Source organism: Hordeum vulgare, chromosome 7H, assembly GCF_904849725.1.
Source record: "Hordeum vulgare subsp. vulgare chromosome 7H, MorexV3_pseudomolecules_assembly, whole genome shotgun sequence".
Taxonomy (NCBI): domain Eukaryota; kingdom Viridiplantae; phylum Streptophyta; class Magnoliopsida; order Poales; family Poaceae; genus Hordeum; species Hordeum vulgare.
In genome coordinates, this window is record NC_058524.1 from 325,428,770 (window position 1) to 325,572,948 (window position 144,179).

The window sequence follows — 144,179 nt, forward strand, 5'->3', positions numbered from 1 at the left end:
CGTTTAGGGAATTGCCGCTAATTTATTTTCCCGTGTATAGGTTATTTTCTCGCATTTATGTGTGGCTTTATTTTGTGTTGCAACCCCACATATTTTATATGTTTCAGGGGTAGAAAAATCCCATGGATTTTTCTGTGCAATTAGTTTTAGCTTTTGAGCAAATTAGTTCGCGCGATATTTTGCCGTGATGCCCTTTTGTTTAATTTGTAGGATTTGTTCCGTGCTTCATTTGACGGAGTTGTCAACTAGAGAGTTGTTCTTGGGTGTTTAGTCTAGCCCCGGGTATTTTTGTTCACAATAGAAATGCATGTTTAGGAGTTGTTTGCTTGCTCTCAAGTTGCTAGAAATAGTGCTGTTTTGGACGTGCTGAAATATTTCTAAGTCTGGAATCTGTTATATTTTGTTGTTGTTTTGTGGTGCTTCTATCTTGTGATCTGTAGCTCTTTTGAGGTTGGTCCAATGGAGTTAGTTGTACCCCTTGTGTTTCTCTTGCATCCTGTGAATTTGCATGCCATTTGAAGTCATATAGCTATAGGTTTTGCTGCTGTCAATATAGCTTCAGATCGAAACTGCACTTTCGTGAGGTGTAATTTTCATTAAGTCTGAAATAGTGTGTGGGATGCCATTTTGTGCCTTCTTTTCCTAGTGTATCATGATGCCATGCTAGTTGTTGTTAGTTGTTTGTAGTAGTGCTTCTTGCCCTCTTTCGTTCCATGCCTTGCTTGAGTTTATCGGAGTTGTGTAGCCCGTAGTTGCGGGTTGTAGAAAGTGCTATGTGGCTGATTTTGGCATGTTGTAGTGTTTTCTTGTTTTGCTCGTAGATGTTAAACCGTAGCTCCGTTTTGATCGTGTCCTACATGAAACTTGCTTAGAATCTCGTGTAGTTTCATTTTCTCTTGCTGTTTGTATGTTTTGAAGTGCCCGTGACCGTCGTTGCACACATTTTGCATTCATGCCATCATATCTTGCGGTGCTTGTATCTTTTGAACCGTAGCTCCGTTGGGGATGTTCTTTATGTGTAGATTGCTTGAAATGACGCGTAGAATCACGTGAACCTATTTTTTTTGCTGTTTAACAACCAATTAAATGTGTTAGTTCAGATCTGGTCAGAATTGTAAATTAACATGTGAGATCGTTTCGGAGATGCTATATGTCATTTCCGACCTCATTTAAAATGCCTAGATAGGTAGTTTAATTACGCTTCACCTTTTGCCATGTTTAACCACATTTAATATTGTCGTGTACCTAATCGGGATAGAACTAAATAATTAACGTGGAGTTTCGTCAATATGCAACTCGTTGCATATTGAACTTCACTTAATGTGTAGTGTTTGATTGTGTGAATTGTCATGCCGTGACTTGCATGTATCCAGCTGCTCATGCATCATTTGTGTTGTGCACCGTGTGGTGAATTCCGTGTGATGATTTGTGTTTCTGGTTTGCTTCGTCTCGATAGAGCTCCGCACGCGTGCCGGATTGTGAGGACCCGTTCGACTACGTCGGTTCATCTGCTTCACGGAGGCATTCTTCTTCCAAGCGGGATCTCAGGCAAGATGACCATTTCCCCAGATACCATTACTATCATTGCTATGCTAGTTTTACCGTTGCTGTCGTTTATGTCTCGTTGCCTACCACATGTTAAATATCAGCCTCTCAACAATGCCATGATTATCTTCAACCTATTCGACCTAGCAAACCACTGATTGGCTATGTTACCGCTTGCTTAACCCTGTGTTAGCGTTGCTAGTTGCAGGTGCAGATGCTTCCATGTGAAATCATGGGTTCCTGGTTATATCACCATATTAAATGCTATTTAATTTAATGCACCTATATACTTGGTAAAAGGTGGAAGGCTCGGCCTTTCTAGCCTGGTGTTTTGTTCCACCTTTGCCCCCTTAGTTTCCGACTACCGGTGTTATGTTCCATAATTGAGCGCTCCTAACACGATCGGGGTTGTTATGGGGACCCCCTTGATAATTCGTTTTAGATTAAAGCTGGTCTTGCAAGGCCCAACTTTGGTACTACATGTGCCTAATAACCTAATAATAATGCATAGGGACCCGCCGGCACCCGCGGACTATTTTAATCAACCCCCGGGCCAGTGCTCCTCATGAGTGTTGGTCCCACCCGAGCGATGTCCGGCGCCCCTCTGGTCACCCGGAAGTTTAGCGATCCCGACGTCTAGCTCATCCGTCGTGTCCTGAGAACGAGGTACGCGACTCCTATCAGGATCGTCGACACGTCGGACGGCCTTGCTGGATTAGTTTTACCTTTGACGAGATATCTTGTGCATCGGGATTCCGGTGATGCTTTGGGTAATCTCAGAGCTGAGGTTTTCCACTAGGGAATCCGACGAGATCGCGAGCTTCGTGATTGAGGATTTCTATGTGGCTTGTGGTAATTTGTGATGGACTAGTTGGAGCACCCCTCCAGGATTAAATCTTTCGGAAAGCCATGCCCGCGGTTATGTGGCAACGTGGAAACTTTGTCTAACACTGGTTCTAGATAACTCGAAGTTAACGTAATTAAAATATGCCAACTGTGTCCGTAACCGTGACTGTCTCTTTCGTGAGTTCTTTCTCTGATCGAGGATACGGTGGGGTTATGTCTGACGTAGGTAGGTGTTCAGGATCAATCATTTGATCATCAGTAGTTCACGTTCGTTATGCGTAGATCATCCCCCTCTTATTTTCTAGTATACGTAAGTGTAGGCACAAAATATATGCTTAGTCGCTGCTGCAACCTCACCACTTAACCATACCTTATCCATTAAGCTTTGCTAGTCTTGATACCTTTGGAAATGAGATTGCTGAGTCCTCTGTAGCTCACAGATTACTACAACCCCAGTTGCAGGTACAGGTAAAGGTTACTGGACGCGAGCGCGTTGATTGTTCATTTGGAGTTGCTTCTTCTTCTTCTTCTTCTTCATCGATCTAGGATGGGTTCCAGGCCGGCAGCCTGGGATAGCAAGGATGGACGTCGTTCTTCTTTTGTCGTTTGTTTTCGTCCGTAGTCGGACTCTGCTCTTACTCTTGATGGTTATGTAACGTACTGTTGTGACTCTGATGTAGCTTGTGGCGAGTGTAAGCCAACTCTCTATGTATAACTCTTCTTTTCAGTACATGTACTTGTAACGATATCCATTCTTGCGACACGACGAGATGCGCTTCTATCCCTGACGAGGCCTTCGTGCCAAATTGAGGATAGGGTCATATCTTGGGCGTGACAGTGCAGCACTCAAAAACAGAAACAACAATAAAAGCAAAACAAATAAAATTGGGTTGCCTCCCAACAAGATCTATTGTTTAACGCCCCTAGCTAGGCATAATGGAACAGATCTACTCCCTCCGTTCCTTTATCTAAATTGTATTTTTTTACAAAAATTCCAGAATGTAAGGTGTATATAGTCTAATCCATGATAATTCCACGTTTACCCCTCCATCAGACACGTATGGAAAGCTAATATCTCCTAAGCTAAAATCTTGGCCGATCGAAAAAGAAAAAAAGCCACGATCTTTTACTATAGTTAATCGTCGTAGTTAGGAAAGAATCTTTTGCATGCAATCAGACCATTGGTTATGCTATCCACTCTTTACCATCCTTCGTTTCCAGCATAAAAAACACTACCATTGGCCTTTCTTATCTACGCATGGATGCGTTCACACCAAGGGAACAAGAATTCAATTCAATGATGCATGCTTTCAGCCAAGAGGAGGACGAAAGTGACGAGTCTTTGGGTCTCTTTAGTGAGGTACAAAACTGCCGCCAACATTTCGCCGAGGATTCGTCGCCTAGGTTGTCCACCAACGTCAAGCTTGCCAAACAGAATTCGCATGACGCGGCCGCAATCAATCTAGTCGGTGTCTCACATGTCGGGTTATTGCATACAGATGGTGCTCAACATCCGATTTGCAAAGTCTTTCAAGGCGGGCGTCGTTGCCGTCAACAAGGCCATGAAGTGCTCAGCGCCGGAACCCTACGTAACGTTAGACATAATTTTAAACACGTTGTGTCAAGCAATGCTCGTTTTGTCGATATTCGCCGTAGCTATGGAATATCCGTCTTGTCAAGGAACATCTTATAAATTGGGTTAGTTATATGTATACCTTCGTGACTAATTTTATCCGTTGTTCATATGTGTACATGCATGACATATCTTGTTCTACTCGTTTTAGGGCCACAACAAGAGGCATCGATAAAGGGGGTATATGTATGTCGAGGACGACGAGAGCGGCATAATGAATGACATCAATATTGGCGAGGTGGATAGTGATGCCAAAGCAATCGAATTAGAGTTTGAAATTTTGCAAGCTGCGTGAGCAAGTGAAGTACATGTGCGACAAATTTAAGTGCCCAATTCAATGCCAGACACCATACCCCCAGGAGACCTAAAAGCACAGGATGCGCTGCTCATGGCAAGCGAACTGTTCCGCCACCGCCCAACACATGGAGGCTACGATGCCTGGGTAGACTACATCGCCGAGCTCGTCACCGTCGCCAGGAGGGCCTGGAGCCCTACGTCCCTCTTCGAACTCCCCACCCCCTGCCCCCAAAGCAGGGGGCTCGGCCAGCAAGCCGCCTCCACTGTCGCGCGGTGATTCGCTCGGTGCATAGCCCGAGGGTCCCGAGAAGGTTCCGCCTCGAGCCATGCTGCTGCTCCTTCGGTTCTCGGTAACCCGATTTGGGCCGCTATCGGGCCCCTGCAGCGGCGTGCCCAAAACATTCGGCGGGATGTTCTACACCAACTACAACACGCGCACTCACAACACAGAGGACTGCTAGGTAATCATGACTTCCTGTAGTAAGCGTGCTTCTTGGCGTCGAAATGGCGCCGGCGCTGCCAGACGCAAAGGTGACTGCCGCAACAGCGGAAGGGACAACCTCGGTGACAACCCTCACCTGGGCCGGCTGCTGCTCTTTGCCCCAGACCCTTCCGGGGCAAAGGGTATTGCACGAGACACCGGTATAGTCTCGCGTGCCGAGCCGGCGCCGCCGACTCCGGCATAGAAGGCGTGCTCGGCGCCCACGTCAGGCCGGGCTTGGGGTTTCCCACCTGGGACCCGCCTTGGATGGTCGACGTGATGAGGGGGCGCTAGGGGACCGCATGGGGAGCGTCATGGCACGCGCCCCTACAAGCTAGAAGTGTTGCGACAGTCACTAGGAGCACTCGAATTCGTCGCTCAAGAGATCGGCAAGTTGAAAGAGCGACAGGCCACGCATGGCTCGCGAGGTGTCGGGACCTCGTGGGCCCTTGAAAGCTTAGGGGTGTGCTTCCACCCCACCTGATGGGCAGGCCTCCGTAGCTCACGTCATCAATGGACTGATGCTCCCGCGGCGTCATGGCCACCAAGTGACTTTTTAGGTTGTTTGAGTCAAGCACTTCCTTGTATTTTGCATCGACTTGAATGGGTGTTTTCTGGATGTGTAAGGAACTTGACTAACTTTCACTTGAGATGGTGTCATTTTTTTCAAATATTAAGGTTTGGTGTTTCTGTAACGCCTAAGATGTGGTCCTATCCTTATTTTGGCGCGAGGGCCTCAACACGGATCGAAACGCAGCTCGTCGTTTCACAAGAATGGGTGTTGTTACAAGTACATGTACTCAGAAGATGAGTATAAAGAGTTTGCTTACACTCGCCACAAGCTACATCAGAGTCACATCAATACAATAATATACAATCATCATGAAGAAGAGCAGGGTCCGACTACAGATGAAATCAAACGATAAAAGAACGACGTCCATCCTTGCTATCCCAGGTTGCCGGCCTAGAACCCATCCTAGATCGATGACGAAGAAGAAGAAGAAACTCCAATGAACAATCATCATACTCACATCTTAATATCATTTTACCTATACCTGCAACTCGTGTTGTTGTAATCTGTGAGCCACAAGGACTCGGCAATCTCATTGCCAAAGGTATCAAGACTAGCAAAGCTTAATGGGTGAGGTATGGTTAAGTGGTGAGGCTGCAGCAAGCGACTAAGCATTTATTTGAGGTGGGAAACTTACGAGTACAAGAATAAAAAAGGGGGGATGATCTACGCATAATCGGATGTGAACTAATAATGATCAAATGAATGACCCTAAACCCCTACTTACGTCAGACATAACCCCACCGTGTCCTCTTGTGGATACATAACTCACGAGAAGAAAATGTCACGGTTACGGACACAGTTGGCAAGTTTCAATTAAGTTTACTTCAGGTTATCTAGAATAGGTGCTAAACAAAGTTTCCACGTTGCCACATACCATGGGCACGGCTTTCCGAAAGATTTAACACTGCAGGGGTGCTCCAACTAGTCCATCACAAACTACCACATGCTGCGACGGAATGTCCTCGATCAGGGAAACCCGTGATCTCCTCGGGTTCCTATTGGAAAACCTCAACCTCGAGATAGCCCAAAGTATCCTTGGAATATCTCGCACAAGGCATTCGAGAAAGGTAAAACAAGTCCAGCAAGGCCACCCGGTGAGCCAGGTCCGCATCTAGAGCCGTGCGCTCTCTATCTACGGGCGTCAACCGTCTATGCAAAGTGGACGATAGCCTAAAACCCCCTCGAGTTGCCCCGAGGTGGCACCGCCGACTGCTAGGTGGGTGGACCAATACTCATGAGGAGCACTGGCCCAGGGGGTTGATTAATATCCACGGAGTCACCAAACCCTATGCATATTTTAGTTTGTTATTAAGAAAATAGTATCAATGTTGGACCTTGCCAAACGAGCTTTTCCCAAAACCAAAATCTAAGGGGTCCCCATAACAACCTCAAGCATGTTAGGAGCGCTCAAATATGGAACATAACACCTGTAGCCGAAACTAAGGACGACAAAGGTGGAACAAAACACCAGACTAGAAAGGCCGAGCCTTCCACCTTTTACCAAGTATATAGGTGCATTAATTTAAATAGCAATTAATATGGTGATATAACAAGCAACCCACGTTATCACATGGAAGCAACTTCATGTGCAACTAGCAACGCTAACACATGGTTAAGAAACTGGTAACATAGCCAATTAGTGGTTTGCTAGGTTGTGAACAGGTTGAAGGTTTTTATGGCAGTGTTGAGAGGCTGACATTTAACATGTGGTAGGCAACGAGACAAAGAAACGATAAAACTAGCATGGCATTGATAGTAATGGTATCTAGGGAAATGATCATCTTGCCTGAGATCCTGCTTGGAAGAAGAACGACTCCCTGAAGCAGACGAATCGACTAGTCGAATGGGTCCTCACATTCCGACATGCTTGCGGAACTTTATCGAGACGAAGCAAACCGGAAATAATATTCAACACACGATATTCACCACACACATGCATGATATGATGTACACCCTAATATAATGTATTTCGAGTTTAAATTATGCAAGGCATGGCATGGAAATTCACAACAGTCAAAAGCTACACACTGATTGAAGATCAATATGCAACGAGTTGCATATTGACAAAACTCCCCATACGATTTATTTAGTTCATTCCCGTTTAGGTACACGACAATATTAAATGTTGCTGAACATGGAAAGCGGTGAAGCACGAATAATCTACTTATCTAAGCATTTTAAATGAGGCCGGAAACGACATATAGCATTTTCGAACTGACCCCACGTGTTAACTTTGTAACCTGTGCAGATTTGTCCTAATCATATTTTATGTTAGTTAAACGACCAAACAAATTGGTTCACGTGATTCTACTCGTCATTCTTGTCCATTTACATATATGGCTCATCTCTAACGAAGCTATGGTTAATTAACTATGGATTAAACCATTTCTATCATGTCTACACGTAAACCGATGCAAACAACATGGCTAACAATTTTCAATAAGCATAAACCGATGCAAACAACACGGCTAACAATTTTCAATAAGCATGAGAGTTAGAAAATATTAACCTACCTGAAATTATAGTCATTTTATATATATAACTCGTTCCTATCCGTCGTTGCATCCAACTAAATTACAGTACTTAGACAAAATAAAAACTACGAGCAACAGAGATAGGCTGGGCTAGCCACTGCAATGGGGCCACACAGGTGGTCAACTGGTCATCTCAATATCAGTCAACAGGGCGCTAGGGCCCGGTGTCATTGTATCACTCGGGATGGCACTATCCACTCGAGCTATTGCATGTACCACGGCAGGAATATAGTGCAAAATCTGAATAACCTAATATGTCGGATGGATCTAGGGAAAACAGAGTATCAGATCGTGCAATTGCTCATAGCGGGGAAAGGAGAGGGCGCCAGCGTGCGGGGAAAGGAGAGGGCGCCAGCGTGCGGGGCTCACTCGGGGATGCAGCAGCGGGCCGGGCGCTGATGGGCCATGTGCGTGCACGGCCGACGCACAGCGCAGCAAGCGGGCAGCAGATCAAGCCTCTTCTCGATCTCTACGCTCGATGGAGGCGGATGAACAAGTTACGGGATCCGGCGCGGCAAGGTGTGGGGCGGAGGCTCCTCCGGCGAGGGTCGGCCTAGCGGCAAAGGCAAAGGCGGCGGGGCGAAGCGGCTGCGCTGGGGCGTTGCGGTTCCCTTGGCCGCTCCATGGCTGTAAGCACCAGACCTCCTGATGTTCGAGACAGGGCTGACAACGACCAGGAACGAGCATGGCGAAGCTTGCAGAGGTCCTCGGGTCCGATGGAGAGCACTGGATCCAAAGGAGGGCGAGGCAGGGGACCCATTTCCGGCGGTGTTGAGGTCGAACAGCCGCAAGCTTCGGCATTGGGCGACGGCCTTGGCGGGGGCTCATGCTCCAGCCGGCCATGGGGGTCGTTCCTGCAGGGGAAAGATGGGAGAGAGAGGTTGCTGGAGAGTGAGAGATGAGACGGGGAGAGAGGGAGAAGATGCAGGGGCATGATGCTCGAGGCTGTCACGACCTTGTGGTGGCACTCGCCGGTACTGGTATGATCCACCATGGATCGAGGCCAGAGATGAGGGGTACGAGGCTCTCGGCCTTTAGAGGCTGTGGCTTGCTGTTGTTGCGTGGCTGCGGAAATCCAGGGAGGTGGTCGGGAGTTCTGCTTGGTGGAATGGATCGAGAGGGACCACGAGGGAGGATTGAATGGGTGGCGGCGCGGCGCGTAATGGGAGGAGGGCTAGGGATTTTTCTAGGGTTAGGTTGTACGTGGACTACATTTCTATATAAATAATAGGTGAATTTGGCTAGGGGGTTATTTGGTCTCTCCCATCGTCATCCGACGGTCGAGAAAATATAGGCTAGGGTAGACCAAACAAATAGCGGACATGTTTTGGGGTATTACAGGGTCTTCAGGCTAGGTTGCACGTAGGGTCTGTGCAGTGTGGAGAGGGGGCTAGGCATAGAAGAGAGGGAAAGCGGACAACCCGGTGATAGAGTTTAAAACAACGAAAGACGTCCGTCAATGGGCCGGCTATAGGGCCGCTATAGGTTTAATGGTTGGGGTATCAAACGAACTCCGATTGCGACGAAATTTGGCACGCGACCTACGTATATTAAAATAAGACCGCACGCCAAGTTTCAGGCCAATCCGAGAATATTTTATACGCACTTAGAAAACAATATGTTATCGATGCTACGGACACGTGCGTGCGTGGTTGGTCTCGAAACGATCAACGATAAAAACGGAGGGAACCGACAACTAATTATGGATGTTGATTTGAAAACTGGGGCAACAGAGTGGCGATGCAATGCAGATGATGAGCATGACACAAAGATGAATGCATCAAACAAATAATAAGACGACGACAAAGAAATAAGAGGGGAATCTTCTGGAGCGTCGGTCTCGGGCTGTTACAAGTCTCCTGTCCTAAAAAGAGATCTCGCCCCGAGATCTAAGAATGAAAGGGGAAGAGGCATAGAAAGAGCAATAGGTAAAACTTAGTCGCTTCTTTGACAAACTAGTGAAACCAACGATCCTTGAAGGTTGCACAGATATGAAGAATGATATGATAAACTAGCAAGTATTCACACAAAATTTCGACAACACTTATGTAGGAAACTGAAGTAAAAATTTGATAAGATGGAAGGATCTTGAGAAGATCCGCAACAAATCAATTAAATTGAAAAACAAGCAAAGAACATGATCTTGAGAGAGCAAGATGATATATTGAGTGCGGGAGCGCACTTTAGCATGCTCCAGAGCATGCTTATTGCATGCCAAGGCATGTTGCACGCATTCTGGGTGTGTCCCCGTTATCCACTAGTTCACTACTAGGAAAAGGGTTGTAGATGATATAGACACTAATGGCGCACTAGACAAGTAGTGCGCCACTACTATATAGTAGTGGCGCACCATGTGCAGGTGTATCATTAATGTGATGGATACTAATGGCGCACCACACACTCGATGCGCCACTACTTTTTTTTTGCAAAACTACTAATGGTGCACCACCAGCTGGTGCGCCATTAGTAACCAGGGTTACTAATGGTGCATCTGTAGGTGGTGCGCCATTACTATAATTTTTTTGTTTGCAAAACTACTAATGTCGCACCACCAGCTGGTGCGCCATTAGTAACCAGGGTTACTAATGGCGCATTTGTAGGTGGTGCGCCACTACTATATTTTTTTTGCAGAACTACTAATGGCCACCGCTCCACCGCCGCCGCCGACCCCCCGCACCCTCCCCCGCTCCACCGCCGCCGCCGACCCCCCGCACCCTCCCCCGCTCCACCGCCGCCACCGACCCCCCACACCCTCCCCGCTCCACCACCGCCGACGATCCCTCGCACCCTCCCCGGCCCGCTGCACCGCCGATGCTGACCCCCCGCACCCTCCCCCGCTCCACCGCCGCCGACGACACACCACACCCTCCCCCGCTCCACCGCCGCCGACGACCCCCGCACCCTCCCCTGTATCCTCGCTCGGTTCCCCCGAACAGAATCGGTAGAGCGCACCACCCACCCCCTCCCTCCCCCCTGAGCGCCATTGCTATCCAAAAAAAATAATATTACTAATGACGCACCTCTTTGGGTTGCGTCATTGCTATCCAAAAAAAAAAGATTACTAATGGCGCACCTCTGTGAAATGCGCCATTGCTATATAAAAAAATATTTACTAATGGCGCATTGCATGGGGATGCGCCATTGCTATCAAAAAAAATCTAATGGCGCACCGCTCCGGGGTGCGCCATTGCTAACGGGCAGTGCCTGCCCCGGATCCCGTCCCCCGGATCCGCCCCGGATCCCGTCCCCAAGACCTCCCCGCGCTCCGCTGTGCCTGCGCGCAGCCAGCGCGCAGCCCCGGATCCCGTCCCCCAGATCCGCCCCGCCTCTCCGGCCCAAGCTCTCCAGGAGGAGGAGGAGCATCCGTCCTCGGGCAGCGGGATGGAGGGTCACGGAGGAGGAGCGCTGCTGCGGGAATCGTTGGGCCGGAGCCAGGCGGCCACGGACGCCGTCGTCTCCATCCTCGGCTCCTTCGACAGCCGCCTCTCCGCGCTCGACGCTGCCATGCGCCCCATCCAACTCCACACCCACGTCGCCCGCACCGCCCACGAGAACATCGACCGCACCCTCCGCTCCATTACTTGTAGCCATCTCTCGACGCTTCGGTGCCTCCCACCTCGGCGCCCCCGCCTCAGCCGCCAGGACCTTCGCCGCGTCCCGCCGACAAGGATACGGTGAGTTCCCAGTACCTTGGGTGATGATTGCTCCATGATCTTTTCTCCAAAATCTCGCTTGTCTTGTGAGATTTGGCACGTCTGGGTGTTCTTTATGCCGTTCTTGGCATGTTTCTTGTGCCCAGCTGGTGGGGATTTAGAGTTCTTGGCTGTAGGATCTCGGGCACCCCATTTGTGCTGGAGCTGGAAAGAACTTTTTACAAGTAATGCTCTGCCATTTTGCAGGATGAAGGACAGACGATGAGGATTGGCAGGAGGTGGAAGATGATGAGGTGAAATTTGTGTTCCCTTGCTGCTAGTTCACTTGAGTTGTCTGTCCAATTGTTCTGAACCTAGAGGATTGAAGGATGCGGTGAGTCCTCATCGTCCCCTAGCATCTTCCTCATGTACAAATGCAGACCTCTTTCAGCAGCAGCTTCTCCATATTTTGACACCTCTTATGCTCCACCTATCCTGCACATTTTCCTCGCTCTTTCATGAAGACCTAGAAATGGAGAAATCTGCTAAAAAACAATTTTCCTTGCCTATAAACAATATGATGTTTTTTATCTATTTCAGGTCGTCTTTTGAATTACATCAGATTGATCTTTGCTATTTATGGGCAATGTGCCAGAAGCCAATCTCTAAAAGAAATATGTATGGGCTATATGATGTTTATTTTTCTACGTATTTAATATTTATAATGTCAATATATCATATAAAATCATTTTCCCTATGCAGAATTAGGCCGGTTTATGCAAGTTTTCTTCGAATTTTCTGTATCCAAGCATGTTCTAACATGTAGAAATACCCGGCTTACAACTACAACCGCAGAGAAATAGCATAACAAATTCGGTCTTTTTTCATTGATCATGGATCATATTCTTGCATCATTCTACTTTTAAGAAAAGGTACACAAGAAGCCCTTAGCTGGTTTGTGATCCAATTAGGACACTTTTGTGTGTGCAGGACAACCCCAACAATCAGTGTTCCCCATTCTATGTGGCGGCGTTTATCTTGAAGAATGGATGAGCCATATAACCTAAGTTGCTGGAGTGTGATAACTATTAAGATGATTTTAGTTGATAAAGATCACCATGCACGGCTGTACAATGCGCACAACATCATCATGCACACGGGGATGGCAGCCCATAGCTCTACCTCCATGGAAAATGTGCAGGTGAGAGATAACTAATTTATGTGCGTGCTCAGTTGAAGCACGACAATCCAGCAACAACAGCACGAGGTGATGAGTTTTTCATCTTTGTACTTCTAAATTTGCAAGTCTATTGTATACTGAGCATACCCTTTTTGTTCCAACTTCACGTACTCCGGCGCGTCAACAACAACTTTGCTTCCTCCTGCTTGGGCAAGTGTTTTATCAACTTGCTTTTTTGTAGAAAGTCATATCTACTTTTTATTTCTTGCACAGCATAATTTGTGGGGTTTTCATAGGGTCTGCAAACTTATAATCAGAAAAAAATCAAAGCCATTCATAGTGTCAAGATGAGTAGTATGATGCTATATGATGAAATCAGTTTTGTTCCTTAGATGATATACTATATAATGTGTCTCACCATGCCGACCAAACTTAACACCGAGCTAATAAATTAACACAAACTCCTTTTTCATAGGTAATTAAGAATAAGTTTCTTGGCAGAGAAAACTTCCACTGGATTAATTGTTTTTTTTTTCAAAATTTCTATGTTGTGTCTTTTCTCTAACTAATTCTGTTTTTAGAATGCTGCTACGGAGATCCTCACTGAAGACCAGCCATTTTGGTGGCTATGCTCACTCCATCAGTTATATTATTTAAATCTACTATTGTATTTAGCTCTAAAAAGGTCGAGCGATATGCGATGGAGATAGACTGTGCTCAATGCATCTACCTATGTGCTATTTTGCTGTATTTTCTTAAGTGTAGCAGAGGAAAAACTTTTGCCATATCAGTTCACTTTGTTCTAGAATGTTAGTACCCAAATCAATGATTTTCTGGCTCCTCTGCTCTTGCCTATAACTTATTAATCATATTTTGGATCTCAGTTTAGCAGAAGAAAACTTTTCTAGGATGGATTAACTGTGCCCATTGTCTGCATACAGAAAATTGTTGTATTCGTAGAAGAGAAAGAAAATATCATCAGTTTTTGCAACACTTACACAAACATTATATAGCACCATTTCAGCACCAATTTAATACTAAAAGTTACACACCCATATGTAATGTATGCCAAGATAGCAATCACAGAACAATATCATATAGATTGCTTTTGCCTCTCTGCTTCATCATGCTCACATAGGGCAATTGAGTTTTTTTTTGCTTAAAGTAGGCTGAAAATTGGTTTTCTTGGTTCAACTCAGCATGTTTGTGATATGCGGGTATGTCAGCTATTCTCATTCCTCCTTTTTCATTTAGATCATTTTTCTCCACCAATTCATATTTTATGTTCCCGTGTAGTATACACTCTATTTAATTGGTTTTATAGCACTGTCAGTACTTTGCACTAGACAAAAATATAAACCACACACTGAAAAAACAAGGGCTGAAGAAATATGTTGATAGCACAACTAGCACTTAGCACAACTAGCACTGATCTTCGTCCAAAGAGATTAAAACGACGTATGCTCTTGCAATGCATTCCTTTATTTAAAGCTAACTTAAACAAATGAGAAATGTAAACTCTTAGTATGCCACTCCAAATAAATATCTAATGTTATAATACTCATGATATATAGATCATTGTTGTCTTTTAAGAATCTTCATCACAGATATAGGAGTAACAATGAAGTTATACTTTTCATCATTCATACATATTTACATTACAATGTGCTTTTTATAAATCTGATTCATGTTGTATGCATCAATGAGCTAATGTCGGTACCTTCTGGGTCATCATGGCGAGACAGAGTCACAATTTGTTGGACGTAAGAATAATTCTTTGGGTAACACATGTTTTATTTTCCAGCTTAATTTATATAGTACAGTCAGGTATGCACATGACTTAGTTTTAATTGGACAATGGATTTACTACGCGGCATGCTCGCGCGCCCTTAATACCACTGCCACCCCTTCTCCTACTTCATAGAAAAAACAACACACAAATATGCATGGACTCAACCACGGGCGTGGCGTGTCGCCGCGCCTATTGCCTGCTAGTTGTTATTATGTACACCAAGTAGGGAGACCTTATAATGACAAATAGTTTGGGTAATTCTTGATACTGTTTATTTTGACAAGGACACAATTCTATTTACAAATCACTTCTCTGGAGACTCTAACTATCACACTCACTGTAAGAATGTCATCAAGTGAGAACAGATTGATGCAATACAACAGGTCTACAATAACTTGAACTAAAAGCACTTCTCCTGTGACAGAACTTGTAAAGTTGTAGCCTTATTTTACTAGGATCAAGGGAAAACTATGGATTATGGTTGCACAACTCAAAACAGAACGCAGACTTTAGTTTGTGCAGTTGTGGTGATCATATCCATGATTCAATGGTATAATTATACTTGTAGCTATAGTTGTTTAAGTCAAAGAGATTTCAAATAAGTAACATTTTTAAGCTAATTTTATAGTTGAGCATGTTTCTTTTACCAGTGCTGCATGGAAGTTTGGCACTACTGTAATTAAGCAACATGATATTACTTAAATGTTAGGTTCCGGATGTTACCTAAATCTCTGCAGTGTTGCTATAGCCCCCTTGCATGGAATTTGTGTCGCTATATGTTCTGGTCAGTCCTTCACCTTCTATCATCCTCTGATACTCGCCGATGTCATTCATATCTAACACCACCATACCATTGCTATTACCACCACTACCATTGAAGAATCCTAATTTTGATGCCTCTGTGTTGTAACTCGGGATCATTGCTCCTGTTTGTGGATACAGGGCACTATCCAGGCTCATGTACCCTCTGGTTAGTGCCGTCGTGAGGCACTCTTCATCACACCCTGGAGCAAGAGGCATCGAGATAGGCGCAGTGATGCTCATTTGCATTGCCAGCAAGGGTTTATCTATGCTCTGGGGAAGCCATGGTTGGCCGAATTGCTCTATGCTGACCTCTCCATTAGCAGCTTCATAGTATCCTGCTGCTGCAAGTGTCTCATTGATTCGGGGAATGAACTTGGTACCAGGACATACGTTTTGCTCTTCCTCAAGTAGGGCTGAGAGTGTAGAGTCAAATCAGGGTAACAGGGAGAAGGCCATTTCTAGGATGTCATATATGGATGCTATGGAATTTTGGATGTATGGATGCTATGGAACTATATGTATATATGGATGCTATGGAATTTTGGATGTATGGATGCTATGGAATTTTGATATATGGATCATGAAATTTGTTATGCAACTTTGCATATATGTTATGTGTTCTGGATCAGTAAACTATTAGGCACATATTATGTATTATATATATATATATATATATGTTATGTGTTGTTGAATTTGTGGTTTTGAAACAAAACATATATATGCTAGAATACCAGATACTAATGGAGCACCATGGGCTATACTAATGGCACACCTGGGAGGCATACTAATGGCGCACCTGGGAGGCATACTAATGGCGCACCTCGGAGGCATACTAATGGCGCACCTGAGAGGCATACTAATGGCGCACCTCGGAGGCATACTAATGGCGCATCTGAGAGGCATACTAATGGCGCACCTGGGAGGCATACTAATGGCGCACCGTGAGCAATACTAATGGCGCACTGCCTGGTGCGCCATTAGTATACCAGATACTAATGGCGCACTTGTGGTGCGCCATTAGTAAAAAAATCTAATGGCGTGATGCTAGAGGCGCACCTATAATGCGCCATTAGTAGCCAAAATAGGTGCCCCATTAGCAAGCCTTTTCCTAGTAGTGGTTGCTCGAGCATGTGAAGATGCCCTTGGATGTCTTGAAGGGGAGGCGATGGGGTAGAGGTGAGAGGAGAGGTAAAAATTGTTGCTGACTTTGCTATACAGGGGTAGAAATGGAGTTTTCACCCTGCTCCATGATTGATTCTTGGCCCAAAATTCTTACTCAAGGTAGAAGGTGACTAGTAGGGGATGTGTAAAAATATGCGATGAAGGAGAATGGAGGAATGGGTGAAAATGTAGCTTTTCCCAAATCACGAGAAGGTAGTGAGATTTATCAGAATCAAATAATCGGTAAAAACAAGAGTGATCACAAGGTTTGAGCACATTTGACTAAAGTTGACAATGTAAACATGAAAAACCCTAGAAATTAATAAAATCAGGTTTCTATAGATCTAGCTAAGCAAATCTATTCCCCTAAATGCACAACTTGGTGTAGCATCATTATTTGGGGATTAGATAACACGTGCGAAGTTGGAGAGTAATTGAAGAAACTTTGCAATGTAGAGTTGCTCAAATTTTATTGTGGTCAGAGAGGGCTTTGGCATATTTTGGTGAACAAAATCAGCTTGGATTAAGATAAAACTTGGCAAGATCATCACATATAACATATGTGACTTGCAAGAATTTTCTTGGAATTATTTTAGAATATTTCTTATAGAAATATTTCAAAATCTTGAAATACGCAGAAAGGGCTTTGGAGGGTTTTGTCAAATATTTTGAAAATGATCATGTGGAAGTTTCCCTATATTTTCTCAAATATTTAGAAAACTTTAAAACATTATTTCCCTACAAAAGATCATTTCTGGCCTGAGTAAAAGGTATTTAAATAAAATAGACAAATAACTTTTAAAATAATTATTTGGTGGTATTGGGAAGTATTGTATACGGTAAGTTCCATATATAATCTTTGGGGCAAGACAATCCACCCATTTGAAGACTTGTAGTACAAACCAAAATTCAGGGGTTTTCGGAAATCCTAAAGTGAATAAATGCATTTTGGCCTAAATAATGTTTTGTAAAAATAGCTTTAGGTCCTATACACATGGCATGGTCATTGGGAAAATATTTGAAGCAAGAAGATGAGTCTTGAGAGAAGGATATTTTTTGTAAATAAAAACCCAAATAAGCAAACAAGAAAATAGCAATAAATTCAATCATCATGTGCACACAAGAAGTTTTAAACGGTTCCAAAAAAAATTAAACATATTGTGGCAAAGTGGTACAAACATAGGGTGTGACATAATATTAGTCAAAAAATAATACGTATTCAATGAGTGCATAATCAAAACCACATGTAGAACCTAAAATAGAAATCATGGTTAATGATACTAATGTGGTAATGTGAAATAGCATGAGTGCGTGATCATTTGTTAATATATGTATCGTGAATTAGAGGTGTTAACTTGTTGTTCATCCAAATATTTTTATGGCATGGTGATGATGTGTGACCATACCTATTTCTTATTGAACTCAAAGTTGTGTTTGAGTCAGGGATGCGCAATGGTTAACTGCTACCAACCTCATCCCCAGGGGCATGCGAGTAGTGCTCTTCATGAATAAAATCTTGTAGTAAGTATGCCAGTTCTTCATGAATGCGTTGTTCTTCGAGAAAGCTAATACAATCTTGCAGTAAGTAGGTGAGTTCTTCATGACTAATATGTATCCATGGATATACGCACTCTCACCTCCACATATTTGCTATACTCTTTGGTATCGTGTACTGCCCATTCTCACCTCGAGGATCGGTGCAACTTACGTCGGTTGATCCAAACCACATGAAATGATACACTCTATTGCACATAAGCCTCATTATATATTCCTCAAAATAGTCAACATACCTACCTATCATGGCATTTACATAGGCATTCTGAGATATATTGCCATGCAACTTCCACCGTCACTTCATATGACTTATACTGCCATTGTCACATTGCTTTGCATGATCATATAAGCTGACAAAGTATTTGTGGCAAAGCCACTGTTCATCATTGTTATACATGTTACGCTTGATCATTGCACATCCCGGTATAGTGCTAAAGGAGTACATATAGAGTCAAATAATCCTATCAGTTTTTCATATCGAGTTGTAAGTAAATAAGAATGTGATGATCATGATTATTTCACGCACTCTCTCAGTGAGGAAGGGATGATGGAGCCAATGATTCCCCCACAAGTCGGGAAGAGATTATAGATGAAAAAAAGAGGGAGAAAGAAAAAAAGAAAAAATGAGAAAAAGAAAAACAGAGAAAAAGAAAAAAATGAGAAAAAAAGAAAAAAAAGGAAAATTAACATAAATGAGAGAAAACAGAGAAGTGATAGTGCTACTGCCTCTTATTCCACACTTGTGCCTCAAAGGGCAGCATGTCCTTCATATACAGAGTCTCTTGTTTTATCACTTCCATATGCTTGTGGGAATTTTTCATTATGTAACTTGGCTTGTATATTCCGATGATGTGCTTCCTCAAATGCGCGAGGTCTTCATGAGCAAGCAAGTTAGATGCACACCCACTCAGCTTTAGTTGAGCTTTCATACCCTCATAGCTCTAGTGCCCTATGCGAATTTTTATTAGTTGTTATTAAGAAAAGAGTACCAATGTTGGGCCTTGCCAGACGAGTTTTATCCCAAAACAAAAACCAAGGGTGTCCCCATAACAACCACAAGCATGTCAGGAGCGCTCAATTATGGCACATAACACTCGTACAAGTAACTATGGTGGAAAAGGTGGACAAAAACACCGAGCTAGAACACCAAGCCTTGAACCTCTTACCAAGTATATAGGTTTATTAAATTAAATAGGAATAATACGGTGATATAACAAGGAACCTATGTTGTCACATGGAAATCAACTGCACCTACAACTAACAACACAATAAGAAGCTTGAGCAATCGGTAACATAGACAAAGAGAGGTTTACTGGGATGTGGAGGGGGGTTAGAGGATTTTTCATGGCAAAGTTGGAGGCTGGGTGTAACTTGTGGTAGGCAGCGAGACATAGAATAGAAACGAGACAACTAGCATGGCAATGATAGTAATGGTATCAAGGGAAATGGTCATCTTGCATGCGATCCCACTTGGAAGAAGAACAAATCTGTGAAGCAGAAGAACCGACGTAGTCGAACAAATGCTCACACTCCGAAGGGATTTGGAACCCCATCGAGAAGAAACAATCTAGAAAATAACAATAAACACAGAATAAACACCCGAACATATGCATGGCATGATGTGCAAGCAATTATGATGCATGTCCATTTAATTATGCATGTTACGGTAAGGCACCACAATCAACTTCTACACATTAAGTGAAGCTCAACATGCAATGAGTTGCATATTGACGAAACTCCAATTTGAAATAATTAGTTCACCACCATTTAGGAACCGACAATATTAAATGTTGAGAAACTTGGCAAGAGGTGAAGCATAAGTAAACTACACTATCTAGGCATTTTAAAAGAGGTCGGAAATAACATATAGAATCTCCGAAATGACCCCATGTGTTAATGTCGAAATTGGTCCAGATCTGAAATAACATTTTTTATATTTATCAAACATCAAAATAAACTGGACCATGTGATTTTAGACGTCATTCTAGTCGATTTAAATATATAGATCTTTTTAAACGGAGCTATGGTCTAAAAGATATGAGCAACACAACATGATATGCCACGAATGCAAAATGCACGCAAATGACAGCCACAACATCTTACATCATGGATGCACAAGATATTATGAAACTACATGAAAATTTTAGCAAGTTTAAATGAGGTCGGAACAACGAATAACAATTGTGGAAAGCCCCCATATGCAAATTAAGATTCTATACTATTATGCCTATACACAATTTTAGAGTTGTTAAACAGCAAAATAAAGCCACCGTGTTGTTCTACACATTTTTCTAGCCAACTTACATATGTGGATCATTTCAATCAGAGATACGGTTAATTAATTATGAGACAAACCATTTTGATATGACATTTATGCAAAAATATTACAACCAGGAAGTTAAACATTTTTAACATGGTTGCAAGTTGGATATTGTGAATCTACACAAAATTCTAAGCATTTTTCATGTATGAAGTTTTAAAACCTGATGCATGGTTATTTTGCTATGAATTAAATTATTATTATACGTCATCACACAAAACAATGCAAACAACATGTTTAATCATTTTCAACATGTGTGAAATTTGGAAATTACTAATCCACACTACCTATCTAATTCATTTTAATCCGATGCACAGTTAAAGAGTTATTAGCATTTTAAAATGATGCATTTTTTTGTAATTATTGAAAACATTGGATAATTAGCAAAATTCACTCATAGTGGAAAAATATTCTACGGGCTGAATCTTTGCACTAGGCCGAAACAGGGGCGGCGTTGAAAACTAAAACACACTCGTGGCAGGACTTAGCGGGAGGTCACCCCGGGACAAAGCCCGGTCAGTGGAGGAGCCCGCGGCTTCGGCAAGGCAGTCCGACGGCGTCGGAGGCCCAGGCGGCTAGCATGGTCGACATTGGACTGCATGGTCGAGTTGCCGAGCCGGCCTGGCTAGCGTGGCCCATGCGCGTGCTGGCTGGGGCATCGTCCTCGTTCGAACCCGAGCAGGGGAAGGGCCGGCGGCGGCGGATGATGCCAAGCAGGAACAGGCGGATCCGACAACCAACATTCGGATCTGGCGCAGAGCGGCGACGGGGCACATAGGGGCTGAGAGGGAGAGGGGCGACAGCGCAGCACAACAGTGGTTGCAGCGGCAGGCGGTGGCTTGGGCGGACGAAGAGCGGCCTGCGTAGGGCAGCCGGAATGGTGCTAGCGAGATCGAACTACGACACTATCCATGAAGACCGACAAAGCTCCGGCGAGCTGGTGACGGGAGGCGGGGTCGCGTCCGGCAACGTGGTCGGGTGTAACGACCAAGATGGGATCCTTTCCGATCTGGGGATCGAGGCCCCGAATTGGAAAGGAGCGCATCTAAGCGTCTCGCAAACAGGTAACACAGCACATACATAATAATAAAGATAGACAATCAGGGGTTCAATTGCCTTCTCATAAATATATCAGAGTACATCACGCATACAACCAAAGTAGTTCCGCTACGGACTACAAAACAGAGAAAAGGCTGTGCTACCCTGCCTGCACGACCACGCCTCAATCTTCTGGATAGTTCACGTAGAGGTGGTCGGTCTCCTCATCGTACTGCCACGCCAGCTGCGTGCCATCGGGATCATCTGTCTCTGGTGTACGTGAACCTATTGGTATTGTGGAGGAATCCATGAGCCACAGGGACTCAGCAATCTAAGACCTTGGTGCCAGAACTAGTCAAGTTATTAGGTTGGAAAGGGTAGAGTATTTAAGCTGCAGCATCCAAAGCTTGATATGGTGGCTAACTTACGAAGACCATTTTTGAAGGTGGACTATACTAAAGGTCGAGAATACTTGATCACTAGGTGATCCTGAGAACCTACCTACGTCATTCATAACCCCACCGTGTTCCCGATCGAAGAGAGATCTTCGAGGGGACAGTCACGGTTACGCACACTGTTGGCAATTTTATTAGCTTATGTTTAAATTATCTATTATCGGATGTTAACAAAATATTCCAAGTTGCCACATAACCGTGGTCACGGCTTTCCGAAAGATTAAACCCTGCAGGGGTGCTCCAACTAGTCCATCACAAACGTACACGGGCCGCAAAGTAATCCTCTATCACGAATCTCGTGATCTCGTCGGATTCCTTAGAGGAAAACCTCAACTCTGGGGAGAACCAAAGCTTCACTGGGATTCCTATACGCAAGATATATCGCTAAGGTAAGACAAGACTAGACGGACCTCCTGTCGTGTCGACAACCCTGATAAGATCCGCGTATCTCAGTCTCAGGACACGACGGATGAGCTAGACGTCGAGATGGCTAAACCTCTGGGTGACCAGTGGGCCCCCGGACATCGCTCAGGTGGGACCAACACTCATGAGGAGCGCTGGCCCGGGTTGTTGATTAAATTCCTCGGGGTAGCTATTCCCTATGCAGATTATTATGTGATTAGCAGATTAAAACCAATGTTGGGTCCTACCGGACAAGTCTTAACACTACGCGATTTATGAAGGGGTCCCCATAACAACCCCGAGCGTGTTAGGAGCGATCAATATGGAATCAAACACCGGTAGCGGGTAACTATGGCGGCAATAACGGAACAAAGCACCCGACAAAAGGCTAGGCCTTCCGTTATTTACCAAGTATATAGGTGCATTAATTAAATAACAGAATTTAAGATAATGATATCAATCTCATGTTATCACATGAGAAAAAGCACCTGCATCTAGAACGCTAACATTAGTAGCTGAGCAAAGCCTACTTAGCCATTCAAGTTTAATAGGAAGGGATCAGTGTTTGATTTCATGGCATATCAGGAGGCAATTTAATTCAGTGGTAGGCAGCATGCATTTGACGAGGAAACGTAAACTAGCATAACAAGTCTAGAGATGGAATCAAGGTCATATCATCTTGCCTGTGAGATCCTTAGCTTGGAATGGTTCTTGTTCATCCTGCACGTACTCTCCCGACTCCACGTACTCGTTCTCCGATCCCGGTGCTACCAAACATAAGAATAACATCCAATGAACAACAGCACCTCAAGATGCAACAAGCACATGATGCATGAGATGAAAATGAGCATGCATCACTATTTCTATCACTAACACAAGCTTAAGGAGTTAAAACAAGTTCCTGGACAGAACTGCATGCTAACCTATTTTTACATGCATGAGAATGACATGATCAGATGAATCTCATGAAAACTATGCAAAACCATATAAAGAACAATACAATCGGAGCTACGGATCAACGGGAATCAACGAAACAAGATATGAAGCCCTACGTGTCAAAATCATCACCACACACTCAAATGGCACAAATCTGGTATTCCCAGGTTGCCAAGACATAAAACAACCCATCATGGGTGGGGTGGAGCAAATAAGAACACCACAACATCAACTAAGCACTCACAATCATCAAAATGACAAAACTACACAATCTGCCATAAACTGCATCATAGCACTTTGTGAGCTACATGCAAAGCACCTACAGCCACCCAAATATGACAAATAATATATGTGGCTGTAGCTAGACAAGAATACTACAGGCAAAGCCAAGAATCACACAAAAAGGAATTAAACACAGAAAGTTACAAGGCTGCAAACTTGCCCAAAAACATCAGTTTTCAGGGACTTAGTGAAAATTCCAGATTCTCACGTTCTGTCTTTGCTCTGAAGCATGTTGACAGCAGCGAAAACATTATCTACAGGACTCCAAATGGGATGAAATTTTACAGGGAGTTAGACAAACATACCAGGTCCAACTTCCTAGTATAAAGCTAAGGCTAGATCACAACACAATGACCAGCACAACCTCATCAACAGGGGAAGAAAATATAAACAGATTCTCAGACTTAGTGAAAATCTCAGATTTTCACTAATCTGGAATTTCAGTCACATGCCTACTTTCGATGGGCACAACTTGCACACATGGATTCCAAATCATGAATGGAACCAACATGTGGTAGAGGGGGTCACCCTCTACTACCACAACCAAGAAACAAATACAAGAGCACACCACAATTCATGGAACCAAGCTCTAAACATAGAAGAAAATGAAAATATGTCATCTCCAGAAAATGTTCCAATGGCAAAAATTATTTCACCAATGGATTCCTGGGATCTTTCTACCCCAAAACCATATATAAAACATATGCACTTGCTTGGAGCAAGTGAGCTCAAACTAGGAAGGAAAAACTACATAGAATCCAACATAGTGAATAGTGCAACAATTCATGCAACTCTCACTAGAACAGCTATCACATAGGTATGCTCATGTGCACAAAGACAATATGGACATGAGGGTTTGGACCCCATGTTGGTGTCATGCACATCAACAACCCAAATACTTCTCTCACTATATCCCCTCCACACACACACATCATGCCCTCTCTCATATTTAACATGAGGAGGTGCACAAGTTGCAAATGGGGCTGTTTCCACCATGCACATATCATCACCACAATCCTCATCACAAGCACATGAACCCAAGAACAACATGAGGGAAAAGCTACTATGCAAGTAATATGGAAGCATCACTTACATGCACTTACTAGGAACCACACATGCGTGTGCACTACCTACACACACATCATATCAACACACACACACCTACTCATATGCATAACATCTAGTAGCAACCAAACCACCTACACATACTATCAAAGCAAATAATACTAACACATGCATAGGACACATACACACACACAGTCTGCCACTTCTCTAGCACGCAAAAGGAAAATAAAATGCCACTTTGTTACCTATTGAATTAGGCACAAAGTATAGCAAACAATGGCAAAGGGAAAAAAATAAGAAAGAAGGAAAAAAAGAAAAGGGACAGCCCTGGGATTTGAACCCCAGTGCCCCTGGTGCACAGCAACAACACAATCCACTGCGCTACTGTCATCTGCTCGACAGTGAAGGATGCCCAGACAGGTAAACTTGCATCTGGTGGCTTAATGTGCAGGAGCAAAGAAAAATTAAAAAAAGGGTGCCGAGGGGGATCGAACCCGCACCTCTCAGCAGACACACAGCGAGCAGCACCACTACACTACGACACGACATCTGACTAAGAAGGGGCATCGAAACAGAAAAAGAACCCCTCTCTGCTACTCTGCTCCGACGGCTTGCCGGAACAGGGGAGGGGTCTCACCGGCGATACACATTAAATCGAGCTTTGGCTCGTGGATGGGAGGAAGCCTACACCCCCACGAACCCATTCCCTAAGCTAGCTGTGCCAGAGAGGAACCACAACGTCCTAGCTACCTAGCGCGCCGGCGCCGGCGACAGAGAAGCAACACGCCAGCGATCTACGGCTCCTACTCGAAGTACTACGACAGGGAAGGGGTAAGAGAGGGAGCTGCTCACCCGACGGAAGGAGAACGTGGTCGAGGACGGAGTGGACGCAGGGGAAGAAGAGGAAGCCGCCGATCTAGCCTGCTCGTCGGGGAAGAAGCCGCCGGCATGGAGAAGAGGAAGCAGGGGCTCCTTCGTCGATCTAGCCGCGGGGGTGGAACCCTGGATGTCCCCACGTGCTCACCGAGTCGTCGGAGGGGAGGAAGGGGCTCGGACGCGACGGCTAGGCGCAGCTCAAGCCACGGTCATGGCGGAGGGCCCTTTCCCTTACCTGGCGTGCCTTGACAGAGAGAGAGATGGAGGGGAAAAGGAGGTGGCGGCGCGAGAGGGGGAAACCCTATCTGCACGGACGCCAAGGGGGGTTCCCTTTTATGGAGGAGAGGGGCGAGGGGGCTCCTCGACGTCCTTGACGCCGTCAAGCGCCGTTGCTCTGAACCTGCAGGGGAGGAACACTGACGGAGGAAGGGGGCGACAGGCGCCGTCTACAGGATGCGCTGGGCTGCACGAGAGAAGGAGAGAGCGGGCCAGCTAGGTGGGAGGAGGCCCACTAGGGCGGCAGATAAGAAAAAGGATCCTGGAGTGTTTCCTTATAAAAGAATTAATTAGAGAAAGAAAATGGACACATGGCTGTATGTGGTGGGAAAATCAAACTAAAAATGGCCATGGTCATGAAAATAAATAACCTGATTAAATAAAATACAAATGGTATTTTTGGAGCAACTAAAATAATTACAAAACAACTATATAGTTTCTGTTTTGTGTTTATTTTTGCACCTTTAGAACACTAAAAATCAACAAATTTAGCACCCCAATATACCCACATTATTTCCTAAACAAAAGACAATTTTAAATCAGCTTAGGAGCAAGTGAAATTTGAACTTGAGATTAAAAGAGAGAAAAGGGGTCTTTGAATTAGAGAAGGGCTTTGAAGTAAACAACCACCACATCACTTCTACTCACCCCAACATCTCATGAGCATCACACATGAATTCACAAGATCACAACATGACAAGGAAGCATAAGACCACAATGCAACATCACAAGGTATGGGAATGAAATGATATGTTATGCATGCATGCAAGGGAAGGAAGTAATGAGGGACACACATGAAATCATGGCTCAAAATGACATCATCATAACCATGACAAGGTGGACCCACTTGCAATAGGTTACAAATATGGCAATAACACACTTGGGGCATTACATCGGGGCAGGCTTGTGCACGGGTGGCAGGGCGCGCTATTATGGGCACGATGGCCCCCTTACTTGGCAGCCTTGGATTGGGCCCCGCGGGCCTGCAGTGGATGTTTGAAGCGTGGGAACATGTGCCGCGCTCCGAGTGGCTGCATGCGGCAGCGCAGGGGCGGTTGACGAGCAGGGCTTTGCCAAGTGGGAATGCCTAGTCCGGACGGTACGGATTGCATGGTGTGAGGTGACGACTCTAGGAGTAAGGAGGCTTAGGCTAGGGTTTGATAGAAATGGAAGGTGGAGGTTGTCCATATATAGTAAGGGGGGCAAGGGTAGGGTATTTTGGGGGGTTTTCGGCCCTTCGCAAGCGATGTGATGCTTCCGATCAGAGGTTGGGGCTAGGTTGGGCTAGTTCTATGTGTAGGAGAGGGGTTTGGGCTTAGAGAATAGAGAGATTGAAGCCCGTGAGAGTATTTTTAAAACCGAAAAGCCTTCAATAATTAAACCGATGACGGTGCCGCTTGAGTTATCCGTTGGGCTATTAAACTGACTCTGAAATTAACGAAATTTGGCACACGGTCTAGCTACACTAAAATAAGACCGCATGCCAGCTTTTACACCATTCCAAGAATATTTTTATCACACTTTGAAAAACAATATTTTAACAATGTCGCAGGCGCGTGCGTGTGTGCTTGGTCCCGAAACGGTGAACGACAAAACAGGGAGAATCGGCAACTAACGATAGATGCAAGGTTTGAAAAAATGACGACAACGGAGTGCTGATGCAATGGGGATGATGCAATTGATCCTATGATGAATGCGACAACCAAAAAATTCACACAACAACAACGGAATAAAAGGGGAATCTTTTGGAGCGTCAGTTTCGGGTTGTTACAATTGGTTTCAACAAGATCGGGCCGCATGGAAGCATAAAACCCTATGTCATGTATTATAGTGGAATCTGTGTTTGTTCACAATACAGGTGCGCTTGCCCGACCAGGATGTTCGAGGGCAGCAGCTACACGTGTAGAATGAATGGAGAGTCGAGCTTTCTAAAGGTATCCCTGAACCTCATTTTATAGTCCAAGGGGTTATCAGATTGGCTAATTTGGTCTTTTTGTGGTACAATAGTCCACACGATAACTGCCAAAAAGTATTGATAGAAGCTATGCAGGGAAATACCTAACTCTGACGGACACAAATAGACACATTAAATGCACCATGAGGTGGTGCACTGGCGCGTTCCTCGGTAGGTCTTACCTCTCCTTCTATGCCTTCACCCATCTACCTTTTATTTACTTGAAATGTCGCGTGACGGGTGTCGTTAAAGCTGTTGCATGTCTTGGACTACTGCAAGAGGCCTCTGACCAGACCTACCTAACCACATGTTCGCTCGACACCTCATTGATGTTGACAATCATCCCGTCGAGGTGGAGTGGCAGAGATCCGAACGAGTCTTGTCGGGCCGGTGGTTGTTAGGTATTCTTCCTCCTAGCAAGGCGGCTTGCCAGTGTCTTGTTTTTGGCCTTTGCTCGCTGTTGCACGAAGGTTGATGTTGTGTGGTAAAGTCTTGCCGACCTGGAAGTCGCGTATGCCTGTGTACAAGTCTGGGTACTAAAGAACCCATATATTAGTACATCGATAGTAGTCCCCGGGCCAGGGCCACACTTGCGTGCGTGATGTTGTTGGGCTAGGCCCAAAAACAATGCACACGCACACGGGGCCGCAATTCCTGCAGTTATGATGGTCTTTACTGCAGCCCCACGACGCGCATTGATTGTGGATCGTGGGAGTGGTGGAGCAAGGCGGTTGTTTCTAGGAGTCGCGCCTAAAACCATGGGCATACGAAGGTGGCTGAGGCAACAATTGCATTTTCCACCCGTTTGAAAACACGGGTTTTCGCAAGAGTGCTACTCACCCTAGTCGCATTCCCACCGCTTCATCGCCCCTGTAACGACTAAGATGCGGTCCTTTCTGATTTGGGGAAGGAGGCCCCGAATTGGAAAGAAGCGCATCTAAGCGTTTCGCAAGCACGATAACATAGCACATACATAATAATAGAAGAATGACAATAAGGGATTCAACTGCCATCTCATAAATATATCAGAGTTACATCACGCATCCAAACAAGGTAGTTCCGCTACGGACTACAAAACATGAGAAATGACTATGCTACCCTGCATGCTTGCCCATGATCACGACCATGCCTCCGTTTTCTGGATAGTTCACGTACAGGAGGTCGTTCTCCTCATCGTAATTCCACGCCAGCTGTGTGCCGTCGGGATCACCTGTCTCGGGGGTAGCAGAACCTGTTGGTGTTGTGAAGGAATCTGTGAACCACAAGGACCCAACAATCTATGACCTCGGTGTCAGAACAAGTCAAGTTATTAGGTAAGGAAGGTGGGGTATTTAGGTTGCAGCATCCTAAGTTTTATATGGTGTCTAACTTACGTAGAACATGTATTGGGTGGTCTATACTAGCGTTCAAAGTTTAGTTGATCACTAAGTGATCCTGAACACCTACTTACGTCAATCATAACCCCACCGTGTTCCCGATCGAAGAGAGGTCTTCGAAGGGGATGGTCACGGTTACGCACAAAGTTGGCAATTTTATTAGAGTTATGTTTAAATTATTTATAACCGGATGTTCAAAAGTATTCCAAGTTGCCACATATCCGCTCGCACGGCTTTCCGAAAGATTAAACCGAGTAGGGGTGCTCCAACTAGTCCATCACAAACGGTCACGGGCTGCAAAGTAATCCTCTATCACGAATCTCGTGATCTCGTCTGATTCCTTAGAGGAAAACCTCAACTCCGGGGAGAACCAAAGCTTCACCGGGATTCCTATATGCAAGATATATCGCTAAGGTAAGACAAGACTAGCAGGACCTCCTGACGTGTCGACGACCGTGATAAGAGTCGCGTATCTCAGTCTCAGGACACGCCAGATAAGCGAAGCGTATAGTGGCCAGAGAAATCTCCTGAGTTGCCCCGAGATGGCCCCGCACGGTGCTCTAGTTTGGACCAACACTCATGAGGAGCACTGGCCAGTTTTGTTGATTAAATTCCTCGGGTAGGAAATCCCTATGTAGTTTATTAAGTGATTAGTAAATTAAAACCAATGTTGGGTACTGCTGGACAAGTCTTAGCACTACCGCGATTTATCGAGGGGGTTCCCATAACAACCCCGAACGTGTTAGGAGCGATCAATATGGAATCAAACACCGGTAGCCGGTAACTATGGGGCAATAACGGAACAAAACACCCGGCAAAAACACCCGGCAAAAGGCCAGGCCTTCTATTATTTACCAAGTATATAGGTGCATTAATTAAATAAAAAATATAACATAATGATATCAAGCTCATGTTGTCGCATGAGACAAAGCACCTGCAACTAGCAACGCTAACATTAGTAGCTGAGCAAAGCCTACTTAGCCATTCAAGATTTGCTAGGAAGGGATAAGTGTTTGGGTTTCACGGCAATATCAGGAGGCAAATATTTCAGTGGTAGGCAGCTAGCATATGACGGAAGAAACGGAATCTAGCATAACAAGTCTAGAGATGGAATCAAGGTCATATCATCTTGCCCGTGATGTCCTCAGCTTGGAACTGCTCTTGTTCGTCCTGCCCGTACTCTATCGGATCCACGTACTTGTTCTCTGATCCCGGTGCTACCCAACATAAAAATAGCATCCAATGAACAACAGCACCTCAAGATGCAACAAGCACATGATGCATGAGATGAATATGAACATGCATCTCTAATCTACTCTCTAGCACAAGCATAAGATGTAAATACAAGTTCCTGGACAGAACTGCACTCTAAGCTATCTTGACTTGCATTAGGATGACATGAACAGATGCGTCACGTGAAAACGATACAAAACCATATAAAGAATGTTACAAACGGAGCTACGGATCAACGGGAAACAACGAAACAAGAAATGAAGTGCTACGTGTCAAATACAACACAACACACTCCAATGCCATAACTTTGGTGTTTCCAGGTGGCCAAGACATAAAACAAACCTACATGAATGGGGTGGTGCAAAGAATATCACCACACCATCAACTATGCACTCACAAGCATCAAAACATCAGAACTATACAATCTGCCATAAACAACATCATAGCATGTTGTGAGCTACATACAAAGAACCTACAGCCACCCAAACATGCCAAATAAGATATGTGGCAGAAGCTATTTAAAAGTACGACAAGCATGAGCAACAAGCTAATGCAAAGGAGTTTCGCACAGAAAGTTAAACAACTGCTAACTTGGCCAAAAATATCAGATTTCAGGGACTTAGTGAAAATTCCAGATTCTCACTAGCTGTTTATGCATTGAAGTATTTTGACAGCACCCAAAACAATATCTACATGACTCAAAATGGAATGAAAATTAAAAGAGAGCTAGACAAGCACAAAGGCTACAACTTTCCAGTTGATTGCAAATGTTGATTCACAACACATGGACCTGCACAAGCTCAACAACAGGAGAAGAAAATATAAGCATATTCTCAGACTGAATTTCAGCCACATGCCTACTTTGACTAGGCACAACTTTCACATATGAGTTCCTAAGCATGAAACAAAAGAAGCAAGTGGTAGAGGGCGTCACCCTCTAATGCCACAACAAGGAATCAACCTCTTGGGCTCACCACAACTCATGGAACCAAGTCCAAACATAGAACAAATCTGAAATAAGTCATCTCCAGAAAATGTTCCAAAGGCAAAAATGACTTCACAAATGGATTCCTGGGATTTTTATACCCCAAAAACATATATAATAACTAGGTACTTGTCTAGAAAAAAGGTCACAAATTAGAAAAGAAAACCTACATAGAATCACATATAATGAATAGTGCATCATCACATGTGCAATTCACTAGATCAAAAACTACACAAGCCTTGCACACTCTCACAAGTCCTATAGTGACATGAGGGTTTTGACCTCATGTATGTGTGCCATAGCACATCACCATTCCCACACACCTACAACAAGAAGCACAAAAGTCACCTACACATGCTAAATAGATGTCATTACTAACTTGCACTCACATAAGCTCTTCTACCCCTACACATATGAACATGCACAAGAGATTAACAAGGCACTCCATGCTTTGGGCATGTATGAAACACACACACACACAAACACAACACATACTTGCACAAGATAGGACACACACACAATATAACATGCACATGGGAAAACACCCACACTTACAACTCACTTGCACAACATGGATACACCACCTTAGTGCCATACACCCACAAGGTGCACACACACATGTAAGATTCTACACATACATATCATCTTGCAAAGCAACCTACACATGTTCTTCTACCAAGGATATACCTACATACATGCTCACAAGCCTACACCATAAAATATTCACAACTAGCAAAAAATACTATGATAAACATGCTGGTTTTGAGGGGTGACAAAATACCCATATGGTGTAAAGCACACCAAAACAACAACTATATCTAGCCAAAGGAAAAACAGCACAAGTGATTAAATACACAGCAAAAAAAATAAAAGGAGGGAGAGAGGGATCGAACCCTGTACCTCCTGGTCACAACACTGCAACACTACCACTAGGCTGAGGTGCACTGGCTTGACAGCTACACACAAGAGAGTAGGGAATGCTCTCTGCTAAGCTGCTGTGCAGAACAATTAAAATGTAAAAGGGGTGCCGAGGGGGATTCGAACCCACAACCTACGACTAGCACCAAAACCACCACTACCACTTCGCTACTACTTCGATGCTTAACAGGAGAGGGGAGTTTACTCTTTTGAGTAACCCCTCTTAGCAACTCTTCTGCCCGATGGTGGCCGGAACAGGGGACGGTGCTCGCCGGCGATTCACTTCAAATCCATCTACGGCTACTGGAAGGAAGGATAAAGGAGTTCCCACGGTTCCATTCCAACTACTAGCAACGCTCGAAAGGCCCTACAACACCTGCTCGACGTGACACGGCGGCTTCGGCGACAGAGAAGAAACGCCGATGATCCTACGGTCTACTGCTCGCGATCTGAGGCAAGGAGGAGGGGAAGATGGATCTACCTCACCTACTAGACGGGGTGGAAGCTTCGGCCGGAGAGGAAGTAGAGGAAGAAGGAGGATGTAGCTCGTCGGGGAAGAAAGCCGCCGTCATGGAGGAGAGGTAGCAGAGCAGATCTTGATGTCCTAGCCGTGGGAATGGATTCCTGGAGGATCCCGCGTGCTCGCCAAGGCGTCAGAGGGGAAGAAGAGGTACGGGCGCGACGGCGAGGAGCTCCTCAACTCGCGGCCAAGGCGGAGGAGCTGATCCCCTTACGTGGAGTCGTCGACAAAGAGGGAGAAGGCGATGGGATGGAGGTGGCGGCACGAGAGGGAAACCCTAAGCTGCACGGACGACAAGGGGGGCCTTTTTATGGACGAGGAGGGGCGAGGGCCGCGCCCCGACGTCCGTGACGACGTCTATTGCCGTCGTTCGGTCCCATTCTCTGAAGAAGAACTGACGGAGGAAGCGGAGAACATGACGACGTCTACCGGAGAGGAGGGGCGCACACTTGTGGTGCGAAGGAAAAGAGAGGAGGGGGAGATGGGCGTGCTAATAGGAGGGAGCCCACTAGTTAGCGCGGGATAGAAGAAATAAAATCTAAGGGTCTTCCATATTCAAAATAAATAGAGAAAGTAAGTAAAGTAAAGACAAATCTGTTGGGGCTAAAAAAAAAATGCACCTTGTCATAAGAATTCATGACCTATTTGAGTAAATTATAAAAGGAATATTTGGGGCAACTAAATATTTACAAAACACTATTATTTGATCTGTTTTGTAATTATTTGCACCTTTTAAACACCTTTTCAAAACAACAAAACCACATCTCAAATCCACCACAAAACAATGCTAACACATGGGCATTTTTGAAATAGGTTTGGAACAAGAGGAACTTGACCTTGAGATAAATAAGAGGAAGATGGTTTTGAAGCCTATGCAAACCACAAGGTTATTCCTACTATCCAACCACATCTATATCACTCCAACAATCACACAAATCATCACATGACAACTCATGTCAACTCATCACCACATATGATCACAAGGCAACAGACCAAGACAAGGGTGAAATGATATGGAATAAATGCATGCAAAGGAAAAATAAGCAAGGTGACATCACATGAAATCGTATGCATTGAGCCTCTTATATCAATGACAAAGTGGACCCACAAAGGGAAGGTTCCAAAAAGGGAAAGATACACTCTTGGGGCATTACAAACTCTCCCACACTACAAAAAGATCTCGCCCCGAGATCTACGCCTGAAAGAACTCCAGAAATTCAAAACGGAGGTGATCCTCACGTTCCCAAGTAGCCTTTTTATCGGAATGGTGTGACCACTGCACTTTGAGAAATTTGACAGTCTTGTTGCGGGTCTTGCACTCAGTCGCCTCGAGAATCGCAACTGGATGCTCACGATAAGATAGGTCGCGTTGAAGGTCGATGTCTTCAAGATGAACAGTGCGCTCGGGGGTCTTGAAGCACCTCCGGAGCTGAGAAACATGGAACACATCATGCACATTTGCAAAGTTACGGGAGCTCAAGCTGGTACGCAAGGTCACCTCTCTTGCCAACCACTCTGAACGGACCAACGAAACGAGGCGCAAGCTTGCCTTTGATGCCAAAGCGTTGCGTACCCTTCATAGGCGACACCTTGAGAAACACGAAGTCATCAAGCTCATAAGACATGTCACGATGCTTGCTATCATAATAGCTCTTCTGACGGGACTGAGCTGCTCTGAGGTTGTCGCGAATGACCCGACACATTTCCTCAGCTTCTTGTATCAAGTCATTCCTAAGGATCTGACGCTCGCCGGTCTTGGACCAGTTGAGCGGGGTACGGCACTTCCTGCCATAGAGAATTTCAAACGGAGCCTTGCCAGAACTAGCTTGATAACTATTGTTATACGAGAACTCAACAAAAGGCAGGCAATCCTCCCACTTCATGCCAAAAGAGATAACACAGGCTCTTAGCATATCCTCAAGAACTTGATTGACTTGCTCCACTTGGCCACTAGTCTAAGGATGAAAAGCTATGCTGAAGCGTATCTTCGTGCCCATCGCAGACTGAAAAGAGTCCCAGAACTTGGAAGTGAAGATACTTCCGCGATCCGAAGAAATCATCATAGGCACGCCGCGCAAAGACACAATCCTAGAAGTGTACAACTCTGCAAGCTGAGCTGTCGAAATGGATTCCTTGATTGGAAGAAAATGAGCCACTTTACTCAACTTGTCGATGACGACGAAGATGGTATCATTACCCTTCTTGGACTTCGGAAACCCGGTGACGAAATCCATCTCAATGTGAGCGAACTTCCACTAGGGAATGGGCAAAGGATGCAAAATACATGTTGGACGTTGATGCTCTGCTTTCACCCTTCAACATACATCACATTCATTTACGAACTGCGCAATCTCACGCTTCATGCGAGTCCACCACTAGGTCTGTTTCAAGTCCTGATACATCTTGGAGCTTCCAAGATGAATAGAGAGCAGAGAGTTATGAGTTTCTTCCATGATTACCTTTCTGAGATCACCTTTTGGAACGACAAGACGATCCTCAAAGAACAACATGTCTCTGGCATCAACAGTGAAGCACTTATATTTGGGAAGACTCTTTGCCACACCAATCTTGACTTTCTTCACCATTGCATCAAGAAGCTGAGCTGCTCGGACCTGATCTTCCAAGGTAGAAGAGATCTGAAGGTTTGAAAGAAATCCCTGAGGTACTAACTGAAGGTTGAGCTTCCTAAAAGACTCACAAAGGCCAGGCCGGAGAGGTTTCAGAATAAGACTGTTGCAGTACGCCTTCCTGCTCATGGCATCTTCCACGACATTAGCTTTGCCTGGTGTGTACTCAACACTCGGATTAAAATCTTGGAGCATTTCCACCCAACGAGTTTGCCGGAGATTCAGGTTAGGCTGAGTGAAAATGTACTTGAGACTCTTGTGATCGGTGAAAACTTCAACCTTTCGTTCCAACAAGAGTTGTCTCCAAGTCATCAGAGCGTGTACCACAACTGCTATCTCAAGATCATGCACAGGATAATTCTTCTCCGCTGGCTTCAACTGCCTGGAGGTATAAGCAACCACTTTCTTCTCTTGCATCAGAACTGCACCAAGACCCTGGAGAGAAGCGTCGTAGAACACCTGGTAAGGCTTGGAATAATGCGGAGGAACCAAGACTGGAGTAGAGGTGAGCTTCTCTTTGAGTGTGTCGAAGGCCGACTGACACTCTGGAGACCAAGCATACTTCACACCCTTCTGAAGAAGACTTGAGAGCGGCTTAGCAATCTTGGAGAAGTTCTCAACGAACCTTCTGCAATAGCTTGCGAGCCCGAGAAAGCTTCGAAGTTGCTTCACATTCCGTGGAGGCTCCCATTCAACAATGGCCTGCACCTTCGACGGATCAACCTTGATGCCCTCGGCAGAGATAATGTGACCAAGATAGACGACTTCTTTCAACAAGAACTCACACTTGGAAAACTTGGCATACAACTTGTACTCTCTCAGCTTATCAAGCACCAATCTGAGATGTTCTTCATGTTCTTCCTAAGTTTCCGAAAAGACCATAATGTCGTCGAGATAGAGAAAGACGAAGTCATTCTTGAACGGAGAGAATATGTAGTTCATCAATCGACAAAATGTCGAAGGAGCATTTGCCAGACAAAAAGACATGACCATATACTCATACGAGCCAAAACTAGTCCTAAAGGCAGTCTTCGGAATATCTTCTTCACAAATGCGAATTTGATGATAGCCCATTTTGGGATCCAGCTTGGAGAAGATCTTAGCCCCTTTCAACAATTCAAACAACTCAGTTATGTTCGGAAGTGGATATTTGTTCCTGATTGTCTTCTTGTTCAATGGATGGTAATCGACACACAACCGGTTCGTGCCATCCTTCTTCTTGAAAAACAGAACTCCACATCCCCACGGAGACGAGCTCGGTCTGATCAGACCCAAACGCTCCTGCTCATCGAGTTGCCTCTTTAGTTCCTTCAACTCTTCTGGACCCAATTTGTATGGCTGTTTGCACACAGGCTCAGTACCTAGCTCAAGCTCAATGAAAAATTCAACTTCTCGGTGCGGAGGCATGCCTGACAGCTCTTCAGGAAACACATCTTCATATTCACAGACCACTGGGACTTGCGAAATAGGATTAATCTCACCCTTTTCATTCAAAGAATACAGACGGATTGTATCATCGCGTGCCACAAATATAATAACGTCCTCCAAAGACTAGGTAAGCTTCACTTCTTTAGCTTCACAATCAATCGATGCCTTGTTCATGGCCAACCAGTCTATACCAAGGGTCAATTCAATGTCGGAATTGCCCAAGACATACGGAGAAGCCAAAAAAGAATAACTTCCTATCTTGACATTGACATCAGGAACTCTAGAATTTGATCTCATCTGTGCACTCGGACAAACCACACCCAAAGGTCTATGCAAACTTGTCGAGGGAAAATCATGCTTGATGAAAAATGACTTTGACATAAAGCAATGCGAAGCACCAAAATCGAACAAGACTTTAGCAGGAAAATCATTGACTGAAAGGTTACCCATGATCACATCAGAGGAGTTGTCTACTTCAACTGTGTTCACCATGTTGACTCGAGCTGACTTGGGGTTGAACTTGACAAGAACATTACTTGGAGGTTTGCCTGGAGGAGGAGGCGGCAAATAGAGCTGTGAACTGCACTTGTTGGCATAATAACCTTTCTGCCCACACTTGTGACAAGTAACCTCTGCTGGGTGCTGGTACTGTGTCTGAGGAGGCCCTTGCTTCTGATGCTGGAATCTCTGCTGAAAGACTGGGTTGGGTGGGTGGGAAGAACCACGGCCACCAGAATGCTTGAGCTGTTGCGAGTGCCGAGGAGGAGGGGGAGACACCCAAAACATTTGTTGCTTCTGAACCAACTGAGTAGAGGAAGAGCTGGAATCTCTGAAGCGCTTCTTAGAATTCTCCACCCTGAGCAAGGCTGCCTCTGCTCTGTGAGCTAAGTTGTAGAACTTGTCGAACTCCTAGGATCTTGCAAAGCAAGAGCTAACTACAAATCTTCTTTCAAGCCACCTCTGAACTGATAAATCTTGCTCTTTTGATCAGGGATATCCTTCATGGCGTATCGTGCTAGCTCATGGTGAAAATGATCGAGATGGACCTAGAGGGGGGGTGAATAGGTACAGTTCCAAATTTTAATGATTACTTAGCAATTTTAGGCAAATGTGCGGAATATGAGTGTAGGCCTAATAATTGCCATGACAAGGAGTAAGCTATTTAGAGTGAAGTAAGGCAAGCGGTAAACAATAATCAAATACAAGTACGTAATAAGGATTAACACAAGTAGAGAGTTAGGGTTAGGAATAACCAAAACTCCAAGAGAGACGAGGATGTATCCGAATGCTCACTTCCTTGGAGGGTAGCTACGTCACCGTTAGAGGGGCGGATGTTACCACGAAGGCACACCAACGCCATGAAGGCTCACCCTATTCTCCCTTCGAGATAACTCCACGAAGGCGTTTCTCAACCACTAGTGGTAAGCCTTGAGGTGGCTTCCAAACCTTCACAAACTTTCCGGGGGAAATCACAATGGTTTGATTCCTCTCCGACGACTCCCACCGCCTAGGAGTCTCCAACCTCCAAGAGTAACAAGATCACGGGGATTGCTCAAAACTTGCTCAAATCACAAATCACTTTGGTGGGAAGGAGGAGAAGGAGACGAGCTATCTTTTGATTGGAACAACACTCAAAGGGACTCACAATTGCTCTTGGGATCTTAGATTTGGTGTAGCCAAGAGTGAGTGAGAAGAAAGGTGTTCTTGTATGTGTTCTTGCTGTGTTGGACACCCTCTCACGAAGTGGGAGGGGGTATATATAGTGGGGAGTGTAAAACAACCATTGGGGACACTTTAAGTTACACAGGGTTCGGACGTCCGACAGTTTACGGAAGTCCGGGCGTCCACAAGGAGTCGGACGTCCGACAGGGGTCGGTCGTCCGAGGGTTGTAGATATGACTGGAAACACCGTGAGTTGAACAGGGACCGGACGTCCGGAGAAGGCCGGAAGTCCGAGTTATTCATATCAACTTCTTCTGGTGCAAGGTTTCGGATTTCCGAAAGGGGACGGACGTCCGGCCCTCGGACGTCCGGAGGGAGCCGGAAGTCCGAGTTATATGGCTCACGTTCTTCTGGTGCAGGGCTCCGGATTTCTGAAGTTGGTCGGTCGACCGGCCCTCGGATGTCCGGAGGGAGCCGAAAGTCCGAGTTATATGGCTCAAGTTCTTCTGGTGCAGAGCTCCGGATTTCCGAAGCTTGTCGGTCGTCCGACCCTTGACTGGCTGTCGGACGTCCGGAGGGAGCCGGAAGTCCGAGGCATTAGACTTGTTTTGAGATAGGAGCAGAGTAGAGAATATGTGGTATTGAGCAGAATAGTGAAGATGTGGTATGAGCAAATTCATCGCAAAACTTGTGATCCCTCTTAATAGTGCGGGATCCCTATACTCAAGAATAGTAAACTCAAAAGGATAGTTTACATCATCTTCTCTAATCCCAAGCCTTCTTGACTTATAAATCTCGATCTTCTCAGACCACCTTGGCACATAAATCTCAATCTACTAAAGTACTTGCCATCCTGAGATACACTCAACAAATAGGATTAGTTTCCTATGTATGTGTTGTCATTAACACCAAAAGTCGATTAGGGGCATAACATGAACATTCAATCTCCCCCTTTTTGGTAGTTGATGACAAAATATTCATAGGTCCAAAAAAGATTTAACATACATTATAGCCTTGGAGAGGTTTAGTACGGAGCTCCCCCTTAGTATGTGCATGATAAAATATCGGAGCTCCCTTTTAATGTGTGTATCGAACATATAATGGATCATCATAGAAGTAGTGGAGCGAAACATAATAGCCTATGATGATATCATAGCAATCCATAGCAATCACAACATTCATAAGTAGCCATACATGAGTTTATCCATTACATTACACAACCATGCAAATTTAGACTAAATCTCCAAAGACTAAAAACTAAGATACATTACTCCCCCTTTGGCACCAAGTACCAAAAAGGGAGGCACCAAGAGCATCAACCATGCTCAGAGCTCATCATCATCATCATCATCATCATCATCATCATCATCCTCATTGTCAGGCAAGCCACTGCCACCAGCCTCGTCAAGAAAATCAGCCCACTCAGGACCAGATGGGAAGCCAAAGTCAGAAGGAGGGGCAGCAGGAAGGGCCTCATCATCACTCACATCAAGAGCGCCCGAGTCTCTCAGACGAGCCTTGAGGGCATTCTTGGAGGACACTAGGCGAGAAAACACATCATGGGTTTGACCACACCGGAAAGAGACGGCCTTCATCATAGAAGAATGTGCCTTGCCAATGAATTTGGCAAAGCGACCGAGAGGAGCGGGGCTAGATGAGGGGGTTGCTGACCGGGCAGCAGTGCGGCGAGTGGATGTGGAGGATGGGGTTTTCTTGGGAGCATAGTTATCCGCCATGTGAGCGGGAATGACCCACTTGTGATGTGTGTGAGTGACAGCAACAGAGAAATTAGCAACATGATTAATAAGAGCCTGGATGAAGGGGGCATGAGGGAAGACTCGCTTGTATTGAAAACTAGCAAGCCGAATCTCATGCCATAGAAAGTGAGGCACATTAATTTTGCTCTTGGGGTGCTCGTACAAGTGTGACATGATGTCAATACAGTAGTCACTGCAAGATCCGTTATCACCCATCTTGGGATAGATGGTGTTGATAAGACACTAAAAGATGATAAAGTAAGGTGAGCGCCAGATGGATACCTGGTTAAGATCCTTCGTGCGTTCATCCGCATCAAGTTCACGGAGTGGTTTGAGGAGATACCCACACGCCTCAATTGGCTTATGTTCATGGTTAGGATGATTCTTATGTATTTTGCAGCCGGAGTTGGGGAAACCAAGTGCGGCAACACACGTATCATAGGAGGCTGTGAAGTGAACGTCAGAGGTGATCCAGCTAACAGTGTGGTTTGGACCAAAGAAGCATGTGGCATAAAACTGGTGAATGGCAGCAGCGTTAAAATCGCGACGAAAAGCAAACGGGGCAGCAAGTCCCGATGACTCAATAAGCTCAATGGCACCCGAGTATTTCGCCGGGTGCGTGGGAATATGCTCAAGATCCATGAAGTGATGAACAGAGAGACCCTTAGGAACTATGACTGTAGTAAAGATGTTCGCCTTGACGTTGGTGCGGAAACGTGAGTCCATAGAGTCACGTATGACAGAGAATTGATCAATGTCGCGGCGGAAAGTGAGGTATGAAGACTTGGCAAGCATGGTGAAGTTCGTGACTTCACGACCTAAGGTAGCAGGGGGTTCAAGTGAGATGCGACGAGCTTCACCTTCGGGATGAGCAGGAGGAGGTGGTGGCATATAGGAGGGCCTGCGAGTCCCAAGCTTTGGCATGGACCTCCGAACGGCGGGCTGGTTAGCACGGTCCTCGGCGGCAAGCTCATTCTCGAAGTCAGAGCCATCAGACAACGAGGGGAGCTATTGAGACGGAGGACGCCGGGAAATCCGTTTGAAGGGACGACTTTGCCCTTCCGAGTCCGACCCTGTGCCAGTAGGGGCACGAGCAGATGAGCCAGCAGCGTCCTTCCGGGCGGCGTGCTTAGTCCTGGGCATGATGCAAACAAACCTACACGGATGGAAATCCAAAGGGGAACGGTCACGGGCTAACCATATGAACGAACATGCGAACTTGGGAGAAAGGAATCCAAACGCAAGGGGAACGGAGGAGATACCTGTAGATCGAGAGAGGAGAGCAAGAAGAGATGGATCCCGCAGAGGAGATCAGGCAGATCTCGGAGGTGGTGGCGCGGGCGAGCGCTCCTGGTGCTCGCGGCGGCGGCTGCTAGGGAAAAAGGAGGCGCGTGAGGGCTAGGGCATGGCCCAGCCCCGCGCCCTTCTATTTATAGACCCCGATGTGTCGGACGTCCGGAGAGGATTTTGTCGTCGGACGACCGACACTGGCCGGACGTCCGGAATGAGGTTAGCCACCGGATGTCCGATACACGTCGGACGACCGGGAGAGAGGAGGAGGCAGAGGCTGATTTTGGAGTTTTTGATGATGAGATGATGATTTTTCATGGTTTCTCACAAAGAACACGAACATAGTTGCCTACAAGAATTACATATACTACTTGTGGACAGAAGTTGATTTATGCATACTTTGTAAGCTCAAAACACAGAATTATGACCCACTCCCCCTAAATGCATGCCCACATCAAGACACAAACATAATGTGAGTGTGTGTATGTGTGCAAGATTTCAAGTTATGTTATCAAGCTCCAAGATACCTAGTTCACGCCTAAGTTGGCAGTACCTAGCTACGCTAAGTGGCTTGGTGAAAATGTCAGCGAGCTGCATGTCGGTACCCACATGGGTAATATCAATGTCACCCTTCTGCACATGGTTTCTCAAGAAATGATACCTAATATCAATATGTTTTGTGCGAGGGTGATCAATGGGGTTCTCGGAGATCTTTATTGCACTTTCATTATCACAGAGAAGAGGAACGTGTCGATACGTGATACCATAATCCTTTAGGGTTTGCCTCATCCATAGCAGTTGGGTTGCATAGCTTGCGGCTGCAATATATTATGCCTCGGCCGTGGAGATAGAAACACAATTCTGCTTTTTCGAGGACCAACTTACCAAGGAGCGTCCAATAAACTGACATGCACCGGATGTGGATTTCCGTCCCACTTTGTCACCGGCCCAATCCGCATCGGAGTACCCAATAAGATCGAACTTTGCATCCTTAGGGTACCATAAGCCTAACTTTGGGGTGTGAACAAGGTATCTAAGAATATGCTTAACCGCTGTATGATGGCTTTCCCTAGGGGAAGCTTGAAATCTAGCACATATGCCTACACTTAACATGATGTCCAGTCAAGATGCGCAAAGATAAAGTAACGAACCAATCATGGAGCGGTAAGTAGATGGGTCAAAAGGAATACCGTTGGTGTCTTCATTTAGAACTACATCTCTAGCCATGGGTGTCTTCATTGGTTTAGCATTTGTCATATCAAATTTTTCAAGAATGTCCTTGAGGTACTTAGTTTGAGACAAGAAAATTCCTTCTTGAAATTGTTGTATTTGAAACCCAAGAAAGAACTTCAAGTCCGTGTTGAGTAACATCTCAAAGGTCTTGGTCATGGAGGCCGCAAACTTCTTGCATAAATGGATGTTAGGAGAACCAAAAATGATGTCATCTACATAGATTTGGCATAAGATCAAATCACCATTTTCCCTCTTAGTAAAAATAGTGGGATCGATCACCCCCACCACAAAGCCATCATCGAGTAAGAACTTCTTAAGATGATCGTACCAAGCACGGGGTGCTTGTTTGAGGCCATACAGAGCCTTGTGAAGTTTGTATACATGGTCTTTGTGGTGAGGGTCAACAAACCCAGGTGGTTGTGATACATATACCTCTTCTTGTAGAGGACCATTAAGAAAAGCACTTTTCACATCCATTTGATGCAAAGTAAAACCATTAAAAGCAGCATAGGCCAATAGAATGCGAATGGATTCAAGACGAGCAATAGGGGCGAAAGTCTCACCAAAGTCCAAACCTTCAACTTGGGAGTACCCCTGTGCTACTAACCTTGCCTTGTTGCGTAGTACAGTCCCATTCTCATCTTCCTTGTTCTTGAAAATCCATTTAGTTCCAATGACATTGTGTTCCTCAGTTGGTCGTTCTACCAATGACCATACTTCGTTGCGTGTAAAACTATTTAACTCTTCTTGCATAGCAAGGAGCCAGTCATTGTCACACAATGATCCTGAACCCTGTGTGGCACGGTACTAGAGACAAACGAAAAGTGAGCACAAAAGTTTGTTAATTGTTTATGAGTCACTCTACCTTCCGACACGCCGGTGAGGATTTGATCAATATCAACACGACCGGCCACACGTGGCATGATGCAGGTCAGGGTTTCACGAGGTTCGACTTCGTTTCCATCATCAATGTCCTCAACATATGGATCATTTACGTGCGGTGGAAGATATTCTTCTTCGCGTTGCACCTGTTGAGGTTCATCATCAAGCATATCCATACTTTGGTCTAGCTCTTGAAGATCAACTTGTTCTTGAGTGTGATCAGAGTGAGAGACATGTTCTCCCACTTGATCGTCAACAACTGGCATGATATGTGTGCTAGTATCTTGTGGAGGTACGGGCAGTGAACTGTCTTGAGGATGAGAAATACTCTCATCATCTTCATCATCATCATGGGGTCTTTGTTCCATAGGAAGAAGTGCACCTATACCCATGTTCAAGATACCTTGCGAGGAATCTTCTTCACCTGCATCACTTAGATCAACTTGCTCCCCATGGGAGCGGTTAAATTCATCAAACGTCACGTCACAGGTTTCTATAACACATCCAGTGGATTTGTTGTAGACTCTGTAGGCGTGAGAGTTTGATCCATAGCCAACAAAAATCCCTTCAGTTGTGTTGGATTGAAATTTTCCTAACCGTTCCCGTTTGTTGAGGATGAAACACTTGCACCCAAACACACAAAAGTACTTAACATTGGGCTTGTTCCTAGTTAGGAGCTCATATGGAGTCTTCTCCAATATTGATCGAAGGAAGAGCCGGTTTGATGCATGACATGCAGTGTTGACGGCCTCAGCCCAAAAAATATGTGGTGACTTGTATTCGTCTAACATGGACCTTGCCATTTCCACAAGTGTCCGGTTCTTCCTCTCAGCTACACCATTTTGCTGAGGGGTGTAAGGTGCGGAGTATTGATGTTCAATTCCCTCATCACTAATAAATTCTTCTAGGGTGTAGTTCTTGAACTCGGAGCCATTATCACTTCTTATTGCCTTGATGTCCTTGTCAAACTTCTGCTGGACTTGTTTGGCAAAATCAATGAAGGTGATCTTCGTCTCGTTCTTGAACTTGAGAAAGAACACCCATGTGTATCTTGAGTAATCATCAACAATGACTAGGCCACACTTTTTCCCTCCAAGACTTCCCCATGAAGGAGGCCCAAACAGATCCACATGGAGGAGCTCTAATGGCCTTGAAGTGGATACAATGTTCTTGGGTGGATGTTTTGATTGATGTTGTTTCCCAGCTATGCATGCACTGCACACACAAACTTTCTTAAAAGATACATTTGTTAGTCCAAGGATGTGATTGCCATGTAAGAGATTTTGAAGATTTCTCATGCCGACATGGGCGAGCCAGCGATGCCATAGCCATCCCATGTCGGCCTTGGCCATTAGACAAGTTGTATGGAAGGTGCTCTCTTTCGAGAAATCAACTGTGTAAAGGTTGCCATCCAACTCTCCAACAAAGGCCACTTTGAGAGTGTCTCTCTTAAATACTTTCACATCCGTTAGTCCGAATAATGTGTCATAACCAACGAAAGCCAATTGGCGAACTGAAAGTAAATGATATTGAAGAGATTGGACAAGCAAGACATTTGCAATAGACATGTCATTAGTGATTGCCACCTTGCCCAACCCAATTACCTGCCCTTTCAACCCTCCACCAAATACAATGCTCATGTATGGTCGAATGTCTTGCATGAAGTCATAGAGCAAGTTACTATCTCCGGTCATATGATTGGTGCATCCACCGTCGATCACCCATTTGGCTCCTCCGGAGAAAATAGCCTGTAACGAATTAAGACTTGGTTTGAGGTACCCATTTCGTCATGGGGCCTCTCACATTAGTTACAAGAGTCTTAGGGACCCAAATAGCATAAAATCGGAATGCATTACGGGGACCAACGAATTTAGCATAAACCTCTCCTTCCTTTGATTTGCGAAGTACATAGGATGGAGGCATGAATTCAGTCGTCTTGTTGAGAGTAGGCGAACCCCTTGTGGCTGACCTACTCACAACCTTGCCTTTCTCCTTGTGTCCCTCTCGTACAAATATTTATTTAAGCGGAGTGGTACACTTGAGAGGAGATGCACTTTTCTTGGCGGTGCTTGGATTGAACCCAAGCCCTTCCTTGGCAAAGCCTCCATTGTGTTGACTTAAGATCTCATTGAGAGTCTTTTGTACTAGTGCACATGTCATGATACATCTATCTAGCTTTGCCTTTAGCGAACAATTTTCCTCAAGAATAGATGTCAGTTCACTACTAGAGTTAGTAGTGCAGGTATCAACATTAATAGTAGGTGAGGAGTAAGCCTTAGCTAAAGTGTCAAGATAAGTAACCTTGAGTGCCTCAAAGCTCTTTGTAAGAACAGTGAGTTTCTCTTCCTTGTCTTTGAGAGACAAGGATAGACGCTCACAGTCCTTAGAAAGAGAAGCATGAGAGTTCACTAGCCGGTTTTTATCATTTAGTAACTCTTTGCACACAGATTCATCCTTTTTCAAGGAGGCAAGATCATTAGCATCTTTATCAAGGTTTTCACCAACTTTTGAGCATAATGCGTCATTTTGTGCTTCCTCATACAGGACTTTCTGCTCAAGGATTTCATTTCTTTCCTTCTCCTCAGTGACGAGGGTTTCGAGTTCCTTGATGGTATTGGTGTGCTTACTCACCATTTCCATAAGTATGCGAAACATAGTGAGCTTCTTTCCTTTAAGAGAGCACATAAATTTGTTTATTTTAGCAAAAATGGGATTATCTAAGTCATTATCCTCATAGTGATCTTCCGCATCAAGATACTCATCAGATGAGGTAGAAGCTAGACTGAAAGAGTTTAACCGTGGAGTTACCTTAACCTTATCATGGGAGCTTTGGTCTTCCTCATCTCCCATGACAGTCTTTGCCATCAAACACTTGTGGGCGTTGCCCTTGTAGTCTTTCATATAGTTGTAGTGAACAACATCACCACTTTTGTTGACTAGCCTCAACGTGTTTTGTGTATCCTGAGCTACTCCGGCAACCCCACCAACGTCTTCTGGATCTGATTCTTCTTGTGCAACAATTGCTCTTCCATCTGTCCTCTTGAGCTTGGAGTTCATAGGGTTTGGCAACTTCTTCTTTACAAAGGTCTTCGGAAACCTTGGTTTGTCTTCTCTCTTCTCATAAGGGCAGTCATTGGATAAGTGGTTGGTTTCCTCACAGTTGTAGCATTTCCTTACCTTCTTCTTTGGGAATCTTCCCTTGAATTTTCCTGCACTGAACTTCTTTACCAAGAGAGCAATGTCCTCATAAGATGGGCTTTCATCAGAGTCAACATCATCACCATCTTCGCAGTCATCATCACCCTCTTCTTCTTCACTTTCTTCTTCATCACATTCATGGTTGGCTTTCAAAGCAAGATTGATCTTTGATGTTGAAGTTCCATGCATGGCAAGGTGCTTTGTTGCATTTTCCTTTGACTCTTCAAATAATTGGAAAGTGGATATGATGTCATCTGGAGTCATTTCTTTGAACCCATGGTGCTGCCTCATGTCCCATACCATTTGATGGTGATACGGAGCAAGAGCATGAAGTAACTTGTCCACGAGAAATCTCTTGGTCAGATTGAAACCATCTTGCGTCTTGTCACAGTCACAGGACTCAATGTCTGCGGCGAGACTCATGAGTCGTTCTAGCAGTTGCTTGGGAGATTCACCCTTTTCCATATAGAAATTCTGTAATTGCCCCTTGGCAATTTCATATTGAGCAAGCCGAAGAGTGGAGGTACCGGTCTTGGTCCTTATAATGCTATCCCACAGTTCTTTGGCACTTGTGATGTGAATGTAAGGTCTCCGTTGCTTGTCATTCATTCCTTTTCTTATGCACATGATCGCAGTGTCATTGAGATGCTTGTCATAAGTTTCTCTGGGAATGAGGCACCTTGGATCTACACGATTGTACCCATGCTCGAGGATGTCCAACATCTCATCATTGGCGTACCTAAGATGATCCTGCATACCAACTCTCCACAAAGAAAAATCGGAATTGTCATCAAGCAAGGGAGGTTTTCCTCTAGGATTGTACTTAGGTTTCTCAATTTGAGATCTAGCATAAAGCCATGGAACACTGGTTTGGTTCCTTTCCGGAGGTTATTGGCCAAATGAAGAACCGTGCACATGTGGCCGTGAGGCCCTCGGGGACGCGGCTGTCGCCATGGTTAATGATGCCAGTCTTATTTGGACCAAGGCCTCAAGAGAAGCATCATGCTCCTCTTTTTGCTTGGCAAGGACCCGTTCCAGGTCCTCAGAGGTGAAAGACTTGACTTCCGTGGAAGTCCCGTCCCTCTCCACTGGAGCTACAGTAGTGGGAATCCCGTCCATCTCGCTCTAGGGCGGTTAAGCCACAAGAATAGAGCACGAGGCTCTGATACCAATTGAAAAGGATCGAGATGGACCTAGAGGGGGGGGGGTGAATAGGTACAGTTCCAAATTTTAATAATTACTTAGCAATTTTAGGCAAATGTGTGGAATATGAGTGTAGGCCTAATAATTGCTGTGACAAGGAGTAAGCTATTTAGAGTGAAGTAAGGCAAGCGGTAAACAATAATCAAATACAAGTACGTAATAAGGAGTAACACAAGTAGAGATTTAGGGTTAGGAATAACCAAAACTCCAAGAGAGACCAGGATGTATCCCGATGTTCACTTCCTTGGAGGGAAGCTACGTCACCATTAGAGGGGCGGATGTTACCACGAAGGCACACCAACACCACGCAGGCTCACCCTATTCTCCCTTTGAGATAACTCCACGAAGGCGTTTCTCAACCACTAGTGGTAAGCCTTGAGGTGGTTTCTAAACCTTCACAAACTTTCCGGGGGAAATCACAATGGTTTGATTTCTCTCCGAAGACTCCTACCTCCTAGGAGACTCCAACCTCCAAGAGTAACGAGATCACGGGGATTGCTCAAAACTTGCTCAAATCACAAATCACTTTGGTGGGAAGGAGGAGAAGGAGACGATCTATCTTTTGATTGGAACAACACTCAAAGGGACTCACAAATGCTCTTGGGATCTAAGATTTGGTGTAGACAAGAGTGAGTGAAAAGAAAGGTGTTCTTGTATGTGTTCTTGCTGTGTTGGACACCCTCTCACGAAGTGGGAGGGGGTATATATAGTGGGGAGTGTAAAACAACCATTGGGGACACTTTAAGTTACACAGGGTTCGGACGTCCGGCAGTTTACGGAAGTCCGGGCGTCCACAAGGAGTCGGACGTCCGACAGGGGTCGGTCGTCCGAGGGTTGTAGATATGACTGGAAACACTGTGAGTTGAACAGGGACCGGACGTCCGGAGAAGGCCGGAAGTCCGAGTTATTCATATCAACTTCTTCTGGTGCAAGGTTTCGGATTTCCGAAAGGGGACGGACGTCCGGCCCTCGGACGTCCGGAGGGAGCCGGAAGTCTGAGTTATATGGCTCACGTTCTTCTGGTGCAGGGCTCCGGATTTCTGAAGCTGGTCGGTCGACCGGCCCTCGGATGTCCGGAGGGAGCCGGAAGTCCGAGTTATATGGCTCAAGTTCTTCTGGTGCAGAGCTCCGGATTTCCGAAGCTTGTCGGTTGTCCGACCCTTGACCGGCCATCGGACGTCCGGAGGGAGCCAGAAGTCCGAGGCATTAGACCTGTTTTGAGATAGGAGGAGAGTAGAGAATATGTGGTATTGAGCAGAATAGTGAAGATGTGGTATGAGAAAATTCATCGTAAAACTTGTGATCCCTCTTAATAGTGCGGGATCCCTATACTCAAGAATAGTAAACTCAAAAGGATAGTTTACATCATCTTTTCTCATCCCAAGCCTTCTTGACATATAAATCTCGATCTTCTCAGACCACCTTGGCACATAAATCTCAATCTACTAAAGTACTTGCCATCCTGAGATACACTCAACAAATAGGATTAGTTTCCTATGTATGTGTTGTCATTAACACCAAAAGTCGATTAGGGGCATAACATGCAGTTTCACGTGGAACTCAACGTTGTACTTGTACACGGAGTTACCACCCTGCTTCAAGCGCCTAACTTCTCACGCATGTCCTCCATGAAGCTAGAAGGAATGTAGTGGGATCTGAAGCCAGAGTAGAACTCGTCCCAAGTGATCACTCTAGCGCCTCTGGAATCCTTCAACTGTTGCAACCAGATAGATGCTTTCCCCTTCAGCTGGAATGTTGCAAATTTGGCGAAATCCTCAGGACGAACATTGCTGCACTCAAAATGCTTGTTCATGTCGCGGATCCAATCCTCGGCATCAAACGGCTGGTCACAGGAAGTGAAAGTCTTCGGTTGGTTCGACAGGAATTGACTCAGATTAGCAAACTGATTGCCACCATGCTGGAAATTAACTTGCTGCTGATTACCCCTCTCTTGCAACAACTGTAGCAGCATCGGAGTGTTTGCATTTGTAGCAGCCATCACCTCTTGCCAAGCCTCTGCAGGAGGAGACGGCGACGGAGGAGGATTCTCCGGAGGAGGAGGTGGTGGCGGCACATCCTCACGCCCTGGATTCTGACGAGTTGGTTGAGCCATCCTGAAGACGGACAACACATTAGCCCACAGAATAAATTGAAGATATAGCTGAATCAAAATGACAGGAATATCTGAACAGGAATATAGCAATTGCACTCGAACAAAATAGTAAGAATGCTTCCTCAAAGTGATGGTCGACAAAATTCTGGTTAAGACCACTTGTAAACAAGTATGAGCTAGAACTGCTCGGAACAAACATATGATCGAGATTTCATCCGATAGCTTCGTGGATAAGATCGCACGGGCTCGTATTTACAGTAGCCATCCTGTGCAAGGTAGTGCACACGACTTACGAAGTATCCCCGAGTCGTAGCGAGCTACAAGGACTCTTTAAGACACAACGAGAACCGCTGTAAGATGACCGTGAACAAACATACCCACTAAACATCGAGTCCCAACCTCACATCATGCATCTGTAGGAAGTTTGTCCTATAAGTTACTACTTGATATCCCACCTATGAATTCCCGAAATATATGGTCATGCAATCTGGTACACGGATACTAGGAGTAATATCACACAACTCCTATACTAACCCGTCACCTGTATCACATCTGTCAACACACAACCCGAATCTCGGACCTTCATCTACAACAGACCCTCGTGATCACAACGATACAAAGTATGGCAGTACTCCCGAACAATCTGCACCAGTACTGGGGACATCGGGGTTATCTCGCCACTTCTAATATTGAAGCAATTACGAACATCCTTCGTTCTCAGATACTCAGAAATCTGAATGATGGCGATGTGCGCAAGAATCCCCTGGAGCTCAACTCCCCGGAAGAAATCAAGGCAGACAGGAGGCACCAAGACAGAACTCCGTCACATCGAAATCATATAGATTTCACAAATACCCGCGTGATCCTAAATTTTTTTTGAGTGAGAAGAGGAGTAGAATTAAGATTTGCTAACTCGGGAACCTCACCAGAGCATGGAAGAGGAGAAAAAAGAATCCTACTCACCAATATAACTAAGACTCAAAACATTTTACTAGACTCGACTCGGCCAAGTACGATCACACAAAGGCTCCTATGGTCGTAAGGCTCTTATTACCAACTTGTAACGACTAAGATGCGGTCCTTTCCAATTTGGGGAATGAGGCCCCGAATTGGAAAGAAGCGCATCTAAGCATTTCGCAAGCACGGTAACATATCACATACATAATAATAGGAGAATGACAATAAGGGATTCAACTGCCATCTCATAAATATATCAGAGTTACATCACACATCCAAACAAGGTAGTTCCACTACGGACTACAAAACATGAGAAATGACTATGCTACCCTGCATGCTTGCCCATGATCACGACCACGCCTGAGTCTTCTGGATAGTTCACGTACAGGCGGTCGTTCTCCTCATCGTACTGCCACGCCAGCTGCGTGCCATCGGGATCACCTGTCTCGGGGGTACCTGAACCTGTTGGTGTTGTGAAGGAATCTATGAGCCATGGGGACTCAGCAATCTATGACCTCGGTGTCAGAACTAGTCAAGTTATTAGGTAAGGAAGGTGGGGTATTTAGGTTGCAGCATCCTAAGCTTTATATGGTGTCTAACTTACGTAGAACATATATTGGGGTGGTCTATACTAGCGTTCGAAGTTTAGCTGATCACTAAGTGATCCTGGACACCTACATACGTCAATCATAACCCCACCGTGTTCCCGATCGAAGAGAGATCTTCGAAGGGGACGGTCAAGGTTACGCACACAGTTGGCAATTTTATTAGTGTTATGTTTAAGTTGTCTATAACCGAATGTTCACAAATATTCCAAGTTGCCACATAACCGCGGGCACAACTTTCCGAAATATTAAACCCTGCAGGGGTGCTCCAACTAGTCCATCACAAACGCTCACGGGCCGCAAAGTAATCCTCTATCACGAATCTCATGATCTCATCGGATTCCTTAGAGGAAAACCTCAACTCTGGGGAGAACGAAAGCTTCACCAGGATTCCTATACGCAAGATATATCGCTAAGGTAAGACAAGACTAGCAGAACCTCCCGACATGTCGACGACCCTGATAAGAGCCGCGTATCTCAGTCTTAGGACACGCCGGATAAGCGAAGCGTACAATGACCAGAGAAATCTCCCAAGTTTCCCCAGGATGGCCCCGCACGGTGCTCTAGTTTGGACCAACACTCACGAGGAGCACTGGCCCGGGTTGTTGATTAAATTCCTCGGGTAGGCCATTCCCTATGGAGTTTATTAAGTGATTAGCAAATTAACACCAATGTTGGGTCCTGCCAGACAAGTCTTAGCACTACGCCATTTATCTAGGGGGCCCATAACAACCCCAAACGTGTTAGGAGCGATCAATATGGAATCAAACACCGGTAGCCGGTAACTATGGCGGCAATAACGGAACAAAACACCCGGCAAAAGGCTAGTCCTTCCGTTATTTACTAAGTATATAGGTGCATTAATTAAATAACAGATTTAACATAATGATATCAAGCTCATGTTATCGCATGAGACAAAGCAGCTGCAACTAGCAACACTAACATTAGTAGCTGAGCAAAGCCTACTTAGCCATTCAAGATTTGCTAGGAAGGGATAAGTGTTTGGGTTTCATGGCAATATTAGGAGGCAAATATTTTAGTGGTAGGCAGCGAGCATATGACGGAAGAAACGTAATCTAGCATAAGAAGTCTAGAAATGGAATCAAGGTCATATCATCTTGCCTGTGATGTCCTCAGCTTGGAACTGCTCTTGTTCATCCTACCCGTACTCTCCCGGATCCACGTACTCATTCTCCGATCCTGGTGCTACTCAACATAAAAATAGCATCCACTTAACAACAACACCTCAAGATGCAACAAGCACATGATGCATGAGATGAATATGAACATGCATCTCTAATCTACTCTCTAGCACAAGCATAAGATATAAATACAAGTTCCTGGACAGAACTGCACTCTAAGCTATCTTGACATGCATGAGGATGACATGAACAGATGCGTCACATGAAAACGATACAAAACCATATAAAGAATGTTACAAACAGAGCTACGGATCAACGGGAAACAACGAAACAAGAAATGAAGTGCTACGTGTCAAATACATCACAACACACTCCAATGGCATAACTCTGGTGTTTCCAGGTTGCCAAGACATAAAAGAAACCAACATGGATTGGGTGATGCAAAGAATATCACCACACCATCAACTATGCACTCACAAGCATCAAAACATGAAAACAATAGAATATGCCAAAAACAACATTATAGCATTTTCTGAGCTACATGCAAAGCACCTACAACCACCCGAACATGCCAAATAAGATATATGGCAGAAGCTATTCAAAAGTACTACAAGCATGAGCAACAAGCTAATGCAAAGGAGTTTCACACAGAAAGTTACACAGCTGCTAACTTGGCCAAAAATATTAGATTTCAGGGACTTAGTGAAAATTCCAGATTCTCACTAGCTGTTTATGCTCTGAAGCATTTTGACAGCACCCAAAACAATATCTACAAGACTCCAAATGGAATGAAAATATACAGAGAGCTAGACAAGCACAAAAGCTACAAATTTCTAGTTGATAGCAAAGGCTGATTCACAACACATGGACGTGCACAAGATCAACAACAGGAGAAGAAAATATAAGGAGATTCTCAGACTTAGTGAAAATCACAGATTTTCACTAAACTGGAATTTCAGCCACATGCCTACTTTGACTGGGCACGACTTGCACATATGAGTTCCTAAGCATGAAACAAAAGCAACAAGTGGTAGAGGAGGTCACCCTCTAATGCCACGACAAGGAATCAACCTCTTGGGCTCACCACAACTCATGGAACCAAGCTCCAAACATAGAACAAATCTGAAATAAGTCATCTCCAGAAAATGTTCCAAAGGCAAAACCGACTTCACAAATGGATTCCTGGGATGTTTATACCACAAAAACATATATAATAACTAGGTACTTGCATAGAACAAAAGGGCACAAACTAGAAAAGAAAACCTACATAGAATCACATATAGTGAATAGTGCATCATCACATGTGCAATTCACTAGATCAACAACTACACAAGCCTTGCACACTCTCACAAGTCCTATAGTGACATGAGGGTTTTGACCTCATGTATGTGTGCCATAGCACATCACCATTCCCACACACCTACAACAAGCATAAACACAAAAGTCACCTACACATGCTAAATAGATGTCACTACTAACTTGCACTCACATAAGCTCTTCTACCCCTACATATATGAACATGCACAAGAGCTTAGCAAGGCACTCCATGCTTTGGGCATGTATGAAACACAAACACACAGACACGGACAACACATACTTGCACAAGATAGGACACACACACAATATAACATGCACATGGGAAAACACCCACACTTGCAACTCACTTGCACAACATGGATACACCACCTTAGTGCCATACACTCACAAGGTGCACACACACATGTAAGATTCTACACATACATATCATCTTGCAAAGCAACCTACACATGTTCTTCTACCAAGGATATACCTACATACATGCTCACAAGCCTACACCATCAAATATTCACAACTAGGGAAAAATACTATGATAAACATGCTGGTTTTTAGGGGTGACAAAATACCATCATAGTGTAAAGCACACCACAGCAACAACTATATCTAGCCAAAGTAAAAATAGCGCAAGAAATTAAATACACAACAAAAAAGGAGGGAGAGAGGGATCGAACCCTATACCTCCTCGTCACAACACTTCAACACTACCACTTGGCTGAGGTGCACTAGCTTGACAGCTACACACAAGAAAGCAGGGAATGCTCTCTGGTAAGCTGATGTGCCGAACAATTAAAATGCAAAAGGGGTGTCGAGGGGGATTCAAACCCATGACCTGCAACTAGCACCAAAACCACCACTACCACTACGCTACTGCTTCGATGCTTAGCAGGAGAGGGGAGTTTACTCTTTTGAGTAACCCCTCTCAGCAACTCCTGTGCCCGATGGTGGCCAGAACAGGGGACGGTGCTCGTCGGTGACTCACTTCAAATCCATCTATGGCTACTGGAAGGAAGGAAAAAGGAGTTCCCATGGTTCCATTCCAAGTACTAGCAACGCTCGAAAGGCCCTACAGCAGCTGCTCGATGTGACACGGCGGCTCCGGCGACAGAGAAGAAACATTGACGATCCTACGGCCTACTGATCGCGATCTGAGGCAGGGAGAAGGGGAAGATGGATCTACCTCACCTACTGGACGAGGTGGAAGCTTCGGCCGGAGAGGAAGTAGAGGAAGAAGGAGGATGTAGCGGCTCGGGGAAGCTCGTCGGGGAAGAAACCCGCCGTCGTGGAGGAGAGGTAGTAGAGTACATCTTGACGTCCTAGCCGCGGGAATGGATTCCTGGAGGATCCCGCGTGCTCGCCGAGGCGTCGCAGGGGAAGAAGAGGTACGGGCGCAACAACGAGGAGCTCCTCATCTCGCGGCCATGGCAGAGGAGCTGATCCCCTTACCTGGAGTCGTCGACAAAGAGGGAGAAGGCGATGGGATGGAGGTGGCGGCGCGAGAGGGAAACCCTAAGTTGCACGGACGCCAAGGGGGGCCTTTTTATGGACGAGGAGGGGCGAGGGATGCGCCTCGACATCCGGGACGGCGTCTCTTGCCGTCGTTCTGTCCTTGTCTCTGAAGAAGAACTGACGGAGGAAGGGGAGAACAGGACGACGTCTACACGAGAGGAGGGCGCGCGCATGGGCTGCGAAGGAAAAGAGAGGATGGGGGAGATGGGCCTGCTAGTGGGAGGGAGCCCACTAGTTGGCGCCACATAGAAGAAATAAAATCTGAGGGTCTTCCAAATTCAAAATAAAGAAAGAAAGAAAGAAAGTAAAGACAAATCTGTTGGGGCTAAAAACAAAACAAAAATGCACCTGGTCATAAGAATTCATGACCTATTTGAATAAATTATAAAAGGAATATTTGGAGCAACTAAATATTTACAAAACAGTATTATTGGATCATTTTTGTAATTATTTGCACCTTTTAAACACCTTTTCAAAACAGCAAAACCACATCTCAAATACACCACAAAAAAATGCTAACACATGGGCATTTTTGAAATAGGATTGGAACAAGAGGAACTTGACCTTGAGATAAATAAGAGGAAGATGGTTTTGAAGCCTATGTAAACCACAAGGTTATTCCTATTATCCAACCACATCTATATCACTCCAACAATCACACACATCATCACATGACAAGTCATCACCACATATGATCACAAGGCAACAAACTAAGACAATGATGAAATGATATGGAATGCATTCATGCAAAGGAAGAATAAACAAGGTGACATCAGATGAAATCATATGCATTGAGCCTCTTATATCAATGACAAAGTGGACCCACAAAGGGAAGGTTCCAAAAAGGGAAAGATACACTCTTGGGGAATTAAAGCCCCCCTTCTCATCCACAACACAGAGCCCCCGGGTTTCCTTTCTCATATCGGCCGCCCGCCTCCAAGCTCGTTATGGCAGCCACACGTGCATCTTCTTCCGCTAGCGCTGGTCTGGCGAAGAAGGCCAAGAAGGGGACTAGTGCCGAGGCGAAGGAGGCCAAGAGGATTGCCAACGCTGAGGCAAAAGAGGCGATGGCGACGATATGGAAGAAGTGTGTACTCTCTTCCCCTCCGTGCTCACGAAGAGCGACCTCGTCTCGAGGTATGCGCCATTGTATGGGAGGGAAACCAAGGTGCACCCAGCTCCGGCGGAGATTCCAGGCGACTCCAAGGCCGGACCTGAGAAGTATCTATTCTTCATGGCATACTTTTCCTATGATTTGGTTCCCCCCTTTTGTGCTTTCTTCATAGACCTGATGTTGACCTATGGCTTCCGGTTGTTGGATTTCATGCCGAACATGCTGCCACCATGTCCATTTTCGCACATCTATGTGAATACTTCATAAGAGTAGTCCCCAATGTCTTCCATCATTTCTTCATTCCGTGCATTAAGGGCAAGGATGCTCGCTCCACGAGCATCGCGTGGATCCCTCGTCCCACCTAGAAGGATTTGTATACCCGGTAACCTGCACAAAAAGTGGGAAGAATGATAGGAGGTCTAGATCTACATCTGCATCAAGTAGTCCCCTTCCTTGAGCGAGGTCCATAGGTCGAAACATGTCCGGAAGAATGAATGGAGCGCCCTTGCGTCGGACAACGTGAAGCTGGAAATCGCCATCACCCGAATGCTTTGTTTGAGGGTTGCCGAATTCATCATAGAGATGGTAGGATCTGATTTCCTTGCCAGGCGCACCACCCCTCTCGATGACAGGGGTGTTACGCATGGGAGCATGTTGGTCCTACCGACGTCATGATAGTAAGCCCCGAGCTCCACGGCGACCTAACCTTCATCGAGCTTGTCTCTTGTCGGTGTACTAAGAAATGGGGTCCTTAGCACCTAGACTTAGGCACGGGTAACCACGGCCCCTAGGCCGGCAACTCCTTGCGAGGCTCACACTAAACCCCAAAGCAAGCCAATGCCAAGACCAAAGCAGGGCGGTAAGACTCTCACCAGTCAATAAAGGCGCCCGAAGCAGTGCCCGTCAAGATTCCAGCCCTCCTAGCCACGGCTCCACCTCATGAGGGGGATGATTGACTACATCGGTTGATGTGTCGAGCGGGCAGGCGGAGAAGCAGTGCTGACAGGGGCACGTGGCCACAGTCAGACATGGTGCAGCTTTAATGACACCCATCCCGCAGCATGGCAGAAGAATATGAGGTAGCTGGCCAGATGACAGAGAAGGAGCATGAATCCTTGTTGGGTAACGTCACCAACGCGCCAACTCATGGTGCATTAAATGCACCTATCCTAGTCCGTAAGAGTTAGGTATTTCCCACTACCTATCCTTATAAATAGTCCCTATCACTGCAGTACGCACTGTACACCCAGGAAAAGACCATTATATCAATCGTGGTGAACCCTTGAACTATAAAAGGAGGCACGAGGCTACCTTTTTGGGTGGTCGACACTCTGTTCAATTGCACGCATAGCTGCACCTCTCAAGCATCCTTGTCAGGTTGTTGCGCTCCTGTACTTGAACTCACATAATCAACAAAACAAAGATAGGACATAGGGTATTACACTCCTGATCGGACCGAACTTGTATAAACTACACGCACAATCTGATCGATTGATACTCTTTGTGCACCTGGAGCTCCGTGCTGAACCGTAAAGGGACCCCGCAGGTCCCATAGATCATCGTTTAACCCTGCATTTTTGGCACGCCAGGTAGGGGTTTTCCAGTGCACTAATCTTTAGCGACTTTTCTGCGTGCCCTCATTGACGCCCATGGCACCCAAGTGGGTCAAGGGTTGCCCAGTGGCTGCCCCTTTGACATCCAAGCTGCCCACGCCGGTCGCGAAAGGCGACGGAGATGGGGGCAGAAACCATACGCGTCTCATCGGCGAGCACACCCACAACACAGCATGGAGCTCTGCGAGCCGCGACCCCGATCTTGCCATCATGCTAGCATAATATTCGCCGCTGCCTATAGGGGGCGACACCACATCCGAGTCGCGATTGCAGCGGTGGCGGCTATGACCGGACATCCACCGCTCCCTTCACAAGACAACCATGTCCCGCGCCGGCGAGATGATGACTCGAGGCGGCGCGCGGACAAGACCCTTGTGCAGGAAGCCAAAGGCCATGCTCAACCATCTCCCCCTGGTGAGGGTAGGCTACGGGAAATTGCACGGGAAAGTGGTCCTTCTGGCACTGCCAGGAGTAAGATCGCTATCCATGCCTTGCCCCGCCCGGTCACTAGAACCACGGGGGAAGCTTTGGCACATGCCCAGGTGTTGCTAAACTTTCCACTTGCTAGGGAAACCTTACAAACCGTGCTAAGCTTCACCAACAATGACAAGTCAGACGCGGCGGCTTCCTTGTGCACGTGGCGCGCAACTACCACAAGGCCCACCGTAGGGCGCGACGCTGGAGGAACACACACGATGCAGTCGCCCGCACGACAATAGCTAACTTCCCGCCGGACTGATGTACAAGAGTAGGTATCTCAAGCCTCGACGGAACCGCAGCTGAACCGAGACCAGTGCCAAGTCTTGAACGACAGACACAAGGAGGATGCATGCACCACAATTGAGAGGAGACGGGAAATGCGCCGCCAATCCGATGGTCGCGCAGATCCAGCCGATGATGAGCCCGCACCAGGGGCACCTAGTGTCCTACCTTACAAGGTGGGATGCCCGATATTCACCCATGAATCATGCCAAGTCTGATGGCTCTCAAAAAGGGCCTTCAAGCCAGAGTTGTCTTACAGATATGACAACAATATTGGTCCATCGGAAGTTGTGAGCATCTACACCATTGAGGTCCAGGCTGCGGGGACGAGACGAGAAGGTGCTTGCCAACTATTTCCGTTTGGCACACAATCCCGACGTGATGAGTTGGGTGATTAACTTGCTGGAAGGATCCATTTCCTCTTAGGAGGATCTATTCAACCAGTTTATTGGGGCTTACTATGGGGGCCACAAGCTCCGAGGACTCCCCAACGACTATCACGTGCTCCCCCAATGAGATGGCGAGACCCTCCGCAAGTACATCCAGAGGTTTAGGCGCGTGCAGCACAACATCCCAGACATCCATGTTGTTGCGGTGATCTCTGCATTTCAGACAAACATACGGAATTGCTATTTGCCCGAGGACATGAGCATCAACAAGGTGCAGGACATCGCCGAGCTCTATGCTTTGGCTGACAGGTGTGCGTGGGCCGAAAAAGGAAAAAGGCTCCCGGAAGAGGCTGGCATAAAGGTCGACTCCGCAAGAACGCACCCGCCTCCTCGAAGTAGGGACGCAAGCACAACAAGAAGCGCAAAGGAAATGAAGTGATGGTTGTCGAGAGCTCCGACAAGTCCAATGTCGACAAGAAGGCAAAATCCAACGATTCTAGCAAGGACGTTGTGGTGTGTGATACGTATCCACTTTTGCAAACTCTTTTGCCCTTGTTTTGGACTATAATTTGCATGATTTGAATGGAACTAACCTGGACTGACGCTGTTTTCAGCAGAATTGCCTTGGTATTATTTTTGTGCAGAAATCAAAGTTCTCCGAACGACCTGAAAATTTACGGGGAGCAGTTTTGGAAAATATCAAAAATATCTGCGCCAAGTTCCACCTCAGGGGGTGGGCCAGTGGGCCACAAGCCCCTGCTCCGCCACCACCCCCCTAGTGGCAGTGGGCAGGCTTGTGGGGCCCACAAGCACCTACCGCCCCCAACTCCAGCTCTATAAGTTGCCTTTCGTCCCAGAAAAAATAAAAAGAGAAGTTTTCGTCGCATTTTCGATACGGAGGCGCCGACACCTCCCATTCTTCATCTGGAGTCCGTCTTGGGCTCCGGAGAGGGGAAATCGTCACCATCGTCATCATCAACCTTCTTCCCTCTCCAATTCCATGAAGCTCTTCGTCGTCCGTGAGTAATCTATTCGTAGGCTCGCTGGGCGGTGATGAATAGGATGAGATCTATCACGTAATCGAGTTAGTTTTGATGGGGATTGATCCCTAGTATCCACTATGTTCTGAGATTGATGTTGCTACTACTTTGCCATGTTTAATGCTTGTCACTAGGGCCCGAGTGCCATGATTTAAGATCTGACATTATTTTGTTGTCACCAATATATGTGTGTTTTAGATCCGATCTTGCAAGTTGTAGTTACCTACTATGTGTTATGATCCGGCAACCCCGGAGTGACAATAACCGGAACCACTCCCGGTAATGACCATAGTTTGAGGAGTTCATGTGTTCACCAAGTGCTAATGCGTTGGTCCGGTTCTTTATTAAAAGGAGAACCTTAATATCCCATAGTTTCCTTTTGGACCCCGCTGCGATGGGAGGGATGGACAATAGATGTCATGCAAGTTCTTTTCCCTAAACACGTATGACGACACACGGCATGCATGCGTACATCGCATTGATGAACGGGAGCTAGCCACATATCTCTCCGTGTTATAGCTGTTGCATGATGAATATCATCCAAACAAATCACCGACCCATTGCCTACGAGTTTGTCCTACTGTTGCTACAGCTGTTACTTGTCTTGCTCTGCTGCTGCTGCTACTACTGTTGCTACTGCTGTTACTTGTCTTGCTCTACTGCTACTGTTGCTACTACTGTCTCTTGCTACTGTTGCTACTTGCTACTGCTGTCACTACTTCTGTTCCTTGCCACTGCTATTTCTCGTTACACTGTCGTTACTCGCTACTTTGTTGTTACTACTGTGCTTGTAGATACTAATCTTTCAGGTGTGGTTGAATCTGACAAATTCAGCTGCTAATACTTGAGAGTATACTCTCACCTCCCGACTAGTAAACCAACAAATTGGGTCGAATACTCTACCCTCGAAAACTGCTGCGAACCCACGCGCTGGTGGGCCATCAACAACATTCTTCCAGTTTCATTGCCGGGGAGTGCTAGCAGCATTCTTCTGGTGCCGTTGCAGGAGAAGGTTCGTTGTCATAAGCATTTGTCTAGCTAACACTAGAGATTGCAGGATCAACACTTTTCTGGTACCATTGTCGGGGAAGCACAGCTGACGTCAGCATTTTTCTGGCGCTGTTGCCGGGGAGGTATTGCTATATTCTCTGAGTCACTTGGGATTTATATCTACTGATCACTATGAAGAATCTGAAGGATCCGAAGACCAAAGTATTGCCCTCAACAACGAGGGGAGGTAAGGAATTTCCATCTAGCTCTGCACTTGATTCACCTTCAGTTATGAGTAAGTTTGCAACATCACCTCCTGCTAGAAATCTTGATATCTCGCCTGTTCTTGATGATGCTTGTGATACTACTGCTAGAGATGCTATGCTTGATACTATGCCTGATACTGCTAGAGATGCTATGGTTGATACTATGCCTGATGATGCTATGCTTGATACTGCTAGAGATACTCCTTTGCCTGATGTTCCACTAGGAGTGTTCCTTGATGCTCATATTGCTAGAGTTACTGCCAATGCTCGTGATGCTTCTGAAACTACCGATACTATTGAGATAGAACCTGCTTTTGCTCCTGTTAGATCGAGCTCTCCTAGATATGAATTGCCTGATATACCTGAGGGTTATGTTATGGAGGAGAGATAGCTGAGGATTTTCTTGCGTGTAAGGATGCCTATGACGCTGAGAAATTACTTCTCAAGTGGAAGGAAAAATCTCGGGAAGTCAGGATGAAAAATGACCCGAAGTTTGCCACTTCGCCTATCTTTGTCACCGATAAGGATTATGAATTCTTTGTCGATCCTGAGATAATCTCTCTAGTCGAATCTGATCCTTTTCACGGTTATGAGTCTGAGACGGTCATAGCCCATCTTGCCAAACTATCCGAAATAGCCAACCTTTTTACTAATGAGGAGAAGATCCGCCATTACTATATCCTTAAGCTGTTTCCTTTTTCTCTAAAGGATGGCGCTAAAGCCTGGTTCACCTCTCTTGCTCCTGGATGTGTGCGTAGTCCCCAGGAGATGGTCTATTACTTCTGTGAGAAATTTTTCCCTGCCCATAAGAAGCAAGCTGCCTTGCAGGAAATATACAACTTTGCTCAACTCCAAGAAGAGAGTCTTCCACAAGCTTGGGGGAGGCTCGTCCAGCTATAGAATGCTTTGCCTGATCACCCTCTTAAGAAGAACGAGATACTTGATATCCTCTATAACGGACTTACCGATGCCTCTAGAGACCACCTAGATAGTTGTGTCGGTTGTGTTTCTAGGGAACGAACTGTAGAACAAGCTGAGACCCTACTGAATAACCTCTTGATCAACGATAATGCTTGGACTATTCCCGAACCACCTCCTAAGCCAACTCCTAAGAAAATATGTATTCTATTCCTCAGTACCGAAGATATGCAAGAAGCCAAGAAATCTATGCAAGAGAAAGGCATTAGATCTGAAGATGTCAAAAATCTACCACCTATCGAAGAGATCCATGGTATCGATAACCCGATAGAGGTAGTATATGTGAATTCTCTGCGTAGGTTTGACAAGAGTGATATTCCTTTTGATAAACCTGCTAGCCTATGCTTTGATGAATTTGACAACTTTGTTGCCAAACAACAGAGTGTCAATGATTATGTTAGCAGACATTTGGAACAAAGTACTCGTATGCTTAGCCATTTAAGTGCTTGCGTAGATAGAAATGTCAATGCTCTGAAGCTTGTGAGTAAACATGCCTCTATGATTACTACTCAGGTAGAACAAGTACTTAAAGCTCAGAATGACCTGCTGAATGAATTAAATGACAACTCTGTCAGAGTCCTTACTAGAGGAGGCAAAATGACTCAGGAACCTTTGTATCCTGAAGGTCATCCTAAGAGAATTGATGAATATTCTCAAGGAATCAATGCTGATACACCTAGTCATCCCAAGGAGAAGAAGAAGGATGATAGAAGCCTACACGCCAGTTCACCAAATACTGTCACACCTGAAGAACCTAATGGTATTTCTGCGTCTGATGCAGGGACACAATCAGGTGATGAACATGAACCTGGTGACAATATGGACAGTGATGTTCATAATAATGCTCAACCTAGCCATGACGAGGGTGTGGAGATTGAACCTACGGTTAATCCTGATAATCCACAACCTAAGAGATACGATAAGAATGACTTCACTGCTAGGAAGCATGGTAAAGAATGAGAGCCATGGGTTCAGAGACCTATGCCCTTTCCTCCTAAGCCATCCAAGAAAAAGGATGATGAGGATTTTGAGCGCTTCGTTGAGATGATAAGACCCGTCTTTCTGCAGATGCGGTTAACTGATATGCTCAAGATGTCTCTGTATGCCAAGTACGTGAAAGATATCGTGACTAATAAACGGAAGATACCAGATCTTGAGATCTCCACCATGCTTGCCAACTATACTTTCAAAGCTGGAACTCCTAAGAAACTTGGTGATCCCAGAGTGCCAACTATACCTTGCTCCATTAAAGGAAACTACGTAAGAACTGCATTATGTGACCTTGGAGCCGGTGTTAGTGTTATGCCGCTCTCTCTTTATCGTAGACTTGAATTGGATAAGTTGACGCCCACTAAAATTTCTCTGCAAATGGATGACAAATCAACTGCTTTCCCTATTGGCGTTTGCGAGGATGTGCCTGTTGTGGTTGCTAACACCACTATCTTAACAGACTTTGTTATCTTGGATATTCCCGAGGACGATGCCATGGCTATCATCCTCGGAAGACCCTTTTAAACACTGCAGGGGCTGTTATAGATTGCAACAAGGGCAATGTCACTTTCCATGTCAACGGTAATGAGCACACAGTGCACTTTCCGAAGAAACGATATCCAGTACATTGCATCAATGCTATCGAAAAGACTTCATCGATTCTCATTGGGAGCATTGAATGCCCTATTCCTCGTGTCAAGATGAAGTATGATTTGCTTGTTGGGGAGATACATATCCCCATTGAGGTGACTTAGTGGCTATTCGAAAATTCTCAGTTCTCTTTTGAGATTCGAGAAATTTTTGTCATAAGGACTTGATCAACCCCGTTGACAGATTTCTTTCGATGACCATGAGACGGATGAATCAAAGAGTCACATACCTCTGTTTTGAGTTTTCCTTTTCTGTTGCTTAGAAGAAAAATGATAGAATTAGTTTAGTTTTTCCTGTTTTTTGTTTTAGCGTCCTGGAGAAAAATACCTCGAAAATAAAAGTTCTCCGATGGTCCTGAAAATTCAATATGATTTTTTCTGGAATTTTTTAAATTTCTGGGCCTAAGAGTTGGTCAGGGGGCCTGACCAGTGGGACACAAGCCCCCCACCGCCACCTACCCCCTGGTGGCGGGGTGCAAGCTTATGAGGCCCACAGGCACCCCCTCCACTCATTCCAGCTCCTAGCCTCTTCTTCCACCTCCAGAAAAAGTTGTTTCGCAACTCAAACCCGTGTTCTTGCTCATTTGGCTGTGATTTTCGATCTTCTTGCTCAAAGCACCATTCTCCGAACTGTTTTGGGGAAATTACTCCTTGGTAAGTGACTCCTCCATTGGTCCAATTAGTTTTTTCTCTAGTGCTTTATCCTTCGTGAATTATTGCTACCTTGGTGACCCTGTTCTTGAGCTTGAAAGGTTGATTTTAGCTGGTCCCAAGTAGTTTTAGTGCGTGATACGGTCTCTAGGCACTAGTAGGAGTAGTTGCTACAAGGTGTGGTGGGTCTTTATTCACTTTTCTCTTGAACTTCAAAAATTTCAGCAAAAGGAAATTATGTTCAGGAGGAAGTTTTATAGTGGTTCCTCAAGTAAGAAGGGTCCCCGTCTCTCTTTTCAGGAGCCCGAACCTTTTCAACTAAGGGACACACCGGTGCAACCATGTGAATGGCCTTCCGATGAGTTCATGATCAAAGTAGGCTTCAAGGATGAGTTTGATGCACTTGTCCGCAATGCCGGGTTAGAAGAATTCCTCTCAGATAAATGTGACCAGTATGCTATGCTCACTGCCTCTTTCGTGCGTATATTTAAATTTTTAGCTGGCCGTGAATCATCCATACTATTTGATCTGTACGATAAATCCTATACCGTGGATCTGGGGATTTCAATAGGATTTGCAAGATACTCGATGGGGGTAGTGTTAATGATCCTCCTAAGTCTTCGGTAAGAGACTTTTTCTCCAGTATAACTGTTCGAGAAACTAGAGATATCACGCAAGCCACCATAGGAAGCATCCATTTCCCTGCCTTGCACTACCTTGCCCTCTTCATAGGTAGGTGCATTAACGTTAACGGTGCACATTGTCACCTATGCGCTTCCGACCTTAGTATCCTTAAGAGTGCAGTAACAGGTGACAGGAGCTTCAATATGGGAGCCATTATAGCAAGGAGGCTGAATAAAAATGCCAGTGAGGGGGATTTATTTGGTGGAGTTTATGCTACACGCTTGGCAAATTTTCTTGGGGTATCCATCCGTCCAGAAGACCCTCCTCTCCGTACAGCCTACCTTCATCATGTCGCTCTAACACGCTACCAGTTCCTTGAGAGAGATCATGGATCCCTCCTATACCGCTTGATATTTAACCGACATCGTGTTTTCCATATTATCCTTCGTGCTCCTGCTTTCTTTGACTTTCAGGTAAAACGAAGATACTACATAACCATAGGAGAGGCAGAGGAGTATGAGAGGGAGGCGACCACTGCTCGACTTCGTGAGGCAGCTATTCAGGCAGTGGCTGCAGCACTGCCATATAACACCTATTATGACTTTCGGTTTCGCCAGGATCGTCCATGGGAGTAGACCAAGTTATTCCGAAAGCCTAAGCTTGGGGGAGTACGTGTTCTCGCCGACTTTACATTCATGCTTATGCTTTCACTTTGTTAGCCGGTGTTTACACTTTGCCACTATATTATCCATGCTAGTTTCTTTTTGTTTTCTTGTTTTCTTGTTTTGTGTCCTTTTGAGAAAACCCAAAAAGATTTTTCTTTCTTCTTTTGCTTGTTGGGAGCTTTCTCGTGTAAATAGCTTTCTTTTTCTTTGTGTCAAGGTAGAAGATATTGGTTACAATGCTTAGTGGTTCTGACATGCTTGCCTATTTAGCTTTCAAAGAGCCATATTATTTTGTCTTCTCCTTTGTGTTTGCCTACAGATTCAGCTTAGTCCAATGCGCTTATTATCGTTTTCATCATTCAATCGTGCAAATGAAAGGCAACAATGAGGATATATGAAGAAGTGACTGGGACTGAAAAGCTGGGATGAACTCTATCTATTTTGTTTTTGTAAATATGACTAGCTTGTCGACCCAGATTTTGCTCTGTTGTGAGAGAACCATGTTTGCAGTGACAACTTAGAGATCATAGTTTCTGATGCCATGCTTATTTAGCTGAGCTTTTATAATGGTTTGTCTTGAATGCCAACATAGATTTTGAGATGACTATGATGTAGTATGATAGGATGGTATTCTCCTTTGAATGTTTCAAGTGGCTTGACTTGGCGCATGTTCATGCATGTAGTTGAAACAAAATCAACATAGCCTCTATGATGTTCGTGTTCATGGTGATTTATATCCTGTTCATGCTTGCATTCAATGTTAGTCAAACTCATTGCATCTTGATGAATGTTGTCGCTCTCTAGTTGGTCGCTTCCCAGACTTTTGCTAGCCTTCACTTGTACTAAGCTGGAATGCTGCTTGTGCATCCACTTCCATAAACCCAAAAGTTTTTCCATGAGAGTCCACCATACCTACCTATTCGCGGTATCTACCTGCCGTTCCAAGTAAATTTGCATGTGCCACTCTCTAAACCTTCAAGAAATAATCTGTTTTGCATGACCGAACTGCTCATGTGGTGACAGAGGGCTATTGGTATCTTCCATGCTAGGAGTGTTATCCTCGACATGTGTTTATTCACAGTCGTTCACGAGAAAGGGGCCGATATTTGGGATGCCCAGTTCCACGCTTAAATCGAAAACATCACTGTAAAACAAGACTCCCCCCGGATTGATGTTAGTATGGACGGTACCCGAGGATTCGGCTAGCCGTGGAGTGTGATTGATTGTTGGTGGGGAGTTAAAACTTTACTTTTCTGTTTGGAAACCGCCTATAGCATGAGTGGCATGGAAGATATTGAGAACTCTTGGTCATTGCGTTGACAATGAAAGCATGCCACCCGAAATTATTATCTCTGTTTTCAAAGCTTGAGCTCTAGCACCTCTGCAAATCAATGCTTCCCTCTGCGAAGGGCCTGTCTATTTATTTTCCTGTCGAATCATCCTCCTCTTATATAAGCACCAAATAGAGAGCACCTCTATCATTTTTATGATTTGCTTTTGATTGATATTGAGTATGACTATGACTTGATCTTCGTTGCTATGAATTACAATGTTTAGTCAGCCCTTGATCTTTGAAAGTGCTCTGCATTTATGTTTTGCGGTCTCAGAAAGAGCTAGCAAGATACCAGCTATTCATATTGCTTCATGCTTGTTTTGATTGAAGTGTTGGTATTTGAAACTCATTATTATTTGCTCGTTAGCTGATTATGCCATTGATATTAGTTTACCGTGAGACCTTTGTGTCATTTTCTTATGTGGTTAACTTGTGATCTTTCTGAAATTCTGGTTATGAGTTAGACATAGTTGCAACAACATGATCAAACAGAGTTTGTCAAAGTTTTTCTTTCTCTCTCAGTTTGTAAACTAAGTTGCTTGAGGACAAACAAGGTTTTAAGCTTGGGGGAGTTGATACGTCTCCATCGTATCTAATTTTCCAAACTCTTTTGCCCTTGTTTTGGACTATAATTTGCATGATTTGAATTGAACTAACCAGGACTGACGCTGTTTTCAACAGAATTGCCTTGGTGTTATTTTTGTGCAGAAATCAAAGTTCTCCGAACGTCCCGAAAATTTACGAGGAGCAGTATTGGAAAATATCAAAAATATCTGCGCCAAGGTCCACCTCAGGGGGTGGGCCAGTGGGCCACAAGCCCCTGCTCCGCCACCACCCCCCCTGTTGGCGGTGGGCAGGCTTGTGGGGCCCACAAGCACCTGCTGCCCCCAACTCCAGCTCTATAAGTTTCCTTTTGTCCCAGAAAAAATAAAACGAGCAGTTTTCTTCGCGTTTTCGATACGGAGGCGCCGCCACGTCATGTTCTTTATCTGGAGGGCAAATTTGGAGTCCGTCTTGGGCTCTGGGGAGGGGAAATCATCGCCATCGTCATCATCAACCTTCTTCCCTCTTCAATTCCATGAAGCTCTTCGTCGTTCATGAGTAATCTATTCGTAGGCTCGCTGGGCGGTGATGAGTAGGATGAGATCTATCATGTAATCGAGTTAGTTTTGATGGGGATTGATCCCTAGTATCCATTATGTTCTGAGATTGATATTGCTACTACTTTGTCATGCTTAATGCTTGTCACTAGGGCCCGAGTGCCATGATTTCAGATCTGAAATTATTATGTTGTCACCAATATATGTGTGTTTTAGATCCGATCTTGCAAGTTGTAGTTACCTACTATGTGTTATGATCCAGCAACCCTGGAGTGACAATAACCGGAACCACTCCCGGTGATGACCATAGTTTGAGGAGTTCATGTGTTCACCAAGTGCTAGTGCGTTGGTCTGGTTCTTTATTAAAAGGAGAACCTTAATATCCCGTAGTTTCCTTTTGGACCCCGCTGCCACGGGAGGGATGGACAATAGATGTCATGCAAGTTCTTTTCCCTAAGCACATATGACGACACACGGAATGCATGCCTACATCACATTGAAGAACGGGAGCTAGCCACATATCTCTCCGTGTTATAACTGTTGCATGATGAATATCATCCAAACAAATCACCGACCCATTGCCTACGAGTTTGTCCTACTGTTGCTACTGCTGTTACTTGTCTTGCTCTGCTGCTGCTACTACTACTGTTGCTACTGATGTTACTTGTCTTGCTCTGCTGCTACTGTTGCTACTACTGTCGCTTGCTACTGTTGCTACTTGCTACTGCTGTCACTACTGCTATTCTTTGCCGCTACTATTGCTCGTTACACTGCCGTTACTCGCTCCTTTGTTGTTACTACTGTGCTTGCATATACTAATCTTTCAGGTGTGGTTGAATCTGACAAATTCAGCTGCTAATACTGGAGAGTATACTCTCACCTCCCGACTGGTAAACCAACAAATTGGGTCGAATACTCTACCCTCAAAAACTATTGCGAACCCACGCGCTGGTGGGCCATCAACAACATTCTTCCAGTTTCATTGCCGAGGAGTGCTAGCAGCATTCTTCTGGTGCCGTTGCAGGAGAAGGTTCGTTGTCATAAGAATTTGTCTAGCTAACACTAGAGATTGCAGGATCAACACTTTTCTAGCGCCATTGCCGGGGAAGCACAACTCACGTCATTGTGCTCCAAAGATGATGAGGCCGCATCATGCGAGAAGATTGGCAAGCCGTACCTGAAGATCCACCTCACCAAGGGCCACGACATCACCGAATGCAGAGTAGAACAACTCACCGAGAAGTAGAAGCAAGAGTATGAAAGTAACGACAACGAGAAGGGACGAGATGGTGCCGGTGGATCTGACCAGAAGGGCCGCATTGGTCAAGGTGGTCGGCGTGCAAGGCCAAACAACAGAAAGAAAAACCCGCTAGAGGCCGAGACGACAAGTCTGACGGTGATGATGATCATCATGAGTATGAAGAGGAATCCGACATGCAGGAAATCAAGAAAGCGATAGATTCTTTGTGCGTTGACGAAGGCGCATCTTTGCTATCCTCCCAAAGGCAGCTCAAGATATGGGTTTGTAAAGTCAACGCGGCGGAGCCAGTGGAAGGAGAAAGGAAGCCCCTCAAGTGTCCCAACACTCCCATAATTTTTGACACTGAGGACCACCCTGATCGCATGACCGTGGTCGGGTGCATGCCTTTGTTGGTCTCACCGTGAATTCACAATCTTAGAGTCACAAAGATGTTGGTCGACAATGGGGCCAAACTAAACCTGATTTCGCCTGATGTAATCAAATGGCTGCAGATAAACATTTCAGACATTAAACCCACAAACTCCTTCCAACGAGTGGACAGGGGGAGATTTCAGCCAAAGGGAAAGATAACCCTTCCGGTCACATTTGGTAGCGAGCTCAATTTCAAGATGTCGCTACCGTATAATGGAATCCTAGGCCGTCTGAAGCTGGCAAAGTTCATGGCAGGATCCCACCATGCCTACAACACGCTCAAGATTCTAGGGACCATGAGAATCATCAACATCCATGCCGACAAGAAAGACGCAGTCCTCTGCGTCGAGAAGATCTACTGGGATCTGCCGACAAGGCACCCGCTCCTACCAAGAACAAGTCCAATACCTCAGGCCAAACTCGTGACGAATCTGGGAAGCACACCGCAGAGCGCAACATGTCCGTCGATGATTCATCTAAGACTTCTGCCACAGGGATCAAGAAAAATAGAGTGAAAATCCCCAAGACAAAGCAAGTGGCACCATAAGAGGGCGACAAGGGGGGGGGGTACTTTCACCATAAGTGCCACCCTCGATAGCAAATAGGAAAGTGTGCTCGTCTCGTTCCTTCGGGAAAATGTCGATGTGTTTGCGTGGAAATCGTCTCACATCCCCGGTGTTCCTATGGAAGTGATCGAGCACCACCTTGCTGTCTGTCCTCTTGCATGCCCGGTCAAGGAGAAGGTCCGAAAACAAGCACTAGAGTGGCAAGAGTTTATTACCGAAGAGATTAAAAAGTTGGAAGCACTAGGTATAGTCAGGGGTGTGCTCCACCCAATATGGTTGGCAAATCCCGTGGTGGTGTGCAACGCAAGCAGGAAGTGCAGGCTATGCATCGACTTCACAGATGTCAACAAGGCTTTCCCAAAAGACCCCTTTCCCTTGCCCGCATCGATGAGATAGTGGAATCAACTGCCAGTTGCGACATGCTGTCTTTCCTTGAGGCCTACTCTGGTTATCATCAGATCTTCATGGCCGAGGAGGACAAAGATAAAACAACATTCACCACCCCCTGCAGCAGATACAGTTCAACGTTTTGCCTTTTGGCCTAAACTGTGCGGGTTCAACGTTTTCGAGGGCTATCCAGATTTGTCTTGGACCACAACTGCATAGAAATGTGGAGGACTACATGGACGACATGGTAGTCAAGATCAAGGAAAAGGCCACACTAATCCAAGATCTAGAAGAGACCATTGTAAATTTCTGCAAAATCAACTTGAAGCTCAACCTCGATAAGCGTCTGTTCGGGTGCCATCATGCAAGCTCCTCGGTTTCTTCATCTCTCAGCATAGATAGAAGACAACCCCGCCAAGATTTGGGCGATCAGAAACTGAGGCACCTATGTGCGTCAGGACGTATGCGAGCTGGCGGGCTCTGTCGTTGTCCTCAACTGGTTCGTCTCCAAATCCATAGAGCGTGCCCTATGTAAATCCAGATCCTATAAAAGGTAGGCCCAATGATGTGGAATCCGGAAGCAGTAGTAGCATCGCAAGACCTAAAGAAGTACCTCTCCTTGGCACCGTTCGTAGTCACACCCAAGCCTAAGGAATTGTTGTTGTTATATTTGACAGCAATGAACTAGGTGGTTAGTGCTACAATAGTGGTAGAAAAGGAAGCTAAGGACGGCGATACTATGGCCCCAGAAATGATAGCCGACGAACTCGGGCCAACCCTTATGAGACATGAAATCAACACGGAAGCAACATGAGGAGTGTAACAGCAAGCAGTGCAGAAGAAGAAGGTGGTGCAACGGCCGGTGTATTTTGTTAGCTATCTCCTATAGGGGGATTGATCAAGGTACTCTGGGATTCAGAAACAACTATTTGGCCTCCTCATGGCCTCCCACAGGTTGCGTCACTAGTTCCAAGCACACCGCATCACAATCCTCACCTGCTTCCCGCTGCAACGGATCCTAAGGAATCCAGAGGCAACTGACAGGATTGTTGAGTGGGCGTTGGAACTGGCCAGTTTCGATATGAACTTTGAAAGCATGGCGACCATCAGGAGCCTAGCACTGGCGTAGTTCATTGTCGAACGGACGCGAACACGAGATGAAGAAATCCCTAAAACAGCCCTTCACGGCAAGGAAACACCTCAGGCATGGGTCATGTAGTTCGATGGACCTTTCTCGCTGGAAGGCGCCGGTGCGGGAGTGCTGCTCATAACACCCACCGGGGAGCACCTCAGCTATGTGATCCAAATGCACTTCTGTTAGGAGGTGTCGACTAGCAACACAACTAAGCACGATGGTTTGCTTGCTGGGCTGCGGATAGTAGCAAAGTTGGGGATCAGGAAGTTAATAGTCCCAGGGGACTCATGGTTGGTTGTGCGCGAGATCCATAAGGATTACCAAAGCCCCCTAAGGGAAGCATATGTTGGTGAAGTGAAGAAGTGGGAAGAGCGCTTCGACGGTCTACAGATGGAACACGTCCCGAGGACGGAGAATGACATCACTAACGACTTGTTGAAACGAGCAGCTCAGAAGTCGCCTATGGAACCAGGCACCTTCGTGCTCGGACTCACTCAGCCTTCGATTATAACACCGGGGTGGCAAGCCAAGAAGAGGAAAATCATCTTCGGTGACTATTTCTGGACAGAGCCACCCGTGGCCACAAAGAAGTTTGCCGGGGTTGACGAAGTGCTCGACAGTGAGCGCCAAGCTCTAGTGGGATATGCGGTACGCCATCGAAGCTAGCGCTCCCGCGGTAGAAGAGACGCTCGACGGTGAGTGCCAAGCTCTGGCAGGATAGACGGTCCTTGTCGTCGAATCTAGTGCTCCTGCAGCATCAGATATGCCTTTAGTCCTTGTCATCAAGCCACGGGCTCTCGAATGGGCGCAAAAGATTGTCCAATACCTCCAAACAAGAGACCTCCCTGAAGACAAACAATAAGCCGAAAGATTAGCCCGACGGTCGAGCATGTATTAGTTCATAGAAAAGGATGTGTACAGGAGGAGACCCAACGGGGTGAAACTAAGGTGCTTCGCTCAGGAAGAAGGACAACGGCTGCTAGCACAAATATATGAGGGTATTTGTAGCTCCCATGTAGGATCACATGTCCTTATCGGGAAGGCATTCCGACAGGTCTTCTACTGGCCCACAACCCTTCTAGACACCATGGTGGTGGTGAAAACATGTGAAGTATGCCAATTCCACACCAACAAGAGACACCAACCAACACAAGCCGTTCAAACCGTACCATTCTCGTGGAAATTTTCGGTTCAGGGGCTTGACATTGTCGGTCCCCTCCCACATGCTATTGTGGGCTTCGAATTCTTGTTTGTCGCCATCGACAAGTTAAAGAAGTGGACCGAGGTTGAGCCAGTGAGATAGGTAACGGCGTGGGCAGCAGTCAAATTCCTCACAAGGATTGTTTGTCATTTTGGGGTCCCAAATAGGAGCATCACCCATAATGGCACGTAGTTCACCAGCAGCACTTTCATGCAATACTGCCAAGATATCGGCAACAAGGTCTGCTTCACCTCAGTTGCTCACCCAGGAGCAATGGGGAAGTGGTGAGGGAAAACACTGAAGTGTTGCAGAGCGTCAAGACGAGGACTTTTGACAAGTTGTGCAAGCACGGAAGGCGCTGAATTGATGATCTATTGACCGTTCTTTGGTCGATCAAAATGATGCCAAATCGAGCCACCAGCACGACACACTTCGCCCTAGTTTACGTGGAAGAGGAAATTCTCCCCATAGAACTCATGTACAGATCACTGACAGTGCACGCTTTGATGAGGACCAGCAAGACCGGTTACAGCATGACGATGCCACGCTCCTCTAGGAAGATCGTATCTAGGTCGCACTTCATGCTGCTAGGTACCAGAAGGCCTTGCATCGCTACCATAGTAGTAAAGTGCGTACCAGGATTGCTGAGGAAGCTGACCTTGTGCTTCAACAATTCAGTCTGCAGAGGGATCAAACAAGTTGACGCTGAAGTGGGAAGGCCCTTACTGGGTAGTATGAGTAACCAAACCTGGCCCAGTCCGCGTGGAGACCGAGGATGGCACCTCGGTGCAAAAGTCATAGAATATCGAGCATCTTCACAAGTTCTACCTGTCACGTGCGGTTGTCGGGCCCCATGACAACCACTTTTGTACAAGTCTCATAGCAATGCTTGTAATCCTTCGTAAAAAGCCACGTGATGACCATGTGCGCAATTAATAAAACTAGATATACCGCAACTTTTTCTGCCTAAGTACATATTTCCATTATGTTCATTGTGCGGATTATTGCGATAGCTCATTGCGAGTATAAGGTCATTGTAGAACCACTAATAGCTCCTAGCGCATCTTATTTTTCTCTTCTTTCTTTTTCTCAAAAGAAAGCAGGCTTCTCCAAGAAGGGAACTCCCCGCGCACAAGTCATCGTAGAGGAAGGAGGAGATACAAGGGCGTGTTGGAGAGAACCAACTCAAGGTAAGAAGCTTAGTAGTGGAAAGAAAACATAAGTAAATTATTTCCCTATTTTATAGTTACCACCTGTATGAGAAGACCTACGCGCGGTTGGGCCCTTCTCAAAATCGTTGCGCAACGGGGGTCGAAAGCATGCCCAATGCCCCGTGTGTTCACGGCGAGGATAACAGGTCAACCTTGTCAGGTGTGGCGCCTGCCGAAAGGGTTCTCGAGATCTATCCATAGAAGCGCCCAGCGGCAAGATGGTGCACACCAGCAAGCATTCCCGATGAGCCTTAATGTCAAAATAGCGTCCCGGCTCATCCTTTGCGTTTGGAAAGGAGTCAACACACATAAAACATTAAAAACCAAAACAAATCATTGACACACCATTGGTACCCAATGTTTTTCTTTGATTTTCTTTCAGGATTATATTTGGTACTATTCAAATACAAGAGGAGCACCCCAAGGCCAGCAGCAACGGGGACGAGGTCAAGTCGGAGTACGATTTTCTCACAACCTATGTTTTGCCCCTCCTGACTAAGTCAACATAGCAAAAAAATTAGGACTAATTAAAACGTTTGTGTGTGCTTGTGATGCTTAACTTGATTGTGATGGCTTGCCTGGGGACCCCGACTTATGTGTCGAGATCGCCGAATGAACGTGCTTAGTGATCCCAGAGATCAATGCTCACTGAACACGCAAAAACTGAATAAACTTACATCCATACATACCGTTTGACACAATAAATGACCTTTGCGGTCAAGTCTTAAATATATAGGACCTTGAAGTCCAACACACCCAACTTCACCAATAGCGGAAATATTTGTCGAAAGCGTGAACCCAAGCCATTGGCCTTAACCTACAAGCATTATGACTGGGAAGCATCCTAGCTCGCAGGAACGTCACCAAGTTACTCTTCACCATATCATGTTCTCTCATACGTGGTCAATGAAATAACTAGTGGCAAGCCAATGAGTACTTGGAATGTATCATAATAAGTAATATGAAGCCTTTGCGGGAAGTAGGTTTTGATTGTAAATAAACATGATCAATTGCTTGAATGGACATGCATCATAAGCTAGATGGTATTCAGAAGAACAGGTCACATATATCAACATATCTGCTGAGGGTTGAACACCACAGGTTCACCCTATATGTCAAGTCACCGAACTTGTCATGTCATCTTCCTCAGATAACACCTTTAAGCACACACACACACACACACACATGGTTTATGCGGAAATGACTGGACGTAGTTCAAGCAGGATTACCCAACTGTCCTTGACTGTGGACAAGACTATTCGAATAGTTTTACACTCTCTAGAGGTTGTACGCTGTACCCACGAGATCCGGGAAACATCCGCGCCAACCACGACTCGCGGTATATAACATACCCGAGGTAAGTACCCGATCACTGACTTTCCCTTGACGACCCTAGACAAAGAGTCCACTCGATTGGTTCCCATCCCACATGATGTACGTCTTACGAGCACCGACTCTAGACCGTATCATCCATGCGGGGACAAACAGTGTGCCCGGAACACGTAAAAACGGCATAGTCATCCTAGCTCGTATGACCCCGTCACGAGAGTGACCTCATATCACTCCCGCCACTAGTAATATTGCCTCTTTGCTAGCACCTACCAGATTAGTCAACAACGCCCTGTCCCATAAAGGGGTATCGTGGTCGTACATGTAAGGTAGGGACGGTCGACACATCATAAATATAATCCCATTTCCGAAACCACTCACACAAAACATTTCCCGGTGCACCGCTTTTTTCACAAGTGGTCACCTAACTCAACATCATCACCTTCAGGCATTACTTGCACCCGACGGGGTTTTCGTAAAACCTTTTATATCAACTCTGTGTTACCATCATCATGCACATGTTGTTTCTATGCGTAGCACTACTGTCTACTTGTCAACATATTATCAGCATGACCCTCATAGATGGTAAGGTCATGCTCAATGCAAGTGCTCCGGAGGAGCCATCGGTAACACCATGCTGGGGTGCACCGAATAACCTTAATTATATGCATCGGAATAAGTATTCAACTGGGCATGTATGAAAATGTTTTCTAAGACATGGTCAAAGGACTGCTTGCCTTTGCTCACATGCGACCTCGAGGTCTTCGAGGTCTTCCGGTCCAACTCTGAGTACTTCGTCTACTGCATCAACTATCGTCGGAAACAAACACAGTAAGCCACAGAACAAGAAGAAACAAAAGTGCTACATAAATAGGAATTTTATTTTTCTTGGACCTCTGTGGTCATAACAAAAATACCTGAAGCTTGCTATAGGAGATTTGGACCATGAGGGATTTTTGAATGGATGAAAAGTGGAATACGTGATCCTTTATGAAGCCTACATAAAATATTCTGCTAAAAATGACTGGAGGCACTCATGTGACAGAGCATGATTTTAGAAACATTTAGGAAGTTGTTTCACTTGATTTGGAGTTGATATGAATGTTCTAAGGATTTTATAACATGGAATATATAGAAAAAGGGAGCTATTTATTTAGTGCAACAGAAACATGCCAGATAAAAATGTTGACTAAGGCTTCAAAAATAGTGCAAGATATTAGGAGAATCTGGAAATTGGAATCACTCCATATGGAGTTGATTTTGATCCTCTAGGATTTTTGAAAGGTGGTGTTTAAAGTATTCATTTGAAAAGTCATTTGAATATTAAGAACCTGCAGAATTTTGAATCATCAGATTTGGAGGTATTATAAATGTATTATGAAATGGAAAAGGAGGTTTATACCAGGGGCTTATAGTGCGCACGGGCGGAAGATAACTCCTGGGCCGGCCCAGTGGCTCGGGTTGGCCAGGAAACGGCCACGCCGAAGGCGTATTTGCCGAAAACTGCCTAGGCTGCAGGAGAAACGGCTTCGGGAGGATACGCCTCCACTTACACCGTGCGGGCCTGGCTGGACGTGTGAGCAGCGATATACTGGTGTGGTCTCCGGCTGATGAAGATTTGATGGATATACTTCTCGCCCCTCGCTGGTTACCCCAAGTGGAAGGTGGAGATGTAGTCAGCAGCAGATTTCCCTTATACGGGACTGTAAGGTTTATGGAACCAGGAGGACTCCGAGCATAAACAAGTAGGTGTCCGTTGCTCTAGCGCGAGCAGAAGACGTGGACCTGCACACACAACAAATAACTTTGCTCCCAACGAGTACAGAGAGGTTGTCAATCTCTCCAGCCTTGTAGTTTGCAAAGGATCAAAACACAAGCGGGAATAGTGATAGTGATTGCAACGGAAAAGTAAAAAAAGCATTAAATGATGGAGGTGTAAGCAATGGTGGTAATATGGACCTGAGTGACATGATATTCACTAGTGTTGCCTCTCTCCCAAAAGACGATAAACAACTTTGCATGGGTAAACAAATTACAACTAGGCAATTGACAGAATTATAAATGCACCGCAATGCTAACCATGCTACTAGAAAGTTAGAGGCTCAAAAGTAATGGGCGGTACACAAGGACAAGTAGACCATTTATTCAGCAGCATTTACTTACTAATCATCCACCTTGAGATATCTATCCGGAACATCTCGTTGGTATTAAGTTAGAGCCCCGACCAAAGTGTAAACTCAAAGCAACGAACAACTGCATTAACGAACTTTGTGTAAGGTAAACAATCCTTGCAACCGTGGTCACAAGCACTGTTGTTTTCTCCCTGGTGGCAGCAAACATCCCCTAGTCTCATGTTTCTGTCACTCAAGTTAGACATCAGGGGGCCTGAACCACAATCATGCATAACGCTCCATCTTGGAGTTACAATCTACTACTCGGCCAAAGCAGTAAAAAGCAACAGAGAACATGCATGAATTACCTAAGAACATAATATAAAAGGATAATCAAATATATAACTCATCACAATCTAAACATAATCTCATAATTCATCGCATCCCAGTAAACCGAGCATAGCAATAACAGGTAAATTACATAGATGCCTTGATCATGTAGAGCAGTTCACGAGGGATAATCATTGAAGCACAAGATTGGAGAAAAGACATCACATAGCTACTGGCCACAGACTCATTGTCCAAGGAGGAATACTCACGGTACGTCCTGGAAGCATCCATGGTGGTGGAGAAGCTCCCGGAGGTCAATCCTCCCTCCGACAAGGTGCCGGGAAGAGGTCTTTTGACGCTCCAAATCTCGGAAGAGCTGCGGCAGCAGAGTGATGGAGAAATTCATGATTCTGGATATTCTGGAAGGGTTTCCTCTCGGAGAGGTAAATATAGGCCGGAGGAGGGCGTCAAAGGAGGTGGGCCCCACCCAGGCGACATGTGGGCGAGGCCAGGGGGTAGGTCGCACAGGGAGGCCGCCTGGGCAGGCCCTGGCTCCCCTCTGGCCCACAATTGGTGCTCGGGAAGCTTCCGTCAAGCTTATTTTTTTATTTTTTTCTCGGGATTTTTGGAACTCTGTAAATTGGGGTAAAAGTCCGTGCAAAAAAGACATCAGCAAACAGAAACTGGCACTGGGTGCATTGAGTTAGTAGGTTAGTCCAAATATGTGTAAAAAGGTATGAAAGTGTAGCAAAACATATAACAATGTCACCCAAAAGATCATGGAACAAGCAGAAATTATAGATACGTTTGGGACGTATCAACATCCCCAAACTTAGTTCCTGCTCGTCCTCGATTAGGTAAATGATAACACAAATATTTTTTGTGGTGACATGCTAACACACATATTAGAACTTCAAAGTAAAGCAAGTAAGATATGCAATTCAAGTCAAGACAATAACAATCAAGAGTCTATATTTAGTATTGAAATTAGCAAAGTAGGAACATAAAGGTGCAAGAGCTCTCGCTATTCGTGACTCGAATGTCTCCAAATGGTGTTCGCATGCAAGAAGTGGGAGATGGGTTAGAGCATAATTTTTTTAAATTGAGAACTCAATATACTAAAACTTAACACTTGGTCTACTTCAGAATCTTATTTTGACTCATCCCCAGACCAATAGTCCGACACAAGTAAAAATGATCCTCTCCCTTTCGACTTTGAGCACTCATCCAATGGGTGAGCGCAAGCAAGATATATTGGCACTTAGGATGGCAAAGAGAATAATGATGGGGAAGGAAGACAAAAAGTTGTGAAAGACGTACATCAATGAGGAAAACCATAGGCGAGAGAAAGCCAAAATGATAGATATGATGTGAGGAGTAGGGATTGCCATGTAACGGATGCACATGAAAACTAGTGGGGGAATGATACGCTCTGTCATCATAAACCATAAACTCTCCAATGAAACTAGTGGGGTGCATCCAACTTGCTTGCTCATGAAGACCTAGAGCTCATTTGAGGAATCTCATCAGTGGAATATACAAGCCAAGTTCTATAGTGTAAGGGGTCCCACATAGTTATGCATGAATGATAATCTCTATGGAGTACAAATATAACAATGGAGTACGAGTGTGGATCTTTCAAAAGTAATATTAGTGTTTCCCCCCCTCTCTTTTTATTTTTTTATTTTTGTGTGCGGCCTCTTTGGCTCTTTCTATTTATCTCTCATTTGTGCTCTTTGGGATCTTTTAATTTGTCCTCTTTCAGATCTTTTAATTTGTCCTCTTTGGGATATTTTCCTCACTTAAGGGCAACACTCTATTATTTACAATAATGAAAAAGAAGATCTTCACACTTTATAAGAAGTACTCAACCATAAAGACAAATGAAAACTATCATGATGTATGCAAATTTATGCCTCTGCTAGTGTAGCAGGATATGCAATGAAACTAGCGCGTCGTGTAGCAATAATAAGGGCAAGTCCCAACTAGCATGCGTCTCCTCGATCAAGCAAAAGCATGTATGACAGGAAGATCAAGTCATGAGAATGTGGATGTTGCATGTGAATGTATCTCGAGAAGGCTATGGAAATGCCTTAATAGGTAGGTATGGTGGCTGCTTTGAGGAAGGATATAATGAGGCTTATGATGACAGAGCGTATCATGCCAAGGGTTTGGATGCACCGGAGAATTTTGCACCAACACTCAAGATGAGAAAGGGGAATGCATGGTACCGAAGAGGCTAGCAAAATATGGACGGTGGAAGTGCCAACAATCGAATACTCGCATTAGTCCGAAGAACTCATACGCTTATTATCGATAACTCTTTATCTAGTCAGGAAATTCACAAAGAGACAAGTACCCCGAGGAGGAGTGTTTGGGAGTTTGGTTATCCTTGCGCGTCCTTGACCCATGGTACGAGTGGGTACTCTATATATTCCAACTCCTCCAGAGGTTAGGGAGCAACCTAGTAGCTAGAGTTCTCAACTAATTTTTTAGTTTTTGAAAAACACACGAATTTCCCAAAATACGACACCTATCACTAATAGGCTCAAGCTCTTGGCACCGAAAGTCCAAACATTACTCAAATCAATACCTCAAAACTATTGCAAGTTACTACTATACTTAAATAGCAACCTCAATTACCTACTCAGGCAAGACACACAACTCAGTGCAACAAGCCAACTCTCTAAACAAGATAAGCATGATAACTCAAGAGAGTTCCAAAAGCAACCTAAATAAAAGCTCTTAAAAAGATAAAGCATGAAAACCAAGAGCTAAGCATGACATGAGCTATGAAAAGATAAAGAACACACAAAAAAGATAAGCATGAAAACTTATGTTGTGTTCTAGAGTGGAGTGGAGTGTGTTTCTCTCCCAAACAAAGAAGGCTAGGTTCCAACTTGTTATGAACATCAAGCAAAACTAAAACAAACTAAAAAGTAAAGAGCGGGACTCTCCAAGCATAGCACATAACATATGAGGTGATAAAAATATAGCATGGAGAAGGACGAACTGATGATTGTTGATAGAGACGGGGATGCACGGGGGCATCCCCAAGCTTAGACACTTGAGTCTCCTTGAATATTTCTTCGGGGTGCATGGGGTAATCCCCAAGCTTGAGCGCTTGACACTCCTAGATCTTCTTTCATCATCTTCCATCGCCTACTTGAAAACTCCCTTCATACGAAACTCATCATAAGCTGATTAGAGTGGTTAGTGCCCATGATAAAATAATTTATTATCTACTGGAAATAAAGATTTTCATGAAAAGATACTATTTCTCAAGATTTACAAAAGGTTTTTGCAAAGAAAAAACAAGCTTGAGATTTGCAAAATGATGAAAATGCAAAACGTCGTAGAATCTATGAAAAAACAAAACTGCACGTAGTATATAATGTTTTTGGGGCACTTCTTCAACTCAAATCAAAACAATCAGAACAAATGCCAGAAAGACAATTATATAGAGCATTCTGTCATAAACATTCCAATCAAAAAGAGGATCTGGTGATTTGTGGCGAATTTGTCCGTCAAGCAGACATGATATGTTTCTTGACAACATGTCACAACTTTTTAGCTTTCTTGCAATCGGAGGCTAAAACATGGCACAAAGCTTGAAAATAAAGATACAATGATGTTGATACAGTAGTAACAAGCATCAAGACCACTGAAAATGATAGTAAAAACTCAAAGTAAAGATAACAATGGTGGTCTCCCTAGAGCTCTTTCTTTATAGCGATAAAGATAGGCTTAAGATTTTAATGATGCTCTCGTAGGAATAAGAGTTGTAGAACAAAAGAGAGAATCAAGTAGCAAATACCTAACACATTTATGTCTAACATTCTTCCTATGCATAGGAATATTGCAATAGAATAATTCATTGAATCACAAAGCAATAAGCATAGGAAGGCAAAACAAGTGCAGCTTCAAAACCTTTGACATAAAGAGGGGAAACTTCTTATTTTTTAGGTATTTAGAACCATGTCTCCCCCTCTCATTATAAATTTCAGTGGCATCATGGATGAACTCAACAATATAACTATCACATAAGGCATTATTTCCATGATCCAAAAGCATAAAAGTATCATTACTCTTCTTATAAGCCAAATATTTCTTATTAGGAATAGTGAGAGTAAATCAATCATTATCATCATGGTAATCATAATGTTTAGGAAGCATAGTATCATCTAAGAAAATTTTCTCCTCAAAAGTTGGGGGACTAAAAATATCATGTTCATCAAACCCGTCATCCCCAAGCTTAGAGCTTTCCATGTCATTAGCAATATTGATATTCAAAGAAAGCGTACCAATAACATTGCCACCATCATAATTGTTATGAAAATAATAAAGTTCCATAGATTTTTGAATTTTCTCCTCAAACACTTCATGTCCTAGTTCAAGATAAAGTTTATAAAGCTCTCTCATATTTTTCTTGTTTCCCATTGAGCCTAACTAGTGAAATGAAAACAAGAAACAAAAAAGATTTAATTGCAAGATCTAAAGATATACCTTCAAGCACTCACTTCCCCGGGTCATAATTTCATTATTCGAACTTCAAAAACTAGAAAGCAGACTAACAAGACTGAAAGCAAAGGTGAAAGATAGTGTGCAACTCCCCTATCTTGAAGACTCGAGTCCCCGGCAACGGCGCCAGAAATTTGTTTGATGAAGAGTTGATGGATATACTTCTCACCCCTTGTTGGTTACCCCAAGTGGAAGGTGGAGATGTAGTCAGCAGCAGATTTCCCTTACATGGGGACTATAAGGTTTATCGAACCAGGAGGACTCCGACGATCAACAAGTAGGTGTCCGCTGCTCTAGCGCTAGCAGAAGACGTGGACCTGCACACACAACAAATAACTTTGCTCACAACGAGTACAGAGAGGTTGTCAATCTCTCCGGCCTTGTAGTTTGCAAAGGATCAAAACACAAGCGGGAAGAGTGATAGTGATTGCAACAGAAAATAAAATAAAGCAGTAAATGATGGAGGTGTAAGTAGTGGTGGTAATATGGACCCTAGTCACATGATGATCACTAGTGACGTCTCTCTCCCAAAAGACGATAAACAACTATGCATGGGTAATCAAATTACAGCTGGGCAATTGACATAATTATAAACGCACCGCAATGCTAATCATGCTACTAGAAAGTTAGAGGCTCAAAAGTAATGGGCGGTACGCCAAGACAAGTAGACCATTTATTCATCAACATCTACTTACTAGTCATCCACCTTGAGATATCTATCCAGTACATATCGCTGGTGTTAAGTTGCGAGCCCCACCCAAAGTGTAAACTCAAAGCAACGGACAACTGCATTAACGAACTTTCCGTAAGGTAAACAATCCTTGCCACCGTGGTCACAAGCACCATTGTTTTCTCCCTGGTGGAAACAACACATCCCCTAGTCTCATGTTTCTGTCACTCAAGCTAGACATGATGGGGCATGAACCCACAATCATGCATAACGCTCCCTCTTGGAGTTACAATCTACTACTTGGCGAAAGCAATAAAAAGCAACGGAAACATGCAAGAATTACCTAAGAGCATACTATAAAAGGATAATCAAATATATAACTCATCAGAATCTCAACATAATCTCATAATCCATCAGATCCCAGCAAATCGAGCATAGCAACAGCAGGAAAATTACATAGATGCCTTGATCATGTAGAGCAGCTCACAAGGGCTAATAATTAAAGCGCAAGATTAGAGAGAAGACATCACATAGCTACTGTTCATGCACTCATGGTCTAAGGAGGACTCCTCACGGCACGTCCGGGAAGTGAACATGGCGGTGGAGAAGCTCCCGGTGGTCAATCCTCCCTCTGACAGGGTGCCGGGAAGAAGTCTTCTGACGGTCCCGATCTCGGAAGCGCTGCGGCTGTGGAATGATGGATAAATTCGCGATTCCACATATTCTAGAAGGGTTTCCTCTTGGAGCGGTAAATATAGGCCGAAGGAGGGTGTCAGAGGAGGTGGGCCCCACCCAAGCGACATGTGGGCGCAGCCAGGGGGTAGGTCGTGCAGGGAGGCCGCATGGGCACGCCCTGGCTCCCTTCTGGCCCACCTTTGGTGCTCGGGAAGCTTCCGTCTCGCTGATTTTTATATATTTTTCTCGGGATTTTTGGGACTCTGTAAATTGGGGTAAAAGTCCCTTCAAAAAAGACATCAGTAGACAGAAACTGGCACTGATGCACTGAGTTAGTAGGTTAGTCCCAATATGTGTAAAAAGGTAGCAAAACATATAACAATGTCACCCAAAAGATCATGGAACAAGCAGAAATTATAGATACGTTTGGGACGTATTACCAGCCCACCAGTCAGCTTCTTCTTCCCCGCGTGGTCTCCTCGCATGGCAGGACCAGGGGAGGCTAGGTCAAAGCACCGACGCTCCGTCCCCGCGGCTCAAGCCATCCCTAGTAGCGTTCCAACCACCGTAGCACTTGTGGCAGCAAGCCGCTCCACCGTGGGGCCTCTGTCCATGCTGGGGAGCGATGGACGAGCCGGCAGCTAACTGAGGTGGCACGACCGATAGGTTAGGAAGCAGGACTCCATGGCCACCCACGGAGGAAGGGAAGCGGTGGGGACGTTCGTGGCGGCTCAGGGATATCCATGGTGCGGTTCAGAGGGGAAGGGAACGTTCTAGAGGGTCGTAGTCGAGCGAGGGCCGGCGGAACACATTCAGCCATGGGGGCGGATGGAGGGCACGAGAGGGAGAGTGGGGAGCTCTGGGGTTCTAGGGAGAGGGGGAAGCTTGTCTGGAGGCTCAGGGTGCTTGGGAGAGCCAAAAGGAGAGGGGCCGATGTGGAGGAGCTCGGCTGCGTGGCGGACGCGCTCTGGCACGGGAGGGCACGCGTGCCTGGGGTGTTTGGAGGCTAGCCCGCATCGGGAAGGGGTGTTTGACGGTCAAGGGAGCTCTATGGCGCGCTGAGACACGCTGTTGTCGCTGGTCCCGAGCTGCAGGGCAAGGTTAAGGTGCACAACACAAGTTTTGCATGCCAGTGGTATGGTCACCACGACCCTGTGCATCCAGGACCACCCTCTGGTCAAGAGATGCTGTCAAACATGCAAGGCATGCTCTCAGGAGACTGATGGATAATTTTGGTTGCACTTGGGGCAGGGTACGTGTGGTTTTGACTGGTCAAGTTTGCAACAGAAAAGTTGGAGCTAAGAAAAGTGATTTTCAAAAGGGGAATCTTTGGGAGGAAACTATGTCTAGCAGTGTTAGCTATGCAAGAACTACAATACTGCTAACTTTCATCTCAAGAGGAGGACTGTAGCTAGTACTTGTAGTTCAAAGCTACAATTGTGCCAGAAATCAAGTTTCAGATGTGTTGCTCATTTCTCCCACATGAGCATGCCATATCTTAATGATGCATTAGCATGCTAGAGATGCCCTGGAATAATGCGGGGGCTTTAGATTAAGCAAAAGTATAGGAAGAGGGGTAAAAATGGTGCTGCCAAGGTAAAAATGAGAGGTAGCTACATGGAGTCACTCTCCAATAATTGACCAGGGGCCTTGGCAAGGTTACTGGAGGTAAAAGGAAACTATAGAGCGTTAGGTAAAAGTTTAGGTTCAAGGGAAATAGTGGAAGGAGCCATAGGAGCAACTATGGTGAATGTACACAAGGTGTTTGATGGATGTTAGGGCTACCACATGGATTCCATTTGATATGAAACTTGACAGGATCACATAATAGATGAAAATAAGATTCGACACTAAATTTTGGATTTGGTGGAAAAGAAGGTGTTTGATGGATGTTAGGGCTACCAGATGGATTCCAGTTGATATGAAACTTGACAAGATCACATAATAGATGAAAATAAGTTTCGACACCAAATCCCAGGTTTCCAATGTAGACTTGGAAAACTCATGAAATGGGGAGAAATGGCCTTGTGCTTACAAAACTATTCAAATCAGTTCCCACAAATCCTATATTTGATGTGGGGCATTATTTGAGCACTAAATCATGCCCCAAAAGTTTGGGATCAATTGGAGAAACTTTATAATGTAAAGTTTCCCAAAGTCAGAAATCAACAAAGAGGGTTTTGACGGTCTTGGGATAAGTTCTGCTATTCTGTTTGATGCACCACTTAGCGTGGATGCATTATTGGGGTATCAGAACATGTCCACCAAATTTGAGCACCATTGGAGACACTTGGCAGTGTAGAGTTTCTCAAATTTGGATTTGGACACATAGGGTTTGTGAATAATTAAGTGAATCAATTCAATTTGGACTCAGATGAAACTTGGGAAGATCATCACATATATCATATGTGACATGATAGAATATTACAGGAATTTATGGAGAATATTTATCACAGAAATATTCCAAAAGATTGAAATAGGCAGGAAGGGTTTTGAAGGGTTTTACCCAATATCTTGAACATAACCATGTGTTGAAACTCCCATATGGAATATATGTTTCCATTGAGTTTCCCTAATTTTTCTCAAATATTTTGAAAGCAATAAAAATAACTTTTTCATAAAGGACCATTTATGGCCTCACAGGAAGGCTTTTAAATAAAATAGTAAAAAAACTTTTTAAATAATAATATTGTGGTTTTGGGAAGTAATTGTGATAATGGGTTTTAAATAAAACATTTTGTGAAAAATAACTTCCCTAATTTGAGGACTTGTATTACAAATCCCAACGGAGGGGTTTTGAAAGCTTAAATCGAGGAAATGCTTTTTGGTGAAAATAATATTTGGTAAAAATAGTTTTTGGTCCTACACACATGGAATGATCATTAGGCAAGGGTTTGGGTTAAGGAGTTGAGTGTGGCAAGTAGGAGGAACATTGGATTGAAACACAATAAATAGGCAAGCAAGCAACCATCACATCAAGCATCACAAGCATTCACAAAAACTTTAATTGGTCCTAATTTTGAGAAAAGTTAATTAGTCACGAGATTTAAATAGAGGGTGTTACAACTTGCTTCTTTGATTGTGTTTTAAAATCACCAACTTCCTCCTACTCTCTAGAGTCATCTTCTCGATTAAAATCCTAGCCCAAAGACCATACCATGTGTATAGTACCTAAAACTATTTTTCAAAGATTTTATTTTAACCAAAAAACTTTTATCTAAGTTAAGCTTTCAAAAACCCATGAGTTGGGATTTCTACTACAAGTCCTCAAATTAGGAGAGTTGTTTTGCCACAAATATTTTATTTAAACCCCATTATAAAATAGAGTTCCCAAAACCACAAAATTAATATTTCAAAAGTTATTTTTCTCTTTTATTTAAATACCTTTTCTAAGGCCATAAATGGTCTTTTATGAAGAAAAAAATATATTATCTTGCTTCCAAAATATTTGAGAAAATTTAGGGAAACTTACTCGACAAATATTTTCCATACATGAGAGTTTCAACACATGGTCATGTTCAAAATAATGGACAAACCCCTCCAAAACCCATTCTGTCTATTCCAAGCTTTTGAAATAATTCCATAAGAAATATTCTCAAATATTTCCCGTAAAGTTCTAGCATTTGACACATGATATGTATGATGATCTTGCCAAGTTTCATCTCAATCCAAGTTGACTTTATTCACAAACATATTCCAAAACCTTATCCGCCACAACCAAATTCGAGCAACTCTACATTTCCAAGTTTCTCCTTTTGCTCTCAAATTTTGTGAACTTGTTCCAATAACCTAATGAGGCATCCACACCAGGTGGTAAATCAAGGAGAATAGATCCCCTTGTCCAAAACCCCGTCAAACCATCTTCTCTTGATTTCTAGAATTGGGAATATTTGCATTGTCAAGTTTCTCCAATTGATCTCAAACTATTTGGGCATGTTCTAATCCTCAAATAATGCGACCACACCAAGTGGTGCATTAGGAGCAATTATTTTGCAAAAGTGGGTCTACAGAAATCCATTTCTTCCCATTTCTAGGGTTTATAGGTTTTACATTCAAAACTTTCACCACCATTTTCACCTAATAATTGGTAATGTTAAATCTCATGGCCATTAGCCTCCATTTGCTTTCCCAACACTTCATCAAAAACCTTGTGGTGTTTTTGTAAAACAGTTGTTTTCACCCCTTTCTCCGTTCTCCTTCACCCCATAATTCTACCAGAACTTCACCTAGTTACCCTCGACCTATATTATCGAGGGGGTAAAATCCTAGTTTACACCTATGTTTGCACCATGGCACACTACTTCCGCCTGTCCCCTTTCACTCCTACCCCCGCCTTGCAACCTAAGCTACCCTAGAGCATCTCCACAAGACCCTACGAGCTAGTGGACAAGGTTAGGCGGCCCAGTGCGCGCAGGGGAATGGCCATGCCGGACATTTGGCCGCTCTGGAGCGTGCTATAGTGCCCATCCGCACTATGGACACCCTCATCCCGAACGCCCATGCGACTTCGTGCTCCCCCGCTCGCCGGCAAAATCCCCTTGGCATCCGCAGAATGGAAGGACATTGGCCGCCACCTCTCTCCGCCTCTGCGGACCTCCCCTCGCACGCGCACCGGCCTCCCGAGCACACGAGTGGGCGTGATTGCACGTGCTACGAGTCTGCTCTGCCCTCTCTCTCCCTTTCCTTCCTTGGTCCGAGACCAAGTTCACAAGAGCCGCAGATACGGGCCAAAGGACGCTCAAGCTTGCTAGGGAATACCAAGACCCCGTCGGACCTTGGTTCATGGCGCACCAACGCCTAGGCTTTTTAATCCTGCCCTGTGGCTCTCTCTCCCCTTTGATCGACCTCGCGTAGCCCCAATCGAACCCCAGAGTCAGCCCCTCTTCGTTCCCCGCTCTTTGTGCTCGAAATTGAGCCGGTCACCGCTTCTTCGGGTTGCCGATGTTCGGGAGGTACAGAGGCCTCTGGCCTCCATTTCTTCACCCCGACTCTCTCTCGATCCCATAAACCTAGCCCTGCCCTCCATCTGTTGGATTCTGTCCAAGGGCAAGCGGACCATCTTCGGTTTCCTTGGCCATCGCTCGGGTCAATCGCCATCTACAATCCTGTCACCACCAGCAGTCATCTCTGATGCCATCGAACTGGCGATGCTCCCATGAGTGCAAAACTCTTATTTATAGAGAACTTTATTTTTCTTCTTGTTGTGTGGCTTATCTTTGTTGTTTCGGACGATAGTTGACGAGGTAGACGAAGTGCTCGAAGTTGGATGAGAAGCTCCTAAAGACGTTGAAGACTTTGGTGAACTAGGCAAGCAACCCTTTAACCATGACTATGAAACTACTTTTATGAATTTCATATGTCACTTTGTTTTGTTGCATTTGAATCAAGTTGAATTGGTGACAACCTTGGTGAGTTGTCTCCCAGGTTTCCTCGTTGATACTTGCACTAAGCATGACCCTACCTTCCTTTGAGGGTTGTGCGGGAGGGAAGTAGTTAAGATGCTTAAATAGTTGCTATGCAAGTGCGATGGGATATGCATGGTGATGAAAAAGAAATGATTTCAAAGACTATTTTTAAAACCCCGTCGGGTGCCACTGGTGCCTGAGGGAAATGGTGTTGAGTTATGTAACCACTTGAGAAAGAAGTGGCGCACTAAGGCAAGTGGGTGTGTCTGCTTTTGAAAATGGCCTCCCAACTTTACATGTGCGACCATGATACCCCTTTATGGGATGGGGCTTTGTTTATTACTTTGGTTGGTGCTAACAGAGAGCCTGCATTACTAGTGGTGGGAGTGTCATGATCACTCTGGATACAGAGTCGTGACAGGTTGGGAGACCATGGGCTACTTTTACACATACTGGGTACATCGTTGCGTGCCCTCATGGATGGTACGATCTTGAGAAAGCCTCATATGATCTACATCATGAGGGATGTCACCACAAGTGGACTCTTTGTTTAGTGTTTCCAGAGGAAAGGCATTGTTCGGGTGCTTACCTCAGGTATGGAATATACCACGAGTCATGGACGACATAGAAGTTCCCCGAGACGTGTGGGTACAACACACAAATCTCTATAGGGTATAAAACTATTGGAACAGCTGTGTCCATGGTGAAGATAGTTAGGTAGTCCTGAAAATAGACTATGTCCAAATGTTTTCACAAACTTGGTGTGTATGTGAGAGAAAGATGATACTTCAGATAAGTGGGATGACTTGACATGAAAATGAACATGGGATGTTCAACCCCTACTTATGATGATATCTATGGCTTGTTCATATGGATATCTGCAACATGTTGATGCATGCTTTTACAAGTTGATTGATCATGACATTGCACTCAAAACTAGCTTTCTGCAAATTATCTACTTAGTGCTATATCATGCATTGTTATTGCCTTGTTCCAAAAATGGGTTGCTTGCGAGTACATTCCAAGTACTCATTGCCTTGCCACTAGTTATTTTATTCACCAGGTATGAGAGAACAGGATATGACGACGAATTCCTTGGTGATGTTCGTGCAAGCTAAGACGCCTCCCAGTGTGAATGCGTGTAGGGAACGGTAGTGATAAAGATTTTCCACTGCAATTATATGAAGACCTGGCCATGAAGGCAATATTCGAGTAAAACGGTACGTAATGGATGTAAGACTGTTGTTATTCAATTTTTGTGTGTTCAGTGAGCATTGATCTCTGGGATCACTATGCACATACATTTGGTGATCATGAATTATGAGTGAGGATCCCCACAAAGCTGGTATCAGAGCTAGGTTGACTGTAGGAAGCTCGTATTTAGGATAGGAACTAGCCCTCAAACCCATAAAATCACTTACAAACCTACTAGACGTATCTCCTCTTCTGATCTAGCCAACTATAGAGCATTACACTCATATCATCCTCTCTTATCATATTAACCCTCCTTTGACCATCTTATAGATGGCCGTCGTGACTGGGTTTCCACTCTCCAAAGAAGTTGCTGATATGTCTCAAACGTATCTATAATTTTTGATGGTTTCACGCTGTTATCTTGCCTTCTTTGTATGTTTTATGTACCTTTTTATATCTTTTTGGGACTAACATATTAATTCAGTGCCAAGTGCGAGTTCATGTTTTTCCGTGTTTTTGACTCTTTTCAGATCTGATTTTGGAACAGAGTCCAAATTCAGTGCCAAGTGCGAGTACCTGAAATGATTTTTTCCCAAACGGAAGAAGTCCAGGGGGCTTGTGGGCCCAGCCAGATGGGCTCTAGGGAGCCCACAAGCCCGCACTCCGCCACAAGGGGGGAGGCGGCGGTGGGCAGGCTTGTGGCCTCCCTGGCTGACTCCGGACCTAGGTCTTTGGCCTATAAATTCCCAAATATTCCGCAAAAAATCAGGGGAGCCTCGAAAATACTTTTCCGCTGCCGCAAGCTTCCGTTTCCGCAAGATCTTTATCTGGAGACCCTTCCCGGCGCCCTGCCGGAGGGGACTTTGGAGGTGGAGGGCTTCTTCATCATCATCATCGCCCCTCCAATGACTCGTGAGTAGTTCACTTCAGACCTACAGGTCCGTAGTTAGTAGCTAGATGACTTCTTTTCTCTCTTGGATCTTCAATACAAAGTTCTCCATGATCTTCAAGGAGATCTATCCGATGAAATCTTCTTTGGTGGTGTGTTTGTCGAGATCCGATGAATTGTGGACTTGTCATTAGATTATCTATGATATATATTTGAGTCTTTGCTGATTTCTTATGTGCATGATTTGATATCCTTGTAAGTCTCTCCGAGTCTTGGGTTTTGTTTGGCCAACTAGATCTATGATTCTTGCAATGGGAGAAGTGCTTGGTTTTGGGTTCTGCCATGTGGTGACCTTTCCCAGTGACAGTAGGGGCAGCAAGGCACACATCAAGCAGTTGCCATCAAGGGTAAAAAGATGGGGTTTTTATCATTGGTTTGAGATTATCCCTCTACATCATGTCATCCTGCTTAAGGCGTTACTCTGTTCTTACGGACTTAATACACTAGATGCATGCTAGATAGCGGTCGACGTGTGGAGTAATTGTAGTAGATGCAGAAAGTATCGGTCTACTTGTTTCGAACATGATGCATCTAGAAATAATCATTGCATAGATATCGTCACGACTCTGCACAGTTCTATCAATTGCTCGACAGTAGTTTGTTCACCCACCGTCTACTTGCTTTCATGAGAGAAGCCACTAGTAAACACTACGGCCCCCGGCCTATTCACATCCATCGTTTACAACTCCGCTTTTACTTTGCTTTGTTACTTTGTTGCTTTCACTTCTCACTTGGCAAACAATCTATAAGGGATTGACAACCCCTTCATAGCGTTGGGTGCAAGCTTTTGTGTTTCTGCAGGATCTTGAGATACTCCTCTGCTGGATTGATACCTTGGTTCTCAAACTAAAGGAAATACTTACCTCCGCTGTGCTACATCATCCTCTCCGCTTCGAGGAAACACCAATGCAGAAGGATTCCTGGTGTCGCCAACGTGCCCATTTCTGGCGCCACTGGAAGGTCTTTTGTGCAGCAGCATAACGGACATCAGAAGCATTCCTGTGCCATTGCCAGGGATCCTTTTTGAAACATCACAAGTATTTCTGGCGCCGTTGCCGGGGAGGAGAAATCAACATCTATCCATGTAGGTCTCACAAATTCTTCTCTTGCATTTACTTTTGTTGCCAGTTGCCTCTCGTTTTCCTCTCCCCCACTTCACATTTGCCGTTTTCATTTGCCTTTCGCCTTCGCCCTTTTCTCTTGGTTGCTTTCGGTTCGCTTGTGTGCCATGTGCCCTCAATATGCTTGCATCTTCGCTTGCTGAAAATCTAGTGATATGGATCCTCATCCACTTGCTAGTCTCTTTAAGAGACCCACTCGTGTGGAACAAATTGCTAGTGAGTTGAGGGCAATTGACTATTTCTTCGGAGTTTTGCGTAAGATGCGTGAATCTGAAAGTTGTGAGGAAGAAATTCATGAAGTGATTCATGAGGGCTCCTTGGATGAAAAGCATGATTGCAATGATTTCACTATAAATCCTATTAGTCAAAATCATGCTAAAAATATGCAAAACCCTAAGCTTGGGGATGCTAGTTTTGCTATGTCCCCTACTTGTTGCAATAATCATGATTGTGGTGATGATCTTTCTTATGATCTTGAAAATCTGCTCAAACCTCATGATGAATATGATATTCACAACAATACTGAAAGTGGGATTGGAGAAGTCATGACTTTATTTGATGATAATCCCACTATTTTTGAAGAGTGTCAACCTTGCATGCATGTGGATCATGAAAATAATATCCTATTGGATAGCTATATTGTTGAATTTGAATATGATCCCACATGTAATTGCTATGAGACAGGAAAATATTTTGGTAGAAACTTTCATGTTAACCAAATCACCTCTCGTGTTGTTGAGATTGCTCTTGTCTCTTTCTTCTGCCTTGCATATGGCAGCTATCGGTTGTCTTGACAATTTTTTTTCCTATAAAATGCCTATGCATAGGAAGTATTTTAGACTTAGATGTGATTTTCACATGCTTTATGATGCTCTCGTTGTGCTTCAATTCTTGTCTTTTGTGAGAGCATCATTGATGCCTAGCTAAGGGCGTTAAACAAAAGCGCTTGTTGGGAGGCAACCCAACGAATCTATTCTTTTTATTTCTGTTTTGTGTTTTCCACACTTTCATAATTCTGTTATGATTGTGTTTTTTGTGTTTCTTTTTGTGTTTGTTCCAAGCAAAAACGTTATGATTAGTCTTGGGGATGATCGTTTGGTCATGCTGGAAAAGACAGAAACTTTCTTCTCACGAAACGGTTTTTCATTTTTTTTCTGTAAGAGCTTTTGAGTTGATTCTTTTTGCTGCCGATGGCTACGCAAATGCTCCAGACTGTCGTAATTTTCAGAATTGTTGAAGTACCAGAGGTATACGAAACATACGGATTGCTACAGACTGGTCTGCTGTTAACAGATTCTGTTTTTGTTGTGTTGGTTGCTTATTTTGATGAAACTATGGATAGTATTGGGGGGTATTAGCCATGGAAGATTGGAAGTATAGTAACCCAACATCAGCACAAGTAGAATTTAAGTTTGCAACAATACCTAAGGAAGTGGTGGTTTGCTTTCTTGTACTAATGTTATCATAAGTTTCTGTTTAAGTTTTGTGTTGTGAAGTTTTCAAGTTTTGGGTGAAGTTCTTATGGACAAAAAGATAAAGAGTGGCAAGAGCTCAAGCTTGGGGATGCCCAAGGCACCCCAAGAGATTCAAGGATGCCGTAAAATCCTAAGCTTGGGGATGCCTGGGAAGGCATCCCCTCTCTCGTATTCAATCCATCGGTAACGTTACTTGGGGCTATATTTTTATTCACCACATGTTATGTGTTTTTGCTTGGAGCATCTTGTATCGTAGGAGTCTTTTATTTTTGTTGTTTCAAAATCATCCTTGCTGCACACCTAGAGAGAGAGACATGCACACACCGTGATTTTGTCGACCTTCACTTATATCTTTTGGTAGACAATTCAACTCACATGTGCTTCACTTATATCTTTTGAGCCAGATACTTTTGCTCTGTGTGCTTCACTTATATATTTTAGAGCACAATGGTGTGTGTCTTGGTAGTTGATCTATGCTTTGAAAATAGTCTCAAAAGGGGTAGTTATCCAAAGGGATACGAAAACTTCCACCTTCATGTGCATTGAATAGTTAGAGAAGTTTGATTCATCTCAATTAGTTTTGAGTTGTGGTTATGGTAATATTGTAGTCATGCTAGGAAGGTGTTGTGGATCTAGAAATACTTGTGTCGAAGTTATTGATTCCTGTAGCATGCACGTATGGTGAACCTCTATGTGATGAAATCTGAGCATGATTAGTATACTGATTGTCATCCTTTGCGTGGCGGTCGGGATCGCGCGATGGTTTATACCTACCAACCCTTCCCCTAGGAGTATGCATTGAATGCTTTGTTTCGATTACTAATAAATTTTTTGCAACAAGTATATGAGTTCTTCATGACTAATGTTGAGTCCATGGTTTAGATGCAATTTCACCTTCCACCATCACTATCTTCTTAGTGCCGCACAACTTTCACCGGTTCACAAAACCCACCATTAGCCTCCCTCAAAACAGCCACCATACCTACCTACTATGGCTTTTTCAAAAGTCATTCCGAGATATATTGCCATGCAACTACCACCATAACATGTGCCACCACGTCTACATTGCCTTTGCATGATCGTAAGATAGCTAGCATGATTGTTCCATTGATGTCTATGCCATGCTAGATCATTGCCACAGTACACTACCGAAGGCATTCCATATAGAGTCATAGTTGCTCTAAGTTTTGAGTTGAAAGTGTGATGATCATCATTATTGGAGCATTGTCCCATGTGAGGAAATAAAAGAGGCCAAAGAAGCCCATAAAAAAAGAGGCGAAAGAGCCCACCAAAATAAAATAAAATAAAATAAAGAGAGAAAAAGAGAGAAGGGACAATGCTACGACTTTTTCCACACTTGTGCATATTAAGCACCATGATCTTCATGATTGAGAGTCTCTCATTTTGTCACCACCATATAGCTAGTGGGAAATTTTCATTATATAACTTGGCTTGTATATTCCAATGACAGGCTTCCTCAAAATTGCCTTAGGTCTTCGTGAGCAAGCAAGTTGGATGCACACCCACTAGTTTTCTTTAAGAGCTTTCACATACTTGTAGCTCTAGTGCATCATTTGTATGGCAATCCCTACTCATTCACATTGATATCTAATGATGAGCATCTCCACAGCTCATTGATATGCCTAGTTAATGTGACTATCTTCTCCTTTTCTGTCTTGCAACCTCCACTACATTCCACACCATCTATAGTGCTATAACCATGGCTCACGCTCATGTATTGCGTGAGAGTTGAAAATATTTGAGAAAGTAAAGGTGTGAAACAATTACTTGGCCAATATCGGGGTTGTGCATGATTTAAATTCGTTGTGCAATGATGATAGAGCATAGCCAGACTATATGCTTTTGTAGGGATAACTTTCTTTTGGCCTTGTTATTTTGAAAGTTCATGATTACTTTGCTAGTTTGCTTGAATTATTATTGTTTCCACGTCAATAGAAAACTATTGTTTTGAATCTAATGGATCTGAACATTCACGTCACATAAGAGTAATTACAAAGGACACCTATTCTAGGTAGCATGAAAGCATCAAAAATTCATTCTTATCACTTCCCTACTCGAGGACGAGCAGGAGTTAAGCTTGGGGATGCTTGATACGTAGCAAACGTATCTATAATTTTTGATCCTTTCATGCTGTTATATTGCCTTCTTTGTATGTTTTATGTAACTTTTTATATCTTTTTGGGACTAATTTACTAATTCAGTGCCGAGTGCAAGTTCCTGTTTTTTCGTGTTTTTGACTCTTTTCAGATCTGATTTTGGAACGGAGTCCAAACGGAAGAAAAAACCCGAAATGATTTTTTCCCAAACGGAAGAAGTCCAGGGGGCTTTTAGGCCAAGTCAGGTGGGCTCTAGGGAGCCCACAAGCCCCCACTCCGCCACCAGGGGGGATGCGGCGGTGGGCAGGCTTGTGGCCTCCCTGGCCGCCCCCCTCACTTAGGTCTTTGGCCTATAAATTCCCAAATATACCGCAAAAAATCAAGGGAGCCTCGAAAATACTTTTCCGCCGCCGCAAGCTTCCGTTTCCGCGAGATCTCGTCTGGAGACCCTTCCCGGCGCCCTGCCGGAGGGGACTTTGGAGGTGGAGGGCTTCTTCATCATCATTATCGCCCCTCCATTGACTCATGAGTAGTTCACTTCAGACCTACGGGTCCGTAGTTAGTAGCTAGATGGCTTCTTCTCTGTCTTGGATCTTCAATACAAAGTTCTCCATGATCTTCATGGAGATCTATCCGATGTAATCTTCTTTGGCGGTGTGTTTCTCGATATCCGATGAATTGTGGACTTGTGATCAGAGTATCTATGATATATATTTGAGTCTTTGCTGATTTCTTATATGGATGATTTTGATATCCTTGTAAGTCTCTTCGAGTCTTGGGTTTTGTTTGGCCAACTAGATATATGATTCTTGCAATGGGAGAAGTGCTTGGTTATGGGTTCTGCCATGTGGTGACCTTTCCTAGTGACAGTAGGGGCAGCAAGGCACACATCAAGCAGTTGCCATCAAGGATAAAAAGATGGGGTTTTTATCATTGGTTTGAGATTATCCCTCTACATCATGTCATCTTGCTTAAGGCATTACTCTGTTCTTACGGACTTAATACACTAGATGCATGCTGGATAGCGGTCGACGTGTGGAGTAATAGTAGTAGATGCAGAAAGTATCGGTCTACTTATTTTGGGCGTGATGCATAAAGAAATAATCATTGCATAGATATCGTCACGACTGTGTACAGTTCTATCAATTGCTCGACAGTCATTTGGTCACCCACCGTCTACTTGCTTTCATGAGAGAAGCCACTAGTAAACACTACGGCCCCCGGGTCTATTCACATCCATCGTTTACAACTCCGCTTTTACTTTGCTTTGTTACTTTGTTGCTTTCAGTTCTCAATTGGCAAACAATCTATAAGGGATTGACAACCCCTTCAAAGCATTGGGTGCAAGCTTTTGTGTTTGTGCAGGATCTTGAGATACTCCTCCGCTGGATTGATACCTTGGTTCTCAAACTGAGGGAAATACTTACCTCCGCTGTGCTACATCATCCTCTCCGGTTCGAGGAAACACCAACGCAGAAGGATTCCTGGTGTCGTCAACGTGCCCAATTCTGGCTCCACTCGAAGGTCTTTTGTGCAGCAGCATAATGGACATCAGAAGCATTCCTGCACCATTGCCAGGGATCCTTTTTGAAACATCAGTTGCCTCCATCAATACTACTACCCTTCGGAGCAGATGTACACCCGGCATGTGCTGAATAATGGCAAGCTCAGAACTGTGTTCTATTACAAAGTGGTCATACCAGACAAAACACCACCCCAGAGTTGGTTCCTTGTTGGACCATCTATGCAAATAATGGACATGGCTATATGCTACTGCGACAACAGACCTTCCCTGGCAATGGCGCCAGGAATCCTGCTGCTACGGCTACGCCTATAGGGACTTCCTTGGCAAATATGCAAAGGATTTCCCCGCGGCCTTGGAGCCTTGCGTTGGTGTTCCATTGAAGAGGAAAGGGTGATGTAGCACAGCGGCGGTAAGTATTTCCCTCAGCTGGAGAACCAAGGTATCAATCCAGTAGGAGGAGCGTTCAAGTCACAAGTACCTGCACAAAGACAAAGAGCTTGCACCCAACGCTATGAAGGGGTTGTCAATCCCTTATAGATTGTTTCCAAAGTGAGAACTGAAAGCAAAAAGTAACCAAGCAAAGTAAAAGAGAAAGTGGAAACGATAGTTGTGAATAGACCCGGGGGCCGTAGTGTTCACTAGTGGCTTCTCTCATGAAAGCAAGTAGACGGTGGGTGAACGAATTACTACCAAGCAATTGATAGAACTGCGCAAAGTCATGACGTTTTCTAAGGCATGATTATATCTATAGGCATCACGTCCAAAACAAGTAGACCGATACTTTCTGCATCTACTACTATTACTCCACACGTCGACCGCTATCCAGCATGCATCTAGTGTATTAAGTCCAAAAGAACAGAGTAATGCCTTAAGCAAGACGACATTATGTAGATGGACAATCTCATATCTACGATAAAAGCCCATCTTGTTACTCTTGATGCAAACAACATGATGTGTGCCTTGCTGCCCCTTCTGTCACTGGGAAAGGTCACGACACGGTATGAACCCAAAACCAAGCACTTCTCCCATTGCAAGAATCATAGGTCTAATTGGCCAAACAAAACCAAAGACTCGGAGAGACTTACAAGGATATCAAATCATGCATATAAGAAATATAATTCATAGATAATCTGATCACAAATCCACAATTCAGCGGATCTCGACAAATACACCGCCAAAGAGGATTACATCGGATAGATCTCCGTGAAGATCATGGAGAACTTTGTATTGAAGATCCAAGAGAGAGAAGAAGCCATCTAGCTACTAACTACGGACCCGTAGGTCTTTAGTGGACTACTCACGAGTCATTGGAGAGGCTATGATGTTGATGTAGAAGCCCTCCAACTCAAAAGTCCCCTCTAGAAGGGCACCAAGAAGGGTCTCCAGATGAGATCTCGCGGAAACGGAAGCTTGCGGCGGCAGAAAAGTGTTTTCGTGGATGCCCTAATATTTTCTGCGATTTTAGGGAATTTATAGGCCAAAGAGCTAGGGCAGGGGAGCGCCAGGGAGGCCACAAGCCTGGTTGCCGCGGGCCCCCTGGCCGCGGCAACAGGGCTTGTGGGCTACATGTGGGCCCCCTGCCTTGGCCCTCAAGCCTCCCGATCTTCTTCTGTTCCGGAAAAATTTAATTCGGGGATTTTATTCCGGTTGGACTCCGTTCCAAAATCAGATCTGAAAATAGTCAAAAACACAGAAAAAAACAGGACCTGGCGCTTGGCACTGAATTAATAAGTTAGTCCCAAAAAAGATATTAAAGGTATATAAAACATCCAAAGTTGACAAGACAATAGCATGAAACCATGAAAAATTATAAATACGTTTGAGACGTATCAAGCATCCCCAAGCTTAACTCCTGCTCGTCCTCGAGTAGGGAAGTGATAAAGAATGAATTTTTGATGCTTTCATGCTACCTAGCATAGATGTCCTTTGTAACTCCTCTTATGTGACGTGAATGTTCAGATCCATTAGATTCAAAACAATAGTTTGCTATTGACGTGGAGACAATAATAATTCAAGCAAACTAGCAAGGTAATCATGAACTATTAAAATAACTAGGCCAAAAGGAAGTTATCCCTACAAAATCATATAGTCTGGCTATGCTCTATCATCATTGCACATCGAATTTAAATCATGCACAACCTCGGTATTGGCCAAGTAATTGTTTTCACACCTTTACTTTCTCAAACTTTTCCAACTCTCACGCAATACATGAGCGTGAGCCATGGTTTTAGCACTATAAGTGGTGTGGAGTGTGGTGGAGGTTGCAAGGCAAACAAGGAGAAGATGGTCACATTGACTAGGCATATCAATGAGCTATGGAGATGCTCATCAATAGATATCAACGTGAATGAGTAGGGACTGCCATACAATTGATGCACTAGAGCTAAGAGTATGTGAAAGCTCTTAAAGAAAACTAGTGGGTGTGCATCCAACTTGCTTGCTCACGAAGACCTAAGGCAATTTTGAGGAAGCCTATCATTGGAATATACAAGCCAAGTTATATAATGAAAATTTCCCACTAGCTATATGGTGGTGACAAAACGAGAGACTCTCAATCATGAAGATCATGATGCTTAATATGCACAAGTGTGGAAAGATAGTAGCATTGTCCCTTCTCTCTTTTTCTCTCATTTTTTTTGGTGGGATCATCGGTCTCTTCTTTTTTTTGGTGGGCATCTTTGGCCTCTTTTATTTCCTCACATGGGACAATGCTCCATCAATGATGATCATCACACTTACAACTCAAAACTTAGAGCAATGATGACTCTATATGGAATGCCTTCAGTAGTGTACCGTGACAATGATCTAGCATGGCATAGACATCAATGGAAACATCATGCTAGCTATCTTATGATCATGCAATGGCAATGTAGAACTGGTGGCACATGTCATGGTGGTAGTCGTATGGCAATATATCTCGGAATAGCTTTGAAAAAGCCATAGTAGGTAGGTATGGTGGCTGTTTTGAGGGAGGCTATATGGTGGGTTTTGTGCACCGGCGAAAGTTGCACGACACTAAAGAAGATAGTGATGGTGGAAGGTGAAAGTGCATCTAAACCATGGACTCAACATTAGTCATGAAGAACTCATATACTTGTTGCAAAAGTTTTAGTAGTAATCGAAACAAAGCATTCAACGCATACTCCTAGGGGAAGGGTTGGTAGGTATAAACCATCGCGCAATCCCGACCGCCTCACAAAGGATGACAATCAATAGACTGATCATGCTCAGACTTCATCACATACCGGTTCACCATACGTGCATGCTACGGGAATCACTAACTTCAAGACAAGTTTTTCTAGATCGACAACACCTCACTAATATAACTTCAATATTACCACAACCACAACTCAAAACTAATTGAGATGAATCAAACTTCTCTAACTATTCAATGCACATGAAGGTGGAAGTTTTCATATCCCTTTGGATAACTACCCCTTTTGAGACTACTATCAAAGCATAGATCAACTACCAAGTCATGCACCACTGTGCTCTAAAAGATATAAGTGAAGCACATAGAGCAAAATCAACTAGCTCAAAAGATATAAGTGAAGCACATGTGAGCTGAATTGTCTAACCAAAGGATATAAGTGAAGCTCGACAAAATCACGATGAGTGCATGTCTCTCTCTCTAGGTGTGCAGAAAGGATGATTGTGACACAACAAAAATAAAAGACTCCTACGATACAAGACGCTCCAAGCAAAACACATAACATGTGGTGAATAAAAATATACCCCAAGTAGCGTTACTGATGGATTGAAGACGAAAGAGGGGATGCCTTCCCGGGGCATCCCCAAGCTTAAGCTTTTACGGCATCCTTGAATCAACTTGGGGTGCCTTCGGCATCCCCAAGATTGAGCTCTTGCCACTCTTTATCTTTTTGTCCATAAGAACTTCACCCAAAACTTGAAAACTTCACAACACGAAACTTAAACAGAAACTCGTGATAACATTGGTATAAGAAAGCAAACCACCACTTCCTTAGGTACTATAGAAAACTTATATTCTACTCATGTTGATGTTGGATTACTGTATTTTCAATCTTCCATGGCTAATACCCCCCGATACTATCCATAGTTTCATCAAAATAAGCAACCAACTCAACAAAAACAGAATCTGTTAACAGCAGACCAGTCTGTAGCAATCTGTATACCTCGTATACTTCTGGTACTTCATAAATTCTGAAAAATTCGACAGTATGAATAATTTGCGTAGAAATCAGCAGCAAAAAGAATCAACTCAAAATCTCTTACAGAAACAAAATGAAAATTCCTTTCGTGAGCAGAAAGTTTTCTGTCTTTTCCAGGATGACAAAACGATCATCCCCAAGACTAATCATAACGGTTTTGCTTGGCACAAACGCAAAAAGAAACACAAAAAACACAATCATAACAGAATTATGAAAGTGTGGAAAACACAAAACAAAAAGAAAAAGGATAGATTCGTTGGGTTGCCTCCCAACAAGCGCTATTGTTTAACGCCCTTAGCTAGGCAAAAGGTGATGGAATCACGTATAGTCATCTTTGGTGCTCAAACCATAAGTAGTGTGATCATTTATCATCTTAAGATCTTCATCTTTATTGGATGACTCACCACTAGCTTTAGGAACAAAAACAGACTTGACAGTCTTTTTGAGAGTGAGATTTGGAGTATTTTGCACAGCGGCAAAAGCGGAACCCAAGTTGGTTATGACATCTTTTAGTTTTCCAATTCTAGAGGAATCATTAACTATAGGTTCCTTCTCCCTTAAATTTTTCAAAACCATTCCCACTTTGGATCCTACTGAGTAATTTGATTGTGGATCTTTCTGTCCAAACCCTCAATAAGTTCAATTGTGGCAATTTTGTTTTCAATAGCGTCAAGCCTTTGCATCACGTGTTCCAAGGTCAAGGTAGTTCCATTAACCATGAGCGGGGGTGAGCCTACCAAATTCGTGATAGCTCCATAGGATAGAACAGTATGGCTCCCCAAAAAATTCCTGCCTACGATGGTATCAAGGATATACCTATTCTAAGGAGAGATTCCAACATAAAAACTGCGAAGAAGAACGGTAGTGGATTGCTTATGAGTAGATCTACTTTTAGCATTGCAAATCTTGTACCAAGCGTCCTTTAAATTTTCTTCCTCATTCTGCCTGAAATTGAGAACTTCGTGCTCAGGGGTATCGTTTGCAGTAGTGGGTCTAGCCATTGATGGACTATCCCACACACAAGCGAGCAGGAAGTAAGCGAGTGAAGCGGGCAAAAGAGAACGGCAAAAAGGCAAAAGGAATCAACAAAGGAGAAAGGCAAATGAAAACGGCAAAAAGGGAAAAGAAAACGGCAAAGGAGAAAGGCAAATGAAAACGACAAATGTGAAGTGGGGGAGAGGAAAACGAGAGGCAACGGGCAAAAAAAGGTAAATGCAAGACATGAGTTTGTGACACCTACTTGGATAGATCTTGACTTGATCTCTCCTCCCCGGCAACGGCGCCAAAAATCCTTCTGCTCCTGCGACAACAGACCTTCCCTGGCAACGGCGCCAGGAATCCTGCTGCTACGGCTACGCCTATAGGGACTTCCTTGGCAAATAGCAAAGGATTCCCCCGCGGCCTTGGAGCCTTGCCTTGGTATTCCCTTGAAGAGGAAAGGGTGATGTAGCACAACGGCGGTAAGTATTTCCCTCAGTTTGAGAACCAAGGTATCAATCGAGTAGGAGGAGCGTTCAAGTCACAAGTACCTGCACAAACACAAAGAGCTTGCACCCAACGCTATGAAGGGGGTGTCAATCCCTTATAGATTGTTTGCAAAGTGAGAACTGAAAGCAAAAAGTAAACAAAGTAAAGTAAAAGCGAAAGTGGAAACGATAGTTGTGAATAGACCCGGGGGCCGTAGTGTTCACTAGTAGCTTCTCTCATGAAAGCAAGTAGACGGTGGGTGAACAAATTATTGTCGAGCAACTGATAGAATCGCGCAAAATCATGACGTTATCTAAGGCAATGATTATATCTATAGGCATCACGTCCAAAACAAGTAGACCGATACTTTCTGCATCTACTACTATTACTCCACACGTCGACCGCTATCCTGCATGCATCTAGTGTATTAATTCCAAAAGAACAGAGTAACGCCTTAAGCAAGATGGCATGATATAGATGGACAATCTCATATCTACGATAAAAGCCCATCTTGTTACCCTTGATGGCAACAACATGATGCGTGCCTTGCTGCCCCTTCTGTCACTGGAAAAGGTCACCATACGGTATGAACCCAAAACCAAGCACGTCTCCCATTGCAAGAATCATAGATCTAGTTGGCCAAACAAAACCCAAGACACAGAGAGACTTACAAGGATATCAAATCATGCATATAAGAAATCAGCAAAGACTCAAATATAATTCATAGTTAATCTGATCACAAATCCATAATTCATCAGATCTCGACAAACACACCGCCAAAGAGGATTACATCGGATAGATCTTCATGAAGATCATGGAGAACTTTGTATTGAAGAAGCCATCTAGCTACTAACTACGGACCCGTAGGTCTGAAGTGGACTACTCATGAGTCATTGGAAAGGTGATGATGTTGATGTAGAAGCCCTCCAACTCCAAAGTCCCCTCCGACAGGGCACGGGGAAGGGTCTGCAGATGAGATCTCGCGGAAACGGAATCTTGCGGCGGCGTAAAAGTGTTTTCGTGGATGCCCTGTTTTTTTCTGCAATTTTGTGGAATTTAGAGGCCAAATAGCTAGGGTAGGGGTGCGCCAGGGAGGCCACAAGCCTGGTTGCCGTGGGCTCCCCGGTTGCGGCAACAGGGCTTGTGGGCTCCCTGTTGTTAGAGCATATATCTCCATATGTGGTTTTGGTACTTGATGACAATTCCTATGGACTAATGGTTGCCTTAAGTTACATTTATAGGATTTTTCCATAGGCACTTCTTGAAGTCCATCTGTTGGGTTCAAGGAGTTTATATGATGACCAAGATGGTATTCAAGGTATTATCCAAATAATGGTCATAGAGACATATGGTTGATCAAGATCTCAGACAAAGAGTAAATCAAGATGATCAACACACAAAGCGTATAAGATGTACCGAGAGGGATCAAGTGATCCCATGGTATGTTAAGCATTGTCCATTACGTGTTTGTGTACTAACCCATGGTCTTCGTGAGAGTTCTATGTGGGGGTTAGGTGTGTTTCCATGGGCTTGCGTCAAAGGGAAGATCTCATACAACCCATGGAGTATGACATCAAGTTGTGATCATCATCAATGGTTGATCAAGATCTCAGACAAAGAGTAAATCAAGATGATCAACACACAAAGCGTACAAGATGTACCGAGAGGGATGAAGTGATCCCATGGTATGGTAAGCATTGTCCATTACGTGTTTGTGTACTAACCCATTGTCTTCGTGGGAGTTCTATGTGGGGGTTAGGTGTGTTTCCATGGGCTTGCGTCAAAGGGAATATCTCATACAACCCATGGAGTATGACGTCAAGTTGTGATCGTCATCAAGATTGCGATGTGCAAGTTCGAGTGGATCAGCATGAAGATAGCATGCTTGAAGCTTGCCGTCCATTTGGTGGCAATGGACTTGTGAAGATATGCTGAAGAGTGGCTCACCCATAGTGAGTATGGGGAGCAATCAACTAGTCTTCATCAAGCCAACGCAATCAAGAAAGGTGGTCCATCTTGAGGAAGCCAAGATCATCATCATCTAGCTCAAGAGGACGAGGTGCAAGGTATAGGTTTGCCCTTGATAGGTTTTCCGTTTAGGATAGATTGTTGTACTATCAAGGGGGGCTCTCAAGTGAGTAGCTTGATCGTATCGTTCGTTGAGAGCTCAAACCATTTGCATCCTTGCATCATACTTCTTGGTTCTTGTTTGGTTTTTCTCTTTGTGAGTTTTAGAGCTTATGATCAACTTCGTGACAAGCTCAAGTTCATCGAAAACGGAGTCCATATGCATCTACTATGATGTTTTCGATGTTGGAGTTTTTGCCGGTTCTTCATTCATAGATGACACACATCTCTATATCATTGGCATTTTCATATCTGCATGGTCACTTTTTGGATAGCTTTTGTCGTCCTGAATCCAACAAGCTTGGGTTTGCTCGATTCGGAGCTCGTATGCGAAAGTTATGGCTGTTTCAGTGGCGAGTGGTAGTACCGCTCGACGTAGCAGTAGTACCGCTGGACCTAGCGGTAGTACCGCTAGAGTTGGCGGTAGTACCGCTGGCCCTAGCGGTGGTACCGCTGGCTGGTGGTAGTATCGCCCCTGGTCAGCGGTAGTACCGCTCCACGAGCTTAGTACCGCCTGCCTAGCGGTTGTTCATGGACGGACCTTTTTGCGAAGACTTTCTTGGCGGTGGTAGTGCCTTTGCACTACCAGGGGCCCAGCGGTAGTACCGCTAGCTGGCGGTAGTACCGGTGCAGCCAACGGTAGTACCGCTGGAGTGCCAGCGGTAGTACCGCTGCAGCCAGCGGTAGTACCGCTGGAGCTCGGGCAGAGAGTGGGGGTAACGGTCTGATTCCTTCCCCCACTATATAAAGGGGGTCTTCTTCCCCCTTGGCCTTATCCATTCGTTGAGCTCTTGTTCTACCTCCATTGTTGACATTCTTAGAGCTTGCTTACTCTCAATCCCTCCAATGATTCTTGCTTGTTCTTGAGGGAGAAGAGAGAGGAGATCTAGATCCACATCTCCACCAATCACTTTCTCCTCTATGTGAGGGGAACCCCTTGGATCTTGATCTTGGAGTTCTTTGTGAGCTCCTTGTTCTTCCTCTCATATTTCTCCATAGCTTTCGTTGTTGTGGAGGGATTTGAGTGTGAGGGACTTGACCACTTCGTGTGTTCTTGCCATTGCATTGGTTGCATCGGTTTGAGTTCTCCACGGTGATACGTGGAAGTGAAGTTTGAGAAGCTTATTACCTTTGGTACTTAGTACCCTAGATATTGTTCTTCGTGGATGCTTTGGCATCCTAGAAGCTTGGTGGTGTCTCGGAGCTCAATCATTGTGGTGTGAAGCTCCGGGCAAGCGTCGGGGCCTCCAATTAGGTTGTGGAGATAGACCCGAGCAATTTGTACGGGTACCGGTAACCGCCCCCAAGGGTTGCCACGTGTATGGGTTCGGTGACCGCCCCCAAGGTTTGCCATTTGTACGGGTTCGGTGACCGCCCTCAAGGGTCCCTTAGTGGAATCACGGCATCTTGCATTGTGCGAGGGCGTGAGGAGATTACGGTGGCCTTAGTGGCATCTTGGGGAGCATTGTGCCTCCACACCGCTCCAACGGAGATTAGCTTCCGCAAGGGTGTGAACTTCGGGATACATCATCGTCTCCGTGTGCCTCGGTTATCTCTTAGCCGAACCCTTTACTTATGCACTTTACTTTGTGATAGCCATATTGTCTCGTGTCATATATCTTGCTATCACTTAGTTGTTTATCTTGCTTAGCATAAGTTGTTGGTGCACATAGGTGAGCCTAGTTGTTTGAGGTTTTGTGCTTGACATATTAAACATTAGTTTTATTCCGCATTTGTTCAAGCCTAAACCTTAATTATTTTAAAGCGCCTATTCACCCCCCCTCTAGGCGACATCCACGTCCTTTCACCTGTGGGCCCCCTGCCTTGGCCCTCAAGCCTCCCGATCTTCTTCTGTTCTGGAAAAATTTATTTCGGGATTTTATTCCGTTTGGACTCCATTCCAAGATCAGATCTGAAAAGAGTCAAAAACACAGAAAAAACAGGAACTAGCACTTGGCACTGAATTAATAAGTTAGTCCCAAAAAAGATATAAAAGGTATATAAACCATCCAAAGTTGACAAGATAACAACATGAAACCATCAAAAATTATAGATACATTTGAGACGTATCACTATACAACTTCTAGCCTATGAAGCTCTTCTCTGCCTTCGAGAACTTCTCCCGAAAATGAAAGAAGAGCAAGCTACCCGCTACCTACCTAGCAAGAGTGGACTAAATACATTTGAGACGTATCACTATACAACTTCTAGCCTATGAAGCTCTTCTCTCCCTTCGAGAACTTCTCCCGAAAATGAAAGAAGAGCAAGCTACCCGCTACCTACCTAGCAAGAGTGGACTAATAACCGCTGCTCAAGTGATGGGGATTCCAGAATACGAATACCTAGCTCTCAAGCTCCAAGTTCGTTTCACCAACGTGGAAGATCACCTTTTGCGTTACATTACTGAAGAATTCCTCAAGTCCCGCTAGGATTTCCCTTCACTACGACGGTCGGTGTGTTTTCACCATACAATAGAAGTTCATAAATTGCTTCAACTCTTCCATAATACTCGGTACCTCCTTCGCCGATAGGAGAGACAGAACAACTTGTAGTCTTTCGGTCGGTCATAGATAGCTCGTTGCCAAAGGTACGAAAGTGATACCCGTTGATGTTATATTTGTCAAATGAACGAATCTTATAGTCAAAACCATTAGCGACTTGTCTCAACTCGGCGTCCATAGACTATGCATCAGCCTACAAGTTTAATACGGAAGATTGGATGCATTAGCCGCAAATTAGACCAAGAAATCAAATGGCCCAATAATGGTAATTAATTACCCTTTGTTAGAACCAAGATATGAAACCGGGATAGTCGCCTCCGTGCTTTGCCAGAAGCTCATACTCTTCGATGGAATCCTTTTCGATGACCGCTCCATCCGAGTATTCGGCGATGTATCGACTATATCAATTATCTGGGAATAAGAGCAGGTCAAAGGAATTACAAGTTGCAGCACAATAATTTACCGAGAACTTACTTGATGTACGGCGACACTTCTGCTAGGTTGTTGAAGATATACAATCAAATGGCCCGCAATTCTTCGACATCCAACGATTTACCTTTTGAAGCACCGGCTGGTGCGAGCTTCCCTTTGAATACGCTGAGGTTGGATCAAACTTTTTTAGAATCGCCATCATTGTACCGAGGCTTCGGGATATGCAAATAACGATTTTTGGCTTCGTAGTGTGTTGTCACTAAGTTTGTCGCCTCCTCAATAATAAATGCCTCGTCCATCGATGCTTCAATTCTACGTTTATTTTTACATTTAGCTCAAAGCATCTTCTCCATCCTCTCATTTGAGAAGCACCATCAATTTTGAACGGGCCGCCCCAATCTTGCCTCGGTCGGGAGATGCAAAATCAAATGTTGCATTGGATTAAACAAGCCCGGTGGAAAGATTCTTGCTAATTTGCAGACCAACACTGCCGCCAACTCTTCCATTTCATCTAGCACGCCAGGCGATAGTTCTTTCACACAAAGAGAGCGGAAGAAATAGCTCAGCTAAGCCAGTACTAGCCATTCATCCTCAGGGATAAAGCCACGCAACATCACCGGCATTACCCGCTAAACCCATATGTGCCAATCATGACTCTTGAGACCAAATATTTTCAAATTCTCAACACTCGCTCCACTCTTTAGACTCGCAGCATACCCATCGGGGAACATCTACCGCATTTTCACCCACAATAGCATTTCCCTCATACCTGGCCTTTCAAGATTGAACCATGCCTTTGGTTTCGCTACTCTTTCCTTTCCTTTTCGTTGTCGCAAGTTTTGTGACGGTCTATCACATAGAGCCTCCTGGTCGATTCTAGCCTTAGGATTATCCCTTGACTTCCCCTCTATGCCGAACAATGTACCAAAAATGGCCTCTGCAATATTCTTTTCATTGTGCATCACGTCGATGTTGTTAGGGCAAATGAGGTCTTTGAAGTAAGGCAGATCCCATAAGCATGACTTGTGAGTCCAGTCGTGTTCTGTATTATACCCTTTGAAATACCCTGGACACAAAGGATCAGGATCTAGAGTGTTTAGCTGACCAAGGGTCTTTTGGCTTGTCAACGTAGTGGTGCAGTGTTTTTGACAATTCTACCTTTGATGAAATTCTTCTTATCTTCTCTGAACTTATGGTCAGGATCCAGGAACTGTCTATGCATGTCGAAGTAAGAAAACATGTGACCCACATGCAGCCAACGGAACTGAAGTGCTGCCTTGCATGTGGTGCACGGGAACCTTCCATGCAGACATCAACCAACGAATAGCGCATATGTCGGATAGTCATGCGTCGAGTACATGTACCACACATGCATTTTGAAGTTTTTTTGGTAGCGGCGTCGTATGGCTGGATCCCATTATCCCAGGCTTCTTTCAATTCATCCTGAAGCGGCTGCATGTACACATTCATATTCTTCATCCGATAGTGGGGCCCTGGAATTATCAACGTAAGGAAAATGTTCTTTCTTTTCATAATCTCTCCGGGGGGATTGAGGGGAATGACAAATACAAACCAACAATTGTATTGTGCTGCCGTCATACCATACACATTAAACCCTTCCGTGCTGATGGCAACTTGAGGATGCCTTGGATCTTCCGATTTATCCTTATGTAATGCATCGAAGTGCTTCCAAACAAAAGCATCTGAAGTGTGTACCAACATCTTGTTCCCATCCGCATTTATTTCGATTCTTTTGCCCAATTTGTTCCATGTCATCTGTCTGGCCGTCTCTTCGACCATGAAAAGACGTTGAAGTCTTGGTACGTTTGGCAGATACCGAAGAACATTAATGGGGATTTTAGTCTGAATCTTCGCACCCATACCGTTGTCTACCACAATATACCTGGAAGAATTGCAAATGGGACAATAGTTCAAGGCCGTATACTCATGCCTAAATAAGGCACGTACATTCTCACAGGCATGTATCTTCTCATAGGGCATCTTAAGTACACTGAGGATTTTCTCTGACTGGTACACGTTATCAGGCAGTACAAGGCCTTTGGGTAGAAAGCGTCCAAATATCGTCATCATCGCGTTGTAGGATTCTCTGCCTAGGTTGAATTGAGCCTTCAGATCCATTACTTACGCGATGGCATCTGACTCTGTGTCAACAGACCTTCCCCTGCAACAGTACCAGAAGAATGCTGCTAGCACTCCCCGCCAACGAAACTAGAAGAATGTTGTTGATGGCCCACCAGCACGTGGGATCGAGGCAGTTTTCGAGGGTAGAGTATTCAACCCAATTTGTTGATTCGCCAAGGGAAGTGAGAAGATACTTTAAAGTATTAGCAGCTGAATGTGTCAGACTCAACCACACCTAAGAGATTAATATCTACAAGCAAAGTATCAACAGCAAAGTAGTATGATAACAACGGTGTCAGAAACGATCTGTTGACGGCAGACTATTCCTAACTGTCGTATCAATGGCGCCTGAAGTTGCCCGTTGAGGGAAATTGTTGGTTCCCCTCAACAACCAGCGAACCAAAATTGTAGCAGGTAGCAACAGTGTAACGAGTAACAACAGTGGCAGGGAACAATAGTAGTATCAACAATAGCAAGTAGCAACAATAGTAACAGCAACAGAGAAAAGCAAGTAACAACAGCAGCATGTAACAGTAGGAGCAACAGTAGTAACAACAGCAGTGGGACAAACTCGTAGGCAATGGGTCGGTGATTCGTTTGGATGATATTCATCATGCAAAAGTTATAACACGGAGAGATATGTGGCTAGCTCCCGTTCGTCAATGTGATGTAGGCATGCGTTCCGTGTGTCGTCATACGTGCTTAGGGAAAAAACTTGCATGACATCTATTGTCCATTCCTCCTGTGGCAGCGGGGTCCAAAAGGATACTACGCGATATTAAGGGTCTCCTTTTAATAAAGAACCGGAACAACGCATTAGCACTTGGTGAACACATGAACTCCTCAAACTATGATCATCACCGGGAGTGGTTCCGGTTATTGTCACTCCAGGGTTGCGGGGTCATAACACATAGTAGGTAACTACAACTTGCAAGATCGGATCTAAAACACACATATATTGGTGACAACATGGTTGTACAGATTCTATCACTGGCTTAAGGTTATTCCTTCTCGGACCTGACGTCTCCATCACTACTAATAAGGAAGGCCACTTTCTTTTGTATAGGGCCTTCAAAATTTCAGATCTGAAATCATGGCACTTGGGCCCTAGTGACAAGCATTTCAGATCAATCCCCGTCGAAACTAACTCGATTACATGATAGATCTCATCCTATTCATCACCGCCCAGCGAGCCTACGAATAGATTACTCACGAACGATGAAGAGCTTCATGGAATTGGAGAGGGAAGAAGGTTGTTGATGACGATGGTGACGATATCCCCTCTCCGGAGCCCAAAATGGACTCCAGATCTGTCCTCCAGATGAAGAACAGGATGTGGCGGCGCCTCCATATCGCAAACGCGACGAAATCTTCTCTTCTGATTTTTTTCTGGGCAAAGTGAATTTATAGAGCTAAGATTGGGGGCGGCAGAGCCACATGGGCCCCACAAGCTTGGTTGCTGTGGCCAGGGGGTGGCCGCGGCAACAGGGCTTGTGGCCCACTAGCCCACCCCCTCTGATGGATCTTTGCGCTGGTATATTTCATATTTTCCGGAAAAATTCTCCGTAAATTTTCAGGACGTTCCGAGAACTTTCATTTCTCCACAAAAACAACACCATGGCAATTCTGCTGAAAACAGCGTCATTTCGGGTTATTTCCATTCAAACCATGCAAATTAGAGTCCAAAACAAGGGGAAAAGAGTTTGGAAAAGTAGATACGATGGAGACGTATCAAAGTCCCCCAAGCTTAAAACCTGGCTTGTCGTCGAGCAACTCAGTTGACAAACTGAAAGAGAAAGAAAAACTTTGACAAAGTCTGTTTGATCTTGTTGTTGCAACTATGTCTAGCTCATAACCAGAATTTCAGCAAGATCACAAGTTAACCACATAAGCAAGTGACACAAAGGTCTCACGGTAAACTAATATCAATGGCATAATCAGCTAGCGAGCAAATAATAATGAGTTTCAGATACCAACAATTCAATCAAAACAAGCATGAAGCAATATGAATAGGTGGTATCTCGCTAGCTCTTTCTGAGACCGCAAAACATAAATGTAGAGCACTTTCAAAGATCAAGGGCCGACTAAACATTGTAATTCATAGCAACGAAGATCCAGTCATACTCATACTCAATATCAATCAAAAGCAAAGCATAAAAATGATAGAGGTGCTCTCTAATTGGTGCTTATATAAGAAGAGGATGACTCAACAGGAAAATAAATAGACAGGCCCTTCGTAGAGGGAAGCATTGATTTGCAGACGTGCCAGAGCTCAAGCTTTGAAAACAGAGATAATAATTTCAGGTGGCATGCTTTCATTGTCAACGCAATGACCAAGAGTTCTCAATATCTTCCATGCTACTCATGCTATAGGCGGTTCCCAAACAGTAAAGTAAAGTTTTAACTCCCCCACCAGCAACCAATCACACTCCACGGCTAGCCGAATCCTCGGGTACCGTCCATACTAAGATCAATCCGGGGGGAGTCTTGTTTTACATTTATATTTTCGATTTAAGCGTCGAACTGGGCATTCCAATTACCGGCCCCTTTCTCGTGAATGACAGTGAATAAACACATGTAGAGGATAAGATGCCTGACATGGAAGATATCAATAGCCCTCTGTCACCACATGAGCGGTTCGGGCATGCAAAACAGATTATTTCTTGAAGGTTTAGAGAGTGGGACATGCAAATTTACTTGGAACAGCGGGTAAATACCGCAAATAGGTAGGTATGGTGGACTCTCATGGAAAAACTTTTGGGTTTATGGAAGTGGATGCACAAGCAGTATTCCGCTTAGTACAAGTGAAGGCTAGCAAAAGATTGGGAAGCGACCAACTAGAGAGCGACAACGGTCATCAAGATGCAATGAGTTTGACTAACATAGAGTGCAAGCATGAACAGGATATAAATCACCAGGAACACGAACATCATAGAGGCTATGTTGATTTTGTTTCAACTACATGCATGAACATGCGCCAAGTCAAGCCACATGAAACATTCAAAGGAGAATACCATCCTATCATACTACATCATAGTCATCTCAAAATCTATGTTGGCATTCAAGACAAACCATTATTAGCTCCTAGCTAAATAATCATGGCATCTGAAACTATGATCTCTAAGTTGTCATTGCAAACATGGTTCTCTCACAACAAAGCTGAATCTGGAACGACAAGCTAGTCATATTTACAAAAACAAAATAGATAGAGTGCATACCAGCTTTTCCAGTCTCAGTCACTTCATCATATATCATCATTATTGCCTTTCACTTGCACGATCGAACGATGTGAACAATAATAAGCATGCTCGTGCAATGGACTAAGCTGAATCTGCAGGCAAACACAAAGGAGAAGACAAAGTAATATAGCTCTTTGAAAGCTAAACAGGTATGCATGCAAGAGCCAATAAACATTGTAACCAATATCTTCTACCTTGACCCAAAGAAAACGAAAACTATTTACACCGGGAAACTCCCAACAAGCAAAAGAAGAAAGGAAAATCTTTTTGGGTTTTCTCAAAAGGACACAAAATAAGAAAACAAGAAAACGAAAATAAACTAGCATGGATCATACAGTGGCAAAGTGTGAACATCGACGAACAAAGTAAAAGCATAAGCATGAATCTAAGGTCGGTGAGAACACGTACTCCCCCAAGCTTAGGCTTTTGGCCTAGCTTGGTCTACTCCCAAGGACGGTCCTGGTGAAATCCAAAATCATAATCGGGGTTATACGGGAGCGCTGCAGCCACTGCCTGAATAGCTGCCTCACAAAGACGAGCAGCCGTCGCCTCCCTCTCATACTCCTCTGCCTCTCATATAGTTATGTAGTATCTCCGTTTAACCTGAAAGTCAAAGAAAGGAGGAGCAGGAAGGGTAATATGGAAAACACGCTTCCGGTTAAATATCAATCGGTATAGGAGGGATTCATCATCCCTCACAAGAAACTGGTAGCGTGTCAAAGCGACGCGGTCAAGGAAAGCTGTATGGAGCGGGGGATCTCGTGCGCGGATGGGTACTCCAAGAAAATTTGCTATGCGAGTGGCATAGATGCCGCCAAAGAAATCTCCCTCAATAGCGTTTTTATTCAGCCTCCTTGCTATAATAGCTCCCATGTTGAAGATTTTGTCACTCGTAACTGCGCTCTTAAGGATACGAAGGTCGGAAGCGCATAAGTGACAATGTTCAACCTTACCATTAATGCATCTACTTATGAAGAGGGCAAAGTAGTGCAAGACAGGGAAATGAATGCTTCCTATGGTAGCTTGCGTGATGTCTCTAGTTTCTCCAACAGATATACTAGAGAAAAAATCTCTAACCGAAGATTTAGCAGGATCTTTAAGATTACCCCCATCGGGTATTTTGCAAATCCTATTAAAATCCTCCAAATCCATGGCATAGGATTTATCATACAAGTCAAATAGTATGGATGAGTCACTACAAACTGAAAATTTAAATCTACGCACGAAAGAGGCAGTGAGCATAGAATACCGTTCACATTTATCCGGGAGGAACTCTTGTAACCCGGCATTGCGAACGAGTGTATCAAACTCGGCCTTGAAGCCTGCTTCGATCATGAACTCGTCGGAAGGCCATTCACATGGTTGTACCGGTGCGTCCCTTAGTTGATAAGGATTGGGCTCCCGAAAAGAAAGACGGGGACCCTTCTTACTTGAGGAACCACCATGAAACTTCCTCCTGAACATAATTTCTCTTAGCTGAAATGTTAGAAGTTCAAGAAAAAAGTGAATAAAGACCAACCACACCTTGTAGCAACTACTCCTACTAGTGCCTAGAGACCGTATCACGCGCTAAAACTACTTGGGACCAGCTAAAATCAACATTTCAAGCTCAAGAACAGGGTCACCAAGACAGCAAGAATACGCGAAGGATAAAGCACTAGAGCAAAAACTAATTGGACCAATGGAGGAGTCACTTATCAAGGAGTAATTTCCCCAAAACGGTTCGAAGAATGGTGCTTTGAGCAAGGAGATCGAAAATCACAGCCAAATGAGCAAGAACACGGGTTTGAGCTGCGAAACATTTTTTTCTAGAGGAAGAAAAAGAGGATTGGAGCTGGAAAGAGTGGAGGGGCCCCCTGTGGGTCCCACAAGCTTGCTCCTCGCGGCCACGGGGTAGTCCGCGGTGACAGGGCTTGTGGCCCACTGGGGTGGCCCCCAGGCTAGCTCTCTGTCCTAGTATTTTTCAAATATTCCAGAAAAAATCATACTAGATTTTCAGGACCATCGAAGAACTTTTATTTTTGGGGTATTTTTCTCCGAGACGCTAAAACAGAAAACAAGGAAAACTAAACTAACCCTATCATTTTTCTTCTAAGCAAAAGAAAATGAAACTTAAAACAGAGGTATGTGACTCTTTGATTCATCCATTTCATGGTCATCGAAAGAAATCCGGCAATGGGGTTGATCAAATCCTTATGACAAAGCTTTCTCGAATCGCAAGAGAGAACGGAGAATTTTCTAATAGCCACTAAGCCTCCTCAATGGTGATATGGATCTCCCCAACAAGCAATTCATACTTCATCTTCACACGAGGAATAGGGCATTCAAAGCTCCCAATAAGAATCGATGAAGTTTTTTCGATAGCATTCATGCAATGTACTTGATATCATTTCTTTGGAAAGTGCATGGTATGCTCATTACTGTTGACATGGAAAGCGACATTGCCTTTGTTGCAATCTATAACAGCCCCTGAAGTGTTTAAAAAGGGTTTTCTGAGGATGACAACCATGGCATCGTCCTCGGGAATATCCAAGATAACAAAGTCTGTTAAGATAGTGGTGTTAGCAACCACAACAGGAACATCCTCGCAAATGCCAACAGGGAAAACAGTTGATTTGTCGGCCATTTGCAGAGAAATTTCAGTGGGTGTCAACTTATCCAGTTCACGTCTACGATACAAAGAGAGAGGCATAACACTAACTCCGGCTCCAAGGTCACATAAGGCAGTTCTTACGTAGTTTCCTTTAATGGAGCAAGGTATAGTGGGCACTCCGGGATCACCAAGTTTCTTAGGAGTTCCACCTCTGAAAGTGTAATTGGCAAGCATGGTGGAGATCTCAAGATCTGGTATCTTCCGTTTATTAGTCACGATATCTTTCATGTACTTGGCATACGGAGACATTTTGAGCACATCAACTAACCGCATCTGCAGAAAGACGGGTCTTATCATTTCAATAAAGCGCTCAAAATCCTCATCATCCTTTTTCTTGGATGGCTTAGGAGGATAGGGCATAGGTCTCTGAACCCATGGCTCTCTTTCTTTACCGTGCTTCCTAGCAGTGAAGTCATTCTTATCATATCTCTTAGGTTGTGGGTTATCAGGATTAACCGTAGATTCAATCTCCACATCTGTATCATTGCTAGGTTGAGCATCATTATGAACATCGTTGTCCATATTGTCACGAGGTTCATGTTCATCACCAGATTGTGTTTCTGCATCAGACGCAGAAATATCATTTGGTTCTTTAGGTGTGATAGTATTTGGTGAACTAACATGTAGGTTTCTATCATCCTTCTTCTTCTCCTTAGGATGACTCGCTGCATCTGCATTAATTCCTTGAGAATCTTGATCGATTCTCTTCGGATGGCCTTCATGGTACAAAGGTTCGTGAGTCATTTTGCCTCCTCTAGTAATGACCTTGACTGAGTTGTCATTTAATTCATTGAGCAGGTTATTCTGAGCCTTAAGTACTTGTTCTACCTGAGTAGTAATCATAGAGGCATGTTTACTCAGAAGCTTCAGATCATTGACATTTCTGTCTACACAAGTACTTAAATGGCTAAGCATACGAGTGCTTTGTTCCAAATGTCTGCTAACATAATCATTGAAACTCTGTTGTTTGGCAACAAAGTTGTGAAATTCATCAAAGCATAGGCTAGCAGGTTTATCAAAAGGAATATCACTCTCACCAAACCTATGCAGAGAATTTACTTCTACTACCTGTATCGGGTTATCGAGACCATGGATCTCTTTGATAGGTGGTAGATTTTTGACATCTTCAGATCTAATGCCTTTCTCTTGCATAGATTTCTTGGCTTCTTGCATATCTTCGGGACTGAGGAATAGAATACCTCTTTTCTTCGGGGTTGGCTTAGGAGATTGTTCGGGAATAGTCCAAGCATTATCATTGATCAAGATGTTATTCAATAGAGTCTCAACTTGTTCTACAGTTCGTTAACTAAAAACACAACCGACACAACTATCTAGATGGTCTCTAGAAGCATCGTAAGTCCGTTATAGAAGATATCAAGTATCTCGTTCTTCTTAAGAGGGTGATCAGGCAAAGCATTCTGTAGCTGGACGAGCCTCCCCCAAGCTTGTGGAAGACTCTCTTTTTGGAGTTGAGCAAAGTTGTATATTTCCTGCAAGGCAGCTTGCTTCTTATGGGCAGGGAAATATTTCTCACAGAAGTAATAGACCATCTCCTGGGGACTACGCAAACACCCTGGAGCAAGAGAGGTGAACCAGGCTTTAGCGCCATCCTTTAGAGAAAAAGGAAACAACTTAAGGATATAGTAGTGGCGGATCTTCTCCTCATTAGTAAAAAGGTTGGCTATTTCGGATAGTTTGGCAAGATGGGCTATGACCGTCTCAGACTCATAACCGTGAAAAGGATCAGATTCGACCAGAGAGATTATCTCAGGGTCGACGGAGAATTTATAATCCTTATCGGTGATAAAGATAGGTGAAGTGGCAAACTTCGGGTCGTATTTCATCCTAGCTTTCAGAGATTTTTCCTTCCACTTGAGAAGTAATTTCTCAGCGTCATAGGCATCCTTACACGCAAGAAAATCCTCAGGTATCTGTCCCTCCATAACGTAACCCTCACGTATATCAGGCAATTCATATCTAGGGGAGCTAGATCTAGCAGGAGCAAAAGCAGGTTCTATCTCAATAGTATCGGCAGTATCAGAAGCATCACGAGCATTGGCAGTAACTCTAGCAATATGAGCATCAAGGAACACTCCTAGTGGCACATCAGGCAAAGTAGCATCTCTAGCAGTATCAAGCATAGCATCATCAGGCAAAATAGCATCTCTAGCATCATCAGGCAAAGCAGTATCAAGCATAGCATCTCTAGCAGTATCAGGCATAGCATCTCTAGAAATATTAGGCATAGTATCAAGCATAGTATCTCTAGCAGTAGCATCAGAAGCATCATCAAGCACATGTGACATATCAAGATTTCTAGCAGGAGGTGATGTCACAGACTTACCCATAACTGAAGGTGAATCAAGTGCAGAGCTAGATGGCAGTTCGTTACCTCCCCTCGTAGTTGAGGGAAAGACTTTGGTTTTCTGATCCTTCAGATTCTTCATAGTGATTAGCAGATATAAATCCCAAGTGACTCAGAGAATATAGCAATACCTCCCCGGCAACAGCGCCAGAAAAAATGCTGACTCTTTGTCAACAGACCTTCCCCTGCAACGGCACCAGAAGAATGCTGCTAGCACTCCCCGGCAACGAAACTAGAAGAATGTTGTTGATGGCCTACCAGCGCGTGGGATCGAGGCAGTTTTCGAGGGTAGAGTATTCAACCCAATTTGTTGATTCGCCAAGGAAAGTGAGGGGATACTCTCAAGTATTAGTAGCTGAATGTGTCAGATTCAACAACACCCGAAAGATTAATATCTGCAAGCAAAGTATCAGCAGCAAAGTAGTATGATAACAACGGTGTCAGAAACGATCTATTGACGGCAGATTATTCCTAACTGCCGTATCAATGGCGCCAGAAGTTGCCCGTTGACGGAAATTGTCGGTTCCCGTCAACGACGAGCGAACCAAAATTATAGCAGGTAGCAACAGTGTAACGAGTAACAACAGTGGCAGGGAACAACAATAGTAACACCAGTAGCAAGTAGCAACAATAGTAACAGCAGCAGAGCAAAGCAAGTAACAGCAGCAGCAAGTAACAGTAGCAGCAACAGTAGTAACAGCAGCAGTGGGACAAACTCGTAGGCAATGGTGGGTGATTCGTTTGGATGATATTCATCATGCAACAGTTATAACACGGAGAGATATGTGGCTAGCTCCCGTTCGTCAACATGATGTAGGCATGCGTTCCGTGTGTCATCATACGTGCTTAGGGAAAAGAACTTGCATGACATCTATTGTCCATCCCTCCCGTGGCAGCGGGGTCCAAAAGGATACTACCGGATATCAAGGTTCTCCATTTAATAAAGAACCGGAACAACACATTAGCACTTGGTGAACACATGAACTCCTCAAACTATGATTATCACCGGGAGTGGTTCCGGTTATTGTCACTCCGGGGTTGCCGGGTCATAACACATAGTAGGTAACTACAACTTGTACGGTCGGATCTAAAACACACATATATTGGTGACAATATAATAATTTCAGATCTGAAATCATGGCACTCGGGCCCTAGTGACAAGCATTAAGCATGGCGAAGTAGTAGCAACATCAATCTCAGAACATAGTGGATACTAGGGATCAATCCCCCTCAAAACTAACTCGATTACATAGATCTCAGAACAAACGTGATGAAATCTTCTCTTCTGATTTTTTCTGGGCGAAAGTGAATTTATAGAGCTGAGATTGGGGACGACAGAGCCACGTGGGCCACACAAGCTAGGTTGCCGCGACCAGGGGGTGGCTGCGGCAACAGGGCTTGTGGCCCACTAGCCCACCCCCTCTGGTGGATCTTTGCGTAGGTATTTTTCATATTTTCCAGAAAAATTCTCCGTAAATTTTCAGGACGTTCCGAGAACTTTCATTTCTGCACAAAAACAACACCATGGCAATTCTGCTGAAAACAGCGTCAGTCCGAGTTAGTTCCATTCAAATCATGCAAATTAGAGTCCAAAACAAGGGAAAAAGAGTTTGGAAAAGTAGATACAATGGAAACGTATCAGCATCCAGCTGACAAAGCTCAATGTGCTCGTGGAGAGGACGTTTTTAGGACTCCAACATTTCATAGAAGGCCTTTGCAGATTCCTCTATCTCATCGTCCGAATCCCAAGGATCATCGAAGTCTTGCACCATGTCTTCGATCCCGGTACCATGGTCGTCGGTGCGACGACGAATCACCTTACTCTGGCACGTTGGTCAGACTCAGCATGAAAGTCCACACCGTATGAATAGGTGTAAAACCCCACTTCTACAGGTGTTTACCCATTTCAAACACTAACTTCTTTTTCCAGTTGTCGCAGTTGGGACAGGGGCACCGTGTTTTTTCTGGCCATTTGCAAATGCGACTTTCACAATCTCCGTGGTTTTTGTTAGCCATTCATTGGTCATGTCTTTCTGACTAGGGTGACCAGTGTACATCCAAGCCCGATCACTCATCTTGCCTAGCTACCTATGGGCACACAATATATATATATATATATATATATATATATATATATATATATAATTCATCCTCTAATCAAGTTTGTCAGTTTTATTACAGTCATGCAACCTACACGCTAATAGGTAAAGATAGGTCCTAATCCCACCCGAGTATGTGTATATTGGTTTCGTTTTCCCATGCTCTGCTCCAAATCCAACGCAGAATTTCGGAAGCACCTCCTCGTTGTTCTCTTGATAAACGTCTCAGCCATAAGCAGAGAGGATGTGTACCCGGAGAACAACAGGGAGGCACTGATGAACTTCCGCATTAGATCCGGAGCAGAGCATTCGAGAAAACAATCCCAATCTACACATAGTCGGGTTGTCCATGGATAACGTTGGACAATTCAAAGGATGGCGGTTATAAATATGCAAAGACATGCATATTTATAGATGTCACCCTTTCGAACGGGAGACGCATACTGGTCATGCATAATGATGATTGAAGAAACCTATAGCTAGCAAGTTTCATCGGCATGAAGGCCGGAACAGAGAAAATTAAGGGGGTAGGAAGAGAAGTCATTTGTGCTCACCAACAAACGTAGGGGCGGAGCTCGTCCAACGCACGGGGAGCTCGTCGAGCAACTGCACATTGAAATTCACCCGATCAACACAAATATGATGTTTTTATAACATAATCGAAAAATATGTGACCAAAGTCATGATTTACAAAACTATGACCCCATCGGCCTCTGGAAGGCCGAAAAGCACCTTCTCATTCAACGGGAGGCAGAAGATGTGTCGAGGGTCGAGGGTTATTGGCGTCGGGAGTCAGTAACGTCGAGGGTCGGTGGTCTCGGGTGTCGGTGCCGTCGGGGTTGGGGGTTAGTGGCATCAGTGTTCGGGGTCAGTGTCGTCGGGGTTCGAGGGTCAGTGGCGTCAGGGGTCGGGGGTCCGGGCCTTTTCAGTCAACAAGAGGCCGAAGAGGTGTCGGGGGTCGGGGGTTGGGGGTCAATGTCGTCGGGGCTGCGTACTTACAGCTATGTGGAGTTTTTTACCGGGGTTTCGTGTGGATGTCGTGTTCGGGCGTCGTGTCGGGGTTTCGGGGCATCGTGTCGGAGTGTCGGTGTGTCAGGGTGTCATTTTTTCTTCATCATCTTCTTTTTTCCTCTTCTTCCTTTTCTTCTTCTTCCTTCCTTTCTTTTCTTTTTCTTCCTTCTTTTCCTTTTTCATCATCTTCTTCTTTTTCTTCTTCTTCCTTCTTTTCCTTTTTCCTCTTCTTTATTCTTCTCCTCTCTCCTCTTTTTCTTCGTCTTCTTCTTTTCCTCCTCCTCCTCCTCGTCCTCTTCTTCTTCTTATTCTTCTTCCCTTATCTACTTATTCTTGTTTTATTCTTCATCTTTTTTCAACTTATTTCAATTATGAATGTGTAACTAAACCTAGCACTAAACCTATCGCTAAACCTACATAGCACTAAACAACAAACATATAACAAAAAGGGAATGTACAAATCATTAACTAAAAAAGAATCTACCACTAATTAACAAAAGAAAATCTACCTCTAAATTAACAAATAACAAATAACCTAGCACTAATTAACTAAACCTAGGACTAAATCTACTATTTAACTAAATCAACTAACTAAACTACCACTAAATCAAATAACAAAATCATCTAACTAAATCTAATGAAATAACAAAAAACAAACTCACCTAGCTTGAACCCGAGAGGAGGGTAGTGGGCAGCCGGGGTGGTGGGGGACCCAGCCGGTGGTGGTGGAGGGCGAGCTCCAGCGGCGTGGGGAGGAGGGGAGTCGGAGCTCCGGTGGCACGGGGAGGAGGGACGAGGGGAGGAGGGGCGCGTGGAGGAGGGGCAAGGGGAGGCGGGAGGGTGAGCTCCGGCCTTAGGCGGCGGTGGTGGGCCAGAGCGGCTCCGGTGGTGGTGGCGGTGCTAGGGTGGGCAGGACGCGCGCGAGAGAGAGGGGGAAAGGCGAGAGAGAGCGAGAGGGGGGGTGGGCTGAGTGTCGTTAGAGGAGCGGGGGTGGGGGCTAAGTGTCGTTAGGGTGGCGCCCCCTTTGCCGTCTGCAAAGGCTGGGAGGCAGACGACAAAGCAGTGGGTGGGGTGGGCTTCGGCCGTTAGGGTGGCGCCCCCTTTGTCGGCTGCCTCTCCTTTGCCGTCCGCCTTTGGTGCCTTTGTCGTCTGCTAGCAGACGACAAAGGCTAGACTAACGACAAATAGAACCTTTGCCATGAGGCATCTGTTTGCCGTGAGCTTTGTGCCAGCTGAGGGCAAAGAGGATCTTTTCCATGCATCAGCGGGCGGCAAAGACACAACAGACAACAAGACGGCAAAGGGGTGGGTGGGGTGGGGTGGGCTTCGGCCGTTAGGTTGATGCCCCCTTTGTCGTCTGCCTCTCCTTTGTCATCCGCCTTTGGTGCCTTTGTTGTCTGTTGGCAGATGGCTAAGGCCAGGCTGACGGCAAAGAACACCTTTGCCATCAGGCATCTGTTTGCCATCAACTTTGTGCCAGCTCACGTCAAAGACGATCTTTGCCATACATAAGCGGACGGCAAGGACACGGCAGACGACAAATTTTTGGATTCCAGTAGTGCTTGTCCAAAACCTCTTGTGCCTGATACGAAGTTTTTCATATGGATTTGCACCAATGAAGAAGTGATTCTCATCATAGAATAGTTCCTTCTAACACTTTGGCCTTTTGGATTAAGGCTGACGAGGCTTTGGTTGACGATTTAGCTGAAGATTTTCATCAGCCTGTGGAATTTGAACCACCACAACAGCTCTCTGAGGATTTGCAACAAGTGGTTCAGCAACAGTTTCTTCACTTTGTGCAGATGCAGTTTCTTCACAGACATGTGCTTTAGTCTAAGGAATATGCTGAGCCGATATATTAATTGCTGGCGCAACAGTTTCTTCAACATTCTCAGTTTCATCAGCTAATGTAGCAAATTGTTTTTCCGGGACAGGCTTCACCAGAGTGCTATTTTTTATCCTGTCAGAAGTTCCGTGGCTCCTGGGGACTCATGTATTTGAGGTATTGGAGTGACCAATGGCAAATTGGGCTGAGCATTTTCCCAGAATTCATCATGTATCATAGGTGTTTTGGAGCCAATGTCCAAATCGTCATCCTTTTCTTCAACATTCATCTGGGTGTTTTGAGGAGGAGGAGTTGAGGCTTGAGTATTTTGATCAGCTTTAGTTTCCGCATCAATGGGTGTGGAAGCCGGACAACGATTTTCTTCCATTTCTTCATCCCCTTCGTGCATGACATGATCCTTACCAAAGGGCACCGTCATATAGGCAAGTGCAACATTGATAGGGATGACATCAATTGGAGCGGTTGATGAAGTTGACAAAGTACTCAAGCATTTTGCTTCCGAGGACTCTAAAGCTGTTGACGCCTTTCTCTTCTTAGCTTCTTTTCAGCCACTTTAGTTTTCTTCACTCCTGATGAAGAAGGAAGAGTGATTTTCTTCACACTTGAAGAGTTTGGTGATGGAGCATTTTCGTCAGTCACGGCTGATGCAGTCATCCTAGTATGAGCAGTTTCTTCAAGCACAACATGTTCTGCAGCTGGCCTCGCAAGTTCAAGAGTAGCAGGTTCTTCATCAGAGTCATTAAGCATTTGAACGGTGTAGTTGGCAACCCTTTTGTTGTGTTCCGCTATGGCTTTGGTAGCGGCCTTGACGAATCTCACCTTGGCTCCTTTTCTATCAGCATGATAGCTAGTCTATTTTTCACTGAGGGCTTTGATCTCTATTTGGGTGGAGACAAGTTGTGTGACAGCCCGATGCCGGCGTTCCAGAAGATTCCCCTTTCCTTTCTGTTTCCGTCATGTGGGTATTTTTATTTGTTGCATCATCATCGCATCATGCGCATCATCTGCATTGCATCGGCATCTCCGTTGCTGCCCGTTTTCAAAACTTGCATCCGTTGGTAGTTGTCGGTTCTCGTCGTTGTCCGTTCTGAGCCCGACCACACACGCACGCGCCCGCGGCATCGTTCCAAACCCTGTTTTAAAAGTGTGTGTAAAACTTTCCCTCATCGGGTTGAGATTTGACGTGCGGTCTAATTTTAATATAGCTAGGCCGCCTGTCGAATTTCGTCGCGATCAGAGACCGTCTGGTACCCGAACGGTCGATCGTAGCGGCACCGTATTCGGTCTACCGTCTGACGTATGTCGGTGTTTTATAAATCGTTGTCGCGCCACCCGTTCTCCCTCTCGTCTCCGGCTATCCCCTCTACACGTCTTCGTAACCGTTCCCGCGTTCGGGATCGTCCGAATCCGACCGCACGGTTGGATCCGGGTCAAAATTTCGCTAAACCTAGCCCCCCATTTGTCTATATATAGTTCCCGAGTGCATTTTTAGACAACCCCCCTCCTTCCACCTCGGGATCCGTACCCCTCAAACCCTAATTCCCCCTCACTCTCTCTCATCCCTCCAGCCCCAGCCGCCCCTCTCCCGTGGCGCTCCAGCCAGGAGGGGTTCCTCCTCGATCTGGATCGGGAGGGAAGCCCCAAGCTCGGCCTCCCTCGCCGTCCGGCGAGCTCCCGCCGCCCATGCCAGCCCCTGCCTGCGCCATCGTGGCATTCCCCACTGCAGCTCGGAGCAAGCCCCGCCAGCGCGCTGCTGCCTGCCCGGTTCCCGCCTCCTGCAACCTGCGCACCGCGTGCTCGCCGTCGGCCGCCTTGTGCCTGCCGTCCCCGCCGCCGGGAACGGGTCCCCGGTGCCCGGATCCGCTCAAGGCCGGCCGGATCTGGCCTCCCTCACCGGCGGCAGTACCCGCGCCAGATCCCTGAGCCGCGCCGCCTCTTGCCCAGATCGGGAGCAGAGGAGGACGACGACCCAGGCGCAGCGCACGGCAGCACCACGTGGGCCGGCCTCCCGCACTGGCCGAGCCGGCCCAGCTCCCGCAGCCGGCCCACTCGGCCTCCTCCTCCAACCGATTCCTCTCCAGGCCGCCCTCGGCCCAAGGTGAGCTCTCCCCGGGCTCTATTTTTTCCTTTTTCGCCTAGGTGACGTTTTAGCTACGTATGCCCACCTATTCGGCCCATTAGATTAATTATGTTATTTTTTCCCAGAATTAATAAATTCCAGAAAATAGCTATTTTAAAACCCCCGTAACTTTTATTCTGTAAGTCGGATCGAGGTGATCTATATACGGATTTGGTGTAGAATTTCATGTAGTATCCGTTTGATGAGGTTTGACCCACTGTTTGCCTAGAAATGTGTGATGTCCTATAGGTTTGCGTTCCGTATTTATTTTTCGCGCATGTCTGTATTGCCCGAACGCCTTAGAAAAATGCCCATGTTTTTGGAACCTATTTTCCATGTATTTTAGAGCGGTCACTCGTATTTTTGCGTGTAGGGGTTCCCGCTAGTTTATTTTTCCGTGTATAGGTAATTATCTCGCATTTATGTGTGCCATTATTTTTGTGTTGCAACCCCACATATTTTATATGTTTCCGGGGTAGAAAAATCCACGGGATTTCTTCCCATTTGTTTAATTAGTTTAGCATTAGAGCAAGTTAGTTCGCGCGATATATTGTCGTGATGCCCATTTGTTTAATCCGTAGGATTTATTCCGTTTGACGGAGTTGTCAACTAGGGAGTTGTTCTTGGGTGTTTAGACTAGCCCCTGGTATTTTTAGTTGCAATAGAAATGCATGTTTAGGTGTGGTTTGCTTGCTCTCAAGTTGCTAGAAATAGTGCTGATTTGGAGGTGCTAAAATATTTCCAAGTCTGGAATCTGTAATATTTTGTTGTTGTCTTGTCTTGCTTCTATGTTTTGATATGTAGCTCTTTTGAGGTTGGTATAATGGAGTAGGTTGTAGCCCTTGTGTTTCTCTAGCATGCTGTGAATTTTCATGCCATTTGGATTCCTGTAGCTATGGGTTTTTCTGCTGTCAATATTGCTTCAGATTGAAAAACTGCACTTTCATGAGGTGTAATTTTCACAAAGTCTGAAATAGTGTGTGAGATGCCATTTTGTGTCTTCCTTCCCTAGTGATCCATGATGCCATGCTAGTTGTTGTTAGTTGTTTGTTGTAGGGCTTCTTGCCCTCTTTCGTGTCATGCCTTGGTTGATTATATTGGAGTTGAGTAGCTCGTAGTTGTGGGGCATAGAAAAAGCTATGTGGCTGATTTTGGCAGATTGTAGTGTCTTCTTGTTTTGCTCGTAGCTTTTGATCCGTAGCTCCGATTTGATCGTGTCCTACATGAAACTTGCTTATAATCTCGTGTAGTTTCATTTTCTCTTGCTGGTTGTATGTTTTGAAGTGCCCGTGACCGTCGTTGCACACATATTGCATTCATGCCATCATATCTTGTGATGCTTGTATCTTTTGAACCGTAGCTCCGCTGGAGCTGATCTCCATGTGTAAATTGCTTGTAACGACGTGTAGAATCACGAGAACCTATTTGTTTTGCTGTTTAACAACCAATTAAATGTGTTAGTTCAGATTTGGACAGAATTGTAAATTAACATGTGAGGTCGTCTCCGAGATGCTATATGTCATTTCCGACCTCATTTAAAATGCCTAGATAGGTAGATTAATTGCGCTTCACCTCTTGCCATGTTTAAACACATTTAATATTGCCGTGAACCTATTCGGGATAGAACTAAATAAATAAAAATGGAGTTTCGTCAATATGCAACTCGTTGCATATTGAACTTCACTTAAAGTGTAGTGTTTGATTGTGTGAATTGTCATGCCGTGTCTTGCATGTTTTCAGCTGATCATGCATCATTTGTGTTGTGCATCGTGTGGTGAATATCGTGTGTTGATGCTTGTTTCCGGTTTCCCCCGTCTCGATAGAGCTCCGCAACCGTGTCGGATGTGAGGACCCGTTCGACTATGTCGGTTCGTCTGCTTCACGGAGTCATTCTTCTTCCAAGCGGGATCTCAGGCAAGATGACCATTTCCCCAGATACCATTACTATCATTGCCATGCTAGTTTTTTCCCGCTTTTATCAATTATACCCCGTTGCCTACCACATGTTAAATATCAACCTCTCAACAGTGCCATGATAACCTTCAACCTGTTCGACCTAGCAAGCCACTGATTGGCTATGTTACTGCTTGCTTAACCATGTTGTTAGCATTGCTAGTTGCAGGTGCAGTTGCTTCCATGTGTAAACATGGGTTCCTTTTTATATCACCATATTAATGCTATTTAATTTAATGCACTTATATACTTGGTAAAAGGTGGAAGGCTCGGCCTTTCTAGCCTGGTGTTTTGTTCCACCTTTGCCCCCTTAATTTTGGCTACCGGTGTTATGTTCCATAATTGAGCGCTCCTAACACGATCGGGGTTGTTATGGGGACCTCCTTGATAATTCGTTTTAGATAAAAGCTGGTCACGCAAGGCCCAACATTGGTACTATTTGCGCAACATAATAATTCTGTTAATTTGAAATGCATAGGGAGTTAGCGCTAACCGAGGAGTAATTCTACATAAGACAGGGGGGCCAGTGCTGTTGGTGCTGATCCAAAACTAGAGCCGTTTGCGGGGTCAACCCGGGGCAACTCGGGAGATTTCTATCAGGCCACCGTATTCTATGCTTATCTGTCGTGACCTGAGAACGAGATACGCGGCTCCTATCGGATCGTCGACACGCCGGGCGGCCTTGCTGGATTAGTTTTACCTTTGAGGAGATATCTTGTGCATCGGGATTCCGGTGATGCTTTGGGTAATCTCAGAGTTGAGGTTTTCCACTAGGGAACTCGACGAGATCGTGAGCTTCGTGATTGAGGATTTCTAGGCGGCTTGTGGTAATTTTTGATGGACTTGTTGGAGCAGCCCTGCAGGGTTAAATCTTTTGGAAAGCCGTGCCTGCGGTTATGTGGCAACGTGGAAACTTTGTTTAACACTCGTTCTAGATAACTTGAAGTTAACTTAATTAAAATATGCCAACTGTGTGCGTATCCGTGACTGTCTCTTTCGCGATTTCTTACTCCGATCGAAGACAAGGTGGGGTTATGTCTGACGTAGGTAGGTGTTCAGGATCATTCATTTGATCATCCGTAGTTTCCGTCCGCTATGCATAGATCCCCCCCCTCTTATTTTCTTGTACTCGTAAGTTTAGCCACCAAATATATGCTTAGCCGCTGCTGCAACCTCACCACTTAACCATGCCTCACCCATTAAGCTTTGCTAGTCTTGATACCTCTGGAAATGAGATTGCTGAGTCCCATGTGGCTCACAGATTACTACAACACCAGTTGCAGGTACAGGTAAAGGTTACTTGACGCGAGCGCATTGATTGTTCATTTGGAGGTGCTTCTTCTTCTTCTTCATCGATCTAGGATGGGTTCTAGGCCGGCAGCCTGGGATAGCAGGGATGGACATCGTTCTTCTTTTCTCGTTTGTTTTCGTCCGTAGTCGGACCCTGCTCTTACTCTTGATGAATATGTAATGTACTGATGTGACCCTGATGTAGCTTGTGGCGAGTGTAAGCCAACTCTGTTATATACCTCTTCTTTTTAGTACATGTACTTGTAACGATATCCATTCTTGCGACACAACTAGATGCGCTTCTATCCCTGACGAGGCCTTCGTGCCAAATTGATGATAGGGTCGCATCTTGGACGTGACAAGTTGCTCTAGCGTCAAGGACAAAATGTTTTGTTCTATGTATTTCTCCTTTCGAACCTTTGCCTTTTGAGCTTGTATGGCTTGTTGGGCCTTCCATGTTTCTTTATTGATGAATGGCCACCATGTGACTAGGTCCATCTAGAAGCTTCAAATCATCAATGGGCATGTGGGGATCTTTGTCTGAAAGATTGATGAAGTCCACTACCACTTTCGGATCAAGTGTGAGGGGAATAGTGGTACCTTTTTCTTGTGCAACCCTTTCTTGTTTGTTTCTGGTTATTGCTTCAATTGTTTCATCATCATACTCATACTCATCTGATCGAGAGGGTACATTGAAGACAACTCTGTTTGGGCTGGGTCTTGTTCCTCTCCGGGCAGTGATCTTTGTCTTCAGAATTCCTCCTGATGAATTGTGTGCACAGCTAGAGGCAGATGGTCTTGAGGGAATTGGGGTCCCTCTTGTATACTGACTTGACTGGGTTGCATTGGAAGTGAAGACTTTGTTGAAGTTGAGGACTTGGCAGTAGTTGAAGATTTTCCAGCAACATGCTGAGCTGGCTGAGGATTTTGCTGTTTCGGGAGAGCTCTTGAGAACTTGGGCTTTACACCTGATTTCTTCATCAGGGCCTTCTTTTGAGATGGTTTAGTGGCAGAGTGTAGTGAACGGTTTTTCAGAAAACAATTTCCAAAAACTTGCCCTTAAGTTCACCAGCCCTAGGAATCTGTTAGCTGGTGGGCACTCACTTGATACACAAATCCCAAGCAAAAATACAAAGTTTGGGTTACAAGACCATAAAGGTCCACTAGTTTGAACCAAGTCTGAGGCTGATGGGACTCCATTCCCACAGGTCCACTAGTTTGAACAAATTCTGAAGCATCTCGAGGGATCTCCAGTACCCATGGGATTCCATTCCCACAGGAACAGCTAACCTAGATAAATTCCTATCTCACAAGGTTGTAGTCCTCGACTCCTAGATCTTCGGGGTTGATGACAGCGTGCAATTATCCGATCAAATATGGCCAATAAAATAACCAGGGACAAGCCACTGAGTACTTTAAATGTACTCGCAAACATCAAGAAAACAGAAAAGTTAAATTAGGTGAGATGCATGCTTAAATTATTTAATAACTGGTCATGTCACAAAATCAATTCATATACGCGTTCATGCAGTAAATTCGCTCCTACCAATAATTTATAAATAAATAGGGAAAAGCAATAATAAAATATAAGATTCTCAATCGACTGTCTGAGGCGACACCTCAGAAAGATAAGCAATACAAGCCACACTCGGCCGTCTGGGCGACACCACATAAGGGGACTTGTACAAAGGAATATTATTATACGTGCCACAGTCTGGCGTCTGTGCGACAACGCACAAAGGGCTTATATGAAAGTAATATCAGCTGCCGCGGTCGAGCGTCTGAGTGACACTACATATAGGGCATACTAAAAATAAATACTCGCCACAGTCGGGCATCTCTACGACACAACACAAAGGGCGAAAAAAATAAACATTGCCACGGTCGAGCGTCTGAGAGAAAGCACATAAAGGGCTTATAATAAATAATAATATTAGTGATGAACATCCACAAGGTAGAACCGTCCCAGGGATATCCAACAATCATAATCATAATGGTTAGTCCACAGTAAAATAATAATCATAATCATCCACCATATACCACAATGATTTCTCCACCTCAAGAATACATAACAATGATAGAGGTTTTCATCCTGTTTTAATTTAATTCATCTGAAAACCGAGACTTAGACCGACACTTGACTAGTCAACCAGTCGTCCTTGACCGTGGACATGGCTACTCGAATAGTTTTGACTCTACACAGGTTGTACTCTTTACCCACAGCCCACGGGTTTGAATAGTCACCCCGACTAATCCCGCGTATGGTATTTTAGAAGCAAACACTGAGAATCTGTACATGCCCATTTTTAACCCCGCGAAGACCGGCTTCACCCGGACTATGCTGCCAGGTAAAAACAACGAGACGGGGAGGCCAACACCCTCGAATATCTTTGGATCACATTTATACCGCGCGCTACAAGGGAAGGCCCATTCCCTCTCGGTTCCAAACCGAAAACACCCATGCCCTCTGACCGGATGACTGGATTTAGTCCAGGGCCATGGATACCTTTATCCCAGCCCCTCTACCTAGTGTGTACATGATAATAGGTTTATGACTTACTCAACCGTATTCCCTTTTGGGAAGACCCATCGTAGTACGAGAGGGTAAGGTGACAACTGACAAGACTCGATCTACGGTCGAGTTAGGAGGTTTAAGATTTCCTGCAAAGTTAGTACCACACAATCTTCCTGAATAATAATCCTCGGTGTTACCACCATCAAATCCTCGGTATGCTCTCACTGACCACTCTCGTCCCACGAGGTGTTTCTTGATGGTCTCACAATATCCACGACAAACCTCCCTCTGCGGTTGTCTAGACCGACATAGCATACGAGGCATGATGTAGTACACACTTACCATCTGCATCACATAAAAATCAACAAATACCTATCTCGTGCACTCATGCAAGGCATGATTTTTTGTGGGGGTTTCTTATCAATATAACCAAGAATCACGCATATGAATGCACCACAGCAAACATCACATACTTAGAGCAAATCAGAGTTGAAGATGCTTGCCTTTGGAGCTGAGGATGGTGGTGCGCACCCGAACATCTTCAAGGAAGTTTCCTCTCTCCAATTTTCCTATTTTGGAAATATTTCAATTCAACGCACCATTACAAAACATCACATAAATTTTTTTTAAAATAAACTAGATGAAATTTTAGACAAGTAGGAAAAAACCATTTCATTTGGAGTTCTCTTTAAAACTTATGGCCAGTCAAAGTTCGGTCAACTCTAATTTTTAAAATAGTTAGAAAAGAAAGCGTTTCGGCCAGGAATACGCTTCCCAACGGAGAAAGCTTATTCTTTGAAATGCTACGTCGTGACTACGCTTATGAAATGCAGAAGGCGTCCTCACAGGGATGCGCCTCCTCTGGAGGATAGTGTACTGACGCGGCTGCGCCATCGGGGACCGGGGCTGGCCTCGCCAACAGGCGAGGCCCGCCAGTCGGGTTCTTCTCCCACCTCCCGCGTGTTCCTAGGCAGTGAAGAGCGGCAAGATCTGGTGAGGCGAGCCGGTGTTAGAGGATGCCATTTTTGACACTCGGCAAATCTACGAGCTTAGAGCATCTCTAGTAGAACCCTCAAACCCCCAAACCCTTAAAATAACCGCTTTTTTACAGTTTTCGTCCGAAAAACGACGTAGAGGTCCAACCCTTAAACCCTTAAACCCGTAACTATTTTTAGAGGTCCAACCCTCAAACTAGTTTTGAGCCTGTAGAAGTGAGGGTTGGGAGGAGAAACTCCTCCCAACCCGCACTCCACTTCAGCTCCAGCGCGGGATCGATCCCGTCTCCCAACCGTCGCCTTCCTCGCGCCCGCCTCGCCCGCGCCGCCGCCGCGCCCACCACGGCCCCGGCTGCGCCCGCCTCTGCCGGCCCTGTCCCCGCCCCGGCCGCCGATGCGCCCGCCCCGGCCCCGGCCGTCCCCGCCCCGGCCCCGGCCGCGTCCGCCCCGGCCAAGCGGCGGCCCTCGCCCGCCCCTGCGCCCGCCGCCGCACCCGCGCCTGCCGCCCTCGGCCCCGCCCCTGCCGGACCCGTCCCCACCACGGCTGCCGCAGCACCAGCCCCGGCCGCCCCAGCCACCGTCGGGGCCAAGCGGTGGCGGGCAGGCCTGCCACCGCCTCCGTCCGCGCCAGCCCCGACCGCCGCTCCCGCCCCTGCCACCGCCCCGGCTTCCGCCACCGATGATGCTCCGGCCCTCAAGAAGAGTCGGCCGAAGGCGGCCTCCCGTGGGCCGCGAGGGGCTGCCTCCAAGGCCGCCGGCGAGTCCTCCGCCGTGGCCAAGCCGCGGAAGAAGCTCGCGACGCGGAAGAAGCCTGCTGCCACGCCCGCCGAACCTCCTCCCGTCGCGCACGAGGTGTTCGAGGAAATGGCAACCCCATCCTCGTTCATGAACCTCCTCCAAGACTCGGAGGTGGACCTCGGGGCTCCGCCTCTAGAACCCTTTAGGGCAAGGTAAGGGTGAAGATGGAAGGAGAGGCGTCAAGCCTAAGGGAGAAGATGGAGCAAATGATGAAGGCAAGAGAGGAATTGACAACGAAGACATTGGAGACGAAGCTTCTTATCACCGAGAAGAAGAAAGAGGTCAAGCTTGCACAAGTGGAAGAAAAGCGTGAAGAAGCAAAGCGCAAGGCCGACTTGGAGGAGAGGATGATCAAGGTGAAAGAGGCAAAGGTATGGAAAGAACTCATGGTGGAAGAGAAGGAGCACATGATGATGTCCAAGAAGGACATGGATCAAGAACAATTACAATGGTGGAAGGACTACAAGGAGGACATCGCGGAGAGGAAGAGGATATTCCGTGGTGCGTCCTCTACTCTTCGATGTGACACTCCGATGAGTTAGGGGAAGCTGCCGCATCGAATGGAGGGGGAAGGAGTGGCTCGAGGGATCGTTGTTTGGTGCACCTTCAGCCATAGTGGAAGGGGATTCAAGCATGCCGGAGTTTTGCTCACGACGGCTCCTGGGCTAGAATCGGCAGAGGGAATGGGATCACAGGGCTATGGCTGAGCTAGCGGTAAAGAGAGGTCAAGGCTCTGGCTTGGCCGGAATTGGCCGGAGGCTGGCAGAAGTGTTGCGGCTAGAGGCGAGCAGGGTAGTCGGCTCCGACTAAACTAGCGCGAGGGGGAGAGAGTTGCGGTCCTAGGGAATCTCCTGCATGATCAAGGGGCTCGGGGTTGCCCTTTTATAGCCGGCCCGAGGCTGTTCCGCAGTGGCTTGCAGATAGGATCGCTCGCGATAAGCTCTGGCGATGCTCAGCTGTCACACGGGGGCACGCAGAGTGGGCAGCAGGAAGGCGATTGCAGATGGATGATCTAGGGAAAGATGGCACTCGGGGGACGCTTGGAAGGCACTGGCTGCGGCAGGGGCAGAAACGGCCGGCGGCTACCCGCCAAGCGGCTCGCTGCGGTAGGAGTGCTTCGGCAAGGCTGGTGCTGCAGCAAGGCGCAACAGAGAGAGCGAGGATCTGTTGGGGCTGTGACTCGGTCCTGCGGTTATCCAGGAGGGCAAGGGTGTGTGGTTTGGTGACGCGGTAGCTCGGTGCGCTGTCAGCCAAATGCGTGCTCTGGGCGTGTCCAAAGCACGCACGACAGGTGTTCGATAGAATGTGTGGTGCCTCTAACCACCTCCAAAGCTGCTCCAAATTATTAGGACTAGACTAGGGCTTGTAGAAAAGTAGCTAAACATTCTGGCTTGAGCAGTGGGGGAACTCCATAGCGTAGACCAAATCTCATGCTAATTCTGGCCATGCACCACAGGTGCTCGACAGTTTGACAGTGGCACCAAATGGCCTTTTCTGCCCACCAAAATCTCCTGGTCTGAGTCTCTCTAGATTTCATCCACGATGGTAGGGTTGGTTTGAGAAAAAGTAAAACTTGGTAATGCAAATTTTTGAAAAACAAACTTCTCAACAACATCTTGGGGCCATTAAAACATGGGCTAAAAAATCCCAAACGCTCTCATCTCTCGGACATAAGGGTTTGGTAGGGCGAACTACCAGCAGTAAAATTTTCACGGGCATTGCAGCAGTAAAAATGCTGGCTGCAGTACAAATCACCAAACTGGACCAGAATAGAAAAAGGTTATTTTGCTAAATTTTTCCAAAGCACAAGGTTGGGTTTTTGCATAAAAGTGAATTCCATGCATGCATGGACATCTCCAAATTTTTATAGGATTACTGGAAGAAGTTATCAAGAGGTTTTAGTGTAAAATAGTCCTTTAAAGGGATTGGAAACCATTTTGGAATAAATGGAAGCTTGGCAAAATATTTATAAAAAGGCCTCCACAGATTTTTTCAACACAAAGGAAGTTTTCAGATGCAAGCACTCAAGTCCCCACAAAATTTTCAAAGCCTTCTACTAGGGAAAGAAATCTTTATAATTAAAGAAAAGAATTTGTTCTGAAATCAATAGAAAACCAGGAATTAATATTTAAACAATTATGGTTATAATAAAAGAATATCCCCACCGAATCAAATAAAGGTTTTAAAATAGTCTAAACCAATGACTCGAGTACTCAAAAATTTCACTTAAGTGGAAAAGTTTTTGGAAAGAGGCTTTTGAAACTAGCATAAAGCAATTTATTTCTCCAACAATTTATTCAAGGCAATATTTTCATTTCTAAAAACATTATTAAATTACTGGGGTGTGACACAGAAGCGTGAGCAGCAAAGGAGGAGGATGCAGCAGCAGATTCCTCATTGAAAGTCGTCCCAGCTGGTTTGGCAACTTTTCTGAGTTTTGCGAGATACTTTGCTTTTTCTTCAGGATAGTCTTCAATAGTAACCATGCTTGAGGGATGTGCACTTTGTCGATCTCCGAGAGGAGGTCTATTGCAAGGGGATTCAGGGAAAATTTGTTGACGTACTTGGGAGTGACATATTTTTAGTGCCTCCACTCCTAAGCCCATCGCCATTAAATCTTCTCAAGACTCATTTTGTGCTTCGCATAGGTTTCTTTTCCATAGATTTTTTATAAGGTGTGCAATAGTCAGCGTAAATGTCATCAGGAATCTCAAAAGCAGTGTTCAACTCTGCCTTGTTTCCGCCTTTGTGTTTCTTGTCACCAACCATTTTCTTTAGTTGAGGACTTTGCTGAGGAATTTGAATTCTTGAGGAATCTAATGACCCACGCAGATTTTCTTCAAGAAACGTGTCGGCGTTCTGGGAATGGGAGTACCTAGACATGCCTTCCTCTGGCCCAAGGCTCGCCCACTTCACCAAGAAAGCATGATTGGATGCGGTACCGCTCAAGGCAAGGCCCTCGCGAGGGCCCAAGCCTCGCGGGGAGGAGCAGCATCCAGAGCCGCAGAGGGCCTCATCAGGTCCCCTCCGGAGCGGTGGATATTCTGAGGGAAGGACCAACCTTAGGAGTCAAGGATGACGTGGGGAAAGGACAGGCGAGTAGTAGACATCAGGGAGGAGCGGTTTCCCCTTTACTACAAAGGGGCAAGGACGTACTGGGGTCCCAAGGCATCTTCCAAAGGTTTCCTGTCTCGTGTAACAAAGTCGTCGCCGCCTTCCAGCAGGACGGATGTCATTCCTGGACCCGACCCTGCTGCGCTGATAGTCACTTTGCACACGAAGACCACCTTTGGGCAGGGGGAGCATGTTCCCCTGTTCCCCTTCAAAATCAGCCATTGTGGGATCCCTTCCCGCTGAAACGATGAGGGAAGAGGACCCGGGCCACCATTATATATAGAAGAGGACAGAGATCCATTCATTCGCACACCCACACCACACGAAGGTCACCCATCCTCCGGAGGTCCCCGAACACTGTACTAGTTCATCCACTAACCTCCACGGCAATCCACTAAAGCAGGAGTAGGGTATTACGCTTCCCAGCGGCCCAAACCTGGGTAAACTGTCGTGTTCTATGTCTTTCTCACCATCGAGTGAGTTATTTTCCATCCCCAATGAGTTGCGAGTTAGGTGAGGCGAGCCCACATGAGATCTTCATACATGCCCCTCAGTTTGAATCTTTAGGGTTTTGCGGAGCCCGTAATCCGACATTTGGCGCGCCAGGTAGGGGCCGTGTCAAGGTTACCTCCAAGCTCCGCCTACACCAAGCTTCGCCGCTCCAGTGGCTAACGCTCGTCGGGCTCGCGCCGAGCACCGCGCCACCCGTGTTGCTCAAATGGCGCCTGTGGGCCCCGCCGGCGCGCACCAGTCACCGTTGCCCATGGCGAACGCCGCCACGGGCCCCGACGCCAAGGAATAACAAGGTTCCTTCCAGCTGGCTACCGAGCAGGCCGACGGCCGCACCTCCACTGCGATGCCCAGGAAGACATTTTACTGAAGGGGTAGGGTGTTATTTATAGCTCACATGAAAAACGGTCTAGTGCGAAAGTTTTGGACTATAATGGCACTAACCCTTCCTCTGTGTTTGACACACGTCACCCATGTACTTAGCGGTTGATTTAGTGGAGATCATGCTTATCCAATCATGGGTAGTGGGTGCGTTTTGAGAGGTAACAGCAAAAAAGAATTGAGTGTAAAATTTTGGGGATTTTTTTAGCAAAGTCTTCGACTGACAAGGACTCACTGAGGACTTTGAAAAAGTGTGAAGTAGAACGCATATGAAGAGTTGAGAATGATTTGGGTTCAGCTTAGCATAGAGGGGAGACGGGTCCGATGACATTCACTTTGAAGAAAAACACCGTATGATGACTAAGCTATAAGTGAACAGTGTTGATGACTTGGAAAGCTCATAACTTAGTATATAGTCAAGGAAGAACACCACAGAAAAGTTTTGAGGACTTTGAAATTTTGAGGAATTTGCAATCTTGACAATTTTGAAAATTTGAAGACGTTAAACTTAAAATTGGACTCGTTTCCCCTCAACATTTGAAGGCTTGGGCTAAATATTTGAAGAATTTGCATAAATATCAACTTTGAAAATTTTCAAACTTGGTGGTGGCGTGACCCACCATATAAGATTGATGATTTCAGACAACGCGCACAATCGTCATAGGATCCTGCCAATCAAGTTCTTTATTAATTTCTTCACACTTAGAGTGTTATTCTTCATTGATTGAATAAAAATGTTACTTCATGTGTGGCACATCTAAGTCATCAATTTTGCATAAGTGTTAGGATGTGTGCCTTTTTCACAGAACATTCAAAAATTCTAAGATATTTTCCTCACACCGCAATATGCAAAATCTCTTCTCATCCAAGGGCTTAGTGAAGATATCAGCTAACTGGCCTTCAGTCTTCACATGGTCGATGACGATGTTTCCCTTGAGTACATGATCACAAAGAAAATGATGACAAATCTGGATGTGCTTGGTCTTCGAGTGTTGTACAGGGTTGTATGCAATCTTGATTGCACTCTCATTGTTGCAGTAGAGTGGCACATTCTTCCTGTTGATGTTGTAGTCCTTCAGGGTTCGTTTCATCCATAGAAGTTGAGCACAGCAAGAGCCAGCAGCAATGTACTTAGCTTCGGTAGTGGAAAGTTACACACAGTTCTGGTTCTTTGAGGACCAACAGACTAAGGACTGTCAGAGGAAATGGTAGGTGCCTGATGTTGACTTGCGATCCACACAGTCACCAAAATAATCAGAATCGGAATATCCAACTAGGTGAATATATGAGCCCTTGGGGTACGATAGTCCAAGTGTTGGAGTGTGAGCTAGATATCAAATAATATGTTTCACATCCTTATGGTGCGGCTCCTTCGATTTTTCTTGGAAACGGGCACACATGCAAACACTAAGCATAATGTGTGCCCTAGATGCACATAGGTAGAATAAAGAGTCAATCATAAAGCGATATACGTGGTGATCGATATCTTTACCATTTTCGTCTGTGCAGACGTGGCCGTTCGTAGGTATGGGAATTTTTACGCCTTTGCATTCATTCATGCCGAATTTCTTCAGGACATCCTTGAGGTATTTCTCTTGGGAGATAAGGATTCCATTGCGTTGTTGACAAATTTGAATCCCTAGGAAGAATTTGAGCTCCCCCATCATTGAAATTTGATATTCAAATTCGTCATTCTAATGTTTGTCAGTACAACCAAAGATGATATCGTCCACATATATTTGGCATACAAACAATTCATTATTATAGGATTTTGTGAAAAAGAGTGGGATTGAGTGAACCCAGTTTGAAGCCTTTCTTCACTAGGAATTCCTTCAATGTATCATACCACGCCCGAGGGCTTGCTTGAGGCCTTAGAGCACATTGTTGAGTGTGAAGACTTTGTCAGGATGCTTTGGGTCTTCAAAACCTCAGGCTGAGCAACATATACTTCTTCCTCAAGCTTTCCATTGAGGAATGCACTTTTCACATCCATATGATACATAGTTATATTGTGATGATTAGCATAAGCAAGCAATATACTGATACGTCTCCAACGTATCTATAATTTTTGATTGTTTCATGCTATTATATTATCTGTTTTGGATGCTTTATATGCATTAATATGTTGTTTTATATTATTTTGGGGATTAACCTATTAATCTAGAGCCTAGTGCCAGTTTCTAGTTTTTTCCACGTTTTTTAGTATTGCAGATAAGGAATATCAAAAAGGAGTCCAAACAGAACAAAATCTCCGAAAAGATTTTCCTTGGACCACAAGGCACCAAGGAGACTTGTAGTAGGGGGCAAGGCACTTGCCAGGAGGCCACAAGACTGCAGGGTGCGCCATGGGGGGAGGTCGCACCCCTGGCTTGTGGTCCCCCTGTAGGTCTCCTAACCCTATTTATTGGCCTGTAAATTTCCAAATATTCCTGTATCGCCAAAAAGAGCCACGAAAATACTTTTATGTTGTCGGGAGCCTTTGTTCACGAGAGATCCAATATGGGAGCCTTTTCCAGTAATCTGCCTTAGAGGGAATTGATCACGATGGGCATCTACATCAACTCCATTACGCCTCCGATGATGTGTGAGTAGTTCACCACAGACCTATGGGTCCATAACTAGTAGCTAGATGGCTTCTTCTCTCCCTTTGATCTTCAATACCATGTTCTTCATGATCTTGATGGAGATCTATCCGACATAATACTCTTTTGTAGTGTGTTTGTCGAGATCCGATGAATTTTGAGTTTATGTTCAGATTATCTATGAATATTATTTGAGCCTCTTCTGAATTCTTATATGCATGATTTCATATCTTTGCAAGTCTCTTCGAATTATTGCTTTGGTTTGGCCAACTGGATTGGTAATCCTTGCAATGGGATAAGTGCCTAGTTTTGGATTCAATCTTGCGGTGTCCTCACACAGTGAAAAATTAGGGATAGAGAGGCACGTATTGTATTGTTGCCATCAAGGATAAAAAGATGGGGTTTTCATCATATTGCTTGAGTTTATCCCTCTACATCATGTCATCTTACTTAATGCGTTACTCTGTTCTTTATGAACTTAATACTGTAGATGCAGGCATGAGTCGGTCATTGTGTGGAGTAATATTAGTAGATGCAGAATCGTTTGGGTCTACTTGACACGGACATGATGCCTATATGCATAATCATTGCCTTGGATATCTTCATAATTATTCGCTTTTCTATCAATTGTTCGATGGTAATTTGTTCACTCACTGTAATATTTTCCTGTATGAGAGATTCCTCTAGTGAAACATATGGCCCCCGGGTCTATTTTCCATATTATATTTTTAGATCTATAAACCAAAAATACCAAAAATACTTTGATGCACTTTATTTACTTTTGTTTCTGCTATCTTTTATATCTATTTCTATCTGATCTCATCCTTGCAAATAACCCTGAAGGGATTGACAACACCTTTATAGCGTTGGGTGCAAGTGTTCGATTATTTGTGTAGGTACTACTATTGGGGCCTTGCTTGTTCCTCCTACTGGATTGATACCTTGGTTCTGAACAAACTGAGGGAAATACTTATCTACTTCGCTGTATCACCCTTTCCTGTTCAAGGGAAAATCAACGCAAGCTCAATAAGTAGCAAGAAGGATTTGTGGCATTGTTGCCGGGGAGGATACATAGCAAGATCACGCCTACCAAGTATCCATCACAAACTCATCTCTTGCATTTACTTTATTTGCCATTTGCCTCTCCTTTTCCTCTCCCCCACTTCTAAAAATATTTTCAGAAAATGCCAAAAAGATTTTCTTTTTTAGTCTCCCTTTTTCCGTTCGTCTTTTTATTTGCTTGCTTGTGTGCTAGATTGCTTGCTTTCTCACGATGGCTTAAGAGAATACCAAGTTATGTGACTTTTCCACTACTACTAATAATGATTTTATTAGTACTCCGATTGCTCCGACCACTTGTGCATAATCTTGTGAAATTAATGTCGTTTTGCTCAATCTTGTTATGAAAGAACAATTTTCTGGCCTTCCTAGTGAAGATGTCGCATCCCTTGTAAACACTTTTGTTTAGTTGTGTGATATGCAAAAGAAGAAATATATGGATAATGAAATTGTTAAATTGAAGCCTTTTTTCCTTTCTCACTACGAGATTGTGCCAAAACTTGGTTGTCATCTTTACCTAAAAATAGTATTGATTCATCGAATAAGTGTAAAGATGCTTTTATTTCCAAGTTATTTTTGCCCGCTACGATTATCTCCCTTAGGAACGATATAATGAATTTTAAGCAACTTGATCATTAGCATGTTGCACAATCTTGGGAGAGGATGAAACTAATGATTAAGAATTGCCCCGCTCATGGTTTGAGTTTAAGGATGATTATACAATTTTTTTATGCAGGATTCCATTTTCCATCTAGAAATCTTTTAGATTCTGCCGCGGGTTGTACTTTTATGGAAATCATGTTAGGAGAAGCTACTAAACTCCTAGATAATATTATGGCAAATTACTCTCAATGGCATACCGAAAGATCTCCTACTAGTAAAACATTTCATGCTATGGAAGAAATAAATATTTTGAGTCGAAAGATGGGTGAGTTAATGAAATTGTTTGCTATTAAGTATTCTCGTATTGATCCCAATGATATTCCTTTTTCTTCTTTGATTGGAAATAATAATGAATCTATGGTTGTGAATTTTGTTGGTAGAACAATTTTGGCAATAACGTGTATAGAGGTAATTTCAATCCTAGGCCGTTTCCTAGTAATTCCTCTAATAATTATGGTAATTCCTACAACTCTTATGGAAATTATAATAAGATGCCCTCTGATCTTGAGAATAATATTAAAGAATTCATTAGCTCACAAAACAGTTTCAATGCTATGATTGAAGAAAAATTGCTCAAGACTAATGATTTGGTTAGGAACGTTGATATATTTTCTCTTGACATCAATTCTATGAAAATTAGATCTATTCCACCCAAGCATGATATTAATGAGTCTTTGAAAGCTATGATAATTTCTATTGATGAGCATAAGGAAAGAACCGCTAGAATCCGTGCTAAGCGTTTATTGCTTGAAAAGGTGTTTTCTCGTGATAATAATGATGAAGATCTTGAAGTGATTGGTGTGACACATATTGAATCTTTGTTTTCTAGTATATATCTTGAAAAATATGGGACTGGAGATGAGTCAACTTTAGTTAAAAGGCGTCCCAATGAGTCGGAGTTTTTAGATCTTAATGATAAGATTGATAAAAGTGGGATGGAAGAGGTCAAAACTTTAAATAGCAATGAGCCCACTCTTTTGGATTTCAAGGACTTTAATTATGATATTTTCTCTTTCATTTACTGTGTTTCCTTGTTACAATCCAGGTTAAATTCTCCGCATGCTTATAGTCAATATAAAGCTTTTACTAAACATATTGTGGAGGCCATGATGAAATCTTTTGAAGAAAAACTTGAGTTGGAAGTTTCTATACCTAGAAATCTTTATGATGAGTGGGAACCTACTACTAAAATTAGAATTAAAGATTATGAGTGTCATGCTTTGTTTTATTTGGGTGCTAGCATTTCCACGATTCCAAAAACTTCATGTGATGTGCTAGGATTTCGTGAATTTGATGATTGCTCTTTAAATTTGCAACTAGAGGATTCTACCATTGAGAAACCTGCGGGAAGGATTAATGATGTTCTTATTGATGCAAATTGGAATTATGTGACCGTAGATTTCATTGTTCTTGATATAGATTGCAATCCTACATGTCCTATTAATCTTAGTAGACTTTTCCTTAGAACAATTGGTGCAATTATTGATATGAAGGAAGGTAATATTAGATTCCAATTTCCATTAAGGAAAGACATGCATAGACACTTTCCTAGAAAGAAAATAATATTACCTTATTAATCTATTGTGAGAGCTACCTATGGATTGCATACCAAAGATGACAATACCTAGATCTATTGCATTATGCCTAGCTAGGGGCGTTAAAGAATAGCGCTTGTTGGGAGGCAACCCAATTTTATTTATTTTGCTTTTGTTTTTGCGTATGTTTTTGAGTGTTGCACACATTACTACCTTTGTAATAATTGTCTTTTCTTGTTTTAATT

At 44.7% G+C, this 144,179-nt stretch overlaps 1 pseudogene; it reads right to left on the reverse strand.

Moving 5' to 3' along the window:
- Positions 1-14,842: 14,842 nt before the first annotated feature.
- On the reverse strand, positions 14,843-85,176 carry LOC123408833 (annotated as a pseudogene).
- Between the last annotated feature and the right edge of the window lie 59,003 nt (positions 85,177-144,179).